Source organism: Hyla sarda, chromosome 8 (assembly GCF_029499605.1).
Source record: "Hyla sarda isolate aHylSar1 chromosome 8, aHylSar1.hap1, whole genome shotgun sequence".
NCBI classification, from domain to species: domain Eukaryota; kingdom Metazoa; phylum Chordata; class Amphibia; order Anura; family Hylidae; genus Hyla; species Hyla sarda.
Window position 1 is genome coordinate 91,063,637 of NC_079196.1, and position 144,179 is coordinate 91,207,815.

A 144,179-nucleotide genomic window follows, 5' to 3' on the forward strand; every position below is an offset into this window, starting at 1 on the left:
GTATTAGTGTAGCTTAGTGTTAGCGCAGTTTTAGCGTATTTAGTGTAGTGTACTGTTAGCACAGTTTTAGCGTATTTAGCATAGCGTAGTGTTAGCGCAGTTTTAGCGTATTTAGTGTAGAGTAGTGTTAGCGTAGTTTTAGCGTATTTAGTGTAGTGTAGTGTAAGCGCAGTTTTAGTGTATTTAGTGTAGCTTAGTTTTAGTGCAGTTTTAGCGCATTTAGCGTAGCTTACTGTTAGCGCAGTTTTAGCGTATTTAGTGTAGTGTAGTGATAGTGCAGTTTTAGCATATTTAGTGTAGTGTAGTGTTAGCGAAGTTTTATCGTATTTAGCGTAGTGTAGTGTTAGCGCAATTTTAGCGTATTTAGTGTAGCTTAGTGTTAGTACAGTTTTAGCGTATTTAGCGTAGCTTACTGTTTTAGCGTATTACAGTTTTAGCGTATTTCGTATAGTGTAGTGTTAGTGCAGTTTTATCGTATTTAGCGTAGTGTAGTGTTAGTGCAGTTTTATCGTATTTAGCGTAGTGTAGTGTTAGCGCAGTTTTAGCGTATTTAGCGTAGCGTAGTGTTAGCGCAGTTTTGGCGTACTTAGTGTAGTGTAGTTTTAGCGCAGTTTTAGCGTATTTAGCGTAGCGTAGTGTTAGCGCAGTTTTAGCGTAGCTTACTGTTAGTGCAGTTTTAGCGTGTGTAGTGTAGTGTTTGAGCAGTTTTAGCGTATTTGGCGTAGCGCAGTGTTAGCGCAGTTTTAGCGTATTAAGTGTAGCTTAGTTTTAGTGCAGTTTTAGCGTATTTAGCGTAGCTTACTGTTAGCGCAGTTTTAGCGTATTTAGTGTAGTGTAGTGTTAGTGCAGTTTTAGCGTATTTAGTGTAGTGTAGTGTTAGCGCAGTTTTAGTGTATTTAGTGTAGTGTAGTGTTAGCGCAGTTTTAGTGTATTTAGCATAGCGTAGTGTTAGCGCAGTTTTAGCGTATTTAGTGTAGTGTAGTGTTAGCGCAGTTTTAGCGTATTTAGCGTAGAGTAGTGTTAGCGCAGTTTTAGCGTATTTAGTGTAGTGTAGTGTTAGCGCAGTTTTAGCGTATTTAGTGTAGCTTAGTTTTAGTGCAGTTTTAGCTTATTTAGTGTAGTGTACTGTTAGCACAGTTTTAGCGTATTTAGCATAGCGTAGTGTTAGCGCAGTTTTAGCGTATTTAGTGTAGAGTAGTGTTAGCGCAGTTTTAGCGTATTTAGTGTAGTGTAAGCGCAGTTTTAGCGTATTTAGTGTAGCTTAGTTTTAGTGCAGTTTTAGCGCATTTAGCGTAGCTTACTGTTAGCGCAGTTTTAGCGTATTTAGTGTAGTGTAGTGTTAGTGCAGTTTTAGCGTATTTAGTGTAGTGTAGTGTTAGCGAAGTTTTATCGTATTTAGCGTAGTGTAGTGTTAGCGCAATTTTAGCGTATTTAGTGTAGCTTAGTGTTAGTACAGTTTTAGCGTATTTAGCGTAGCTTACTGTTTTAGCGTATTACAGTTTTAGCGTATTTCGGATAGTGTAGTGTTAGTGCAGTTTTAGCGTATTTAGCGTAGTGAAGTGTTAGCGCAGTTTTAGCGTATTTAGCGTAGCGTAGTGTTAGCGCAGTTTTGGCGTACTTAGTGTAGTGTAGTTTTAGCGCAGTTTTAGCGTATTTAGCGTAGCGTAGTGTTAGCGCAGTTTTAGCGTATTTAGCGTAGCTTACTGTTAGTGCAGTTTTAGCATGTGTAGTGTAGTGTTTGAGCGGTTTTAGCGTATTTGGCGTAGTGAAGTGTTAGCGCAGTTTTAGCGTATTTAGCGTAGCGTAGTGTTAGCGCAGTTTTGGCGTACTTAGTGTAGTGTAGTTTTAGCGCAGTTTTAGCGTATTTAGCGTAGCGTAGTGTTAGCGCAGTTTTAGCGTATTTAGCGTAGCTTACTGTTAGTGCAGTTTTAGCATGTGTAGTGTAGTGTTTGAGCGGTTTTAGCGTATTTGGCGTAGCGCAGTGTTAGCGCAGTTTTAGCGTATTAAGTGTAGCTTAGTTTTAGTGCAGTTTAACGTATTTAGCGTAGCTTACTGTTAGCGCAGTTTTATCGTATTTAGTGTAGTGTAGTGTTAGTGCAGTTTTAGCGTATTTAGTGTAGTGTAGTGTTAGCGCAGTTTTAGTGTATTTAGTGTAGTGTAGTGTTAGCGCAGTTTTAGTGTATTTAGCATAGCGTAGTGTTAGCGCAGTTTTAGCGTATTTAGTGTAGTGCAGTGTTAGCACAGTTTTTTAGCGTATTTAGCGTAGCGTACTGTTAGCGCAGTCTTAGAGTAGTAGGTGCAGCGTAGTATTAGCGTAGTGTTAGTGCAGTTTTAGCATAGTTAGCGTAGTTGTACGCAGGTGTAGTCAGCTAACTTAGTTTTACATGCAGATAAAGCGTAGTTTAGAGAGTGTAGCTTAGCTTAGTTCTAAAGTGAAGGGGCTACAACTCCCAGCATGCCTAGAGAGCCAAAGGCCGTCCGGGCAGGATGGAAGTTGTAGTTTTGCAAAAGTAGCAGAGGCGAGTACGTCCTTGTACGTTAACGTAGCAGAGGTGAGTACGTCCTTGTACGTTAAAGTAGCAGAGGCAGTTGCGCTCTGCTATGTTAATGCAGTATTCAGCCCTCTGTATAGATGGCTGGATACAGTGATCAGAAGGCCACTTACCCACCACCGTTCCTGCTCCGTCACTGGACATGTAGCATCGCAGGAAGATGACGGAGCTGGAACGGGGGTGGTAAGTTAGGCTCTCCAGGGGAAGATCCCCCAAAAATGTACTAACCCATTTTTTTGTGTTTTTCTTCTCGTTTCAGATACGTGAATGCGGAGGACTACGACCATGACCTGCATTTTTTCTTTTGTTTTAATAAAATGGTTAACGAGGGCTGTGGGGGAGTGTTTTTCTTAATAAAAATGTTTTAACTTGTGTGTGCTTTTTTATTATTATTACTTTACAGGCTTAGTAGTGAAAGCCGTCTTGTAGACGGAGTCCATTACTAAGTCTGGGCTTAGCGTTAGCCCCCAAAACAGCTAGCGATAACCCCCAATTATTACCCGGTACCCACCGCCACAGGGGTACCGGGAAGAGCCGATACCAACAGGCCCAGAGCGCCAAATATGGCGCTCTTGGGCCTAGGCGGTAACAGGCTGGCGTTATTTAGGCTGGGGAGGGCCAGTAGCGATGGTCCTCGCCCACCCTGGTAACGTCAGGCTGTTGCTGTTTGGTTGGTATTTGGCTGAAAATGTAAAGACGGGGAACCACACACTTTTTTTTTAATTTAATTTTAACAAAAAAGAAAAACGTGTGGTTCCTTGTCTTTTCATTTTCAGCCAAATACCAACCAAACAGCAACAGCCTGACGTTACCAGGGTGGGCGAGGACCATCGTTACGGGCCCTCCCCAGCCTAAATAATGCCAGCCTGTTACCGCCTAGGCCCAAGAGCGCCATATTTGGTTCTCTGGGCCTGTTGGTATCGGCTCTTCCCGGTACCCCTGTGGCGGAGGGTACCGGGGTAATAATTGGGGGTTAGCGCTAGCTGTTTTTGGGGCTAACGCTAAGCCCAGTCTTAGTAATGGACTCCGTCTACAAGACGGCTTTCACTACTAAGCCTGTAAAGTAATAATAAAAAAAAAAAGCACACACAAGTTAAAACATTTTTATTAGGAAAAACCCTCCCCCACAGCCCTCGTTAACCATTTTATTAAAACAAAACAAAAAATGCAGTTCATGGTCGTAGTCCACCGAATCCGATGTAGTCCTCTGCATTCACGTATCTGAAACGAGAAGAAAAACACAAAAAAATGGGTTAGTACATTTTTGGGGGAGCTTCCCCTGGAGAGCCTAACTTACCAACCCCGTTCCAGCTCCGTCATCTTCCTGCGATGCTACACGTCCAGTGACAGAGCAGGAACGGAGGTGGGTAAGTGGCCTTCTGATCACTGTATCCAGCCATCTATACAGAGGGCTGAATACTGCATTAACATAGCAGACCGCAACAGCCTCTGCTACTTTAACATACAAGGACGTACTCGCCTCTGCTACGTTAACGTAGCAGAGCCCAATGGCCTCTGTTACTTTAATGTAGCAGAGCGCAAGTGCCTCTGCTACTTTTGCAAAACTACAACTTCCATCCTGCCCGGACAGCCTTTGGCTCTCTAGGCATGCTGGGAGTTGTAGCCCCTTCACTTTAGAACTAAGCTAAGCTACACTCTCTAAACTACGCTTTATCTGCCTGTAAAACTAAGTTAGCTGACTACACCTGCATACAACTACGCTAACTATGCTAAAACTGCACTAACACTACACTAATACTACTCTGGACCTACTACTCTAAGACTGCGCTAACAGTACGCTACGCTAAATACACTAAAAAACTGTGCTAACACTAAGCTACACTAAATACGCTAAAACTGCGCTAACACTAAGCTACACTAAATACGCTAAAACTGTGCTAAAACACTAAGCTATGCTAAAACTGCACTAACACTACCCTACGCTAAATACGCTAAACCTGCGCTAACACTAAGCTACGCTAAATACGGTAAACCTGCGCTAACACTAAACTATGTTAAATACGCTAAACCTGCACTAACACTACACTACACTACACTAAATACGCTAAAACTGCACTAACATTAGGCTACGCTAAATACGCTAAACCTGCGCTAACACTAAGCTACGCTAAATACGCTAAAACTGCGCTAACACTAAGCTACGCTAAAACTGCGCTAACAGTAAGCTACACTAAATACGCTAAAACTGCGCTAACACTACACTAAATACGGTAAAACTGCGCTAACAGTAAGCTACGCTAAATACGCTAAAACTGCGCTAACACAACACTACACTAAATACGCTAAAACTGCGCTAACACTACGCTACACTAAATACGCTAAAATTGCGCTAACACTAAATACATTAAAATTGCGCTAATGCTACACTAACTACGCTAAAATTGCGGTAACACTACGCTAACTACTCTATACCTGTGTAAAACTACAACTCCCATCCTGCCTGGACAGCCTTTAGCTGGGCATGCTGGGAGTTGTGGTCCCTTCACTGTAAAACATGCAAAACTACAACTTTCAGCATGCCTGGGCATGCTGGGAGTTGTAGTCTCTTTACTTTAAAACCTATAACCTACCTCCTTTCACTATAAAACCTAAACTACGCTAACTACGTTACAATCTAAGCTAGCTATGCTACACTAACGTTACACTACCCTAACCCTACGCTTGTTTCCCTCTCCCCGTCTTCTACACTACGCTACCTACTCTAGCTAACTTACGCTAGCCTCGCTACGCTAACTACGTAGTAGAGGAAAGCTGCGCATGCGCTCTTAGTTTTCTGAGAATCATGCGCAGATATTTTCCAATCTGTGAAAAACACCATACGCATGCGCGAGTCTACCTTAGAACTACTGCACATGCGTGACATTACGCAGACATTACGCAATTAGCGTAGCGTACGATAATAGCGTGAACTCGCGCATGCGCATGGCGTTTTCCACAGATTGGACAAAACTTTACATCAGCGGAGGAAAGCTGCGCATGCGCTCTTAGTTTTCTACGAATCGTAGAAAACTGCTTGCGCAGTACGGACAACTGCGCATGAGCAGAGCTACGTTGGCGCTACGCTCCTATCGCTGCCTACGTTAGCCCTACGCTGTCAGCGTAGTGCTGCGCATGCGCTTTAAGTTTTCTACGGATCGAGGAACTCTTTACCTCAAGTGCGCAGTTGATGTTTTACATACAGCGCAGGCGCAAATAGAGTGATGTTTCTTTGACGTGTCCCGGAAGCGGATTTGGTGGATTTCCGTAAACAAACATCGGAGGCGACCTGGTTCCTGTCATGGCGGGGACGGCGCTGAAACGGCTGATGGCCGAATATAAACGTGAGTGGTGTAGAAAAACTGTGTGGAAGCCAGAGCTCTCCTTTATGTGCTCATTCACACACGTGGGAGTCACGGCCATACCTCTACATTACTGTGCAGTGTCAGCTGTTGTTCTCTATTATCAGTCATTTCAGGCAGGCTGACAGAAGTACTCTGTACTGGGAGTACCGCCAGCAGGTCCACAATAATGGCTGCCCCCGAGTGCTGTGTGAGTGTCAGCTTGTCTTACACAGTGCTGCACCGAGAAACATCACAAATCACCACAAAAGTCATGTAGAACAGTATCAGCCGCAGACTGCAGCCATCTCCGTTATACAGTGATCCCTCAACTTACAATGGCCTCAACATACAATAGTTTCAACATACAATGGTTTATTCTGGACCATTGTAACTTGAAACCAGACTCAACATACAATACTACAGACTGCCCAGATCTGTGAAACGTGTCAATGGAAGATCTGACCAATCAAAATGGGCATTTTACTGGTAAAACCCCTGTATTACTGAAGTGCATGCACTGACTAGCTGGTAGCGCCCCCTACAGTACAGGCGAGGTATTACATGTTCTGTACTCTTTACCTGTGCAGGGTTAGCTGCTTGTTTGGACACCAGGTGAAGGTGGCTCCATGTTACTTTTTTAGGACATTGTGTATTCTGTACAGAACCGTCTCTTGTCCTCTACATAGACCAGCATTTCCCAACTAGGGTGCCTCCAGCTGTTGCAAAACTACAACTCCCGGCATGTCCGGACAGCCGCAGGCTGTCCGGGCATGCTGGGAGTTGTAGTTTTGCAACAGCTGGAGGCCCACTGGTTGGGAAACACTGACATAGACTGATTTACAGCTCCCAGCAGATCTTTCTTACTTTTATATGTAAGGATTTGCTTTATCTATATTAGTTATCTACTTATTTTTCTTTAATCCTCACTTTTTCCTATTTTTGGATGACATTTTGGGGCTTCAGAACCAATTACCAGGTTTTCATAGAGTTCTGGTCTCAGCATACAATGGTTTCAAAATACAATGGTTATCCTGGAACCAATTAATATTGTAACTTGAGGGACCACTCAGGGGTGTGGAAATTTTATAAAAAACTTTTCCACGGGACTAAAATGGAGCAAAATCTACTTGTCCCTCCTGACGATCCGCTTGTCCGGCCAATGTTCGCTTTTACGCTCTAATTTTTTCCTCCTCGCCCTATAATAGCCATAACTACCTACTATAATGATACCTTTAAATTTTTCAATAACATTCTCTGAACCAAGGAAAAAAAAAATTAAAATATATATATATATATATCAATATATATTTTGCGCCATAATCTGTTTTTTGTATCGGTACCATTTTGGCATTGATCTGACTTTTTAATCGCTTTTTAACTTTTTTTTCTGGGATATTATAAAAATTGCAAATCTGTGATTTGGTATTTTTTTTTACATTTACCGTACGGGATACATAATGTTATATTCTAATAGGTTGTACAATTACGCCCAAAACGATACCAAATATGTTTATTTTTATTATGTTTGTATGTTTTTATATAGGAAAAGGGGGTGATTTGAACTTTTAACATGGAAGGGGTTAATGCAGCGGTCTTCAAACTGTGGCCCTCCAGATGTTGCAAAACTACAACTCCCAGCATGCCCGGACAGCCAACGGCTGTCCTGGCATGCTGGGAATTGTAGTTTTGTAACATCTGGAGTGGCACCGTTTGAAGACCACTGGTGTAATGTGTGTCTTTCAAACTTTTATTAAAACTTTTTTTTTCTTTTTTTACACTTTATTAGACTTATGAGGAATCATTAGACTCCTCAGACAGATGAATAGATTCTATTGAACTCTATTAATCTGTATGCTCTGTGATCCATTGATAGAGCCTAGTCCAGCCAGGATCTATCAATGACAGAGCCGGGACAGCAGGGAACAGAGGTAAGCCCTCCGGCTACCTCCATAGTGGATCGCCTCCCTGCGATCTCGCTGCGGGGGGGCGGGGGGTTCCGGGGGGGCGATCCACCCCACTAGCCAACCAGGGAGCATTCACATGTCCCTTTAGACGCCGCTGTCAGCTTTGACAGCGACAATCTAAAGGGTTAATAGTAGGGATCGAGCGATTATCGGTACGGCCGATAATCATGATTTTGGGCATTATCGGTATCGGCAATTATCTCGCCGATAAGCCGATAATGCCCCGCACCGCCCCCTCGATCCGCCGCACCCCGACCCAACGCACCGCGTCGCACCCCCCACCGTGATGCTAGGCAGTATAGCGGTATGGATTTTTGCCCATACCGCTATACCGGTCGGGCCCCTCCCCCACCCTCCGAGTCAATAAAAAAATTAAACTTAGCCATAATAGGGGTGGTCCGGGCCATCCATCCTTCCTTCCTGTAGTGTCCGGGGGCGTTCCGGGTGAAGAGTGAACCGGTCCGGGCTGTCCTTCTTCTCCCACGGTCTTCTTCTCCACTCCGGGCAGGCTCCGGCCTAGTACACTGCATAGACGCCGCTACGCTGTGACGTCTATGCAGCGTACTAGGCCGGAGCCTGCCCGGAGTGGAGAAGATGACCGCCGGAGAAGGACAGCCCGGACCGGACCACCCTCCACCCGGAACGCCCCCGGACACTACAGGAAGGAAGAATGGATGGCCCGGACCACCCTGACAGGTAGGGGAGAGAAGCGGGTGGTGGCAGGGGCGGCGGCCTATGGCCCCGCAAAAGCCACTGCAGATCATTGATTTAAAGCGCCCGCTTTAAATCAATGATCTGCAGCGGTGTCGCAGGGGGTTAAATAGCCGATAACTTATCCCGGAATATCTGTATAAGTTATCGGCTATCGGCCCTAACCTGCACCGATTATCGGTATCGGCCCTAAAAAACCGATATCGGTCGATCCCTAGTTAATAGTCAGCTGCGGCGATCGCCACATGCTGGCTATTAGCGGCGGCCCCCGGCTACTGAGAACAGCCGGGGGCTGCAGAGTATGGAGCGGGCAGGAATCCCGAGCCTGCTCCATACTCCCCTGTGAGCGCCGCAAGCATCTCCCCGTGCAGACGTGCGGGGAGCGAAGCGAGAGGATGCAGGTCTGCGCGGGGAGAAATAAGCCACGCCCCCCTCATCTCCCCCCGCACGTCTGCAGAGCAGGGGAGAGAAGACAAATACCGTACACAGCGTCGGGAGCCCGCTCCATACAGACTGCAGATCGCCGCCGCACTTGGTAATTGCCGATACCGATAATGCCCAAAATCGTGATTATTGGCCGATAATATCGGCCAAACCGATAATCGGTCGATCCCTAGGCTATACCATGCAATCTTTTGATTGCCATAGCATAGCATTGATCAGTGTTACCGGCGCTCTGCTGCTCTAGCCTGGCATGGAGCAGTAGATCGCTGATCGGACGATGAAGGGTGAGGACCCTCCTGGGTCATCCAGTAAGATGATAGGGACATTGCAACTCTGTCGCGATAGTCCCGATCAGCTCCGCTGAGCTGCCGGGATAGTTTTAGTTTCAGTTTAGATGCCACGATCAACTTTGATTGCGGCGTCTAAAGAGTTAATGCCAGGCATCGGCCCGATCGGCGGTGCCCGCATTAGCCGTGAGTCCTGGCTGCCCTTCGCAACCGGGACCCATGGGGTTTAACCTGTTCTCCGCTCGTGAGAACAATTTAAACCCCGTTAGCGGGATCATGTCGTACAGTTACTCCCTGAGTCCTCAAGGACTCGGGAACGGGGGTGTACCCATACGCCCTGCATCCTTAAAGGAGTACTCCGGGATAAGTTTCAGATCGCATGGGGTCCGACCGCGATCTCCCGTACGGGGCCCCGACAGTAAGCGGCCAGGGGCTGTGTCCGACCACCGCATGACGCGGCAGCCGACACGCCCCCTCAATACATCTCTATGGGAGAACCGGAGCGCTGCAATCAGCAGCCTCCGCCTCTGCCATAGAAATGTATTGAGGGGGCGTGTCGGACGCCGCATCATGCGGTGGTCGAAATGAGCTATTTCGGCAAAGAGCCGAGAGCCCCGTGCAGGAGATCACGGGGGCCCCCAGTGGTCGGACCCCCCGCGATCTGAAACTCATCCCCTATCCTTAGCATAGGGGATAAGTTTTCCTATCCTGGAGTACTCCTTTAAGGGGTTAATAGGTTATATGTTTAAGCACTCCTTAAAGGAATATTCTACTGAATATAGGGTGGAGAAAAAAAAACTGTCAAGCTGCATTTCCATTATTTCTGCTTCTTAGATGAGATGTGCAGGATCTTCTGGCTCAGCCAATCTCTGCTAGAGACAGGACACCATTGTCGCTAGTGATTGGCAGAGCCAGCAGGTCCTGCACTGAGCACTCATCTCCGGAGCTGAAAGAAGGGGTACTCCGGTGGAAAACATTTTTAGTTTTTTAATCAAATGGTGCCCGAAAGTTAAACAGATTTGTAAATTACTTTATCTTTACCCTTCTGTATGCTACAAAGGAAATTCTTTTCTTTTTGAATTTATTTTTTTCTCTGCTGACACCTGATGTGCCCGTATCAGGATCTGTCCAGAGCAGGAAAAATCCACATAGGGAAACCTATGCTCCTCTGGACAGTTCCTGATACGGGCATCAGGTGTCAGCAGAGGCCACTGTGGACAAAAAAATAAAATAAAAGAACTTCCTCTGTAGCATACAGCTGTTTAAAAGTACTGGAAGGGTAAAGATTTTGTAATAGAAGTAATTTACAAATCTGTTTAACTTTCTGGCACCAGTTGATTTAAAAAAAAATGTTTTCCACCGGAGTACCCCTTTAACTTGACTTCCACCATCCACACAGCAACGTCACTGTCCAGCAAGAGGGAATAGCTAAACTGGGCGGCTAGCTTGGCTGTCTCACTTGTCACATCACCTCATCCTGACAGCTATGTTTTGCTTCAGTTGTGTAGTCAGTAGGAGCCTGTGCTGCCAATGTCTCAGTATACTGTTCATGTACCAGTCTTTCGGTATGCTCAGGAGGTTTTCTTCTTGTGTTTGCTATTATAATGTGACTCAGACCATGCTCCTGTTAAAATAGTGCATACTAGGAAAGCTGCCTGAACAGAGTCGATAGGTGTCACAGTTCATGCCATTAAAATGAATAGTGCACCCTGCTGTCTGCCACAGTACAGGCCAGCTTCTGTTTCTTGGTAGAATACCAAAGGAAACCATGAACACAGTTACTGGGGTTCATCAATCTGTCTCAGACAAAATGTGCGTGATACAGATGACAACCAGTCACAGCTCATTTTGAGAAATAAAAGCTTAGCTGTGATTGGTTGCAATCTGTATGAAACAAAAAAATTGGACACATTTAAATCTTGGCCATGGCTTAAGTGGCTTTCCATTCTGGCTCATAGTGGTCCTATCCTCTTCTGTAATGTTCATATGCCTTAAAGGGGTACTCCGGGGGAAAACCTTTTTTTTTTTTTTTAATTGGCTGGTGGGTGACGTCACATGGGGGCGTAGTAGAGATGTCATGATACTCCGGCCCTATGGTCGCCACCCGGCTATTTGTGAGCTGGCACCGCGGCGTGCAGCTCAAACAGATGGGTGGCAAATACAAGATTGCGGGGGAACCCCGCGGTGACACATCTTATCCCCTATCCTTTGGATAGGGGTTAAGATGTCTCAGGGCCGGAGGACCCCTTTAAGGGGTTAAAGGGGTTCTCCATTGCTAGACATTTTATACCCTAGCCATAGGATAGGGGATAAGATGTCAGATCACAGGGGTCCCACCCTTTTAAATTCTTTTACTGAGTTAACCATGACAAAGTCTACAGTCTCACTGCTCTTACAGTAAAGAACCCCCGTCTGTGCTGGTGTAGAAACCTTCTTTCCTCTAAATGTAGAGGATGCCCCCTTGTTATAGATACAGTCCTGGGTATAAATAGATCATGGGAGAGATCTCTGTACTGCCTCCTGATATATTTATACATAGTTATTAGGTCTCCCCCTAAGCCTTCTTTTTTCTAAACTAAATAACCCTAATTCTGATAATCTTTCTGGGTACTGTAGTCCTCCCATTCCCTGTATTACTCTGGTTAACTTTCTTTGAACCCTCTCCAGCTCCCCTATATCTTTCTTGTACACTGGTGCCCAGTACTGTACACAGTATTCTATGTGTGGTCTGACTAGTGATTTGTACAGAGGTAGAATTATTTCCTTGTCATTGGCATCTATGCCCCTATTGATGGACCCCATGTTTTTTTGCCTTGGCAGCAGCTGCCCGACACTTGTCACTACAGCTACATTTACTGTTAACTAAGACTCCCAAATCCTTTTCCACGTCAGTCTTCCCAAGTGTTCTCCCATTTAATTCATAATCCCAGCCCGGATTTTTCCTCCCCATGTGCATAACCTTACATTTATCAGAGTTGAACCTCATCTGCCACTTCTCAGCCCAAGCCTCCAACCTATCCAGATCCATTTGTAACAGTGCACTGTCCTCTATTGTGTTTACCCCTTTATAGAGTTTAGTATCATCTGCAGAGATTGCTACTTTACTATTCAACCCCTCTACAAGGTCATTAATAAATATATTAAATAGAATAGGACCCAAGACTGACCCATGTGGTACCCCACTAGTAACAGTCACCCAATCAGAATAAGTACCATTAACCCCTTAAGGACCCAGGACGTACTAGAACGTCCTGGCACCCTGGGCTTTAAGGACCCAGGACGTACTAGTACGTCCTGGTGTTTCTCCGGTCTCTGCCGCGCCCCGGGCAGAGATCGGAAGCGGATGCCTGCTGAAATGCTTCAGCAGGCATCCAGGGCAAACGCCGAGGGGGGCCATGTAGGCCCCCCATGTCGGCGATCGCCGCAAATCGCAAGGGAAATCGCCCTTGCGATCTGCGGCGATACCGGGCTGATCGGGTCTCTGGGACCCGACCGCCCGGTAATTTCGCATGATCCCGGCTGTCACAGACAGCCAGGACCATGCTAATGTATAGGAGCGAGGTGGCAAGCCTGCCACCTCCTCCTATACCCTGCGATCTGTCGGTTAGTTAACCGACCAATCGCAGGAGGGGGGGCGGTTACTTCCTCCCGTCCTGCCCGGCCCCTTGAAGTCCGGAGAGGACGGGAGGAAGACCGCAGGACGCGGCGGGGGACGGGGGAGTGCTGGGGACCGGCCCCGGTACTTACCTCGTCCCTGAAGACCCGGATCCCGGCGAGGAAGAAGGCGGCGGCGGCGACAGGTGAGTAGATCTTCAGCCGCGGTCGGGCCCTTTACAGCAATGCACGTCGCCGTAAAGCGACGTGCATTGCTGTAATGGGACCCTGTAAACTACAACTCCCAGCATGCCCAGACAGCCCTTGGCGTCTGGGCATGCTGGGAGTTGCAGTTTTGCAACATCTGGAGGTCCACAGTTTGGAGACCACTGTGCCCTTCCAGATGTTGCAAAACTACACATCCTCAGCATGCCCTTACTGTCCAGGCATGCTGGGAGTTGTAGTGCTGTAACATCTGGCCCTTCAGATGTTGCAGAACTACAACTCCCAGCATGCCTGGACAGTTTTGGCATACTGGGAGTTGTAGTTTTGCAACATCTGGAGGGCTGCAGCTTGGACACCACTACACAGTGGTCCCCAAACTGTTATCCTCCAGCTGTTACGTAACCACTACTCCCAATATGCCCTTCGGCTGCCTGGGCATGCTGGGAGTTGTGGTTTTGCAACAACTGGAGGCACACTGGTTGGGAAACATTGTCTGTTTCCTAACTCAGTGTTTCCCAACCCTTGTGCCTCCAGCTGTTGCAAAACTATAACTGCCAGCATGCACTGATAGACTGTGCATGCTGGGAGTTGTAGTTTTGCAACAGCTGGAGGTCCCCCCCCTTGTGAATGTACAGGGTACATTCACATGGGCAGGGGCTTACAGTGAGTATCAGGCTGCAAGTTTGCGATGCAGCAAATTTTGCGCGGCAGCTCAAACTCGCAGCGGGAAACTCGCTGTAATCCCCCGCCCGCGTGACTGTCTCCTAAAAACACTACACTACACTAACACAAAATAAAATAAAAAGTAAAAAACGCTACATATACACATACCCCTACACAGCCCCCCTCCCCAATAAAAATGAAAAACATCTGGTACGCCACTGTTTCCAAAATGGAGCCTCCAGCTGTTGCAAAACAACAACTCCCAGTATTGCCGGACAGCCGTTGACTGTCCAAGCATGCTGGGAGTTTTGCAACAGCTGGAGGCACCCTGTTTGGGAATCACTGGCGTAGAATACCCCTATGTCCACCCCTATGCAAATCCCTAATTCAGGCCTCAAATGCGCATGGCGCTCTCACTTCGGAGCCCTGTCGTATTTCAAGGAAACAGTTTAGGGTCACATATGGGGTATCGCCGTACTCGGGAGAAATTGCCTAACAAATTTTGGGGGGCTTTTTCTCTTTTCACCCCTTATGAAAAGGGGAAGTTGGGGTCTACACCAGCATGTTGGTGTAAAAAAAAAATATTTTTTACACTAACATGCTGGTGTTGCCCTATACTTTTCATTTTGACAAGAGGTAAAGGGGAAAAAAGCCCCCCAAAATTTGTAATGCAATTTCTCCCGAGTACGGAGATACCCCATATGTGGGCGCAAAGTGCTCTGGGGGCGCACAACAAGGCTCAGAAGGGAGAGTGCGCCATGTACATTTGAGGTGATTTGCACAGGGGTGGCTGATTGTTACAGCGGTTTTGACAAACGCAAAAAAGAAAAAAAAAACACATGTGACCCCATTTCGGAAACTACACCCCTCACGGAATGTAATGAGGGGTGCAGTGAGAATTTACACCCCACTGGTGTCTGACAGATCTTTGGAACAATGGGCTGTGCAAATAAAAAATTTTGTACAGCCCACTGTTCCAAAGATCTGACAGACACCAGTGGGGGGTAAATGCTCACTGTACCCCTTGTTACATTCCTCAAGGGGTCTAGTTTCCAAAATGGTGTGCCATGTGGGGGTATTTTGCTGTCCTGGCACCATAGGGGCTTCCTAAATGCGACATGCCCCCGAGCAAAATTTGCTCTCAAAAAGCCAAATATGACTCCTTCTCTTCTGAGCATTGTAGTTCGCCCGTAATGCACTTCATGCCAACTTATGGGGTACCTCCATACTCAGAAGAGATGGGGTTACAAATTTTGGGGGGTATTTTCTGCTATTAACCCTTGCAAAAATGTGAAATTTGGGGGGAAACACACATTTTAGTGAAAATTTATTTTTATTTTTTTACATATGCAAAAGTCGTGAAACACCTGTGGGGTATTAAGGCTCACTTAATTCCTTGTTACGTTCCTCATGGGGTCTAGTTTCCAAAATGGTATGGCATGTGTTTTTTTTTGCTGTTCTGGCACCATAGGGGCTTCCTAAATGCAACATGCCCCCCAAAAACCATTTCTGAAAAACGTACTCTCCAAAATCCCCTTGTCGCTCCTTCCCTTCTGAGCCCTCTACTGCGCCCGCCGAACACTTTACATAGACATATGAGGTATGTGCTTACTCGAGAGAAATTGGGCTACAAATAAAAGTATACATTTTCTCCTTTTACCCCTTGTAAAAATTCAAAAATTGGGTCTACAAGAAAATGCAAGTGTAAAAAATGAAGATTGTGAATTTTCTCCTTCACTTTGCTGCTATTCCTGTGAAACACCTAAAGGGTTAAAACTCTGACTGAATGTCATTTTGAATACTTTGGGGGGTGCGGTTTTTATAATGGGGTCATTTGTGGGGTATTTCTAATATGAAGACCCTTCAAATCCACTTCAAACCTGAACTGGTCCCTGAAAAATAGTGAGTTTGAAAATTTTGTGAAAAATTGGAAAATTGCTGCTGAACTTTGAAGCCCTCTGATGTCTTCCAAAAGTAAAAACACGTCAATTTTATGATGCAAACATAAAGTAGACATATTGTATTTGTGAATAAAATAAAATAAATATTTGGAATATCCATTTTCCTTACAAGCAGAGAGCTTCAAAGTTAGAAAATTCTACATTTTCAAATTTTTCATCAAATTTTGGGATTTTTCACCAAGAAAGGATGCCAGTTACCACAAAATTTTACCACTATGTTAAAGTATAAAACTTTATTGAGAACATCATTTAGTAAAAGCAATTAAAAGGGACAGTATAGCCAGACAAAAAAGGAGTTGATAAGGCAGGTAATATATTATTGGTTAGTATGGCTCCCTGAGGAAGCCAAACGGCGAAACGACGTTGGGGTACTGGTGTTGTGTAGGTAGGTACACTGTCTATGTCTTCCAGCCTGTGCTCTGTGAGTGGGGAAGTTCTCTGGGAATGCTTATCCACTGTGCTTTAATTGCACATCTTTACTTTCCTTTCCCCTTTCTCCTGACCACTCGCTGGAGGCTATATATGCAGTGACCTTCTTTTCTAGGTTAGGTTTGCTTTGTGGTGCAATTCTTTATAGGACTGTGATGTATAACTTATAATTATTGTTATACTGGTGGCTCTACTGTATAGTTAAGAATAACTATGTCATATTTTGCACCTCTGTAGCCATACTAACCAATAATATATTACCTGCCTTATCAACTCCTTTTTTGTCTGGCTATACTGTCCCTTTTAATTGCTTTTACTAAATGATGTTCTCAATAAAGTTTTCTATTTGTGTATAAAATTGGTGTTCCAGTGTGTATATAGGATTTATTTTTAGTCATCAACACACTCGACTTTAAATATACTGGTATTATTTTGCCCTTTCTTTGGATTCACTATGTTAAAGTAGAATATGTCACGAAAAAACAATCTCGGAATCAGATTGATAAGTAAAAGCATTCCAGAGTTATTAATGTTTAAAGTGACAGTGGTCAGATGTTCAAAAAATGGCCGGGTCCTAAGGTGTAAAATGGCTGGGTCCTTAAGGGGTTAATAACCACCCTCTGTTACCTATCTCTGAGCCAGTTACACACATTCTCCCTCAGCCCAATCCTTCTCATTTTTTGCACCAACCTTTTATGTGGCACCGTATCAAATGCTTTGGAAAAATCCAGATATACAACATCCAGTGATTTCCCCTGGTCCAGTCTGGAGCTCACCTCCTCATAAAAGCTGATCAGGTTAGTTTGTCATACATTTATTTATCAAGATACTCCAAAATAATATATTTGCTTTTTCCTGATCTCCGTTTATAATTTCTTCCTCATCATTTTTTAAAGGCCTACACTTTCATTTTTAACCTTTTTGGTATATATATAGTAAAAAATTATTTTCTGGTTAGTTTTTCTCTCTTTTTTTTTTTTTTTTTTAACATATTTCTCTATAGCTTTTTAATGCTTCTTCACTGCCGTCCTGTTTCAGTAGTTTAAATGCTTTATTTTTGTCATTTATTGCCCCCTTTTTACGTTTTTATTCATCCATATTGGTTTTCTTTTATTTCTGACCCTTTTATTTCCATAAGGTATATACATCTTACAGTGAGAATATAAGATATTTTTAAAAGTCTCCCATTTAGTGTCAGTATTCTTGTTTTTGAGGACATTATCTCATTTTATATTGTTATGGCCTTCTCTGAGTTGATCCAACTTTGCCTTCCTAAAGCTCATTGTTTTTGTGGCCCCTCGAGAGATTCCCATATTTAAGAACAAGCTATATGTATTATATTGCTTGACAAAGGCTACACTATAGCCGAAACGTTGCATTGCTGATGACCTAAATAAAGACCACAGCCTTTTTGAAATTGGGAGTCTGCATACTTTTTGCTGTGACCTATACCAATTGGATATTATATTATGGTCACTATTTCCTAGGTGTCCTGCACATTAGTTACTCTGTCAGGTCTGTTAGTTAATATTAAGTCTAGTAGGGCGCCCCCCTCTGGTCAGGCCCTGCACCATTTTGGACAGATAATTGTCTTTAGCTATAGTCAGCTTCAGACTCGATTTCACATAAAGACAAACTCCTCCCCCTTTCCGTTTTGTCCCATCCTTCCTGAATAGACTATAACCCTGTATGGTGACCGCCCAGTCACAGCTATCGTCCAACCAAGTCTCTGTTATACCCACTATATCATAATTCCACTCAGACATCAACCACTCCAGTTCGTCAGTTTTATTGTTCAGATTTCTGGCATTAGTCAACATGCAATTCAATGGTGTATGTTTTTTCTTTCTATGAAGCCTATCCCTATTAACTATTCTAACCCCCACCCTCCGCTCCACCCCCAGGTACATTAATAAGTCCCCCCTCTGTTGTAGGTTCCCTCCCCCCCAGTCCCAAAGTTTAAACACTCCTCCATCCTTCTAGCCATCTTCTCCCCAAGCACAGCTGCACCCTCCCCATTGAGGTGCAGCCCATCCCTACGGTAGAGCCGGTATCATTTCCATGAACCCAAAACCCTACTTCTTACACCAGCTTCTGAGCCACTTGTTTACTTCCCTAATCTCCCGCTGCCTCTCTGTTGTGGCTCGTGGTACAGGTAATATTTCATAAAATATTACCTTTGAGGTCCTTGCCTTAAGCTTGCGGCCTAAGTCCCTGAAATCATTTTTAAGGACACTCCACCTACCTCTTTCTTTGTCATTGGTGCCGATATGTACACCCAGCAACCTGTCAACCGGATCCACCGAACTCGAGCGCCAGGAGGACAACACACTCTTTAGTGATCCCGGTCTTTGTGACAGATCAACCTGTCTGGCCTGCCCTGCACTCCTCCCTCCCTCTTTACTGGAGCAGACACCCCCCTGGCGGTCAGAGGCAGAGTCCTGCTCCAGTACTGCTAGCTCTGAAATGGCATCCCCCTCATCTGCAAACCGGGCAAACTTGTTGGAGTGTGCCAGTTCAGGACTAGCCTCCCTGACACTTTCCCCTCTACCCTGTTTTCTAACTGTAACCCAGCTAACTGCCTGACTGTCCTGCACCTCCGTCTCACTATCCTCCCCCTCCTCTACCCTAGAGAGTACTTGCTCAGAAGACAGGAGACTCCTCTCCAAGTTGTCAATGCATCTCAGTGTTGCCAGTTGCTCCTCTACATTCAGAATCTGGGCTTCCAAATGAGCAACTCGCACACATCTCACACAACAATATGCACCCTCAAACTGCTGTTCAAGGATTACATAGATTGTGCGAGATGTACACTGGACTGCCTTTTCCAACATGGAGGCCATACTAGATTTGGGGATTGCAAAAATTAACAGTAAAAAAAAAATCTTATATTTCAATTAAACTCAGTCCCTTAATTTTAAGTCCCTCTCACTTTTATACTTACACTCACTTGTATACTTCACACTCTTGTATATAGACACATAGGGGGAGATTTATCAAAGTTGTCTATGTCCCGCATCAATATAGACCAAACTACAGAGGGTTAGGCCGGTCTATTGTGCGCCTAATTTATCAAAAGGCACATGGCTCTTGATAAATTCTGCGCACAGACTTCGGGATCTATGCTTTAGACTGTATTTAAACCTGCTCCAGCATGGTCTGACATTTCAGCGTACTTTCAGCCGACAAGACTTGTTGCTGAAAAGCCACTATTGATAAATTCAGCACCAATGCATTTTTACGTCTATTATAGACCAGAATGCATCATGTTCAAAAAATCCTCTAAAGCAAAAGTTTCAGAAAAGTCGCACATATTTAGACTGCGACTTTCTGTGCGACAAATTTAGACAGGAAAAACCAGTCTAAATCCTTTGATAAATATCCCCCACAAACACTAGTTCAGACAATCGCTTAGTATACTTTCTTAACTTATAGTTACCAGACACCACCTCTCTTCCACTGCCTGGGACGTCATACCACGTCTCCTCCATTCATGTCTATGGGAGGTGTCATGACAGCATGTGGATAGATAAGATGTCTAGCAATGGAGTACCCCTTTAACCTGTTAAAGACCCAGGGCGTACCTGGACATCCTGAGTCCGCTCCTGTTCTATAACGCGGGGCCAAGCGTCATAGCGGGTTGGGCCCGGCCTTGAACAACGGCCGGGACCTGTGGCTAATAGCGCACGGCATTGATCGCGGTGCCGCGCGCTATTAACCCTTTAGACGCATCGTTCAAAGTTGAACGCCGCGTCTAAAGTGAAACGAAATCACTGCCGGCTAGCTCAGGGGGCTGTTCGGAATCGCCGCGGCGAAATCGAGGCGTCCCGAACAGCTGTAGGACACGAGGAGGGTCTCCTACCTTGCCTCCTGGTGTCCGATTGCCGAATGACTGCTCAGTGCCATAGATCCAGGCATGAGCAGTCAAGCGGCAGAATCATCGATCACTGGTTTCTTATGAGAAACCAGTGATCAATGTAAAAGATCAGTGTGTGCAGAGTTATAGGTCCCTATGGGAGCTATAACGTAGGGTCCCGGCGCCTATTCACAGCCGGGACCCGCGGCTAATAGCGTGCAGCGATTGTTCAGCCACGCGCTATTAACCCTTCCGATGAGGCGCTCAAAGCTGAGCTCCTAAGCGAAAGTGAAAGTAAATGCTTCCCGGCTGCTCAGTCAGGCTGATCGGGGTCATCGTGATAAAATCGCGATGCCCCAATCAGCTACCCGGAGAGAAGAGGGTCCCTACCTTCTTCCGTCGGCGTCCTGGCTCTGATTGATTGCTCCATGCCTGAGTTACAGGCTGGAGCAATCAACTGCCGATTACACAGCTTGTTGCCATGCAACGGCAAGGCAACAATCTGTGTATGCAATCAGCCATTGCAAGCTCATAGGTCCCTATAGGAGCTATGAGCTCGTAAAAAAAAAAAAAAAAGTTAACCCTTCTGAATTAAAAGTTTAAATCACCCGACATGTCCTAGTAACAAAATAAAACTGTGTAAATAGAAATAAACATATGTGGTATCACCGCGTGTGGAAATGTCCCAATTATAAAAATATACCGCTTTTAAAATCACACGTTCAATGGCGTACACGCAAAAAAATTCCAAAGTCCAAATTAGCGCATTTTTGATCACTTTTTATACCACAAAAAACCTCAGTCTGATGAGAACAAAAATGGTACCGCTAAAAACTTCAGATCACGGCGCAAAAAATGAGCCCTCATAGCGCCCTGAACACAGAAAAATAAAAAAGTTATAGGGGTCAGAAAATGACAATTTTAAACGTATAAATTTTCCTGCATGTATTTATGATTTTTTTCTGAAGTAATACAAAATCAAACCTATATAAGTAGGTTATCATTTTAACCGTATGGACCTACAGAATAAAGATAAGGTGTCATTTTTACCGAAATTTACAAAATGGCATTTTTTCTTCAATTTTGTCACACAATGAATTTTTTTTCCGTTTCGCCGTGGATTTTTAGGTAAAATGACTAATGTCACTGTAAAGTAGAATTGGTGGCGCAAAAAAAATAAGCCATAATACAGATTTTTAGGTGCAAAATTGAAAGGGTTATGATTTTTTAAAGGCAAGGAGGAAAAAACGAAAATGCAAAAACGTGAAATCGCTCAGTCCTTAAGGGGTTAAACGTATAAAGTTTCCTGCATGTAGTTATGATTTTTTCCAGAAGTACGACAAAATCAAACCTATATAAGTAAGGTATCATTTTAATCGTATGGACCTGCAGAATGAAGAGAAGGTAATTTTTTCCGAAAAATGTACTGTGTAGAAATGGAAGCCCACAAAATTAGCAAAATGGCGTTTTTTTTCAATTTTGTCTCACAATAATTTTTTTTTCCATTTCGCCGTAGATTTTTGGGTAAAATGACTGATGTCATTACACAGTAGAATTGTTGGCGCAAAAAATAATCCATCATATGGATTTTTAGGTGCAAAATTGAAAGAGTTAGGATTTTTTAAAGGTAAGGAGGAAAAAACTAAAGTGCAAAAATGGAAAAACCCTGTGTCCTTATAGTACACATGTACTAGATGTATAGACATCTAATTTATTTTATCTGCAAAATCCCAATACAATAATACATACACGGAGCACTCAAAATATTCTGAAGTCCCCCATCTCTGCAGACAGGACAGGACAGTTGCCCAGTGAGTATTATGCCCTTATCCAATTAATTAGACTAGGAGCCTGGCATGGTACTTACTGTACGTTGTATAGTCACCTCTGTGCTTGTTACCTGTCAGCCATGCCACTCCAGAGAGCACGTCTGCACAACTGCGTTTAATACTAATATACTTTGTCTACAGGAGGGATATGTTTTGCTTAAAGAATTTGCAAGTGCTTTATATGGACTGTGCAAATTTTCCCCACTAGATGGCATACCAAACCTCTGCGTGAGGCCCCCACAGCCTGTAGGTTCAGCAGAGTTGCAAGCTCTTTCCTGTAGTTGACAGCACAGTGATGTGACGTGTGCTTGAGTCTGGTACTGAAGCTCAGCCTGTTCACTGAAACAAACAATTGCTGATGTTTTCTTCATTTACATAGGCCTTTTATTTTATGGTAACTTGGAAATAAGTGAATTTATGCATGTCCTGACCCTGTAGATATTTTTCCTGATTCCTGGCCTGGGATCAGCTAAAGATGTGTGCCGTGTTAAGACCATTTGTTTAATGTTGAGTTATATCTTGTCTGTTTTTATTTCTTTTTTTTAAATCAACTTTATATTTGGCATCTGCAAATCTGTTTTTCACCATGTTTGAAATGGTAAGGGCTCATTCACACTACAGAATCTTCACCCTAAGATTCTGTCTTGAGCAGGCATCGGCAAAACAAGCTGGCACTAGAGCGCAGATCTAACTGATCAATGAGGATTGATCAGTATATGTAACCTAATGATTGCTTATAAAAATCCCCTAGAGGAACTTAACCTGTTGGGGACCATGGGCATATGGATACGCCCTTGTGTCCTGGTACTTAAGGACCAAGGACGTACCTGTACGCCCGTGTGAATTTCGATCCCCGCTGCTAGGCAGACGGGGATCATAACAGGATGCCTGCTGAAATCATTCAGCAGGCATCCCGTGCAAATGCCTGGGGGGGGGGTCCTGAGATCATTCAGTTCGGCGATTTGCAGCGATTCCGGGCTGATCGGGTCTCTGATGACCCGATAGCCTGGAAAATAGGGATGATTGGATCTGTCAGAGACAGCCCCGATCATCCTAAGCGATAGAAGCGAGGTGGCAGGGGTGCCACCTCCTCCTATCCCCTGCGATTGGCTGATCAGGCAAGAGATCGGCAAATCGCAGGGCAGGGGCGGGGATGAACGTTCATTTCCCACAATCTGCCCACCCCAGGATGTCGGGCAGAGCGGGGGAAGATGGCGGCGATGTGCGGGAGCCGTTGCGGGGACCGCTGGCGCCGGTTACCTGGGTTCCGGAGGACCAGGGACCGGATGCTGACAGGAGACGGCAGGCAAGTGGAGGCAGCGGTTTCCCAGATACTGCAGTGAAGATTGCCGTAAAGTGATCTTCACTGCTATATGTAGGAGTTTTGCAACATCTGGAGGGCTACAGTTTGGAAACCACTGTCCTTCCAGATGTTGCAAAACTACAACTCTCAGCATCCAGGCATGCTGGGAGTTGTAGTTCTGTAACATCTGGCCCTTCAGATGTTGCAGAACTACAACTCCCAGCATGCTTGGACAGTCTCAGCATGCTGGGAGTTGTAGTTTTGCAACATCTGGAAGGGCACTGTTTGGAGATCACTATACAGTGGTGTCTAAACTGTAGCGCTCCAGATTTCAATTCAAAGCATGCCGAGACTGTCCAGGCATGCTGAGAGTTGTAGTTTGGCAACATCTGGCCCTTCAGATGTTGCTGAACTACAGCAACTCCCAGCATGCCTGGGCAGTTTGGGCATGCTTGGAGTTGAAGTCTTGCAACATCTGGAGGGCTACAGTTTGGAAACCACTACATAGTGGTCTCCAAACTGTTCTCCTCCAGTTGTTGCATAACTACAACTCCCAACATGCTCTTTGGCTGTCTAGGCGTGCTGGGAGTTGTAGTATTGGAACAACTGGAGGCACACTGGTTGGGAAACATTGTCTGTTTCCTAACTCAGTGTTTCCCAACCTGTGTGCCTCCTCCTTTTGCAAAACTATAACTCCCAGCATGCACTGACAGACCATGCATGCTGGGAGTTTTAGTTTTGCAACAGCTGGAGACACATGGGTTGGGAAACACTGAGTTAACAAACAGACAGTGGTGCGGAAACACTGCGGTAGACAGTGTTTCCCAATCCCAACCAGTGTGCCTCCAGCTGTTGCATAACTGCAACTCCCAGCATGCATGGTCTGTCAGTGCATTCACATGGGCGGTGGTTTACAGCAAGTTTCCCGCTTCAAGTTTGAAACGCAGCAAATTTTCCGCTGCTGCAGGAAACTCACTGTAAACCTCCGCCTGTGTGAATGTACCCTAAAAACACTACACTACAGTAACCCTAAATAAAGAGTAAAACACTAAATATACACTACACCCTTACACTGTCGCCCCCCCCCCAATAAAAATTAAAAACATCTTGTACGTAAGGATTTCCAGGAGCCTCCAGCTGTTGCAAAATAACAACTCCCAGTATTGCCGGAAAGCCATTGACTGTCCAGGCATGTTGGGAGTTTTGCAACAGCTGAAGGCACCCTGTTTGGGGAAAAAAAGACGTACAGTATTTTTGGTGGAGGAGGCAAGTGAAACGCTTGCATCCGGGTACAACCCTATGAAAATCCCTAATATAGTCCTTACTTTTGGGGGGCTTTTTTGGGGGGCTTTTTTTTCCCTTTACTCCTTATGAAAAGGTAAAGTTGGGGGCTACACCAGCATGTTGGTGTAAAAAAAATATATATATATTTTTTACTCTAACATGCTGGTGTTGCCCCATTCTTTTCAAAGGAAATAAAGACCACAAAAATTTGTAACACAATTTCTCCCAAGTACGGGAATATCCCATATGTGGACGTAAAATGCTCTGCGGGCGCACGACAAGGTTCAGGAGTGAGAGCGCACCATGTACATTTTAGGCCTAAACTGGTGATTTGCACATGGGTGGCTGCTGGTTACAGCGGTTCCAACATAAACGCAAAATAAATAAATACCCACATGTGACCCCATTTTGGAAACTACACCCCTCACGGAACGTAACAAGGGGTATAGTGAGCCTTAACACCCCACAGGTGACTGACAGATTTTTGAAACCATGGTCCGTGAAAATGAAAAATGTAATTTTTCATTTGCTCAGCCCACTGTTACACAGATCTGTCAAACCCCGCCAGTGGGGTGTAAATGCTCACTGCACCCCTTGTTACATTCCTTGAGGGGTGTAGTTTCCCAAATAGTATACCATGTGGGGTGTTTTTCGCTGTTATGGCACCATGGGGGCTTCCTAAATGTGACACCCCCCCCCCAAAACGGTTTCAGCAAAATTCGCTATCCAAAAGCCCAATGTCGCTCCTTCCCTTTTGAGCCTTCTAGTGCACCCGCAGATCACTTTACATCTACATATGAGGTATTTCCTTAATCAAGAGTAATGGGGTTTCAAATTTTGGGGGACATTTTCACCTATTACTCCTTGTGAAAATGAAAAATTTGGGGTAACATCAGCATTTTAGTAAAAAAAATATTTTTTTTTTCATTTTCACGTCCAACTTCAACGCAAAGTCGGCAAACACTTGTGGGGTGTTAAGGCTCACTGTACTCCTTGTTACATTCCTTGAGGGGTATAGTTTCCCAAATAGTATACCATGTGGGGTGTTTTTCGCTGTTCTGGCACCATGGGGGCTTCCTAAATGAGACATGCCCCCAAAAACCATTTCCAAAAGCCCAATGTTGCTCCTTCCCTTTTGAGCCCTCTAGTGCACCCACGGAACACTTTACATCCACAAATGATATATTTCAAATTTTGGGGGACATTTTGACCTATTACCCCTTGTGAAAATGGAAAATATGGGGAAACATCTGCATTTTAGTGAAAAAAATAAAATATTTTCATTTTCACGTCCAACTTCATTGAAAATTCGTCAAACACCTGAGGGGTGTTAAGGCTCACTGTACCACTTGTTACATTCCTATATTTGCTGTTATGGCACCATGGGGGCTTCCTAAATGCGACATGCCCCCCAAAAACCTTTTCAGCAAAATTTGCTTTCCAAAATCCCATTGTCACTCCTTTCCTTCTGAGCCCTCTAGTGCACCCACAAAGCACTTTACTTACTCGAGAGAACTTAGGTTACATATTTTGCCGGGCTTTTTCTCCTTTTACCTCTTGTAAAAATTAAATATATGGGTCTACAAGAACATGTTAGTGTAAAAAATGAAGATTATGAATTTTCGCCTCCACTTTGCTGCTATTCCTAACACCTAAAGGGTTAAAAAAAACTTTCTGAATGTCATTTTGAATACATTGAGGGGTGCAGTTTTCATAATGGGGTCCATTATGGGGTATTTCTAACATAAAGACCCTCAAATTCTCTTCAAAACTGAACTGGTCCCTGAAAATTTCTGATTTTGAAATTTACTTGAAAAATTTGAAAATTGTTGCTGAACTTTAAAGCCCTCTGATGTCTTCAAAAAGTAAAAACATGTCAACTTTATGATGCCAACATAAAGTAGATATATTGTATATGTGAATCAATATATAATTTATTTGGTATGTCTATTTCTCTATCAGCTCCATTGAGGGACACAGATCATGGGTGTATGCTGCTGTCACTAGGAGGCTCGACACTATGGCAACAAGAGAGTTTGCTCCTCCCAGCAGGGTATACCCGCCCACAGGCACCTGAGGTAATCAGTTTTAGCTTAGTGTCTTAAGGAGGTGGACATGGTCTGGAGTTCTCTCCAGACCAGGTCTTATGTTTTATTATTTTCCTAGTTAGGGATGTGTTCGTTTTTTATTCATTTTTCTTTCATGTTTTCAGGTGGGGATCAGAAACTGCGGCTCACTGTCTCCCCATTGCGATTGAGGGGGCACAGACGTGCGTATATGCGCTGTTAACCCCCTCTCGCCAACGGTCAGCGCCTGGGGTTTTACCTCATGGGTCCGGGTCCCCCTATTTCCCTGCTCGCCTTGCTCGCACATGGTAGCTCGGCGTGATGCAGGTGACAGAAAGCTGACTGAAGACCTCATAGAAGACTTCATTAGGTAAGTTCTTCTGACTGAGGTGAGTATATTCCCTTTCTCCTAGGTACAGCCTTGCAACCTCTGGAGACCCTCACTTTTTGCCCACTTTTTCTCAGGGGCTGGCCTGGACAGGGTTTTTTCTATATTTATTGCAAAAACTGGGGTGAGCAGGAGCATTTTTGGACTGGGGCACAGCTTTATTCAGAGCGCACTATACTTTTCACTTTTCTGAACGATATGTGTGTGTGTGGTGTGTGTGTATTTCTTTAAGTGGCTGACAGCCGCAGCATTTTTACGCATGAAGCGCCGGCTTACTTTCGCTTTCGGCAGCAGCGTCTCGCTCGCTTTCCCGCAAGCGCATATGCGAATGACATGTGCGCTCGAGGAGAGGCGTGGGCGCCATTACTTACCTTCTTGTCAGAAGCTGAGGGCGCTATAGCTTCGCCCCCTCTGTTGTCGGGGCTTCTGAGAGGCGTGAATTAGCCTCCAATCAGCGCTGTGTGCGCTTTGTGAGAGGCAGGGGCCAATCATCTGTGCCCCTGCTCCTGGCCCGCCCCTCTTTTGCTATTGGCTGCCATTTCTCCCTTCTTTGTCTACACTAGAACGGAGTTCTCCTCACAGCAGCTGCCCTGGGGTCACAGACTTGGGCTGCACAGACAACTGGAGCGTTAGTTCATCATTTTGTCTGTAAAAGCTGTAATTCCAAAATGCCTAGTTCTGCTGAACCCATTTGCTCCCTCTAAACAGTTAACTGGAGTGTTAGCCACTCATTACATCTGTAAAAGCTGTATCTCAAAAATGTCTGGTTCTGCTGAACCACTTGTTCTGCCTGCTCCACTGCTCTCCCAGACCCCCCTGCTATTCTACCCCAGTTGTCTACCAGACCCGGTGGGTTCGGCCACCCCTCCAGCCTGGGTTCTCTCCCAGTCTATATCAGACTTGGCTCAGGTCTCCCGTTATGTGGTGACTGCATTGGAGAGGCCCTCCCGGCCCTCAGGAGGGTCCCACTCTCCTCCTATACTGATGCTCTCGCAGCGTCATGGGGATGTTTTTCATCTGACTCCTCCTCCGAGTCTTCTGGCAGGCACGGGCGCTCCCCTCACAGGCATCGCTCCATTACTCCGCCCTGTAGCAAGCGTCGCTCCCCTAGAGGACGCTCCCATGGTCGCCGCTCTGGCTCTCCAGACCTGCGTACCTGGTCAGTCTCCCCCTCTTCCAGGGCCACCTCACCTCGTTCCCATTCACCTGGAGAACTTGCAGATGAGGTTTCTGATTCGGCCTCCGACTTAAAGGAACGCACGGATGCCTGATGTGGTGTACTCATTGGTTTCGGGCATAAGATACACCTTCCATCTAAAGGACCCAGGAACTTCGGACGTGGCTCCAGAAGTCTCCTTTTCTTCGTGCCCGACCGGCACCCAAGACCTTCAATTCTCACGCTGAATTTTACGCCCTGCTGGTATCCGCCTGGAGGCACCCTGACAAGAAGTTTCAGGAAACTTAGAAGGTTCAAGCGCGGTATCCCTTTGCCAAGGAACTCTTTGCTCGGTGGACCTCCTCTCCAACTGTGGATCTGCCGGTCTCCCGCCTCTCTAAGGCACCTACCGGGCCTTTGGCTGATGCGGGTGCCTTCAAGATCCAGCCGACATGAAGGTGGAGACTTTGGCAAACTTTGCCTTGAGACAGCAGGATCTTTCTGCTTTTGCTTCGGCCTGGGGGTCAAGGGACTTTTCATTATGGTCTCCCAACTCCACCAGGGTAGTCTTCAAGATCCCTCTGGAGGATTTATTTAATCTAGCTCCCGATGTTCCGCAGCTGGAGATTTTCTGTTCCATGCGCAGCCACTGTGCTGCCTTTGCCACAAGCTACCTGGTAGCCACAGTCCCTCCATGTGGCTTAAAGTCTGGAATGTGGACGCCGCCTTCAGGAAGTGAGGTGTCGGGCGGAAAAGAGTTCTTTATTACCTCTGGATACGGCTCACAGAACCGCTTTCCGTCGTAAGTCCTCCTTCGGGTTCTGCAGACCTTTTGGTGCCACCACAGGTTACCAACAAATGGTCCAGCCGGGCGCCTTCACGGGAAGAGGGTTTCCTTCTTCCGGACCTGTCCCTCCCGGAGGTCGGCTATCCGTTCAGGCTGTTTTGCGGCCCCATCAGGCACCCGTAGGTCTTCCTCGATCTGATGGGTTGCCCCCACCCGCCGACTTTTCTCGGGTGGTTGGTCGCCTCTTACCTTTCCAGGATGCCTGGACTAAGTACATTCATTGTCCCGGTTCCTTCAGGGGAACGTTTTTGAGGTTTATTCCAACCTCTTTGTGGTCCCCAAGAAAGGCGTTTCTGTTCGCCCAATCTTGGTTCTCGAGTATCTCAGCCAGCATCTTCTGCTTCCCATCCCGAATGGAGTCTCTCCGTTCGGTGCTGGCGTCCCTGGTTCATGGGGAATTTTCGTTCCTCGGTGGACATCAAGGATGCCTGCCTCCACATCTCATTGTTCCGATCATCAGCGGTACCTCCGCTTTGCAGTTCCGGACGGTCATTTTCTATTGTGGCTCTCCATTTCGGTCTGGCCACTTCTGTGATACGCCTGTGATAGCCCCTTTTACGGACAACAGTTGTTTCCGTGATTCCTTACTTGGACGCCCTTCTGATCAGAGTCCTAACCAGGGCCCAGATCCTGGAGAGTCTTAGTCTCAACCTCCAGATCTTGTCTCTCTTCGGTTGGATGGTCATTCGGGGCAAGTCCAACCGCTTTCCTGGGGCTCCAGTTCGACGCGGCCTCTGCCCGCTTTCAACTCTGCCGACCAATCGGCTGACTCTCTTATCAAGAGTCCGCTGACTTCGGCACCCTCCTCCAGTTTCCATTCGCTTTTGCATTGATGTCCTGGGTCGATTAGCGGCAGCCGTGAAGGCCGTGCCATTTGCCCAGTTTCATCACCGACCTCTTCAATTGGTGTATCTCTTCCGGTGGGACAGGTCTCCATTGTCACTCGACAGTCATGTCGGTCCCTTCTATGGTGGCTTCGTTTCCTTCCTGCTTTTTCGGGGGCGCTCCTTCCTGCCGCCCTCTGCCAGTCTTTCGAGCTGGGGAGGTGTTTTCAAGGACCGGCCGTTCTGGGGCCTTGGTCCCTCGAGAAGCCCTTTTCCCCTTCAACATGTTGGGGCCTAGGGCAATCCTTTCTTTGCTTGCTTCTTGGGAAATTCCTTTCTGGGCGGAACTTAGGTTTCCGGCCATCTCAGCGCTTTTCATTCTGGGTGTTTCTGGGATGTGGTCTTTCTCAGCCGGTCCTCAGCCATCCAAGGTGAGTGGTCCCTACATCCGGAGGTGTTTGCAGTGATCTGCAACCTCTGGGGCGCTCCAGGCGTGGACCTCTGCACGTCCAGCCACAACCAAGCGTTCCTCTTTCTTGGGCGTGCTTTGCCCTACCTTATCTGTTTCCTCCCCTTCCTCTCTTTTCGGGGTCCTGAGGAAACTCACAGCAGAGGGCGTTCCCGCCATTCTCGTGGCCCAGGCTGGCCCCGGCGGGCGTGGTACGTCGTCGTGGTCAGGCTCCTGTACTACTTACCTCTGCACCTTCCCTATCGTCCAGACCTCCTATATCAGGTCTCCTGTGCCACCCCTATTTACCGTATCTGCTTTTGACGGCGTGGCGGTTGAGACAGCGGTTCTGAGGACCCGCGGTTTCTCTTCCCAAGTGGTTCACACCATGCTGAGTTCTCACGAGCCTTCCTCTGCAAAGATTTACCACCATACCTGGCGGTCTTATTTCTGTTGGTGTGAAACACAGCCTTTTTCTCCGGTCGTGGTTGGCTTTCGGCCGTTTCCATTATTTTTCAACGTTCTTTGGCGTTCAGTTATCATGTCCGAACCTAGTTCAGGGAGTGGCACAAGCTGCCCCTCCTTATCAGTCCCCTTTTTTCCCTTGGGACTTACACTTGGTCTTAGGTGCTCTGCAGGATGCTCCTTTTGACCCTCTCAGGGACATTTCTTTTCGCCTCCTTCCCCGGAAGGTGGCGTTCCTTATTGCTCTTACCTCTGTTTGGAGGGTGTCAGAGCTGGTAGCTCTCTCCTCTGCCGTTCTCCCTTCCTGGTGGTATACCAGGACAAGTTGCTTTCCGTCCAGGTCCGTCCTTACCTGAGATGGTTTTTGACTGTTTCATCTCAGTGAGAACATCGTCCTACCGTCCTCTTGTCCATCCCCTTCTCATCCCTGGAAGCGTTTGTTCCACAACCTGGTTGTGGTGAGGGCTGTTCGGACTTCTCTCAGTCACTCTTTCCTTTCGGCAGTGTGACCCCCTTTTTTGTTTTTCCGGAAGGTCATTGTATAGGACAACCTGCTTCTACGACCACCATTTTTCGGTGGATCTGGTCTGCTCTTTTTGGGAGCTTACCGCTGCAAGGGGAAGATCCCACCCTTCAGGGGTTTGGCTCATTCCACCCATTTTTCGGGGCATCCTGGGCCCTCCGCTACGTGGCTTCGGCCTTGCAGTTCTGTAAGGCGTCCGCGTGGTCGTCTTTGTACATTTTCTCAAGGTGCTACCAGATTTATGCATTCGCATCGATTGATGCTACTTTGGGCTGTAAGATGTTGCAGACAGCGGTGGTCCAACCGTCCACCTGTCTTATTCCTTACCCACCCAAGGGACGGCTTTGGTACGTCCCATGGTCTGTGTCCCCCAAAGGAGCTGATACAGAAAAGGAGATTCTTTATGCTTACCGTAAAATCTCTTTCTCGAAGGATCCATTGGGGGACACAGCTCCTCCCCCCCCTTTTTTTTCTGGTGTTCCTATTTCAGTTATCTGTCCGAAGGTGTGTTCAGTTGCCTTTTCTTCTGATTGCTCGGACAGTTTGTGGTTTTCTCTTGACCTGTCGGTCTTCTCCTATTGCTCTGGGACTAAAACTGATTACATTAGGTGCCTGTGGGCGGGTATACCCTGCTGGGAGGAGCCGACTTTTCTTGTTGCCATAGTGTCGAGCCTCCTAGTGATAGCAGCATACACCCATGGTCTGTGTCCCCCAATGGATCCTTCGAGAAAGAGATTTTATGGTAAGCATAAAAAAATCTCCTTTTTCCTTACAAGCAGAGAGCTTTAAAGTCATAAAAATGCAACATTTTCTAATTTTACATGAAATTTTGGAATTTTTCTCCAAGAAATGATGCAAGTATCGATGAAAATTTTGAATATGTCACGAAAAAACAATCTCTAAATCAAATTCATAAGTAAAAGCATCCCAGAGTTATTAATGCTTAAAGTGACAGTGGTCAGAATTGCAAAAAATGCTCTGGTCCTTAGGGTCAAAATGGGCTCGGTCCCCAAGGGGTTAAAGGGGTACTCCGGTGGAAAACATTTTTATTATTATTATTATTTTATTTATTTTTTTTAAATCAACCGGTGCCACAAAGTTAAACAGATTTGTAAATGACTTCTATTAAAAAATCTTTACCGTTCCAGTACTTTTTAGCAGCTGTATGTTACAGAAATTATTTTCTTTTTGAATTTCTTTGTCTTGTCCACAGTGCTCTCTTCTGACACCTGATGCCCATATCAGGAACTGTCCAGAGCCGGAGAAAATCCCCATTGCAAACCTATGCTGCTCTGGACAGTTCCTTACACGGATAGAGGTGTCAGCAGAGAGAAATTCAAAAAGAAAAGAATTTCTTCTGTAGCAGACAGCTGCTAAAAGGTGCTGGAAGGGTAAAGATTTTTTAATAGAAGTCATTTACAAATATGTTTAACTTTCTGGCACCAGTTGATGTAAAAAAAAAAATGTTTTCCACCGGAGTACCCCTTTTAAAAAATTTAAATTATCCCACTTTTCCCAATGGTCAATTAAAATAAAAATTAAACATGTTTGGTATTTCAGAGCTACATGTGAGTAGCCCTGAACTATTAGAAAACTTGCAATAATCTTTATAATAAAAATAATAGGACCCCTTTAACCTGCTTCACTGCCCTGTAAAGGGGTACTCCCGTGGAAAACTTTTTTTTTTTTCTTTTCTTTTTTTTTTTAAATCAACTGGTACTAGAAAGTTAAACACATTTGTAAATTACTTCTACTAAAAAATCTTAATCCTTCCAATACATTTTATGGGCTGTATACTACAGAGGAAATGTTTTTCTTTTTGGATTTCTCTGATGTCACGACCACAGTGCTCTCTCCTGTCCTCTGCTGTCCATTTTAGGAACTGTCCAGAGCAGCATATGTTTGCTATGGGGATTTTCTCCTGCTCTGGACAGTTCCAAAAATGGACAGCAGAGGTCAGCAGAGAGCACTGTGGTCGTGACACAGAGAAATCCAAAAAGAAAAGCATTTCCTCTGTAGTATATAGCCCCTAAAAAGTACTGGAAGGATTAAGATTTTTAATGGAAGTAATTTACAAATCTGTTTAACTTTTTGGCACCAGTTGATCTATAAAAAAAAAAAAAAAAAAAAAAAAAGTTTTCCACAGGAGTACCCCTTTAACCCCTTAATCCTTTAAAGACGCCGGCTCCCGCATCACATCGCGTCGGTCCCCGCGCTCATCAACGGCCGGGACCCGCGGCTAATACCACACATCGCAGATCGCGGCGATGTGCGGTATTAACCCTTTAGAAGCGGCTTAGACCGCCGCTTCTAAAGTGAAAGTGAAAGTATCCTAGCTAGTCAGTCGGCCTGTTCGGGACCGCCGCGGTGAAATCGCGGCGTCCCGAACAGCTTGCAGGACACCGGGAGGGCCCTTACCTGCCTCCTCGGTGTCCGATCGACGAATGACTGCTCTGTGCCTGAGATCCAGGTAGGAGCAGTCAAGCGCCGATAACACTGATCACAGGTGTGTTAATACACGCCAGTGATCAGCATAGGAGATCAGTGTGTACAGTGTTATAGGTCCCTATGGGACCTATAACACTGCAAAAAAAAAAGTAAAAAAAAGGGTTAATAAAGGTCATTTAACCCCTTCCCTAATAAAAGTTTGAATCACCCCCCCTTTTCCCACAAAAAAAATAAAACAGTGTAAATAAAAATAAACATATGTGGTATTGCCGCGTGCCTAAATGTCCGAACTATAAAAATATATAGTTAATTAAACCGCACGGTCAATGGCGTACGCGCAAAAAAATTCCAAAGTCCAAAAAAACGTATTTTGGTCACTTTTTATACCATTAAAAAATAAATAAAAAGTGATCAAAAAGTCCGATCAAAACAAAAATTCTACCGGTAAAAACTTCAGATCACGGCGCCAAAAATGAGCCCTCACACCACCCTGTACATGGAAAAATAAAAAAAGTTATAGGGGTCAGAAGAGGACATTTTTAAACATGTAAATTTTCCTGCATGTAGTTATGATTTTTTCCGGAAGTACAACAAAATCAAACCTATATAAGTAGGGTATCATTTTAACCGTATGGACGTACAGAATAATGATAAGGTGTTGTTTTTACCGAAATATGCACTGCGTAGAAACGGATGATTTTTTTTCCGTTTCGCTGTAGATTTTTGGGTAAAATGACTGATGTCATTGCAAAGTAGAATTGGTGACGCAAAAAATAAGCCATTATATGGATTTTTAGGTGGAAAATTGAAAGGGTTATGATTTTTAAAAGGTAAGGAGGAAAAAACGAAAGTGCAAAAATGGAAAAACCCTGAGTCCTTAAGGGGTTAAAGACAATGGATGTACTCCTACGCCCCCGTTTCCGAGTCCTTAACCCCTTAAGGACACATGACGTACTGGAACGTCATGTGTCCACTCCCGATCTATAACGCGGGGCCACGGCGTGGCCCCGCATCATAGCGTGTCGGGCCCGGCCTCTAACAGTGGCTAATAGCGTGCGGCATTGATCGCTGTGCCGCTCGCTATTAACCCTTTAGACGCGGCATTCAAAGTTGAACGCCGCGTCTAAAGTGAAACTGAAACCATGCCGGTTAGCTCAGTGGGCTGTTCAGGATAGCCGCGGCGAAATCGCGGCATCCCGAACAGCTTACATGCCTCCTCGCTGTCCGATCGCCGAATGACTGCTCAGTGCCTGAGATCCAGGCCTGAGCAGTCAAGCGGCAGAATCATCGATCACTGGTTTCTTATGAGAAACCAGTGATCAATGATAAAGATCAGTGTGTGCAGTGTTATAGGTCCCTATGGGACCTATAACACTGCAAAAGTGAAAAAAAAAGTGAATAAATATCATTTAACCCCTTCCCTATTAAAAGTTTGAATCACCCTCCTTTTCCCTTAAAAAAAAAAGTGTAAATAAAAATAAACATATATGGTATCGCCGCGTGCGGAAAGGTCCGAATTATAAAAATATATCGTTAATTAAACCGCACGGTCAATGGCGTACACGCAAAAAAATGCCAAAGTCCAAAAGAGTGCATTGTTGGTCACTTTTTATATCATTTAAAAATGAATAAAAAGTGATCAATAAGTCCTATCAATGCAAAAATGGTACCGTTAAAAACTTCAGATCACGGTGCAAAAAATGAGCCCTCATACCGCCCCATACACGGAAAAATAAAAAAGTTATAGGGGTCAGAAGATGACTATTTTAAACGTATTAATTTTCCTGCATGAAGTTATGATTTTTTTCCAGAAGTGCGACAAAATCAAACCTATATAAGTAGGGTATCATTTTAACCGTATGGACCTACAGAATAAAGATAAGGTGTCATTTTTACCGAAAAATGTACTACGTAGAAACGGAAGCCCCCAAAAGTTACAAAACAGCGTTTTTTTTTTTCAATTTTAGCTCACAATGATTTTTTTTTTCCGTTTCACCGTAAATTTTTGGGCACAATGACTGACGTCATTACAAAGTAGAATTGGTGGTGCAAAAAATAAGCCATAATATGGATTTTTAGGTGCAAAATTGAAAGAGTTATGATTTTTTAAAGGCAAGGAGCAAAAAAACGAAAATGCAAAAACGGAAAAAACCCCGGTCCTTAAGGGGTTAACCCCTTAACGACGCAGGACGTATATTTACGTCCTGCGCCGGCTCCCGCGATATGAAGCGGGATCGCACCGCGATCCCGCATCATATCGCGTCGGTCCCGCGGCTAATGCCACACATCGCCGATCGCGCCGATGTGCGGTATTAACCCTTTAGAAGCAGCGGTCAAAGCTGACCGCCGCTTCGAAAGTGAAAGTGACCCGGCTGCTCAGTCGGGCTGTTCGGGACCGCCGCGGTGAAATCGCGGCGTCCCGAACAGCTGATCGGACACCGGGAGGGCTCTTACCTGCCTCCCCGGTGTCCGATCGACGAATGACTGCTCCGTGCCTGAGATCCAGGCAGGAGCAGTCAAGCGCCGATAATGCTGATCACAGGCGTGTTAATGCATGACAGTGATCAGCATAGGAGATCAGTGTGTGCAGTGTTATAGGTCCCTATGGGTTATAGGTCCCTATGCTAATAAAGGTCATTTATAATAAAAGTTTGAATCACCATAGGGACCTATAACACTGCACACACTGATCTCTCATCCTGATCACAGGCGTGTATTAACACGCCTGTGATCAGCATTATCGGCGCTTGACTGCTCCTGCCTGGATCTCAGGCACGGAGCAGTCATTCGTCGATCGGACACCGAGGAGGCAGGTAAGAGCCCTCCCGGTGTCCGATCAGCTGTTCGGGACGCCGCGATTTCACCGCGGCGGTCCCGAACAGCCCGACTGAGCAGCCGGGATACTTTCAGTTTCACTTTAGAAGCGGCGGTCAGCTTTGACCGCCGCTTCTAAAGGGTTAATACCGCACATCGCCGCGATCGGCGATGTGTGGTATTAGCCGCGGGTCCCGGCCGTTGATTAGCGCCGGGACCCACGCGATATGATGCGGGATCGCGGCGCGATCCCGCTTCATATCGCGGGAGCCGGCGCAGGACGTAAATATACGTCCTGCGTCGTTAAGGGGTTAAAGGGGTATTCCAGGCAAAAACTTTTTTTTTATATATCAACTGGCTCCGGAAAGTTAAACAGATTTGTAAATTACTTCTATTAAAAAATCTTAATCCTTCCAATAGTTATTAGCTTCTGAAGTTGAGTTGCTGTTTTCTGTCTAACTGCTTTCTGATGACTCACGTCCCGGGAGCTGTCCAGCTCCTATGGGGATATTCTCCCATCATGCAAGGGATATTCTCCCATCATGCACAGCTCCTGTGACGTGACATCATCATTGAGCAGTTAGACAGAAAACTTCAGAAGCTAATAACTATTGGAAGGATTAAGATTTTTTAATAGAAGTGATTTACAAATCTGTTTAACTTTCCGGAGCCAGTTGATATATATATATATATATAAAGTTTTTGCCTGGTATACCCCTTTTAAGGACCGAGGACGTAGGAGTACGTCCTGTCCATTCCCGGCCCCCCGCAGCCAGCTGGAGCGCAGCCGGTGCCTGATACCTGCTGATATCGATCAGCAGGCATCGCGGCATATCGCCCAGGAGGGTCATGATGACCCCCCCCCCATGGCGGCGATGGCCACAGATCGCTGAACAATTCAGCCCAGCGATCTGCGGCGGATTCCGGGTCAATCGGCTCTCCAGTGACCTGATGACCCGGAATTACTGGCTGATCTTGGCCGTCTCTGAAAACCCCGAACAGCCATAGCCAGCAGGCACCTGCTGCAGGTGTCACTCCTGCAACCCGCTCCACCCCTCTTCCGGAGGACGTGATCAGGTGCGGGAAGAGGACCCCGGCAGCTGGGGACCCCGATCCCCGGCATCCCTGTTGGGATCGGGGCCCCAGGAGCAGCGGCGGCGGCGAGGGACTGACCTGCAGCGTGGATCAGCAGTTGGACATGAGTGACAGCCTCCTGCTGTTGCTTAGCAGCAGCTCCCAGCATGCAAAAAGGGCATGCTGGGAGCTGTAGTTATGCAACAGCAGGAGGCAGACCACCAAAACTCCCAGCATTCCCTTATGGGCATGCTGGGACTTATAGTTTTGCAACAGCTGGAAGCACATTTTTTCTATGGAAAAGTGTACCTTCAGCTGTTGTATAACTACAGCTCCCAGCTTGCACAAACAGCTAAAGTGCATGCTGGGAGTTGTAGTGGTGCATCTGCTGGTTTCATAACTACAACTCCCAGCATGCCTGTTGGCTGTCGGTAACTGCTGAGAGTTGTAGTTTTGCAACAGCTGAAGGCACACTGGTTGTGAAACACTGAGTTAAGTAGCAAACCAGTGTGTCTCCAGCTGTTGCATAACTACAATCCCCAGCCAAAGTAGTATGCCTACAGCTGTTGCATAACTAGAAGTCCCAGCATGCCCTTCCACTGTCTGTACATGCTGGGGGTTGTAGCTTTTGCAACAGCTGAAGGCACACTGGTTGCAAAACACTGAGTTTGTTACCAAACTCTGTGTTTCACAACCAGTGTGCCTCCAGCTGTTGCAAAACTACAACTCCCAGCATGCACTGATAGACCGTACATGCTGGGAGTTGCAGTTTTGCAACAGCTGGATGTTTCTCCCCCCCCCCCCCCTCCCCAATGTGAATGTACAGGGTACACTCACATGGGCGAGGTTTACAGTAAGTATCCGGCTGCAAGTTTGAGCTGCGGCAAATTTTCTGCCGCAGCTCAAACTGCCAGCGAGAAACTACTGTGAACTCCCGCCCGTGCGACTGTACCCTGAAAACACTACATTACACTACACTAACACAAAATAAAATAAAAAGTAAAAAACACTACATATACACATACCCCTACACAGCCCCCCTCCCCGATAAAAATGAAAAACGTCTGGTACGCCACTGTTTCCAAAACTGAGCCTCCAGCTGTTGCAAAACAACTACTCCCAGTATTGCCAGACAGCCACTGACTGTCCAGGCATGCTGGGAGTTTACAACAGCTGGAGGCACCCTGTTTGGGAATCACTGGCTTAGAATTCCGCTATGTCCACCCCTATGCAAGTCCCTAATTTAGGCCTCAAATGCGCAAGGCGCTCTCACTTTGGAGCCCTGTCGTATTTCAAGGCAACAGTTTAGGGCCACATATGGGGTATCGCCGTACTCGGGAGAAATTGTGTTACAAATTATTATTTTTTTTTTTACTTCTGCAAAAGTCGTGAAACACCTGTGGGGTATTAAGGTTCACATTACCCCTTGTTATGTTCCCCGAGGGGTCTAGTTTCCAAAATGGTATGCCACGTGTTTTTTTTTTGTTGCTGTTCTGGCACCATAGGGGCTTCCTAAATGCGGCATGCCCCCAGAGCAAAATTTGCTTTCAAAAAGCCAAATGTGACTTCTTCTCTTCTGAGACTTGTAGTGCGCCAGCAGAGCACTTTTCACCCCCATATGGGGTGTTTTCTGAATCGGGAGAAATTGGGCTTCAAATTTTGGGGGGTATTTTCTGCTACTACCCTTTTTAAAAATTTAAAATTTTGGGGAAACCAAGCATTTTAGGTAAAAAAAAATATATATTTTTTTTTAACATATGCAAAAGTCGTGAATCACTTGTGGGGTATAAAGGTTCACATTACCCCTTGTTACGTTCCCCGAGGGGTCTAGTTTCCAAAATGGTATGCCATGTGGGGTTTTTTTTTTTTTGCTGTTCTGGCACCCTAGGGGCTTCCTAAAGGTGACATGCCCCCCAAAAACCATTTGTCGCTCCTTCCCTTCTGAGCCCTCTACTGCGCCCACCGAACAATTAACATAGACATATGAGGTATGTGCTTACTCGAGAGAAATTGGGTTTCAAATACAAGTAAAAATTTTCTCCTTTTTACCCCTTGTAAAAATTCAAAAACTGGGTCTACAAGAACATGCGAGTGTAAAAAATGAAGATTGTGAATTTTCTCCTTTACTTTGCTGCTATTCCTGTGAAACACCTAAAGGGTTAATACACTTATTGAATGTCATTTTGAAAACTTTGGGGGGTGTAGTTTTTATAATGGGGTAATTTATGGGGTATTTCTGATATGAAGACCCTTCTAATCCACTTCAAAACTGAACTGGTCCATGAAAAATAGCGAGTTGGAAAATTTTGTGAAAAATTTCAAAATTGCTGCTGAACTTTGAAGCCCTCTGGTGTCTTCCAAAAGTAAAAACTCATAAATTTTATGATGCAAACATAAAGTAGATATATTGTATATGTGAACCAAAAAGAAATGTATTTTGAATATCCATTTTCCTTACAAGCAGAGAGCTTCAAAGTTAGAAAAATGCATTTTCACATTTTTCATCAAATTTGGGGATTTTTCACCAAGAAAGGATGCAAGTTACCATAAAATTTTACCACTAAGTTAAAGAAGAATATGTCACGAAAAAACAATCTCGGAATCAGAATGATAAGTAAAAGCATTCCAGAGTTATTAATGTTTAAAGTGACAGTGGTCAGATGTGCAAAAAACGCTCTGGTCCTTAAGGTGTAAAATGGCCTGGTCCTTAAGGGGTTAATCAAGTCAAGCAAGGCCCACCTTATTCAGATAGGTCTCTACATAAACATACTGTACGGCAGAAGGCTTCATTCTCTTAAAGGCATGACAACAATAAATCATGTTAGAATAATTGTAAAGCTGAAGAAGGAAGGCGGTGAGAAGGTCCAATGTTGTGCTACTTCCCTGCAGTCATCCACCAGCCGCAGACAGACTGCTGATTCCATTGTAAAGTAATCTTTCACTTGTGTAAATGTATTTGTATGGCGGTGCACAATGTAGGTCCATATGTACAACTGATCCTTAAATATTTCAGCTGTATAGAGTCAGCAGAGTATGAAATACAATAACTTCACTTGAGCTGCCTCCTCTTTTACACTAGATGGCGACATCACCCAAGTAAGAATGGATTTCTACTGTCAGATACATTCGTATGCACTGATCAAACCATGAACTGCCTACAGGGGCAATCTTAAAAGGACCATCTTGTGTTAAAAGGAAGACTTCAAATATATTTCAGTGTTCAAATAGAATTTGATGGGTACATGAGTTATTTAGTAGCACAAGCACTCATGCTGTTCAGAGATATGTAGACAGAAGGGGACCGGACAAGTTACTGATAACCACTTCTGAGCATTGTTTGCAAGACATAGAGATTCCAGGGTCTATAGAGTGATGCACATTTGCAACAGATATTTCCATAATTGTCTAGCCAATGTTTATCTTGGGAAGTAAAACTTAATTTATATGTATAAGATTAAAAAAATAAAAGGATCCTTGTTATACATTTAGTGATGAGGACTATCTGTTGGTCTGGTAGTGAAATTCTGGGTGTTTAGAGATTTGTTGTTGAACCAGAGCATTGTCAGAAATAAGGCACCTTCCTTCGGAAGACATGGTGTAGCACCAATCATTCACGATCCAGTGATTTGAGAGTACCTACAATAGGCCAATGTTACAGTATAAACTAATTTGGGTGAGAAAGAGGAGGCTTAAAATAGCCAAACTCTCTGCTTCAGTGTTTCCCAACCAGGGTGCCTCCAGCTTTTGCAAAACTACAGCTCCTAGCATGCCCAGACAGCCTTTGGCTGTCTGGGCATGCTGGGAGTTTTAGTTTTGCAACAGCTGGAGGCACCCTGGTTGGGAAACACTACTCTACTTAATGCCTGGAACATCGCCTGCGCCCTGGTACACCGCAAGCTGGTATAGGTAGCTCACACAGTAGTGTTTATTGCAGCACATTGTACAGCAGAGGTTAAAAGGAACACTTCTTTGCTGAACCAGCTTGAAAGAGGGTAAAAGGCAGATATTGGTTGCCATAACTGTGGTGTTCTTTGAGAATGAGTTGAGAATATTTTGAAAAAAACAAAAAACAGCAAACCGGGGAATGAAAATGGCACATATAATGTCCTAACCATGTTCTGGTGTATCATTTTATGTCTATACCATTACAAATGTTCTTATAGTTTTCATGAAAGGAATCCCAATGGTAGTCATGTAGCAGAGATGTGGATTCGGTGAGCTGTAATTTAGTATTGGCTAAACTGAGGGGATCCCCTGGTCTTGATCCTTAACCTCTGCAAAGAGATAATGACTTAAAGGGGTACTCCAGTGGAAAAAATATATATTTTTTAAGATCAACTGGTGCCAGAAAGTTATACAGATTTGTAAATTACTTCTATTTAAAAATCTTAATCCTTCCAGTACTTATCAGATGCTGTATACTACAGAGGAAGTTGTATTTCTTTCTGGAATTCTTTTCTGTCTGACCACAGTGCTCTCTGCCGACACCTCTGTCCATGTCAGGAACTGTCCAGAGTACAAGCAAATCCCAATAGCAAACATATATCCTGCTCTTAACAGTTCCTGATATGGACAGAGGTGTCAGCAGAGAGCACTGTGGTCAGACTGAAAAGAACTCCAGAAAGAAATACAACTTCCTGTGGAGCATACAGCAGCTGATAAATGTTGGAAGGATTAAAGGACATCTGCAGCATTATAACACTTATAATTGTTTGATCGCGGGGGTCCCAGCGGTTGGACCCCCGCGATCTCCTGAACTTGGGCCCCCACATTAGCGGTCAGTGAGAGCGCTCATGCCCCGTCCCCAGAGGTTGTTAGTTACGCCCACTCCTGCCCCGTCCCCGTACAGTTTTATGGTAGAGGCGGGGAGGCATGAAAGCTGCCTCCCCACCGCTCCCATAGAACTACATAGAGAAGGTGTGTCGACTACGGCGTCATGCTGCGACCGGCACGCCTCCTGCGCGAGAGCCGTGGCCCCATGCAGGAGATCGCGGGGGGGTCTGATTAAAGGGTGACTCTCATTAAAATAAATTTTTGCTATTGCACTCCTTATCGTAAATAAATATTTCTCATATACTTAGTTTAAAAAAAATTAAGTTTTCTATGTGTTATTTGTGCTTAAAAAAGCTCAAGAGCACATTTTCCCCCCAACTCATACACAGACTTAGGACTGAGGTCCAAACACAGAAAGTGCAGCCTGGAGTGCTGAGGGTGTGTGTCCAGCCTCATCCAATCATAGCTCCTCTCACACTAAAAGCGCAACTGTCATGACATTTTGGTGCAATAACCTGCACACAGCCTTTGTACTGTGTGCAGGTGGTGGGTATAACAATGTTTTTACCTGAAATTTGGCGGCCTTCATTACTGCAAAAAAGGCTTTTATTCCAAGCCACTGACGGTCGGATAGGCGTGGCACGAGGTATGCCACGCCCACCCCCACGCCTACCCCGTATGTCCACGCTGGGACCTCTGTGTGATTGACACACAGGTCCCAGCGCATGCGCCCTTCAGCTAATCTGACCTGCGTGCTGCTGTGTGTCATCCAGCAAGCGCTCGCTCCCGCCGCTGTCTTCCTCCTCAGTGCGCCTGCACAGTGCTAGGTGCAGAGAGCGCGCTTCCTCTCTGCACCTAGTATCGAGAACTAACCTGATTGCGCTCTGCGCTGGCGCACTGAGGAGGAAGACGGCGGCGGGAGCGAGCGCTTGCTGGATGACACACAGCAGCGCGCAGGTTAGATTAGCTGAAGGGCGCATGCGCTGGGACCTGCGTGTCAATCACACAGAGGTCCCAGCGCGGACATACAGGGTAGGCGTGGCATCACGTACCTCGCGCCACGCCTATCCGACTGTCAGTGGCTTGGAATAAAAGCCTTTTTTGCAGTCATGAAAGCTGCCAAATTTCAGGTAAAAACATTATTATACCCACCACCTGCACACAGTACAAAGGCTGTGTGCAGGTTATTGCACCAATATGTCATGACAGTTGCGCTTTAACTGCCATATGCTGTTGGTTGGCAGCACTCCAGGCTGCACTCCCTCAGCACTCCAGGCTGCAATTCCTATGTTTGGGCTTCGGTCTTAAGTCTGTGTATAAGATGGGGGAAAATGTGCTCTTGAGCTTTTAACCAAAGCTAAACAGGGAAATCATCGGAAAAGGCACAAAATGTTGGCCAAAAAACAGCATTGTGAAAAACTATGTGCCTAATATATTCAACAAAACTGCTCTACCACTATTGATAATTTCCCCCTATGTGTCTTGAAGAGAAACTGACAGCTAGTTGACCCACACTAAATCCAGTACACCAGGTACAGTGAAGATGAAGGGGTGGTGGAATAAGAGCGCTCATCCCCCCCCCAAAAAAAAAATAAAAGTTGAGTCTATACACAGACATATGCATTTTTTTTTTATCTAACCTGAAATGCTACACTTTAGTATTGTTTACTATGTTCTTGTATCCTAGATGAAATGATTCCTATTTATAAGTAATGTGATATAAGGCACCGTCTCGCCAAGCATTTTCTGGGTCACAAGTTTAATGCAGACATCAAAACAAAAACAAGCACTAAGTGGGCCGCATTGTATTGATTATTACTAAATGATGTATGGCGTGAGTCATCACCCTCCACAACAGGTTCTACACAACCGAGAACAAGCAGCTGTTCACATCTACGAGTAAACGGGCTTTTCTTCAGAGAACAAGAGCTGGAGTTTTACCAAAGAACATATATATCCTATAAATCTATATATGCATAAATCTTTATCCTAGACTTTAATAAATGTCACCATCTTATAGTAGGGACTGCACTGTATGCACAGATGTGCAGTCAGATGTATTCCATTAAATGTCACCCTTTTGACATTCAGGGCCACATTTATTTTGACATATATGAATATATATAGTTTTCTCTTTTTCTGTAAGTGTTTGGAATGAAATAACTTGGTATTAATACGTTTAGGTAAGGTTTATTGATAATCCTTTCTGACAACATGGAAGACAACAAACTAATTTATTGGAGGCTCTAATATGTCACCTCTATTCACTTATTGAATTTTTGGTATCTTGATATCAGGCCTTAAAGGAGATCTCTGGCATAATTGAACCTATCCCCTATCCACAGGATAGGGGATAAGCAGAATGATCACGGGGGGTCCGACCTCTGTGACCTCCAGCGATCTCCGGGACGGGACGCGTCGATCATTTTTATTGGTAACATCTTTTGACGTGCCTTAATGACCTATTAGATTTTTTTTTTAACATGCCATTTTTTGTTGTTGTCTGTTTCTAGAGTAGCTGGGTAACCATATGGCAACAATTAAAATCCCAACAGGGATTGGGCCCCAGCTCTTTAAAGCTGGTAATTTACGTAGGACTCTGCTTGCCCAAAATTTGCCATCTCTGGGATTTTCATATGAACAATCCTGCTAGCAAAACCCCAAAGTAAATTTGGCTGGTTAGCCTACGACACACAATAAAAATCCACCCTTAACTGGTCTTCGGCCATTCCAAACAATAGTTCTCTATTATTTTTAAACGGTGGTTGGCCTTGATGGTCATAGACTCCATTTTGGATTACCTTTTGGTTATGTTTGTTGTCGCGAAGTTTACCCCAAAGCAGATATTAGTTAACAAAATCCTGAATATATCTCTCTTACTTATGCCTATGGTAAAAGTTTGACTGCAGGAAGGTGGGTGTGGAAAGAGGAGCGGGATTGGGGGGCTTAAGATCACAAAGAATCTTCCTGTCGATGGATTAGCAGACTTTAAACAGACATTTGAATCCTTGGAGCTTAGGACGTGTCAGCTTTAGAGAATAACCTCAGTAATGCTTTTTTATCAAAACTGTCCGGCCTTACAATTATTACTTTGTTTTACTGTGATTGGGTGCTGGAAGATAAAAGTAAAACTACCTTTATAGACTGCGTGGTGGTGCAATATATATATAGTGACTCATTCATAGCTATTTATCAACTGATTATCAAATATCTGAATGGTTAAAATGCCTAAAAATGTCATAAAATTAAATACTCTGCAGTGCTGTACATTACTCTAGCTTAAACGTAGCGGACTCTTGTCTGTCTTCAACTCTATGAACTATATATGTAACTCATATTAGTCCCTGTTCTCATTGGGGCTACAATCTAAATTGTTTTATGGAAAGAACCAGAGTACCTGGAAAAAATGCACAAACACGGACAACATCCAAACAATGCTGACCACTGAGGCACCATGCTGCCTGTATATTCCTTGTATGATCATTGACTGGACCCTTTCAGATTGACTGACTGATAAGTTTTATAAAAAGCCACTATGACTTTGGTATTCACATTATTTTGTTTTTGACTTTGTTCCTATTGTGTTGGAGGGTGCAATATAGGACAGAATCCTATTGTAAACCCTTATAATTAAGAAGCTGACTCAGACGAGCGTTAATTTCATGCCGGCCGTCTGTTACGGACTATTGCTCCATATCTGAAGAGCTCCCATCTGGATTGAGCACATTTGTAAGTGTCCAGCCTTGTTATCCTGTACCCTCTGAGTCACAGGTCTGACACTCATGTCCTGCAGCTGAGTGACAAACAGCTGACTGTACGGCTTACCCTGCCTGCTTATCCGTTCTTGGCTGATCTCCTGGCCATTAAGTCACGAAAGCTGAACATCAAAGATGCTGGGTAAAGTATTGAAGGTTAGAAACCACGCAAACACAATAGCCCTCCCCCCGCCCCCTTCTTCTAATGGATGTAAACAAGGCATTTCAATGTTGTAATTATAAATAGGATGTGGTTAGGAGAGTAGACGCAAGGCTTTGAAATATGTCTGTTATCCCATGATCTATAGACGTTTATGACTGCACAGGTACAGGACTGCTGTCATACAACTGGAACATTTAGGTCCAAAAATGGAATTCTTTTTTTCCAAATGCTCCCGATTGCCCTGCCCTCCTCCTTTTCCCCATCCTTTTAAAACAGCTTTTTACAATTTTTTTGTGGAAAAGTTAGACTCCTAGACTGGCACATCATCTCTTTGTCTATTAGAAGGTTTATGGTGGCATCGGGCTCCAGATATTTATAGGTATTATTAAAGCGTACCCGTCAGATCACTCAAAAAAACAAAACTGTTATATGTTGCTCAGTATCTCATCCTGATCATGTACATGTACTTTGTATGTGTCTATGACCTACATTTCTCTCAGAATTAGCTTTATTTCTGAAATACCTTAATTTTATCCCCCAGAAGCAGGGGGGCGGGTACCCACTGTGATAGCCACTCCCTCTCCTCAGTCCAGTGCTTCCCAATCAGGGTGCCTCCAGCTGTTGCAAAACTAAAACTCCCAGCATGCCTGCACAGCCAAATGATGTGTGGGCATGCTGGGAGCTGTAGTTTTCCAACAGCTGGAGGTAGTCCCCCTTTAGCACACACACACACTTCATATATTCTTACACATACACATTAGAGAGACACACTGATATACACACATACACATATATCCACACACATACATACATACTTGGACACTTACTTTTTCATCTGTAATGCATGTTTCTGCCTCTCTCATTGATGTCTGCTGTGTGAGAGCCGGCAGCAGTCTTCCTGCCCCTCCCCCTCCCCTTCTCTTCACATGAGTCTCTGCAGTGTGTACAGCCCCTCCAAAACGTCCTGGAGTCCAGGACGAAGCAGTGTTCACAGAAGCACTGAATGCATTCCAGGGGGCAGTTCTTTGACTGGCTTTTTCACTATGAAATACTGAAAATTTTCTAATGAAAGCAATTGCAAAACCTATTGTTTTTGCATGCTTTACAACATATCAAAAGTTTTTATCTGACAGTGCCTATTTAAGCCATCCAATAGATGGCATAAGTATGTAAAACCTATCCGTACCCCCTTTATTGCATCCATGACCAGACAGCTCCATGGTGCACTGTATTTAAACTATCTTTGGCTGCATCATCTTAAACCCTGGTCTCTCCCGATACTGTCACTAATATTGAGGCGGGTACTGAAAGTAGGAAAAATGTTGGCAACATTACTAGCCCCCCTTCCCGGGGACTTATGCCCTCATCTGGTTCCACTAGAAACAGATTCCTCTTGCAGTTTTGCTGAAGGATGAAGTGGCCCTGTCTTAGTCTACTATGTGACTTATGCCTGCCTCTTGCACTTTACTTTCTCTATATTGTACATTTCGGTGTAGGGTTCCAAGACCCTACAATTGAGAGACCTTTCTAATTTTGAGCATTTACTTACCTCTGAAAAATTTTTTAGAAAATTGCATCAATATATATACTCTCACAACCACTCCTCTCCCCATAAAACCAACGTGTCTATTACCGTGGGGAAGAGACAAGTACCAAATTGAAGTCCTCCCATGGCTTCTCCCATTGTATTAGGGTACAAAAGAACCATCATAAACTGCACATGAGGTGGTACAAAACACCTGAGTGGCTTTTTGCATACAACCTGTCTTTCTCTAATCTGTGCTGTAATAGAGAAATTGGCTCCTTAAAGGGGTACTCCACCCCTAGACATCTTATCCCCTATCCAAAGGATATGGGATAAGATGTCTGATCGCTGGGGTCCAGACACTGGAGACCCCCACGATCTCCCTGCTGCACCTGGCGTTCGTTTAGAGCGTCGGAGGATGTCACACCCCCTCCTATAGACTTTTGTTGAGTGGGCGTGGCCGTGACATCACGAGCCTCCGCCTCGCCAGTCATTCGGCACGGATCGAAGTTCACTCCGTGCACCGAATGTGTGGGGTGCCTCAGCCAAGATCGTGGGGGTGCCCAGCGGTGGGACCCCCGCGATCATACATCTTATCCCCTATTTTTCGTATAGGGGTTAAGATGTCTAGGGGCAGAGTACCCTTTTAAGTCATATCTGGTGGTCTTGCCCCCTGATGACTTAATTTTTGATGCAGATCACAGAGGGGAACTGATATCCATTGGTTTTATCTTAACAGTGGATATGATTGCTCTGGGTAGACCCTCACAGGATTTTTGTCCTTCTAAATCTAATCTTGTGGTGCATCTCCTGGCATCTGACCCCCTATAGTTGGAAGCTAACAACACCTCCGACATTACCTGAATGGATCAAAGAGATAAAACCAGATTTGCAGATTTGAGGACTTGGTTAGTCAGGCCCACAGAAAATATGATGCATATTTGCAGGTGTAGACTCCCCGGCGAACCTCTAAATATTTTTTTTGTTTCTAATTCGCCTTTTATCTTGTTTCGGTTGTCCTAGAAATTAGTGGGAGGTTGATGGGAGGAAAAAAATTGCCTCATCAGAAATCTGTTTCTCTTCTCCATTTCCCCCTGCTCCCCCATCCCTAATCTTTCTCCTCAATTATTTCTTTGTTTACTTTAGATGGATATTGACTCCTTATTTTTTGTTTGTTTTTATATATTATATAAGCATTATGTTTATTCTGTATCATAGTTTTATTATACTTTAGTGTTGTTTACATTTTAGAATTAATAATATGTATTTATTTCCTCTAGCAATCTATTGGAAGTACTATAGATGATTAGTGGGAGTATAATTCTACTTGTTGGTTTTTTTTTTTTTTTTTTTTTTTCTGTCCCTTTCCCTTTCGCTGATTTTGTTATTTCTGTAATATGTTGACATACTAGGAAAAAAATAAAAAGATAAAATAAAATAAACTAGTGATAAACTATAAAGTGATAGGAAATATGAATAGACAGTGAAGATGCTTTATGTATATTCACATGGACAAAGAATTTTAGGTTCTGGAATGACTAAAGAAATCTGGTGATAACCATTACAAGGGTTGGACATAAAGTCTCCCTTTTAGTTGCATTTAAAAGATTTACTTTATCTTTCTCTATACTTTCCTGTTTAGAAAACGTGGCTTTTTAATACACGTGCATTCATTTTGGACAGTTTCGTCATATTTTCCAGATGAGGTAAAGTACATTTCATCCCCAAGCACTTACACTGAGGAGCACATTGACCTTTATGGAGTGCTGAGGTCTTACTTGGACATCTTTTGGTCTAATTTTTCTCTGTAGGGGGATAAAGCATCTTAAGAGACTAAATAGTGAGCATCTAGTTAATTGGGGTTGTTGTATTCAGTGACCTGCTCCTTATAGTCATGAATAACTTCCTTGATGGACTTTAACTGGACAGTAGTTGTCTATTCCTTCCAAGAACATCAGAAGCAGAAGCAATAAGGCTGGGTTCACATAAAAAGGGATGCTGACTTAAAGTGGTACACTTTAGAAGGCCTATTCACTTTAATATTAGAAGTAGAGCAGGAAAAAACCCTCAGGTATGGCGCTGCAGACTCTTGTAGACAGATTAGGCGGATGCCAAAGGTAATAGGAAAGTCCTCAGCAGGACATTTTATTAAAAAAACAATAAAATGGACAAGATTACGCATTTCGGGAGGATCCCTCCCTTCCTCAGATCAGGATAAGGACAGTACAACAATAGCAGGTTTATATAGCCCAATAATGGGCGCCAAAAACACATGGGAGGAGTAACAATCCAAACTTGAAAATCCAAAATGATCTGAACGTAGTCAGCAAATATGTTCAGGCCACTTCCTGCATGTATACATTTACAGTGCATTTGCAAAGTTTTCAAACCCTTTCACTTTTTTCACATTTTGTATAGTGATGAAATAACTAATCGATTATGAAAATAATTGTCAACTATTTTCATAATCGATTAATCGGTTGGTCAGCAACTGTGGTCCTCAGCAGCCTGTTTAGTGAGTAGGGGGCCCAGCACATGATCTTGTGCTTCCTGCAGCTCCTTTCTGCAGCTATTGTGAGTCCCCAATTGTCAGGCTCTCTCCGCTAAAGGTCAGATTTGCAATAGTTGCAGAGAGAAGATGCAGGAAGGTGAAGATTGTGTGAGCTGGCCCCCTCTTCACTAAATGGGCTGCTGGGGACATGTAGGATGGACAACCAGGGAATGTGCTGCCTCTCCTATCTGACCACAGGTAAAAACAGGGAGGGGTATAGCCTTTTGAAGGGCAAATAAAGAAAATTATATTCAAAAATGATTATACCTATTTAACCTCTTAAGGACCCATGACGTATGCATACGTCATGAGTCCCGGTCCTGCGATATAACGCAGGGTCACACGGTGACCCCGCATCATATCGCGGCGGGCCCGGCGTCATAGTGAAGCCGGGACCCGCCTCTAATAGCGCGCGGCACTGCCCGGCTAGCTCAGGGAGCTATTCGGGATCGCCGCGGTATAATCGCGGCATCCCGAACAGCTGTAGCACAGGAGGAGGTCTTCTTACCTTCTCCTGTGCTGTCCGATCGCCGAATGAATGCTTCAAGCCTGAGATCCAGGCTTGAGCATTCAATCGCCGAAAACACTGATTGATCCATTCCTATGGAGATGGATCAATCAGTGTAAAAGATCAGTAAATGCAATGTTATAGCCCCTTATGGGAGCTATAATGTTGCATAAGAAAAGTGTAAAAAAAATCATTAACCCTTTCAATTATCCCTTCCCCTAATAAAAGTTTGAATCACCCGGCATTTCCCCCAAAAAAAAAAACATTATGTAAATAATAATAAAAATAAACATATGTGGTATCGCCGCGTGCGGAAATGTCCGATTTATAAAAATATACCGCTTTTTAAACCGCTCGTTCAATGGCGTACGCGCAAAAAAATTCCAAAGTCCAAAATAGCGCATTTTTGATCACTTTTTATACCACAAAAAAGTGAATAAAAAGTGATCAAAAAGTCTGATCAGAACAAAAATGGTACCGCTAAAAACTTCAGATGATGGCGCAAAAAATGAGTCCTCAAACCGCCCTGAACACAGAAAAATAAAAAAGTTATAGGGGTCAAAAGATGACCATTTTAAACGTATAAATTTTCCTGCATGTATTCATGATTTTTTTCGGAAGTGATACAAATTCAAACCGATACAAGTAGGGTATCATTTTAACCGTATGGACCTACAGAATAAAGATAAGGTATCATTTTTGATAAAAAATGTACTGCATAAAAATAGAAGCCCCCAAAACTTACAAAATAGTGTTTTTTCATCAATTTTGTCGCACATTGATTTTTTTCCCCGTTTCACCGTAGATTTTTGGGTAAAATGACTAATGTCATTACAAAGTAGAATTAGTGACGCAAAAATTAAGCCATTATATATAATTTTAGGTGAAAATTTTTAAGAGTTATGATTTTTTAAAGTTAAGGAGGAAAAATTGAAAATGAAAAAACGGAAAAAGCCCGGGTCCTTAAGGGGTTAAATATAATAAAAATCTCCTCTCAGCCTTCGCAAAGCTCCGCATCTAGCCAACCCCACAATCTCTCTTAGCACACAATTCATCCCTCATCTTTTTTTTTTTTTTTTTTTTTTGTTACACTGTGTTTTATGGTGAAATGGCAATACAAAGTCCAATTGGTCCGGTAAAAAACAAGCCTTCATATGGGTCTGTAGGGAAGATAATAAAAAAGTTATGGTTCTTAGAACGTGAGGAGGAAAAAGCGAAAATTCAAAAATGGAAATCTCCTCAAGGCCAAAATGGTCTGAGTCCTTAAAGGGGTACTCCGGTGAAAACCTTTTTTCTTTTAAAACAACTGGTGGCAGAAAGTTAAACATATTTGTAAATTACTTCTATTAAAAAATCTTAATCCTTCCAGTACTTATTAGCTGCTGAATGCTACAGAGGAAATTCCTTTCTTTTTGGAACACTGATGACCTCACGAGGACAGTGCTCTCTGCTGACATCTCTGTCCATTTTAGCAACCATGCCTTGCAGTGCTGGGGACTTGGGTTCAAATCCCACTAAGGACAACAAAAAATAAAGCATTATTATTATTATAATAACGTCAGCAGAGAGAACTGTGCTCGTGATGTCATTGGAGAGCATTCCAAAAAGAAAAGAATTTCCTCTGTAGAGTATTCAGCAGCTAATAAGTACAGGAAGGATTAAGATTTTTTTATGTGCATGTTAAGCTTACCGGTCTATAATTACCTGGGGAAGACCTAGAGCCCTTTTTTGAAGATTGGTACCCCATTCACCTTGCGTCAGTCCCTCGGCACAATGCCAGACACCAGAGAATCTCTACAGAAATTACTGAACTTAGTTCTCTAAGAACTCTTGGGTGTAATCTTTCCGGTCCTGGAGGTTTTCTTACATTTACTTTACTTAATTTACCTTGTATCATCTCTGCATTAAGCCAGTTCAGTACATTACATGATGTGTTACCAGCACTGGCCCGGCCTGCATCAGCCCCTCCCTCTTTTTTCGTATATATAGAACTAAAGAACCTATTCAGTAGCTCCGCCTGCTTTTGATCGCCAGTGACCACCTCCCCATTATCATTATTAAGGGGTCCCACATGCTCAGTCATTGTTTTTTTTATTTGTTTTTTTTGCATTTATTTATCAAAAAAAATATTTGGGATTTGTTTTGCTTTCTTTGGCCACCTGTCTCTCATTTTGAATCTTTGGTGTTTTTTATTACATTTTTATTAAGTTCTTTGTAATGTTTAAATGCTATAGCTGACCCCTCAGATTTGTATTTTTTGAAAGCAATTTTTTTGTTGTTTATTGCTGTTTTAACATCATTTGTCAGTCATGTAGGTTTAGTTTTAATCGTTTATACTTGTTCCCTGTAGGAATACATTTAGCTCAATAGTTATTCAGTGTTGTTTTGAAAATTTCCCATTTATCGTCTGTATCAGTATTTAAGAACACCTCCTCCCAGTCAATGTCCTGTAGTGTAGCTCTCAGCCCAGAGAAATTTGCCTTTTTAAAATATGTTTTTCCCCTCCCAACCGGTCTATGTTTTCTACACTTTAAGTCACTATATTGGTCACTAACATGGTCACTATTACCAAGGTTTTCAAGCACAGGTGTTATTATTTTCTTGTTTGTATTATTATTTTTTTCCAGCATGATTTCATTTTTTTTTTCTCCTATTTTTATTTCAGAGTTGACACTGAATCCACCGGAAGGGATTGTGGCAGGTACGTCTGGATATAACCTCACAACAGTAATTCCTGTACTCCAGTCTGCTCATAGCAGCCCTGTTAACGTGATTCTAGTGCTTCAAATATGGACACTCCTCTTCTGGTATTCACCAAGATATAGGCTTGCCGTAGTAGAGCAAATATGTTCTCACTTCTCTATAAGCAGTATTCTGGCCGTAGTTCGTTGTTCAGGAGATAAAAAGCAGCGGTCGGTGAAATAACATGGCCCTGTATCTCTGCTGACAGGTTGTACTCGTGTTGTATTATTCTAGAATACAGCTTGTATTATAGCCCAGAGTAAACAAGATCGGGTTTGACCAAGTGAAATGGGTACTCCGGTTGAATTTTTTTTTTTTTATCAACTGGTGCCAGAAAGTTAAACAGATTTGTATATTACTTCTATTAAAAAATCTTAATCCTTCCAGTACTTTTTAGCTGCTGAATGCTACAGAGGAAATTCTTTTATTTTTGGAACACAGAGCTCTCTGCTGACATCATGACCACAATGCTCTCTCTTGACATCTCTGTCCATTTTAAGAACTGTCCAGAGTAGGAGAAAATCCCCATAGAAAACATATGCTGCTCTGGACAGTTCTTAAAATGGACAGAGATGTCAGCAGAGAGCATTGTGGTCACGATGTCAGCAGAGAGCTCTGTGTTCCAAAAATAAAAGAATTTCCTTTGTAGTTTTCAGCAGCTAATACGTACTGGAAGGATTAAGATTTTTTTAATAGAAATAAGTTACAAATCTGTTTAACTTTCTGGCACCAGTTGATTAAAATAAAAAGTTTTCCACCGGAGTACCCCTTTAACCTGCTCATATACCATCAATAGGTGTCCACTGCAACACTATTTTTCCTATCTTCCCTATAAAGATAAGGAGAGGGGACACAAAACTCTTCTGGCAGCACTTCATCCCAAGTTGGGACAAAAGAACGGCATGTTAAAGTGCAACTGCAGACAACGATAAATAGGGTATAATAAAATGTAACAGAGCACATTTGCACTTACTTTGCAGTTTATATATTTATATCCTGGCTGTTTGGTAATTCCACCAAAATGTCTGAGAGGCAGACTTATAGTAGCACGCTGCCTCCTCCCCGCCCTGACCCACTCCTAGTCTGAAGCCCTGCTGCTGTGACTCTGCCTGCCTCTCTGACTGTTTGGCGAAATGACCAAACATTCAGGAAATATGTTTACAAACAGCGGGCAAAGTAAACATATGCTCTTTTACATCTCATTGGTATCTGCACCACCTACAGAGGTAACAGTTGCACTTTAAAATGCAACAACACGTTTATGTATTGTAATGTCTATGATTGTTATTTCTTCTGCTTGGAAACATAAAAATGATTTGAAAAAAAAATTGTAACATGCCCCTAATCTCTCTCTTTTTCTGGACAATTTCCATTGCTGGTGATTCTGGGGACCCCCCACACACCTTAAATGGTTGACTGATCCTTCCAAAGTTAGCAGGTTTTACCGCAATTTACCTAATGTGTATGAGCATCTTAGGAATATGTTGTGTGAATTCAGGTTATAATAGACAATAACAATTTACTGTGGCTGAATTCTAGGTTTGTAAGAAAACCAAAGAAGATGCTGTATAGACAAAAAGGTTTTGAGATCAAAATGTTTTTTACAATTTTTTTTTTTCTCCTTAGTGCGCTTACCTATTTATTACGTGATAATGTTATTCCTTGTATGCCTTTGTTTTATGATTCCAAGGCAAATTTATTTCTCTTTTATCTTACAGGACCCATAAACGAAGAAAATTTCTTTGAATGGGAAGCTTTGATCATGTGAGTTAAACACAGCTGCAGTAAAATTTGGGGCTGAAACAACTAATCGATAAAGGAAATTGTTGTCACTGATTTTCATTATTAATTAGTTGTCATGGCACTGCTAAGGAAGTATGAGGAGGGCTTAGGACTCAGCTTTCAGCTTCTGGGGGGGCTGCTGGTGATAGCCGTTGTTGAACTCCGCTGTCAGCTATTTACCATTGAAATGCTGCTGTCAAAGTTGACAGCTGCATCTAAATGGGTGTTGCAAGTGTCATTGGTGGTGCAGTGTCCAAATCGACTTCCTGCGACATGCAGAATTGGCATTTTTTTATGCATCCCAGAGAAAATGAAACAAAGTTAAAAGTCTGATCTATGCCAAATTATTACTAATATAAACCACAGATCACACCACAATTTTTATAGTTTCAGAATCGAATTAATTAAAAAAAGAATTGGCCAATAATCAGTTATGGAAATAATTTTTAGTTGCAGGCTTAGTAAAATTCTCCTGCAACAAGGCCGAACAGGTGTTGGGTTTTCAAAAATTTTAGATTATTCAACACTCTTCTGTTTATGGTTTTGTCCGATTACAGACTCCCTCTACTTTCACACTAGATATTTTAAGTATTTGAAATCCAAAACCAGAAGGGTAATATAAACAGAGAAAGGTATACTAGAAAGACTGGCACCTCTCTCTATTTTAGTCCTACTCTGCATTTTTCTTTAAAAACTTAATGCAATCTATGTCCTTGTGAAAGTGTCTTATCCATCAGTTCTGTGTTGGGGGCAAGTGCTGGATCTTCCAGACAGGCTTGAGATGCCAGACTAACACCCATTGACAAATGACAGATATATTGTAGAACATAACTGTAAAGATGCTTCTTTGACATCTTATTTGATGTCCAATGAGTGGTAATACAGCTGCGCAGTAACACATTTCTGGCCATTCCAAAGACAGAATTTGTCAGTGATTACCTCCAGGAATAAAATGGCTTGCAACTTTTGAAGTTGTTATGAAACTTGCTGGCACTCTTCTTATGTGATCAATCAGTTTTGGCTATTACGAGTAGCACTTGGATTAGCTATAGCTAAAGGAGTAGTTTAGTGAAAGGTAACTTAATCCCTATCCAAAAAATAGTTACAGATTGCGGGTGGTCCGACTGCTGGGACCCCCAGGATCTCCTGAACCTGGGCCCCGACACTCTGGTGGAAGGGGAATGCCGACCCCCGCATGGAGCGGCGGCCGACACACCCCCTCCATATATCCCATAGAGATACATGAAGGAGCGTGTCGGGCGTGGCTTCCTGCGAGGGTCGGACCAGCCGCTTCCGGCAGACTGCCCCAGGGCCCTGTTCAGGAGATCGCAGGGGTCTTAGCGGTCGGACCCCTGCCATCTATAAATTATCCCCTATACTTTGGATAGGGGATGAGTTATTTTTCACTGCACTACTCCTTTTAAGAGCTTAAATAAGTTATGTAAAAAAAACACCACCTGGTCCTTCTAGTGTGTACCTTATTTACTCTTTAATTTTAGGATATTCTGTGGGGTTGATTTATAAAAATCTGTTCGAGGAAAAGTTGCTGAGTTGCCCATAGCAACCAATCAGATTGCTTTTTTCATTTTTGAAAAGGCCTCTGAAAAATAAAATAAGCAATCTGGTTGCTTTGGGCAACTCAGCAACTTTTACCCTGGGCAGGGTTTGATAAATCTCCCCTTATGTTTATCTGAGCATGCTTAAATTCACTTACTGTTGTTGTCCACCAGAGGTGGGTGCTAGTCCTCAAATCGTGACAGAAATATCCTTTTTGGTGATTTTGTGGGTATGGCCCAATGTATTCATAGGTTTGTGAGGGGAGCTCAGCTGTAATACAAGGCTTTGCTCCTGCCAATACTGACAGAATTAGAGAGAACCCCAATCCTGGCCATCAATAGTGACCACTGCATCAAAAGTGTTTGTCAGAGGGAAGGAGCTCTCTTTGTCTGTCTATTGGCACCCTGTGACATGATTGTAGGGTGTGAATAATTTGCCATGGCAGTCTGGGGCCTAGCACTCACAAGTCTGCCCTTGGTATCTGGTTTTTAGACCATGAGCGATCCCTGATTTTTTAAATTTTTTTTATTTTTATAAAAGTCCTTCTAAAATAATGCCACTGGAAACATAACATGGTTCTCTGAATGCAGTGAAATAAAAATGTTTATTTTTACAGGAGCTGCGCTCGCTTCATCTACTGTGAGTGAGAGCTGCTATCAGCAACATAAATGACGGACATCTGCAATCTTGTTTATGTCCTCCATTAACCCCTTAAGAGTCATTATCAGTTGCTATCACGCGACTTAAGAGCAGTGGGATATGTTCACACAGCAAAATTTTACACCGAATTCTGCATGAAAATTCTTCAGGCATTTATAGCCAATTTACTTCATTAGAATTCCTCCAGCAGAAATTCTGCTTTGTGAATGGGACGGCGGTGTCCCATTTGAAGTGTATTGGCTATAAATCCATGCAGAATCTTCATGTGGAATTCCATGCAGACAATCTGGTGTGTGAACATAGCCCAAATGACACCTCTTCTAACCAATCAGCACCCTCACATATATGCAGGGGATCCAATCTGTTTTAATACCAGCTGGAGTTCCCCAGAGTTACCTCTCTGCTGGCTCTGGCATGATCTGCTAATAGTCTGCTTAGGCAGACTCTAATACCAGAGTGCATTGTAGCATTGAACAGCATTAGCATTCTAATGATTGCTTAAAATAGTCCCTTATGGGGACTTAAGAAGTGTAAAATAACAAATATATAAAAGCTTCCACCCCAATAAAATGTAAAAAAATTAAATTTTTCCCATTTTACAAATAAAAAATATGTAAAAAAATAAAAAATAAATTTGGCATCTCCTCTTGCAGAAATGTCTAAACTATGTCCAAATGGTTCTGTAGATGGAAAGATATGAGTTATGGCTCTTAAAAGGCGAGAGAGAAAAAAAACTGAAATGCAAAAATGAAAAGGCCTCAAGGCCAAAACGATGTGTACCTATCGTAAGCAAAAACGTATTATATAATGTAGATAATACCATTATATGTATGTATGTTTGTTTAAATAAATGTGTATATTTTTGGGTGAAAAAATGCTGTCTCTGTGAGGAGACCAAATGCAGGAAGTGAGGGCTCCTCAGTGCGCAGAGCCCCGCTTGTCCTCAGTGCGCAGAGCCCCGCTTGTCCTCAGTGCGCAGAGCCCCGCTTGTCCTCAGTGCGCAGAGCCCCGCTTGTCCTCAGTGCGCAGAGCCCCGCTTGTCCTCAGTGCGCAGAGCCCCGCTTGTCCTCAGTGCGCAGAGCCCCGCTTGTCCTCAGTGCTCAGAGCCCCGCTTGTCCTCAGTGCGCAGAGCCCCGCTTGTCCTCAGTGCGCAGAGCCCCGCTTGTTTACCCCCACTTCCTGTATTTGGTCTCCACACAAAGACTCACAGGCAATAGCTGCAGGGACATAAATATACACATTTATTAGCCAATGTATATTATAAATAAACATATTATTTTCTACATTATATAAAAAGTTTTTCCTAATAACAAGTACACTTTAACCCCTTAAGGACCATTTGGGCCTTAAGAACGCAGAAAATTTTATTTTTACGCTTTCATTATTTCCTCCTCGCCTTCAAAAAATCATAACTCTTTTATATTTTCATCCACAGACTAGTATGAGGGCTTGTTTTTTGCGCGACCAGTTGTCCGTTGTAATTTCATCACTCACTTTATCATAAAATGTATGGCGCAACCAAAAAAATACTATTTGTATGGGGAAATAAAATGTAGCTAATTTTGGAAGGTTTCGTTTTCACGCCGTACAATTTACGGTAAAAGTGACATGTTCTTTATTCTTTGAGTCAATACGATTAAAATGATACCCATGATAACATACTTTTCTATTACTGTTGCGCTTAAAAAAAAATCACAAACTTTTTAACCATATTAGTACATTTAAGATCCCCCTATTTTGAAGACCTATAACTTTTTCATTTTTCTGTATAAGCGGCGGTATGAGGCCTCATTTTTTGCGCCTTGATCTGTACTTTTTATTGATACCATATTTGCTTATGTAAAACTTTTAATACATTTTTTATTAATTTTTTTGGAATAAAATGTTATAAAAAAGCAGCTATTTTTTATTTTTTTAACGTTCACGCCGTTCACCGTATGGTATCATTAACATTTTAATAGTTCAGATATTTACGCACGCGACGATACCAAATATGTATATAAAATAATTTTTTAACACTTTTTGGGGGTGAAATAGGGAAAATGGGACAATTTACATTTTTATTGGGGGATGGGGTTTTTAAAATTTTTTTTACTTTTATTTTTACACTTAAATAGTCCCCATAGGGGACTATTTAAAGCAATCACTCGATTGTTAATCCTGTTCAGTGCTATGTATAGGACATAGCACTGATCAGGGTTATCGGTCATCTTTTGCTCTGGTCTGCGGGAAGGAAGATCAGAACAGAAGACTCCCTGAAGACAGCGGAGGCAGGTGAGGGGACCTCCGGCTGCCGTGCTGGATGATCGGATCGCCGCGGCAGCGCTTCGCGCGATCCAATCATCCAATTAAGTGACTGCGATGCTGCAGATGCCGTGATCTGTATTGATCACGGCATCTGAGGGGTTAATGGCGGACATCCGCGGGATCGCGGATGTCCGCCATTACCGGCGGGTCCCTGGCTGCATTCAACAGCCGGGACCTGCCGCGCATGATCCGGGCATCGCTCCGATGCCCGCGGTTATGCTTAGGACGTACATGTACGTCCTGGTGCGTTAAGTACCGCATCACCAGGACGTACATTTACGTCCTTCGTCGTTAAGGGGTTAAAGGTGTACTCCGGTGGAAATTATTTTTAAGTTAACTGGTGCCAGAAAGTTAAATAGATTTGTAAATAACTTCTATTTAAAAATATCTGAATCCTTCCAGTACTTATCAGCTGCTGTATGCCCCAAAGAAAGTTATTTTCTTGTTTAATTTCTTTTCTGTCTGACCACAGTGCTCTCTGCTGACACCTCTGTCCAAGTCAGGAACTGTCCAGAGCAGGAGAAAACCCCATTGAAAACCTCTCCTGCTCTGGACAGTTACTGACATGTACAGAGGAGTCAGCAGGGAGCACTGTGGTCAGACAGAAAAAAAAAAAACTTCCTCTGTAGTATACAGCAGCTGATAGTTACTGAAAGGAATAAGATTTTTAAATAGACATAATTTACAAATCTTTTTAAGGAAAATAAGTGCAGCTCACAATTAATACACTAATCCGAGGTTAAATTGGGTAGGCACCTATACCCTAGGTGCAAAAAAGAGGATTCTATAGCAAAATATTTACCCAAAACCTCAAGGAAAGTGTATATTGAATAATAAATGAAATAGACCGTGCTTCAATTAACTGTAATATTTAATATAATATCATATCAATTATAAAAAGAGATTATGATCCCCTCACAGGGCCCTATTGGGGGATCGAACACATACAATAAAATACACTAAAATAATTCCTGATGCTTCTAGTGTGCGTTCATATAACAAATAAAATATATCTTAACAATAGATGATACCTTGTGAAAAAATAAGTATGGTAAATCACAAAATAGAATAAATAGTAATGAATACTAATGGCAGTTATAATGGAACGATATTGCAGTGTTATCCTTTTGGTATAAATATATCAGAATTGCGGTAATTCCGCCAAAGGCAGAGATGTTTAAAAGTTCAGATGTTAAAAGTTCCAGCAGTATTGGGTATAGTAAAAAGTCTGTGGACTATAATGCCGGTGTTGGTCTGCGCTGGCAGGCGCTGACTAGCGATATTGCCGGTGGTAGTGGCAGCTGGTCCGGACAGCACCGGACCCGATGTATTAAGCTGCCCGTCTGTATGCACAGGATTGTAAAAGCGCTTTAAAGGTGGAAATAATGCGCTCACCGGTATCTGATGTTTAGGCAGTCCACGTTGAGATCCGATCAGGGGCAAGGCTGTTTGCCGGTTCTCTGATGTACTCCAGTGGTCAGCCTCGTGGAGTTGGCGTGTGACGTCACTGGGAGCTCTGCTGGAACAACGGCCTCACCGGAGTAGAGATGAAGGTGGAACACGAGCTGCAGATGTTCAACCGCAAATATACTCTGCAAGGTGTATTAGGTAAAACTGCAACTACCAGATATAAAATCGCACACAAGGATGGCATCTACTTCCTAGACGCGTTTCAGGGTACTGAGATATCGACCCTTTCTTCAGTAGGAGTGTGACACTGCGTAGAAACGGAAGCCCCCAAAAGTTACAAAATGGCGTTTTTTTTTCCGATTTTGTCGCACAATGATTTTTTTTTCCATTTCGCCGTGCATTTTTGGGTAAAATGACTAATGTCACTGCAAAGTAGAATTGGTGGCGCAAAAAATAAGCCATAATATGGATTTTTAGGGGGAAAATTGAAAGGGTTATGATTTTTAAAAGGTAAGGAGGAAAAAACGAAAGTGCAAAAACGGAAAAACCCTGAGTCCTTAAGGGGTTAAAGGTTAAGCTAGTCAATAAATGTATGTACCCCAGTACTAAACAAGGTTTCACACAGTTACATTCATGGAATTATAAAAATGTTATGGCTTTTTGCATGCGTGGGTGAAAAAAACCCTGACTTGGTGAGCCCTTATTGTATTATTTCTTTGTGCACATAATACCAGTGTACATAAAGACTGTGCTAAAGCAGATCTATTATTCTATGTTTGAATAAGAATTATTTTCTCCTATTGAAAGTCCCTGTTTCTGAACCCAATAGGGACCAGTTGACGGCAGTGTGGGGTTGGCGTTTATGTGCCCTTCTCACCTTGTTGTCTGGAGGTTGTAATAATTACCTTTACTTAGGAATTCCCCACTGCTGGAATAATATATTACAATTGTTACTGGTAATTTTCCAAAGTCTTTACAAAACACTTGGGAGGGGAAATAAAAACATCTTTAGTATCTTTAAAACAATTATTATGCTAAATGCATCATGTATAATTTTTCACACAATGTATTTGTTTTTACAATTAAACTACACAATGTTACTGTAGAAGTTAGCTCTAACACATACTCAAAGAAAAATAATTTTTCAGGATGTAAAGATGAATCAACATGTTTTAGGCTTCTTTTTATTGTAGTTATTTGAAAACCACACTTTCACATTAAAGGGGTACTCGTTTCCCCCAGCGTTCGGAACATTTTGTTCCAAACACTGGGTGGGGGCTGCGGAGGTGGTGATATCATGGCACGCCCCTCAATGCAAGTCTATGGGAGGGGGCGTGGCAGCAGCCACGCCCCCTCCCATAGACTGCATTGAGGGGGGCGTGTGTGACGTCACGATGGGCGTGGCCATGACTTCACAGCCCACACACAGCGTTTGGAACAAAATTGTCAGAACGCTGGGGCAGTGGAGTATCCCTTTAAGGAATTTTTAGTTTTAGATTTGAATGGTCTTAGGGAGTTTTATAGTATGCAGCTTTTTTTTATGTGATCATTCTGTGAATAGCATCTGTTTACCTGTAAAACTGAGCTCCCACCTGTTCTTTAAATGGAACGTGGAGAGATTTAGACCCGTTTTTACAGGGTGATATCAGCAAGTTAGGCCAATAATCATGGAGTGATTTGCCAAGATGCCGATGCTTGTTCAATGACTATTCATCAACTTCTTATTAACAGGTTGAAAATTCATTGTCTGTCTGCTGTATATCTTCCATTGTAATAGGAAATGTGCAGTCGAGAAATGATGGAAGTATAAGGCCCCACAATCCAGCGATCATTCATGCAGCACTGCCTGCACTATTGTTGAGCCTTGTAAGTGGCTCCGTAAACAAGCTACAATCTATGTACTGCTCACATCGCCCATCTAATAGGGCCTTTGGGTCCATGGTGGGCAGTCGGCTTGCCGAGGTAACTGTTAGTTTCCCCTTACGTTCCCTGCACACATCTTAATAATTAGAGATGGATTTGTGCACCAAACTTACTAGTCATATATTTGCTTCGTCAATCCAGCTGACCATCATGACCTTTTGTCTCTCTACGCCCAATCTGAATGATGGGTGGGAGATCACCTCTCGAGTTCACTTTAAAGTGGTTGTACAGCTTTGAGTGTAATAGCTATTATGGAGAGCTGCTGAAAATAAAGGCTTTTCTCCTGGATGTCCCTCTTATTCTATTCATTACACATATGGGCACAATGTAGACATAATAATGGATACCTTTGTAGTGCAGAGATGTTGGCTACAATGGACAACCTATGAAACGGTGCATTCAGCATTGGTTATGGCCTGAATTGTGAACTCCATTATGTTAACATCAGGCCTCGTGTATACAAAGGCAAGGCTTCCTGTTAGGGCGTAGTTTAACAAGACAAATGAAGTAGTGTGAAAGTAACATATGTATTAGGAAATTACATAAACAGTAATTCTGGAATATGCACTTATCAAGAGAATCTCTCCATTTACAAGTCAAAGCAGCCTAGATCACAGAGCTACAGGTTATTCACATTCCCCTCTGTCGCCATACAGTTTCATTAGAAAAGGGGAGAAAAACAACTAGTGTCTGCTGACAGAAAAGCCATGAGGAATTTGTAGCTGCTGCTTTATTACTCTGTAATCAGCTTGTGAAGGGAGGGATTCTGATTATAGGTATACAATTAATGGCTAGTCAGGAATCTGGACATTTTCACTATAAAAGCAATATAGTCTGACCTTGGCATGACATTGGGTGGAGAGTGACTGATGGTGGGCAAAGGTAGAATTCAGACTGTAAGTTTCCTCAAAGAGTTTGAGACAACCCCTGTAAGCATCTAAAGTTGCTCCCTGATATTTATTTTTACTTTTTCGTAGTTCATCTGTTGTATACCCTAAATTAAAGGGATAATCTGGCCTTTATAATGAATCACCTGTCCTCTGGATAATCCATCAATATTAGATCAGTATGTGTCCGACCACCAGCACCCTCACAGATCAACTGTATAAAGAGCCTGCGGCACTTATGCGAATGCCTCAGTCTCTGCAGTGTTTACAATCCACAGTGAGTACAGATCAGTGGGGAAAATCTGCACTGCAGGTCAATCTATGCACCAAATTTGTTCGAATTTTGCAGCTACTGTAACATGCTGCAGAGTTTCCACACAGAAATCTGAAGCAGAAAATCTGTAGTGTATGATTAATCCCTTAAGGACCAAGCCCAGTTTGACCATAAGGACCAGGCCAATTTTATTTTTGCATTTTACTTTTTTCCTCCTCATCTTCTAAAAATTGTAACTTTTATATTTTCATCCACAAACCAGTATGAGGACTTGTTTTTTGCGCGACCAGTTTTCCTGTATAATGACATCACTAATTTTACCATAAAATGTATGGCGCAACCAAAATAATACGATTTTTGTGAGAAAATTAAAAAGAAAACCGCAATTTTGCAAATTTTGGAAGGTTTTGTTTTCACGCCTTACAATTTACAGTTAAAATTACATGTGTTCTTTATTTTATGGGTCAATACGATTGAAATGATACCCATGATTACATACGGTACTTTTCTATTGTTGTGCTTAAAAAAAATTGCAAACTTTTTAACCAAATTAGTATGTTTAAAATCCTTCTATTTTGACGACCTATAACTTTTACATTTTTCTGTATAAGTGGCGGTATGAGGGCTAATTTTTTGCGCCATGATCTGTACTTTTTATTGATACCACATTTCTGTATATAAAACTTTTATAAAAATTTTTTTTTAATAAAATGTGACAAAAAAGCAACAATTTTGCGCTTTTTTTTACATTCACGCCATTCACCGTACAGGATCAGTAACATTATATTTTAATAGTTCGGAGACTTACACACGCGGCAATAACAAATGTGTGTATTCATTTTTTATTTATTTTTATATATTTTTTTTTTTACACTTTATGGGGGTAAGATGGGAAAAAAGGACATTTTACATTTTTATTGGGGGGAGGGGATTTTTGGGAGGACAAGCAGGGCTCTGTACACTGAGGACAAGCAGGGCTCTGTGCACTGAGAACAAGCAGGGCTCTGTGCACTGAGGACAAGCAGGGCTCTGTGCACTGAGGACAAGCAGGGCTCTGTGCACTGAGGACAAGCAGGGCTCTGTGCAGTAAGGACAAGTGGGGCTCTGTGCAGTGAGGACAAGCAATACTCTGTGCACTGAGGACAAGCAGGGCTCTGTGCAGTGAGAACAAGCAGGGCTCTGTGCAGTGAGGACAAGCGGGGCTCTGTGCAGTGAGGACAAGCGGGGCTCTGTACACTGAGAACAAGCAGGGCTCTGTGCACTGAGAACAAGCAGGGCTCTGTGCAGTGAGGACAAGCGGGGCTCTGTTCAGTGAGGACAAGCAATACTCTGTGCACTGAGGACAAGCAGGGCTCTGTGCAGTGAGAACAAGCAGGGCTCTGTGCAGTGAGGACAAGCGGGGCTCTGTGCAGTGAGGACAAGCGGGGCTCTGTACACTGAGAACAAGCAGGGCTCTGTGCACTGAGAACAAGCAGGGCTCTGTGCAGTGAGGACAAGCGGGGCTCTGTTCAGTGAGGACAAGTGGGGCTCTGTGCACTGAGGACAAGCGGGGCTCTGTGCACTGAGGACAAGCGGGGCTCTGTGCACTGAGGACAAGCGGGGCTCTGTGCACTGAGGACAAGCGGGGCTCTGTGCACTGAGGACAAGCGGGGCTCTGTGCACTGAGGACAAGCGGGGCTCTGTGCACTGAGGACAAGCGGGGCTCTGTGCACTGAGGACAAGCGGGGCTCTGTGCACTGAGGACAAGCGGGGCTCTGTGCACTGAGGACAAACGGGGCTCTGTGCACTGAGGACAAGCGGGGCTCTGTGCACTGAGGACAAGCGGGGCTCTGTGCACTGAGGACAAGCGGGGCTCTGTGCACTGAGGACAAGCGGGGCTCTGTGCACTGAGGACAAGCGGGGCTCTGTGCAGTGAGGAAAAGCGGGGCTCTGTGCAGTGAGGAAAAGCGGGGCTCTGTGCAGTGAGGAAAAGCGGGGCTCTGTGCAGTGAGGAAAAGCGGGGCTCTGTGCAGTGAGGAAAAGCGGGGCTCTGTGCAGTGAGGAAAAGCGGGGCTCTGTGCAGTGAGGAAAAGCGGGGCTCTGTGCAGTGAGGACAAGCGGGGCTCTGTGCAGTGAGGACAAGCGGGGCTCTGTGCAGTGAGGACAAGCGGGGCTCTGTGCAGTGAGGACAAGCGGGGCTCTGTGCAGTGAGGACAAGCGGGGCTCTGTGCAGTGAGGACAAGCGGGGCTCTGTGCAGTGAGGACAAGCAATGCTCTGTGCACTGAGGACAAGCAGGGCTCTGTGCACTGAGGACAAGCGGGGCTCTGTGCACTGAGGACAAGCGGGGCTCTGTGCACTGAGGACAAGCGGGGCTCTGTGCTCTGAGGACAAGCGGGGCTCTGTGCACTGAGGACAAGCGGGGCTCTGTGCACTGAGGACAGGCGGGGCTCTGCGCACTGAGGACAGGCGGGGCTCTGCGCACTGAGGACAGGCGGGGCTCTGCGCACTGAGGACAGGCGGGGCTCTGCGCAGTGAGGACAGGCGGGGCTCTGCGCAGTGAGGACAGGCGGGGCTCTGCGCAGTGAGGACAGGCGGGGCTCTGCGCAGTGAGGACAGGCGGGGCTCTGCGCAGTGAGGACAGGCGGGGCTCTGCGCAGGGAGGACAGGCGGGGCTCTGCGCAGGGAGGACAGGCGGGGCTCTGCGCAGGGAGGACAGGCGGGGCTCTGCGCAGGGAGGACAGGCGGGGCTCTGCGCAGGGAGGACAGGTGGGGCTCTGCGCAGTGAGGACAGGCGGGGCTCTGTGCAGTGAGGACAGGCGGCGCTCTGTGCAGTGAGGAGCGACCACAGACGTCACCTCCCTCCATTCATGTCTTTGGGAAGAGGGGTGAAGGCTATGTACTAGCCGTCACATTCCCTCCCATAGACTTGAATCCTCCATGGTGTGACATCAAGAACATGGAAGCGCCAAGCTTCTGTGTTCATAATGTCATGGGGCCGGCCCGGAGATCATTGGGGTCCCAGCAGCCAGACCCCTTATGATCAGGCATCTTACCCCCTATCCTTTTGGATAGGGTATAAGATGTCTAGGGTCGGAGTACCCCTTTAACTTGTAACTTTTCTTTCCTTCGAGGCTGTGCCACTTTTGTCTAGAGTGGGCTGTGTCTAGTATTGCAGTGTAGCCCCATTACATCTCATAGGATATTGAAGCGTTGTGCATTTATTCTCACCCTTCTTCTATGTCCTGTGTCCTCTAACTGCCCTTTGTCCCTGTGTTTTATATATTGTTGCTATTTTAATAATTACATTTATTGGCCCTCTAAAGACCCATGTATTATACCAAAGTGTTAATGTTTCTTGGTGATTTATGAAGTGGAATCTCTGTCCACTTGAAACAATTGTGCCAGCTTTCCCAAACAGCTGCCTCTCTTACATGACGTGTATCCTTTAAGACATGCCTTGCAGGCAGATAGTTCAATTATAGCCTCACACACCCTGCCTATTAAGAGGAGCGCCGTGACCTTGCCATTAGAGCATGCTTTGATTTCCTACGATGCCTTGTTTTGTGTGGATGTGTATTTTTTTTTCTCTTCGTTAAATCCGCCTTAGAAAAAAAGGCACATACAAGGACTTTGATGTGTATGTGTTATAACTGAAACTGCTTTATTTTTCTCCCTTTCATTTATAATGGGTGAAACTGGCCCATATCAATGAGTTTATGACATGAAATGTGTAATATGTACAGTGGATCCACACCTGGAGGTTTAGAACGCTTTGACAATCAAACTATAGGAGGATTTATGTATCATGTACTAGTTATATCTTTATTAGTATATCTGTTTCCGGGGAATCTAGGTATTAACTGGTTTAGTGGCAACCAAAGTGTTACCATGTTGGATTACCCAGCTTTGCTTGGTTTGTGAATCTAAATCTGTCATTTAGGCAATTTTACTAATGTTTTTCATCTATGATAGACATATTTATCATGAGAAAACTACTCGACAACCCTTGTGGGGGTCTGGGGATAATAGCCATTTTTTGTGACAACTATTTCAAACTGATTCTACATAACATAGGCAGGTATAAACAAGAATACACATTTTAACCCCTCTTGTAAATACATCAGTAACGTTGTTACTATAATATCAACTCTTTGGCTGAATTTTCATGAATAGAAAACAAGTTGTGATAATGTTTCTTGAAATTAGAGGCTCAGACTGTAAATTGAACATAATTTACTTGTCTAACAAGCTCTATACACAATAAGACCTATATATAAAAGGCTAGAGGTCAAGCAACATTTGTCCCCTGCAGCTTTTTTTCTGACATGACTGATAACTTGAAATTCTTTCTTGGTGACATTTCCACTTGTTGCTTTGTGGATGTTGCCTTGATTGTTCATGGGAGTATCAGGTTATGCAATGACCTGGTGTGCAAGCCCTATCCCAAATGGCGAGCATGCTAGAGATGATGAGTACTCCGGGATGTTAAAATTTTGTCCCATACTGCCGGCAGTAAAAAAAATAAAGGGATGCTTACCTTCCACTGCTACCCCGGTGCCTACAGTAACCTGTTTCTGCCTCCAACGAGATCCTCTTCTTGGTTGCCGGTGGTCGGTGAGTCATACTGCACTCAGCCAATCACCAGCCGCAGCAAAGTCCCCCCTCAGCTGGTGATAGGCTGAGTGGCACTGTGATGTTTTTGGCCCCGGCACCAGTTTTTGCGACCGTAAATGTCACACTGCCGCTCAGCCTATCGCCGGCCGAGGCGGGGATTCGCTGTGGCCGGTGATTGGCTGAGTGCATTATGACTTACCAACCACCGGCAATGAGGAAGAGGATCACAGCGGATGCCGAAACGGGTTACTGGAGGCACCGGGTGAGCGGTGGCAGGTATGTTTCTCTTAATTTTTTTTACTTCCAGGAGTATGGGGCACAATTTTAACATCCCATAGTACTCCTTTAAGGAAGTTTGTCCACAAGAATGGCTCCCCGGCCATATCCATTCCGTCTGTGGACGACAGAAATGGCAAATAAGCCTAAAACAACCAAGTTGACTGTCTTATGCAATTTGCTTACTCCCGTTAACAAATGAGCTGCAGATATGGCTTAACCCCTTAAGGACTCAGGACGTAAATGTACGTCCTGGTGAGGTGGTACTTAACGCACCAGGACGTACATTTGCGTCCTGTGCATCTCGCGGGCGTCCGCCATTAACCCCTCAGGTGCCGGGATCAATACAGATCCCAGCATCTTCGGCAGTGCGCGATTTGAATGAATGATTGGATCGCCCGCAGCGCTGCTGCGGGGATCCGATCATTCATAACGCCGCACGGAGGTCCCCTCTCCTTCGTCCGTCCGGCTCCCGGCGTCTCCTGCTCTGGTCTGTGATTGAGCAGACCAGAGCAGAAGATCACCGAAAACACTGATCTGTTCTATGTCCTATACATAGAACAGATCAGTATTATCAATCATGGTATTGCTATGAATAGTCCCCTATGGGGACTATTCAAGTGTAAAAAAAAAATGTTAAAGTAAAAAAAAAGTGAAAAATCCCCTCCCCTAATAAAAAAGTAAAACGTCCGTTTTTTCCTATTTTACCCCCAAAAAGCGTAAAAAAATTTTTTTTAGACATATTTGGTATCGCCGCGTGCGTAAATGTCCGAACTATTAAAATAAAATGTTAATGATCCCGTACGGTGAACGGCATGAACGAAAAAAAAAAAAAGTCCAAAATTCCTACTTTTTTAATACATTTTATTAAAAAAAAATTTAAAAAAATGTATTAAAAGTTTTTTATATGCAAATGTAGTATCAAAAAAAAAGTACAGATTATGGCGCAAAAAATGAGCCCCCATACCGCCGCTTATACGGAAAAATAAAAAAGTTAGAGGTCATCAAAATAAAGGGATTATAAACGTACTAATTTGGTTAAAAAGTTTGTGATTTTTTTTTAAGCGCAACAATAATATAAAAGTATGTAATAATGGGTATCATTTTAATCGTATTGACCCTCAGAATAAAGAACACATGTCATTTTTACCATAAATTGTACGGCGTGAAAACGAAACCTTCCAAAATTTGCAAAATTGCGTTTTTCGTTTTAATTTCCCCACAAAAATTGTGTTTTTTGGTTGCGCCATACATTTTATGATCTTATGAGTGATGTCATTACAAAAGACAACTGGTCGCGCAAAAAACAAGCCCTCATACTAGTCTGTGGATGAAAATATAAAAGAGTTATGATTTTTAGAAGGCGAGGAGGAAAAAATGAAAACGTAAAAATTTAATTGTCTGAGTCCTTAAGGCCAAAATGGGCTGAGTCCTTAAGGGGTTAAAGACCAAGCCAATTTTATTTTTGGTTTTTTCCTCCTCGCCTTCTAAAAATCATAACCCTTTTATATTTTCATCCACAGACTAGTATGAGGACTTGTTTTTTGCATGACCAGTTGTCGTAATGACGTCACTCATAAAATGTATGGCGCAACCAAAAAATACTATTTGTGTGGGGAAATTTAAAAAAAAAACAGCAATTTTGCAAATTTTGGAAGGTTTTGTTTTCACGCCGTACAATTTACGGTAAAAATGTGTTCTTTATTCTGTGGGTCAATACAATTAAAATGATACCCAACTTCTCTATTCTTGTTGTGCTTAAAAAAAATCGCAAACTTTTTAACCAAATTAGTACATTCAAAAATCCCTCTATTTTGTCTACCTGTAACTTTTTCATTTTTCCGTATAAGCGGCGGAATGAGGGCTCATGTTTTGTGCCGTGATCTGTCCTTTTTATTGATACATTTGTGTGTATAAAACTTTTATAATTTTTTTAAATAAATTTTTTTAATAAAATGTGACAAAAAGCAGCAATTTTGGACTTTTTATTTATTTATTTACATTCACGCCGTTCACCATACGGGATCATTGACATTATATTTTAATAGTTCGGACATTTACGCATGCGGCGATACCAAATATGTTTATAATTTATTTATTTACTTTTACAGTTTTTGGGGGTAAAATGGGAAAAAGGGCCATTTTACATTTTTATTGGGGAGGGGATTTTTCTAATATTTTTTTTTACTTTTTTAAAACTTTTTTTTTTACTTCTAAGGGGACTATTTATAGCAATCAGTTGATTGCTAATACTGTACAGTGCTATGCATAGGGCATAGCACTGATCAGTGTTATCGGCTAACTTCTGCTTTGGTCTGCTCAATCTCAGACCAGAGCAGAAGAAGGCGGGAAGGCAGCGGAGGCAGGTGAGGGGACCTCCGTCCGCCATGTCAGCTGATCTAATCCCCGCCTCCGATCAGATCAACATAAAATGTAGCCGTGCTGCCGCAGATGCCATGTTCTGTATTGATCATTGCATCTGAGGGGTAAATTGCAGACATCCGCGTGGTTGCGGATGTTGGCCATTTACCGGCGGGTCCCTGGCTGCAGTCAGTAGCCCGGACCTGCTGCACATGACCCCATCATCGCTCCAATGCTCGCGGTCATGTACAGGACATAAATGTACGTCCTGGTGCGCTAAGTACCGCCGCACCAGGACATACATTTACATCCGTGGTCGTTACAGGGTTAAAGGGGTACTCCACTGGCCAGAATTAAGAAGTAAATGTTCCGAATGCTGTTTTTGCACTGTGGGGGTTGGCCACACCCCATGTGATGTCATAGCCACGCCCCTCAATGCAAGTCAATGGGAGGGGGCTTGGCGGCCGTGACTTTCAATGAGGGAGCGTGGCCGTGATGTCAAGAGGGGCGTGTCCGACCCCCGCAGCGCAAAAACAGCTTTTGGAACATCTACTTCCGAATGCTGGCCAGTGGAGTACCCCTATAACACTGACCGCTACGCTGTTTATAACTTGAACCAACAAATCCCGTTCCCGGGATCAAAAATACCTTTTATTAATGTGTTTATTAAAAGGTATAACCAAAAAAAATGTTTAAAAACACCGGTGTAACCAGTCCAACTGTAATGGGTATACATCACTGTAACATGAGGGCATGTGCCCACAATTGTATAATTGTGGGAGTATCACATTATATATACTGTTGATGGCTGCATAATAATAATAATATGACTGGTGACACAGGCTTATTAAAAACTCAGACATATAGCCCCCTGACATGTTTCGCTCCTCAGAGCTTTATCAGAGGTCTAAGAAAATGACATTGTATATCAGGAATAAAAAGTGATCACAAAGTCCCATCAAAATAAAAATGGTACCAATAAAAACTACAGATTAAGGCGCAAAAAATTAGCCTGGATCTACCCCCGTAAACAAAAATAGAAAATTTATATAACTTGGTTATCATTTTAGTCTACAGATTAAAGAAATCATGTCCTCTTTCCATAAAGTGCACTATGTAAAAAATATGAGCAAAATTGCAGTTTTCATATTTTTAGTTTTTGCTGTAAATTTTGTGGTAAAATGAAAGGTGGGATTATAAGGTACAATTAGTTGTGGACAAAATAAGCCCTCATATGGGTCTATAGAAAAAAAGAGTTTTGCCTCTTCAAAGGGGAGGGGGAAAAATGAAGAAAATGCAAAAATCGGAAATTGTCTCTGTCCTCAAGGCCTAAATGGGCCATGTCCTTGAGGGGTTAATAGTCTTAATTCAAAATATTGTATTTTGTGTATACTGCTGGTTTGCCAAACTGTGTGTCCATGATTACAGCCTATATACACACCGAGGGATATTTTTCAAAACCTGTGCAGAGGAAAAGTTGACCAGTTGCCCATAGCAACCAATCAGATTGCTTCTTTCATTTCTCTGAGGCCTTTTGAAAAATAAGAAGCAATCTGATTGGTTGCTATGAGCAAATGGTCAACTTTTTCCTCTGCACAGGTTTTGAAAAATATCCCCCACTATGTGTAGTGTTAGGGTGCATTCACATCTCGTTTTGTACATACGGGCGCCGGATCCGTCGGGGGGGGGGGGGGGGGGGGGGGCAAACCAGGCGCTCCCGTACCCCAGCTGGATCAGCCCGTGACTCCATTTACTTTAATGAGCCGCCCGTAGCCGACCGGAGTCAAACGGTGACTCCGGTCAGCTCAGTTTTGACCCGTATGCGGTTTTGGACCGGACCTAAAACCTTAGTATACTACGGTTTGAGGTCTGGTCAGGAAACCGCATACGGGTCAAAACTGAGCTGACCGGAGTCCCTGTTTGACTCCGGTTGGCTACGGGCGGCTCATTAAAGTAAATGGACTTACGGGCTGATCCGGCTGGGGTATGGGAGCGCCCAGTTTTCCCCTCCCCCAGCCGGATCCGGCACCCGTATGTACAAAAAGAAATGTGAATGCAGCCTTATCCTGCCTTCCAACAGTGTCCTGCTTCTTGCTTTTCTAATTTAGCAGGATGAGTCCTTTAAGAGTGAAGACTTATCTGTTAGTCACGTGACCCTGCTGCTTAATGGATTTAGTGTTCTACATATTCTAATATTAGTTCTGAAGCATACAATATTGTGGTATTGTCCTGGTATTGGCATATATCCATTTGAAATATGTATCCACTAAGTGCACTCAAGGTACTTGCAGAAGAATTTGTAGAACCTGAATGTCTAAAAAAGTAATGCAGTAATAAAGAAATTGGATGTTTTTTACTTTTAACATTGCATTTTAGCTATTTTAACTTTGGAATGCTTTTAGTACTTTCCTTTTTCTGTAACTATTAAACTGTGATATTTTTAATGTCTGTGCAGGGGCCCAGAAGACACATGTTTTGAGTGTGGAGTATTCCCAGCAATTCTCAGCTTCCCTCTAGATTATCCTCTGAGTCCTCCTAAAATGAGATTTACCTGTGAGATGTTTCACCCAAACAGTAAGTACATTATACAAGTGTATATTTTATGCTTCTGCTGACATACAGTGATCCGCCATAACATTAACACCACTGGCAGATGAAGTGAATAACATTATGTCACTATATTGGCAGCTGTAAAGAGGGAGGGGTATATTAGACAGCAAGTAAATCATCAGTTCATGAGATTGATGCATCGCAAGGTACCGTATTTTTCGCCCTATAGGACGCTCCGGCATATAAGACGCACCCATTTTTAAAGGTGCAAAATCTAGAAAAAAAAAGATTCTGAACCCAACAGTGATCTTCAACCTGCGGACCTCCAGATGTTGCAAAACTACAACTCCCAGCATGCCCGGACAGCCGTTGGCTGTCCGGGCATGCTGGGAGTTGTAGTTTTGCAACATCTGGAGGTCCGCAGGTTGAAGACCACTGGTATAGGCGGTAGTACTCACGTGTCCCTGTCACTCCGTGGATGTCTCTCCATCGCTGTCGCCGCATCCCCGTGGTGTCCCCGATGCTCCGGATGTCTTCTTCCCCGTCATAACGTCGCTACGCACGCCGCTCCTATTGGATGACGGGACGGCGTTTGCGCCGACATGATGACGACAAAGGAGAGCGCCGGCCATGCAGGGGATCCCGGCACGGAGCAGACACAGAGGAGGCAGGTAAGGTCCCTCCCGATGTCCTGTAAGCTGTTCGGAGCGCCACGATTTCACCGCGGCTGTCCCGAACAGCCCGATTGAGCAGCCGGGTTAATGTCACTTTCCCTTCAAACGCGGCGGTCAGCTTTGAACGCTGCGTCTGAAGGGTTAATACAGGGCATCAGCGCGATCGGTGATGTCCAATATTAGCCACAGGTCCCAGCCGTTGATGGCCGCAGGGACCGCCGCGATAGGTGTGTATATTCGCCGTATAAGACGCATCAACTTTTTCCCCCCCAGTTTTGGGGAAGAAAAAGTGCGTCTTATACGGCGAAAAATACGGTACATTCACATGGACTGTGCTTACTGCATCTTAGATAGTCTGTTCAATTTTTTAGTTACATTGTTTTACACAACATCAAATCTGTAGCAAAAAATAGTACATGTGAAAAAGGAAAAATGGGCACATAGAAAAGCCATGAGTGACTAGAATGCAGGGTTATAGCATCTCCAAAATGGCAGATCTTGTGTGCTGTTATTTCCTCCCAAAATTGGAAAGACTACCAGTGAACCAGCAAAAGGGTCATTGATGCAGAGAAGAGAAGACTTGCCTGTCTTGTATGATCCCACTGGAAAACTACTATAAGGCATGTTGCAAAAAAAAATGTTAATGGGTTATATAAATTAAATTTTTTTCTAAAATGTCTGGGCTACCAAAATAAAAAAGCGAAACTAAAAGTTGTCGGTAGCTCAGTGGAGCTCACCCAACCCGTGGATTGCATTCCACCACTGCCATCCTCTGGCCTCGGTCTTCTTCTGGCTTTTGGGACTCAACACATCCCATTGGGCTCAGCTAACCTCTGGCTACAGCGATATCCCGCCTTGGCCAGTAATAGGCTGAACATCAATGTGATGTAAGGGGCCTGTGCCAAGTGCTGTGTATAAGTGTAGAGAGGGAAAACAACTTGAGCAGACTGCTGGGGACAGGTGTGGGAAATCCATCCATGTCAGCACGAGGGAGAAGAGATCTCTCATGAGCTTCAGAAGAGAAGATCAATTCACAAACAAAGCTGTGCTGAAAAATAAGAGCTAGTATATAGTTCACATCCATATGAGGAGAGTCTGAAGCAGGCTGCCAACTGCACATCAGGGAGGAGGTGAGTAAAGGAATGAAGATTGCAGATGAAGAAACTAGGTAACTGCTAACATATAAAAAAAAAAAAAAATGTTTCCATGTCAAAGTGTGTCAATTATACCTGATCCACTGTTTTGACTTCACAATAAAAAAAAATTACAATAACAAGGCACTTTCTTCTTATTAGCCTGTATGATTCATCCTGCATGCTGTTCATTCAGTATTCTGCCTTCTTCTTGCAGTATACCCAGATGGTCGGGTGTGCATCTCAATCCTACATGCTCCAGGAGATGACCCCATGGGCTATGAGAGCAGCGCTGAGAGGTGGAGTCCTGTACAAAGTGTTGAGAAAATTCTGCTCTCAGTTGTAAGCATGTTGGCAGGTATGGTGTTTTTAATGTATCCTATACTTTTGCTTCCCAAACAATGCAGATATGGATAGAATCTTATACACTTAAAGAGAATCTGTCATCCTATTTTCTGTTCAAAGCTGGAAACTTTGTTGGACAACTGTAGGCATATGAAAGTAAACTGTACCTTTTACTGGAGCTGATGGTGATTGTCCACCTCCCAGCCTCATACAGGGCTCTTCACTTCAATCAAGTAGAGGCTTTGAGGACGAGCAAGGAGTTGTACCAGGCTGTGACACTTGAGCAGCTTGACCCCTTCTCCTTAACACTTGGTTGAGATATAAAAAGACAATTTTATAAGTTTGGCATCCATCATCAGGTATCAAACAGTGTCTGCAGCACATAAAGCTGGCAGATTGAGAGCCAGTTGAACAACTACATTCTAATAAAAGATCAGTAAGATTAGGCATCATTAGGCACTTTTGTATCCTTTGGCATTTTGGCAATGAACAGTGTATGGTTGGTAACTCATTCATGTGAAATCCTTCCTTTTTATTGAAGCAGCCCCCAAAACTACCATTGAGCAAGTGGGAGTTTTCCCATAAACTTTAATAGGATTGTCATGAGTGCAAAACAGCAGCATGTATTTGTTTTTATTCACTTATGTCTTGACATGGGAATATTGTTAGACTTTGATTACAATGTCCCTAGTTTCAGAGTAGCTGAATGGTTTGGTCTGCTCATTGGCTAGTTTGACCATATACAGATCAAAAGTTTGGGCACCCCAGGTAAAAATTGTATTAATGTGCATAAAGAAGCCAAGGAAAGATGGAAAAATCTCCAAAAGGCATCAAATTACAGATTAGACATTCTTATAATATGTCAATAAAAGTTATATTTTATTTCCATCATTTACACTTTCAAAATAACAGAAAACAAAAAAATATATTTTACTGCCCCCTTTGGCAAGTATCCCAGCTTGTAAACGCTTTTTTTTAGCCAACCAAGAGTCTTTCAATTCTTGTTTGAGGTATCTTTGCCCATTCTTCCTTGCAAAAGTCTTCCAGTTCTTTGAGATTTCTGGGCTGTCTGTCACACACTGCTCTTTTAAGGTCTATCCATAGATTTTCAATTATGTTGAGGTCAGGAGATTGTGATGACCATGGCAAAACCTTCAGTTTACGCCTCTTGATGTAATGCCCGTGGATTTCGAGGTGTGTTTAGGATCATTATCCATTTGTAGAAGCCATCCTCTTTAACTTCAGCTTTTTCACAGATGGCATCAAGTTAGCATCCAAAATTTGCTGAAATTTTATTTTTTTTCTTCTACCCGTGAGATGTTCCCTGTGCCACTGGCAGCAATACAACCCCAAAGCATGATTTGATCCACCCCCATGCTTAACAGTTGGACAGAGGTTCTTTTCATTAAATTCTGTTCCCCTTCTTCTCCAAACGTACCTTTGCTCATTCCGGCCAAAAAGTTCAATTTTAACTTCATCGGTCCACAGAACTTGTTTCCAAAATGCATCAGGCTTGTCTATATGTACAAGTCCATATTTGTACAAGTATCTCTTTATAGTGGAATAGTGTACCACAACTCCAGTGTCTGCCAGATCTTTCTGGAGGGATTGTACAGTCAAACGTGGCTTTAGAATTGTTTTTCTCACAATCCTGCAAGCTGTTCTGTCTGATACTTTTCTTGGTCTTCCAGATCTTGCTTTAATTTCCACTGTTCCTGATGACTGCCATTTCTTAATTACCTTCCGAACAGAGGATATTGACATCTGAAAACGTTTTGCTATCTTCTTATAGCCTTCTCCAGCTTTATGTGCGTCAACTATTTTCAGTTTCAGATTTCTAGACAACTGCTTAGAAGAACCCATGGTGCTGATTGTTGGGGCAAGGTCAGATGAGTCTGGGCATTTAAAACATTTGAGATTGACATCACCTGGTCTTCCCAGATGATGATTGAGAACAATCCATGACACTGGCAGGTCTCAGCTTTGCAAAGGGGGCAGTGCATGCTATAAATTCTGCAGGGTGCCCAAACTTTTGCAGATGCCATTTTTTTGTTTTCTGTTATTTTGAAAGTGTAAATGATGGAAATAAAATCTAACTTTTGTTTACATATTATAAGAATGTCTAATCTGTAATTTGATGCCTTTTGGAGATTTTTCCTTGGCTTCTTTATGCACATTAATACAACTTTTTACCTGGGGTGCCCAAAATTTTGATCCCCACTGTAGATGTTATAAATGCTATAAGAAAACATTATTTTAATTGACATTTTTAAAAAAATTATTTTATTACTTTGTAGAACCCAATGACGAAAGTGGTGCAAATGTGGATGCCTCGAAGATGTGGCGAGAGGACAGGGAGCAGTTTAACAAGATAGCCAGACAGACTGTGCAGAAATCACTGGGATTGTGATAAGATGCTTCAGTATTGCGCACCAAGAACAAGGATTCCTTTTGTATTTGTTTTACTGCCTAAGAGATACTGTTGAATAGTCCATGCAATTCTGGGATCTCAAAATCTTTTGGAAAATTGCTGGTTTGGAGATTTCTATTTGACTTTGTTTCCAAATGATATGCTCAATTTCTGCACATCACTAGTTGTTGTTTAATGGAGAATTGGTTATTCAGCAATCCTGGTATGTATCAGAATCAATAGAAAATGCTGAATACTCAAGTTCTTAAATTCCTACATGGACTTTGGACCCTTAAAGCTATCAAGTACAATTCATAACAGTATTCTCATACAGCTCACCAGCATCTAAATGTATTGGAAATAGTTTTTTTCTTCTATGTATTGGGTTTTGCAGGTGATTTTCTATAGAACACCCTTTGAAGAACTTTGTCATTGATGAAAAATAATGACCAGCGGTTGGGTATAGCTAGAATTGGTAACCGTTCCTATGAGCTTTCACTTTTCTTTTCATTCTGTATTCAGCAAATCCTACAAAACCCTTTATCAGGCTTTCAGTTACATATATAGGGTCCACAGCCTTCCATATAGTGTTAGTGGCAGTTTATGCTGTTTGTGTACAAATCCTTTATAAGCCAGCATTGCTAATATGGGGAAGGTCCGAACAGCTGTATTATGTTCTGACTCTTCTTCCTATAATAAAGAAGTGATATGAAATGTGTGATTGCATATGTGACGGCAAAAACTTCAGAGCAAACCTACAAAACATCCCAACATTTACACTGACTGTAAGTGTGCTTTTTAACTTACTTACCCTGTAGAGCAGGGGTTTCAAACTGGTGGCCCTCCAAATGTTGCAAAACTTCAACTCCCATCATACCTTGTTATGTCCAGACAGCCATCTGCTGTTGCTATCGGCTGTTGGGAATGCTGGGAGTTGAAGTTTTGCAACATCTGGAGGACCACCATTTTGAGACCCCTGCTGTAGAGGAACTGGAAATCCAAAGAGGGAAATTTTGAAGAGATAAAGTGCAAGAAATCCTTCACGTGGAAGTTCTAGTGATATGTTCTCCCTCACTACTCAAAGAGGTGGAAATGGATCGAATATCAGACAAAATGCAAAGCAATTTTATTGGAAGGTTCCTTAGACCATCTTTATGCAATGTGTTTTGCATCTATATTATGACTTTTTATTATGTGGACCGTAATACCGGGCTAATGTTAGGCTAGGTTCACCTCTGCAGGATGTTCCACTTTTATCCATGTTGCAGATTGAAAACATCCCATTGAGAGAAGAAAAATATGCATGTGTCTGTATGTGATATTTGATCCATTTTGTCATTAGTATTTCATCTGTATACCATCTAAGTGCAGTTCAATTTCCTTCTAAGAATGCAGACCATTATTGTTTACTGTAAAGTAATACCGATGACCTACTGATGCAATTTTAGCCATGATGGAGGAGATTTATCAAAACTTGTGTAAAGTTAAGGTGGAGCAGTTGCTAAAAAAAAAAAAAAAGTGATCTGATTGATTGCAATAGGCAGCTGCTCAACTTTTCCTCTGCATAGGTTTTGCAAAGTCTCCCTCGATATGTAAATATTTTGGACGTATACCAATATGCTCATGTGAAATAGGCCATAACTCGACTTATAAGGACCGGTCCTCTCTCCTATTAGCCAAGATGTCACAAAAATAAATTGTGCCTTTTGGCTAATAAGGATGGTCCGTGTTAATACTGGACTCCTAGTTTGAATCTCACAGCAGATGCACAAAGCAGCCAGGAGTCATTTAGCACTTAGGTCTTGTTGACATGGCAGAAAATTTCAGTTAGGAAATTCTGTTGCAGCAGAGTCCTATTGTTTTTAAATAGTGTTTTGCTGCACCATTCATTTCAATAGGTAAACTTCTTCCATGGTAATTCCGATTCCTACCTACTCAGTTCTTTCTGCGGACTCCTCTCTGAAATGCATTGCTGTCTACGGAGATGGCACATTTCCGAGCAGTCCAAGTGCTGGCATGTTCTGTTGGCTCCCACTGTCTGCAGTTTGTCTGCTAGAAATTTTCTGGCCATTCTGCTGTGTGAACATAGTCTAAGAGGACAGGGTTGCATGGCTTCATAAACTATAAGGGGAGTTATTAAACCCTGATCAGATTCCAGTGTTACTACTCCACTGATCCTCTGCACAAGGATTGATAAATTCACTGTTCCACTGTATTCTCTGATCATCTCCATTAGCCAAATATCTTTGGTGTAGTTTTGGATTTTATATATATAATATATATATACATACACACACACACACATACATACACAGTACAGACCAAAAGTTTGGACACACCTTCTCATTCAAAGAGTTTTCTTTATTTTCATGACTATGAAAATTGTAGATTCATACTGAAGGCATCAAAACTATGAATTAACACATGTGGAATTATAGACATAACAAAAAAGTTTGAAACAACTGAAAATATGTCATATTCTAGGTGGAAAGTGTCCCCAAGTGCAGTCACAAAAACCATCAAGAGCTACAAAGAAACTGGCTCACATGCGGACCACCCCAGGAAAGGAAGACCAAGAGTCACCTCTGCTGCGGAGGATAAGTTCATCCGAGTCACCAGCCTCAGAAATCGCAGGTTAACAGCAGCTCAGATTAGAGACCAGGTCAATGCCACACAGAGTTCTAGCAGCAGACACATCTCTAGAATAACTGTCAAGAGGAAACTGTGTGAATCAAGCCTTCATGGTAGAATGCTAGGAAACCACTGCTAAGGACAGGCAACAAGTAGAAGAGACTTGTTTGGGCTAAAGAACACAAGGAATGGACATAAGACCAGTGAAAATCTGTGCTTTGGTCTGATGAGTCCAAATTTGAGATCTTTGGTTCCAACCACCGTGTCTTTGTGCGACGCAGAAAAGGTGAACGGATGGACTCTACATGCCTGGTTCCCACCGTGAAGCATGGAGGAGGAGGTGTGATGGTGTGGAGGAGGAGGTGTGATGGTGCTTTGCTGGTGACACTGTTGGGGATTTATTCAAAATTGAAGGCATACTGAACCAGCATGGTTACCACAGCATCTTGCAGCGGCATGCTATTCCATCCGGTTTGCGTTTAGTTGGACCATCATTTATTTTTCAACTGGACAATGACCCCAAACACACCTCCAGGCTGTGTAAGGGCTATTTGACCAAGAAGGAGAGTGATGGGGTGCTGCGCCAGATGACCTGGCCTCCACAGTCACCAGACCTGAACCCAATGAAGGCAAAAGGGCCAACAAGTGCTAAGCATCTCTGGGAACTCCTTCAAGACTGTTGGAAGATCTTTTCAGGTGACTACCTCTTGGAGCTCATCAAGAGAATGCCAAGAGTGTGCAAAGCAGGAATCAAAGCAAAAGGTGGCTACTTTGAAGAACCTAGAATATTATATATTTTCAGTTGTTTCACACTTTTTTGTTATGTCTATAATTCCACATGTGTTAATTCATAGTTTTGATGCCTTCAGTGTGAATCTACAATTTTCATAGTCATGAAAAGTAAAGAAAGCTCTTTGAATGAGAAGGTGTGTCCAAACTTTTGGTCTGTACTGTATACATATATATATATATATATATATATATATATATATATATATATATATATATATATATATATATATCTCAATAGGGAAGACTTATCAGATTGCTTCTTTTATTTTTCAGAGGCCTTGATAAGTGAAATAAGCAATCTTATTGGTTGCAACTGGTCAACTTTTCCTCACCACAGGTTTTGATACATTTCCCCAATGCATGTATGTATGTTTTTTTTTTTTTTTTTTTTTTTTTTTTTTTTTTTTTTAAATCAAAGCAATGCTTTATTAAGAAAAACATAGATAGACAAGCCACGGTAATTAAGGCAATAATAGCAGTATAAAAGCGTGGAGCTCAAGTCATCACCTTCGCTCCTACAACAATTTGTCATCGGAATAGGGATGCCGCGGCTAGTTAGATGAATCTGAACAGTACGACACAACATTGCATCAATAATAAGGAAACCAGGTAATAACTGGAGGAAGAACACGTAAGTATAAAAGTAGGGGGAGGGGGAGAAAAAAGTGGAGAATGCTAAGAATAGGAATAAAAGAGAAAAGAAAAAAGAAAAGAAAAGGGTCAGGATCAGCATAGCTGTGGTCGGTGTGAGGAGGATACCTCAAGACTGCAGTAGGAGCACTTACTTGAGGTTGGAGTCGCGGTCGCCGCCAGGGTCCCCAATCTCGGAATATCCTCACAGTCCTGCGACACGACAGTCAACTCCAGGGGAGAGGCCTCTCTAAGTAAGAGGGGGGGGGGTAGGGGGAGGGGTGTAGTCTGGTTCTCTAGGCCTCTCTATAGAGCCGGGAATTAAGGAAGTGCAACCATGGGCCCCATATCGATGTGTATCTAGCGGAGCGGTCACTCGAGTCGGCCAAGAGTTCCTCCATGCGGCTCACAAATAGAATCTCTGTGTACCAGTCAGTTATCGTTGGGGGAGCACAGTTCTTCCATTTCTTGGGTATCACTGACCTGGCAGCCATGAGCATCATGTTGGCTAAGAGTCTAGCAGGCGATTTCCTAGAGGTGGGTATGATAGACAGGAGGAGTCCCTTCGGGTCGTTGGGGTATGTCACCCCTGTCACTAGGGCGATTCGGTCGATTACCGTAGACCAAAAGGTCGTGAGGGAGGGGCAGGACCACCAGATATGGGACATGGTCCCCGTCTCTGTGCCACAGCGCCAACAAAGGTCAGACACTGTAGGGTAGAATTTGTGTAACAAGGCCGGAACCCTATACCACCTAGCTAAGATCTTGTAGTTAGTTTCTTGCGCCCTACATGATATAGACATCTTGTGGCACATTACATAGGCTGTCATCCAGTCAGAGCGAGCGATGGTGGTGTGTAGTTCCTCCTCCCAGGCCGTTTCGAATTTGGGGGGTTCACGAGCCGCTTCTTCCATGAGAAGGCTGTACATTTGAGAAACTGCTTTATAAACTGGGGAGGAAGAAACACACAGCTCTTCAAAGGGTAGGAGGGGTCGGGCAAGACTTAAGGAACGTCCTGTAGTGTTAATGAAGTGTCTCAGCTGAAGGTACTGCATCTGACTTAGAGGTGTCCTGAGGTGTGACGGTACCAGTTCCGTGTATGGTTTCAGTTGAGTACCGCTGAGGAAACATCTGATGGGCAGAGGCGAGTGACGACCTAGGAAGGATTCAGTCATCATGCCCGGTGGGAAACTAGGGTTACCTAGGATCGGGGTCAGAGGGCCATCGGCCGCCATGATCCGGGACCTCTTCGAGTATCTGTCCAGGGAAACGATCAGCTCCCTGGACACCCAGGGGAGAGACTCCAGCACCCGAGGAGAGTATGTGTTCGGTGGTAGCCAAGGGTACAGGGCTATATCTGTAGCAGTCCCATACTCTTCCAGCGCCACCCATTGTTTAGAACCCCGACCGTGTATGAAATCTAGGAGTCGGGTCAAGGTAGCTGCTACATAATAAGCCTGACAGTCCGGTACCGCCAGACCACCTGCCCGCTTCCTCCTGACCAGAACCCTGCCAGATATCCTAGACGGTCGTCCCGCCCATATGAAGGAGCGTATCATTCTGTCCAGTTTTTGGAAGTAAGAGCGCGGGAGCGCCAGTGGGATCGCCTGGAATAGGTATAGCAGTCGGGGTAGGAAGTTCATTTTAATTATATTAGCTCGCCCCAGCCAAGAGAAGGTACCAGTTGTCCATTTACGCAGGTCCCCGTCTAGTGTCGTCGACAGAGTCTGGAAGTTAAGGGCAAAGGTAGCTCCCGGGTTTAAGGGAATGTGTACGCCCAAGTATTTAAAGGACTCAGTAGTCCAATGAAAAGGGTGTTCCCTCTTGAGACCCTCTACGGTGTCTATCGGGAGGGCTATTGGTAAGGCCACACTTTTGGACATGTTGATCCTATGGTTGCTATAGTGGGAGTACTGCCGTATGACCGACAATGCTGCCGGTAGGGAGGTGCATGGAGAGGCTAAGTAGAGTAGGAGGTCATCCGCGAAAGCAGAGCAGAGGTGCCCGCTCCCCCCCAGGGTAAATCCCTGAACGTCCGGATCAGATCTCAGGGCAGTCAATAAATGCTCCATGCATAAGATGTAGAGGAGGGGGGAAAGCGGGCACCCCTGGCGCGTTTCGGATGGGAAATGGGGAAGACAGGGACCCGTTGACTCTCACCCGTGCCTGGGGGTCTCGATACAGGGCCATCACGCGTCCCATCATGGCAGGACCCAGGCCTATCTGCTCCAGCGTTGCTCTAAGGAATCCCCAGTCCACCCTGTCGAACGCCTTCTCGGCGTCAAGAGAGAGGAGCAGTAATGGCTTTTTGAGTGAAGCAGCTCTATTAATTACCGAGAAGGCTCGAACAGTGTTATCTCTCGCCTCTCGGGAGCGCATGAACCCGGACTGGTCAGGGTGGACTAGGGGGCCGAGGACCAACGCTAGACGGTCTGCCAGCAATTTGGCGAACAGTTTAAGGTCTACATTCAGAAGAGATATGGGTCGGTAGCTGGAGCAAAGACCCGGGTCACGTCCCTCTTTGGGAATTACTGTAATATAGGCACTGAGCGATGCAGTGGGAAAACCCAGGTTCGGGGCGATGCTATTAAACGTCTTGCAAGGAATGGGGAGCAGGTTATCTTTTAGGGTTTTGAAAAACCTGGCCGTGTACCCGTCTGGTCCCGGGCTTTTGCCAGTAGGAAGATGTGATATTGCCTGGGCGATCTCCTCTTCCGAAAACGGGGACTCAAGGGCCTCTATGTCCTCCTCAGATAGACGAGGGAGGGACGTACTCTGAATGTAGTCATGCAGGGAGAATGGGGGAAGCGGAGAAGGAGGGGGTGTTGACGGGGTGGGTATATTGTAAAGGTCATGGTAGTATTTCTCAAAAGCCTTAAGTATGTCGGCCGTGATGAACGATTTGCTACCTGACGATGTGTTTATGGATGGGATGAATAGCGCTGACCTCTTTTCACGGAGAGCTCTTGCCAACTGTCTGCCTGGCTTATTACCCCATTCATAAAATGTCGAGGCGCATTTCTGACTATACTGTCTCAGGGAGGCGTCTAGGAGGGAGCGGATCTCATGGCGAGTTTTGGTGAGTTCCCTCAGCGTGGACTCAAGTAGGGTCTGTTTGTGCAAGGCTTCCAAACTATGGAGCGTCTCAAGGAGGTGCTTCAGCTTGGCCGCCTTCTCCCTCTTAAGCCGGGAGCCGTGGCTGATCAGGATTCCTCTCAGTACACTCTTGAGAGCCTCCCATTGGATCGGCTGAGATGTCTGATCGTTTGCATGATCAGACTGAAAGTGTGCGATTGCAGTCCTCAAGTCTGACAGGCAAAGGGTGTCCAGTAGGAGGGACTCATTAAGCCGCCACGAAAACCGCGGGGTGGTCAAGGAAGGAATCGTCACAGTGCAGTACACCGGTGCGTGGTCAGATAAGTACATGTGGCCAATTTGTGAGGAGGATAATCTAGGGAGGTGGAAGTGTGAAAGAAAGACGTAATCTAGCCTGCTATATGAGCTATGAGGGGAAGAGAAGTGCGTATAGTCCCGGTCACTCGGATGCTGGAGGCGCCACACGTCACACAGCTGAAGAGAGTGCAATTGCCTCTTAAGTCTACTCAGTTGGCGGTAGGAGATAGCCGATCGACGTGTGGACGCATCGAGCAGTGGGTGTAGCGGGATATTAAAGTCTCCCCCTAGCAGTATCATACCCTGGGCAAAGTGGGAGAGTTCTTCCAGAGTCGCAATTAAAAAGGGCACTTGTCCACTATTAGGGGCATAGACCGTCGCTACCGTCACCACCTGGTCCAGCAAGGCTCCACGGACAAAAAAATAGCGAGCGTTCGGATCTACCCGGACAGCCTGTACACTGAATGGAAGTGAACGGTGTATACCAATGGACACTCCCTTCGAGCGGGAGTCCGGGTTGGAGCTATGGAACCAGGTGGTGAAGTATCTGCCCAACCTATCCGGGATATGGCCTGATTTAAAGTGGGTCTCCTGCAAGCATAAAAGTCTGACCTTATTTTTGTGCATATGGTAGAGAATTTGTGACCTCTTCTCCGGAATGTTGAATCCCTGAACGTTCAGGGTGGCCATCTTCACCTCCGCCATGGAGCGTTATGACTGTCTGCCGCAGAACGTAGAATAATAGGACACCGTGGAGGGACCCCGATGGGAGGCGAGTCACACCAGACAATCTGAAAATAAGAAGGGGAAAAAGAAGGGGACAAGGAGTAGGATCAGTAGAACAGAACACTCAAAAATAAGATAAAGAGAGAACAACCAACCAAAAAAGCAAGCCCAAGCGCCTGCAATGTAAAACTAGTGGCAGAAAAAATCGTCTGCCAAACGGGTGTAGAGTACCTACACCGACCCTATGTGGGGTATCGCTAAGCTAGCAGTGGGAGGGCTCTCAGCTCAGCTACTCTGAGGTGTGTCAAAATTAAAGTATATGGAAAGCGTCCGTCCACGGCCATGGTGGGACGATGAAAGCGACCCTCAGGAGGGCCACGGTAGGCATTAGATAGGGGGAAGTGTGTAAGTAAGGTCACCAAAGGTCTGGGTATAGAGCAAAGAAGGAGGAGTAAGCGTAGATGGTCTCATGACGGGAATGCACAGGAGGGTCGGAGGACGGGGGGAGGGGGGGGGGAGAGGGGCGAGCATGTAAAGGGGAGGGAGAGGAAGGGGGAATTTGATCAAGGTGGGCAGGGAAAGAGAGGGAAGTGGAAGGAGAGGGGGGGGGGTATGAGATCAGGACCTGGAGAGGAGGATTGGGTGGGGGGGGGGGGACTCTGTAAGATCTTCAATGGGGAGGGCGATTAGTATCCCGGTGGACGAGGGGGGGGGAGTGGGAGGGAGCACGGGCAGGGTAGTTGGGGCAAAGGTACAGAGGAGGGAGTCGGTAGGCAGTAGGGGTGGTGGGACGGTGTAGGTGGGGTATAGGGGGGGAGGGAAGAGGGCGAGGAGAAAAAGGGAGGGATATGTGGTAGGGGGGGGTATACAAGGGCGGGGAGGGGGACAGCCAGGTATTTCACATTACTCCACTTGCTAATCCAGATGAGCAGGTCAGAGACCAGCAACAAACAGGTAAGCTAGTCAATCAGTCCTCAGGGGCGGGTCCCAAGGAGGAACGTCTGGATCTCCTCTGTCGCTGTGGCTGCGGCCAGCCTGGGTTGGGACGTCTCGCTGGGGGTCTCTGGGAGGGTCTGGAAACCGGAGGCACAGCATACGGATCCCTCAGGAAATTGTCCCAATCCGGCAGGGTCAAGGGCGGTAAGCCCAACGAGGAAAGGAAGAGCGGTAAGTCCCCCGGTTCCCGCAGGGAGGCCGATACCTCCCGCAAGGGGAGTCTCGTGGTGTCTTCTTCAAGTCCGGCGCAGGCCGCAGGCTGCGGCCTACCGCGTCCGGTCGGAGCGCCTGTGCAATGGCGTGCGACCGCAGGAACCTTGTCTTGCACAGTCGGGGTCCTCGCCGGTAAGTCGAGTAACGCCTTCAGTTGTCCGCTCCGTGCAGCGGCTCCGGTCGCGCTTCTGCGAGTGACGGGTGGGGAATGCAGCAGCGTGGTCTTAGGAGAAGGGGTCGGCGCCATCTTGGAAAGCACCGTCATCTGGTTCCCGGGCTCTCGAAGACTCCGGAGTGGGCCGAAGAAGTTAGAAATCGGGATCGGTGGTTGCAGGGTAGGTCCCCCTGACCTCTGGTTCTGTCCAGACCTCTTTTGGCGCATGTGGAGCGATTATTACCCACGTTGTTCGGGCCGTGGAGACGGAGCTCAGCGAGCTAGTGACCTTCTCCGTGCATGGCTAGCCACGCCCCCCTCGTATGTATGTTTTTTTTAGCTTCACTTCCAAACAGCTAAAAATATTTCCATGAAACTTGGTACACATGTTACTAATATGTCAACTAAAAAGTATATGATAGGCTAATTAATCCTTACCCACCCCCATTTTGCAAGGGTCTGGGATTTTGTTTAAAGTCCCATACAAGTCTATAGAAAATATGTTACTGCATAAATTCCAAACGCCTGGAGATATTTCGATAATACTTGGTCACATGTTACTGATATGTCTCCTTTAGATATGGGATAGTTAATTTAACCCTAACCTACCCCAATTTGCGAGGGTCAGAGTTTTTGTTTAAAGTCCCATGCAAGTCTATGGGAAATGTATGTTCTACAGAGAAGCAGAAGACAGCACCAGACTAGTCCACTATGCTTGTGGTCATCAGGAGGGCCACTCCAGTATCCAAACACAAAGAAATCCAAGGCCACAGCACCAGTAATGGAAGACTCTGTATCATGTAAAATGAGCTGTAGTTTATAGATTCCCCATAGGCATTGTTTCGGCTAGATGTTTAGCCTTTATCAGGCATCTGACCCCTGTTCTCATGGAGATCTCAATGGTTGGACTGCCACATGATTAGATACTTATCTGCTATCCAATGGATAGCTCATAAGTTCTCATCTAGGAATAACAGCTTTAAATTGGTTAAGAATAATGTTGTGTATTCTTTCTTATACATTTAGGATTAATCCTAAATACCTACCCCCGGTCCTGACAGGTGGTCACTCTGCAGTTTCGGGATGTTTGCTTCTATTCCTCCACTGCTCCTGTCTTCTACCTGTTTTCTAGATGAGAGCTTGGAGCAGGACATATCTTGGAGCAGGACATCATTGGCTAGTAGAGGACATTGCTGCGGCCAGTGATTTTCTGAACAGGTACAGTCATGTCCATAGAAATGTGTCAGTGTCCCAATATTTAACATTTTTGGCTCTATACACCACCACAATGGATTTGAAATGAAACGAACAAGATTTTTTAACTCCCAGACTGTCAGCTTTAAATGGGCACTGTCATGAAATCAAAAAATTGATATGTTGAGGTACTTAAGTTGCGGGCTATACAGTATGCCTCCAGTTGTTTTCCGACTACAACTCCCAGCATGCCCTGACAGCCAATAGATGTCAGGGGAAGCTGGGAGTTGTAGTGGGGAAACAGCTGGAGGGACACTGAATAGGTGAACTAAGGGGGGAAGTGTCGGCCCCAGCAGGCATCAGTGATGTGGTGCCTGCTGGGGGAGTCTGCCTGGTAGTGAGCACACTACCAGGCAGACAAAAAGACATTTTTAATATGTAAAAGAAAAAAATTAAAGGCAGGGAGGGGGTTAGGGATAGATGGGTAATGGGCAGGGACAGAAAAAAGAAAAAAAGTGATGGTGGGAGCTACCCTTTAATTTGAGGGTATTTACATCCAAATCAGGTGAACGGTGTAGGAATTACAACAGTTTGCATATTTGCCTCCCACTTGTTAAGGGACCAAATGTAATGGGACAATTGGCTTCTCAGCTGTTCCATGGCCAGGTGTGTGTTATTCCCTCATTATCCCAATTACAATGAGAAGATAAAAGGTCCAGAGTTCATTTCAAGTGTGCTATTTGCATTTGGAATCTATTGCTGTCAAGATGAGATCCAAAATACTGTCACTATCAGTGAAGCAAGCCATCATTAGGCTGACTAAACCAAACAAACTCATCAGAGAGAGCCAAAAGAACAGTTTGGAACATTCTTAAAAAGAAGGAACGCACCGGTGAGCTCAGCAACACCAAAAGACCCGGAAGACCAAGGAAAACAACTGTGGAGGATGACTGAAGGATTATTTCCCTGGTGAAGAAAAACCCCTTCACAACCGTTGGCCAGATGAAGAACACTCTCCAGGAGGTAGGTGTATGTGTGTCAAAGTCAACAATCAAGAGAAGACTTCACCAGAATGAATACAGAGGGTTCACCACAAGATGTAAGCCATTGGTGAGCCTCAATAACCGAAAGTTTGCCAAGCGACATCTAAAAAAGTGTTTCAGGCAATATTATCTGCTCATATTCAGCAAAATGCTTCATAACTCATTGGACGGCGCTTCACAGTGCAGATGGACAATGACCCAAAGCATTCTGCAAAAGCAACCAAAGAGTTTTTTTTAAAGGGGTACTCCGGTGGTCCATGTGTTTTTCCGTTTGTGACTTACCCTATTTGTTTTGTTTCATTTCTATTCTTGTGGTTTAGCCTACTCTATTTCCGTTCTTTGTTGTCTTTTTATCCCCCACTTTGTTTTCCCATCTTTGCTTCTATTTCCTGTTCCTTGCTGTGCTGAAAACTACAAATCCCAGCATCACACATGCCTTGCTGGTTTGGGGCGGTTCCTTTTTTTTTTTGTTTGTTTGTTCCGCCCTTTACCCATCCTACTATTTTCCCGGGTCAGCCCCCTTATACACAGAACACTAATATAATCAGCCTTGGTTGGGATACACTGGCATACACACACACACACACAAAAGGGACTACAACTACCAGCATGTGTCATTCAGGAGTCTTCAGTCTGTGGTATAACACCAGCATGCTGCCTCTGTAGTCTCCTGGGGGTTGTAGTTCACCACACCTCTATAGGGCATACACCAGTGTTTCCCAATCAGTGTGCCTCCAGGTGTTGCAAAACTACAACTCCCAGCATACCCTGACAGCCTTTAGGCATGCTAGGAGTTGCAGTTTTGCAACAGCTGGAGGCACACTGGTTGGGAAACACTGGTGTAACATGATGTGTATGCTGAATAGGCTAGAACAGTGTTTCCCAACCAGTGTACCTCCAGCTGTTGCAAATCTACAACTCCCAGCATGCCCAAAGTCTGTCAGGGCATGCTGGGAGTTGTAGTTTTGCAAAAGCTGGAGGCACACTGGTTTGTAAACACTAGCATACACACACACACACAACAGGGACGACAAGTCCCATCATTTGTCATTCAGGAGTCCCCCCTCCCGCTTCACATATAGGGGGAGATTTATCAAAACCTGTGCAGAGGAAAACTTGCTGCTTTCATTTTTATGAAGGCCTGTGAAAAATTAAAGAAGCGATCTGATTGGTTGCTATGGGCAACTGGGCAAGTTTTCCTCTGCACAGGTTTTGATAAATCTCCCCCACAGAGATCATTCCCAGTATGAGTTTTATTCCCCTGCAGTCCATACATCCCCAGCCCGTGCACCTTCTCATCCTCTCCTTCAGATAACACTTATCTTCTCTGTGAGGTCCTTCTCCTGTGCAGACCTGCGTCCTTAGAATACAGAGCAGGGGGAGGGGGAGGTGAGGAGCTGTGTACTCAGCTGGATGAGATGAGGGGGCGTGGCTTATTCCTCTCATGCAGACAGAGAAAACAAGCTGTGACATCTTGTCCACAACAGACTCAGAACTGTGGACAACAGTAAAACAAAACCCTCTGAACTACAGAACTTCCTGCCCAACAAACAGGTAAGAAAAACACATACATGCTGCCAAAACATATAACACATGTATATTGCAAAAAAACTAAACTTACAAAGAAGATGGCATATAGTCAAAAAAATTTACCACCAGAGTACCCCTTTAAGGGAAAGAAGTGGAATGTTTTGCAATGGCCAAGTCAATCTCCTAACCTAAATCCGATTGAGCATACGTTTCACTTGCTGAAGATAAAACTGAAGGGAAAATGCCCCAAGAACAAGAAGAAACTGAAGACAGTTGCAGTAGAGGCCTGGCAGAGCATCACCAGGGATGAAACCCAGCACTGTCTACTGATGTCTATGCGTTCCAGACTTCAAGCTGTAATTGACTGCAAAAAGTAAAAGTTTGATTTATGATTATTATTCTGTCCCATTAATTTTGGTCCCTTAACAAGTGGGAGGCACATATGCAAACTGTTGTAATTCCTACACGGTTCACCTGTTTTGGATGTAAATACTCTTAAATTAAAGCTGATAATCTGCATTTAAAGCATATATGTTCCAATATTTATGGACCTGACTGTAGGTCCTGCTATGAACTCTGAACCAGAGATTGGTTAGTATAGCTTTTTTGTTTTTTTAATGGCCTCAGCAATCTATTAATTTATTTTATTTTTAACGCCGGAATACTCCTTTTAAGTGGCTTGTCTTTTGTTAGAGATTTTTGTTTTTCCTACCTCTTGAATTAGGGTATTCTGAAGGCTAAACATTTATTTTACATAAATGTATAAAAAAAAAAAAAATCATCAAATGTTTTTTTTTCTCTATGCACAAAATAATGTTACATAGTCTGATGTACAGTTATTGCAATAGTAAATGTGCCAGTCCTGAACTGGTACACATCTATAACTATTAAATTATCTGTTAAACTTCTGTTCTTTAAAACTCTGAAAAACTTGTGTACTTGCCATGGGCCAAATTTATTAGGTGTTTTATACAATATTTATGCATCACTAGAGAGTTTTAAATAGTGTCTATAAGGGTAGTGTGGCTACATAAAGTTGTAAAATATTGAAAGAAACTATTGGTGTAAAATAACCCTCTAGTTTATTTATTTTCCTTTGGTTCCTTTTGGTATACTTATGGAGAAGAGTTTTCTTACAGAACAGTTATTGATTATGTTCTGGACAGTGTAGCCTGTATTCAGCACTCTTATTCTGTATGGTACCAGGGATTTACTCTGTAAATCCCAGGGACACCTTCAGCTCCTGATTTACATCTATAATCTTATTATGTCTACTCAATATAACAACCACTGTAGGTGTGTTTTTTATATTGTACCCTGACTGCTCATGTTAACACTATTACTGTATAAGGCAGAGCTAGCCATTCCCAATGAAAAAGGTGGCATAAGGAAGAGAAATGTGTCTACATACAGAGCTTGTTTAGAGTGTAGAGTGTTTATTAAAATGCAGCATCTAGATATCACATTTTATTCCATAGGCTACTTTTTAGGACTTAAAACATGTTAGTACAAAATATCCCAATATGAAACAATTCCACCAAAAATGCATGTAAAAAAACGCCATGACAAATTAAGCAAACACATTTCAAAAAAATGTTTAATGTGTGTACATGAGCCCTCCTGAGTACATTGTACAGTGGAATACAGTGCCTATGGGTCTGTATTCCTTTGTGTGGACTCTGATAGGTCCTGTATACCTGGTTTTGCAGTGTGCATGAGCCTCAGGTCTATTTTTGCATTCCCAGATTTCTGCACATGAAGCAATGATTTTCCCTTCTGTCCCCTCCTGATTATCCAGTATTGTTTCCATAAACACAATTGGAAGGGATTAGACTTGCATCATGAGGAATCTCTTAATTAGTTTTTTTCTTTTATCTGCTATACTATGTGAATAATCATTTGGAGTGACCCCTTTTAGCCTCTCTGTAGTTCACAGCGCCTTCATTAAAAGAGATGGGGACTGGTTTGTTTCTCATCAGCTTCTGATTAATACATTCATAAACCCAAGCAACTTAGCTTCCAAAGGTCTGGTCTAATTTTGATCACCCACAGATCCATTAATATGCAAGCAGCCATTGTACAACTATTATGCAAAACATCCAAATTTTTATAAATGTTAATATGAAAGTTCCCCGTGTCTCCTATGTCCATTTTTAAAAGCAATGTGTTTCTAAACCAGAATCAAATTAAAATGATTATCCATTCTCTTCATGGTTAACTACTATCAAAACCGGGAATGCTTACCTCTTTCTTTGTGTTAATGCTCTCTTCCAGTGAAGAGAAAATTAAGAAGCTGACACCTCAAGGTCCATATTGATCAGGACTAGAGATGAGGGAATCGAAGCTGACAAACCCGAATTCCTTACGAATTTCATGAAATATTCGATTCGCAACAAATGTGAATATCGCCGCGATTCTATAGCGCAAATTGCTTCATTAAACTCCATTTAAAGGGCGGATCCACATGTCAGCACATTGGGCAAGGAACGCTGGGAAGGCATGGCGGGAAGGGAAGTAGGCGGGATGACCCTGAATCACATAAAGGATGCAGCCTATCAACAGCCAGTCATCCCTGTGATGTCACAGCCCTATATATTCGGCAGCCATTTTGCGGCTCATCATATCATTCATTACACTGCATAGAGATAGGACGGACATTAACCTCCTAGTCACTTTCTTCAGCATTGTATTACAGAGAGGGGTAGATGGCTGTGTGTTGCCTCATACATTTCAACAAGCTGCCTTAACTTCATAAACCTTAGCAGAGGAGGCAGGAATAATTTTTCAGAGCAATTCTGTGTCTTTGTTCCACAACAAATCATCTGCTGGTTATACTAGTCTGTAGACTGTATCATACCCAGCAGTCCATTCCTAATAGTCTTTGACAGAGTGCAATTTTGTGTTTGGTACACAGCTTTTTTTATGCTGCAGCACTGTTGTGTACTGCTGGTGTCTTACTAAAATAGTTTTTTTTAAGCCTACTGTAACGCATTTTTCTGCCCTCATAAGTGCATACCACTTACCTACATCTAAGTAGTGTACTATTTTGTACCTGTTAATCTGTCAAGGGCCTACATACGGTGAAAGGACAGCCAAAAGTATTCACCGGCTGGTGTTTTACTCCAATACGTTTTTTAAGCGTACTGTAGTGCATTTTTTTGCCCCCTTTGTATCATAACAAATGGTCTGCTGGTTATACTAGTCTGTAGACGGTACAATACACACCCAGCAGTCCATTCCTAATAGTCTGTGAGAGAGTGCAATTTTGAGTTTATTAAACAGCGACTGTGTGCTTCAGCACTGTTGTGTACTGCTGGTGTTGTGCAAAAATAATTTTTCCCCCTTTGTTGGGGAACACCACACCCCCAAACTTTTTCAAAGGGCATATTTTTTTAAACTATTTCACTTTTTAATCGCTGCTCAACAGATAAGGGTGCTGACTTCATTTTTCACTTAAATGTGTACTGTCAGATATAAAAACTTTTGATATGTTGTAAAGCATGCAAAACCAATATGTTTTGTAATTGCTTTCATTAGAAAATTTTCAGTATTTCATACTGAAAAAGCCAGTCAAACAACTGCCCCCCCTGCCTGCTTGGACACATACTAGTTCTGCTGTGTCCATGCGTCATGGACAAACTTCCTTGATTGACAGCTGTGAGCTCAGGGCTCATAGCTGGAGGAAAAATCCTCCCACTGGTCAGCTTGTGTCCTACTACTGTCAGTGAGGACAAGCTGGGAGTTGTAGTTTTGCTAATGCTAGGGGAGATGTGAGCAGACAGCGCACTGAGGGAGGGGGCCAGAGGCCAGCACAGTGAGGCCATGCTCCCTCCCTTTGAGAGGAATTCAGACTAGTGAGCTAATTAATAAAATATGCTAGGCACATACAAATTATATGCACATGGTCAGGATTAGGTACTGAGTGATATATTAAAAAAAACATTTTAGTTGGATCTGACGGGTACGATTTAAGAACTGAAAAGTGTCACTTAATTTCTCTAATACAAGACAGCAAACTAATACAAGACAATTATTTAAATCACAAAATCTTTCAAATATTAATAGCAAATACAAAACAACACAATCATATATTGTGACTCCTAACAAACAAATATATGAAATAGTTATAGACACTTTAAGCACGTGCCCTGAGGAAAACTCTTGTATAAAAATGGAAAAATATATAAAAATAAGTATTTTGCTTATAAAAATGAAATACTAGCGAGACATGTTAACTTTAGATAATATAATTCAAAAACATACAAAAAAGTTAGCACAGTTAAGAAATGTGGCAAAAACTACAAATGTCATAAATAGTTCTGCAAGTAGTCAACTGCATAATTTTTAATATAAAATTCAGATATTGAATCCAGAGATCATTGTCTTGTTTCATCTTTTCATCTTGTTTCATCTTTCATCGTGCTTTCTTCATTATTGCCAAGAACTCCATGGCCAGCCTGTATTTCCTGTAGAACTATAAGACTGGATTTGGCACTGTATTCTGATTTGAAGAGGAGGATGGATCTGCATAATTGTATGGCAAATTGGCACCAAAGGGGCCAGAAACTGAATACATCTGTGCTTGAATCTGTCCATTGAAATCAGAGTAAGGCTGGTTTGTATTATAGGAATTTGACACTGCAAATGCAGATGACTGATTATTAGGATTGGTTGACTGTGTATTGTAGGAAATGTGGGTATCCTTGAGTTACTCTCCCAGCATTATTGCCATGTTGATACCAGTATTAAAAGGAATATTGCCAAGGACTAGCAGAAACAGGGAACTGTGGATACTGACCACCGGCTGTTGAAATTGACTGACTATCCCAGGTGGTAGATTTACCATTTTGAAGTTCCTCAGTTCCAGTAGGCTTTAAGTCGTTCATTCTTTGTTGTGATTCTTCAGTTGCAGAAATAAGTTGTCTCATGTTTTCCTGTTCCTCCAATGAGCTAATGTCACTGGAACACACAATACTCATATTGTAATCTAATGAAGGATCCTTTTCTTCAGAGAACGTATGTATAATTTTCTTATTTTGAATGTCAGGTAGTATTCTGACATTTTCTGATTATAAAGGAATTTTGGAATCTGGGACACAGGTAAAAATAAGTATTTTTAAGCGTACTGTAGCACATTTTTCTGTCCTCATAAGTGCATACCACATACCTACATCTAATTACTGTGTTATATTTTGTACCTGTTAATCTGTCAAGGGTCTATATACTGTGAAAGGACAGCCAATAGTACACACCTGCTGATGTTCTAGACAAATACTGTTTTAAGCATAATGAAGCGTATTGTATTCCCCTCATATACGCAATAAGTATGTCAGGCAGAGTGGTGCCAGGACATGCACAGTGGAGTGGCAGAGGCCTAAATTCATCTGGCGCAGGCAGAGGTCGCAGCAGAGTAGGGGCGTGTGGCAGCTGGAGTCGCAGCGAGAGGTCTGAGCTCCCGGTGTCAGCTAGCAGTCGTGTCTCGACCAGCAACCCAGCAGCGGTGATTGATCGGTTCACTCGGTCATCCACTTAATCCCAAGTGACATCCGACACCCACAGTCAACAGTCGGTGGGTTCCTCAGACTCAACCCTCAGTTGGCATGGCCCTCATGCTGCTGCGGCCACCTCAAGGCTATCTCATTGTGCTGCCATGTGACTCCTTGTTTAATTTGGTCCTTTATACCCACACGCCGGGGCCCAGGACACTAAAACTTGGGAGTTAAAATTTCAATTTCAAAATCCTCCAATTTCAATTTCAAAACCTTAAGTAAAAAAATATTACGTTTCAATGGTCTCCTCATGCTTTAGCCACCTCCAGGCTGTACAATTCAGCCACTATAGGGTCTCCTCATGCTGCCACAAATTCCAGGCAGTCATTCAGCCACAAAATGGTCTCCTCATACTAATGCCATCTCCAGGCTCTGTCATTGTGCTGCCATGTGACTCCTTTTTAGATATGGTCCCTTGTACCCACACGTCAGGGCACGGGACACTAAAACTTGGGAGTTAAAATTTCAACTTCTAAATCTTACATTTCTATTTAACCCCTTAAAGACTCAGCATTTTTCCGTTTTTGCATTTTCATTTTTTCCTCATCACATTCTAAAAATCATAACGCTTTCAATTTTGCATATAAAATTCCACATGATGGCTTATTTTTTGCGCCACCAATTTTACTTTTTAGTGACATTAGTCATTTTACCAAAAAATCCACGGTAAAGCGGGAAAAAAATTCATTGTGCGACAAAATTGAAGAAAATAATGTCATTTTGTAACTTTTGGGGGCTTCCATTTCTATGTAGTGCATTTTTTTTCCCGTAAAAATGACACCTTATCTTTATTCTGTAGGTCCATATGGTTAAAATGATACCATACTTATATAGGTTTGATTTTGTCGTACTTCTGAAAAAAATCATAACTACATGCAGGAAAATGTATACGTTTAAAATTGTCATCTTCTGACCCCTATAACTTTATTTTTCTGCGTACAGGCCAGTATGAGGGCTCATTTTTTGAGCGGTGTCCTGAAGTTTTTAGCTGTACCATTTTTGCATTGATCGGACCTTTTTGATCGCTTTTTATTAATTTTTTTATGATGGAATTTTTTTGCGCGTACGCCATTGACCGTGCAGTTTAATTAATGATATATTTTTATAGGTCGGACATTTTTTCACGCGGCAATACCACATATGTTTATTTTTATTTACACAGTTTTTTTTATGGGAAAAGGGGGGTGATTCAAACTTTTATTAGGGAAGGGGTTAAATGACCTTTGTTAACTTTTTGTTTAACTTTTTTTTTGCAGTGTTATAGCTCCCATAGGGGGCTATAACATTGCACACACAGATCTTTTACCCTGATCCCTGCAAAGCCATAGCTTTGCATGGATCAGCGAGATAGGGGCTCGATTGCTCAAGCTTGTAGCTCAGGCTTGGAGCAATCAAACGCCGATCGGATGTGACGGAGCAAGGTAAGGGGACCTCTGCTTGCATCCTAGCTGATCGGGACATCGCAATTTTATCGCGATGGTCCCGATCAGCCCGACTGAGCTGCCGGGAAGCGTTTACTTTCATTTTAAGTGCGGCGATCAACTTTGATCGCCGTGTCTGAAGGGTTAATAGTGCGTGGCACAACGATCTGTGCCGCGCGCTGTTAGCCCAGGCTCCTGGCTATGAATAGCAGCCGGGACCGACCTGGTGTGATGCGGGGTCACGGCGTGTAAAATCTTAAATTTCAATGGTCTCCTCATGCTCCTGCCAACTCCAGGCTGTGCCATTCAGACACTATATGGTGTCCTCATGCTTCAGCCAATTCAAGGCTGTCATTCAGCCACTATATTGTCTCCTCATGTTTCGGCCAACTCTAGGTTGTGTCATTTAGCCACTATATGGTCTCCTCATGCTTCAGCCACCTCCAGGCTGTGTCATTCAGCCAATATATAGTTTACTGATGCTCCTGGGCCTAAAAAATCTTTTAATCTTAGGGATTGTGAAGCCCTAGTGTCTACTCATGCTGCTGCCAGCTCCAGGCTTTGCCATTCAGACACTATATGGTCTCCTCATCCTTCAGCCAACTCCCAGCTGTGCAATTCAGACACTATATATGGTCTCCCCATGCTGCCACAAACTTCAGGCAGTCATTCAGCCACTATATGGTCTCCTCATACTGATACCACCTCAAGGCTCTGTCATTATGCTTCCATGTGACATGTGACTTCTTGTTAGATTTGGTGCTTTGTACCCACATGATGGGGCCCGTGACACTAAAGCTTGGGAGTTAAAATTTCAATTTCAAAATCTTAAATTTCAAAATCTTAAATTTCTATTAAAAAATCTTAAATTTCAATGGTCTCCTTAAGCTTCTGCCAACTCCAGGCTGTGCCGTTCAGACACTGTATGGTCTCCTCATGCTTCAGCCAACTCCAGGCTGTGTCATTCAGCCAATATATGGTTTACTGATGCTCCTGGGCCTAAAATGTTTTATTCAAATAGAGAAAACAGACATGGTCGCACATCCACAACATGCACAATGATCTAATACTTCTCAGCAACATTTATTAACCGAACAGGTCATTAGTGTACTTTATGATCATGAAGTGCAAGCCCACCAGCCACGTCACGGCCACCTGTAAGGGGTGGGTCCCTAACATCCCTAGCATAAAATGGCGTAGCACTGGGTGGCGACCCCCACTTCTGCAACACCAGTGCCCACGGGTGGAACGACCCACTAGCAGAGCAGCCCCAATGCCACTCAAACCAGTTCTAGGGCCGCGCCTCCCTATAGACACGGTGCCGCGGCAGCAATGCCGTACAGCACCACACCAGTGTGAACAAGGTGTAAAAGTTCACTTACCATGTGCTCCCAGTCAGACTGGGAGGCTGCCAGAAAGGAAAGGGCCCTGTGCAGCTTCCTGCTAATTTAAATAAGCTTTTACACCTTGTTCACACTGGTGTGGTGCTGTGCAGCGTCCATTACTGCCGCAGCACAGTGTCCTTTAACCCTTTAAGGACCCTTGACGTACGCGTACGTCATGACACCCTGGTACTTAAGGACCCATGACATACGCGTACGTCATGGAGAATTCCGGTCCCCTCTGGGCGTGGATCGGACCGGGATGCCTGCTGAAATCATTCAGCAGGCATCCCTTGCAAACGCCCAGGGGGGTCATTAGACACCCCCATGTCGGCGATCGCGGCAAATCGCAAGTGAATTCACACTTGCGATTTGCGCGATTACGGGTCTATGGTGATCCAGAATATAAGGGGGATCGCGGTTGTCAAAGACACCCATGATCCCCCTGAAGGGATAGGAGTGAGGTGGCAGGGGTGCCACCCCTCCTATCCCGGCTATTGGTGGTCTAGACGCGATCACCAATAGCAGATCGGGGGCGGGGGGGTTAACTTTCGTTTTCCCCGTCCTGCCCACCCACAATAGGCGGGGCGGAACGGGGAAACGACTGGGACCGGCGCCGAAGATCCACTTACCGATCCGGGCGGGCGTCGGAGGCAGCGGGCGACTGAGATCGACGGGCGGCGATGACGTGCGGCTGGATCCAACGGAAGCCGGTGAGTTGCCTAGCAACATCTAGAAGGTACAGTTTGAGACCATTATACAGTGTTCTCTAAAATTGTAGCCCTCGAGATGTTGCAAAACTGCAAATCCCAGCATGCCCAAACAGCTGTCTCGGCATGCTGGGAGTTGTAGTTGTTTACCTCCAGCTATTGCATAACTACATCTCCCAGCATGCCCTTCGGCGATCAGTACATGCTGGAAGTTATAGTTTTGCAACAGCTGGAGGCACACTGTTTGGAAAATACTGAGTTAGGTAACAGAACCTAACTGAAGGTTTTCCAAACAGTGCGCCTCCAGCTGTTGCAAAAGTACAACTCCCAGCATGCACGGTCTGTCAGTACATGCTGGGAGTTGTAGTTTTGAAACAGCTGGAGGTATCCCCCCCCCCCAGGTGAACGTACAGGGTACATTCACACGGACAGGTTTACAGTAAGTTTCCTGCTTCAAGTTTGGGCTGAGGCAAATTATTCGCCGCAGCGCAAACTCCTAGCGGGAAACTCACCGTAACACTCCAGTGCAAATGTACCCTAAAAACATTACACTACACTAACACATAATAAAGGGTAAAACACAACATATACACCCTCTTACACTGTCCCCCCCCAATAAAAATTAAAAACGTATTGTATGGCAGTGTTTCCAAAATGGAGCCTCCAGCTGTTGCAAAACAACTCCCAGCATTTCCGGACAGCCACTGAGCGTCCAGGCATGCTGGGAATTTAGCAACAGCTGGAGGCACTCTGTTTGGGAATCACTGGCGTAGAATACCCCTATGCAATCCCTAATTTAGTCCTCAAATGCGCATGGCGCTCTCTTACTTCGGAGCCCTGTCGTATTTTAAGGAAACAGTTTAGGGCCACATATGGGGTATTTCGGTACTCGGGAGAAATTGCACTACAAATTTTGGGGGTCTTTTTCTCCTTTTACCCCTTATGAAAAGGAAAATTTGGGGGCTACACCAGCTTGTTAGTGTAAAAAATTTTACACTAACATGCTGGTTTTGCCCCATACTTTTTATTTTCACAAACGGTAAAAGGAAAAAAAGACCCCCAAAATTTGTAACACAATTTCTCCTGAATACGGAAATACCCCATATGTGGGCGTAAAATGCTCTGCGGGCACACAACAAGGCTCAGGAGTGAGAGAGCACCATGTACATTTGAGGCCTAAATTGGTGATTTGCACAGGGGTGGCTGATTTTACAGCGGTTCTGACATAAACGCAAAAAAAGAAATACCCACATGTGACCCCATTTTGGAAACTACACCCCTCATGTAATGTAATAAGGGGTACAGTGAGCATTTACATCCCACAGGTGTCTGACAGATTTTTGGAACAATGGTCCGTGAAAATTAAAAATGTAATTTTTTATTTGCACAGCCCACTGTTCCAAAGATCTGTAAAACGCCAGTGGGGTGTAAATACTCACTGCACCCCTTATTCAAATCTGTGAGGGGTTTAGTTTCCAAAATGGGGTCACATGTGGGGGGGTCCACTGTTCTGGTACCACGGGGGGCTTTGTAAACGCACATGGCCCCTAACTTCCATTCCAAACAATTTTTTTTTTCCAAAAGCTCAATGGCACTCCTTCTCTTCTGAGCATTGTAGTGCGCCAGCAGAGTACTTGACGTCCACGCATGGGGTATTTCCATACTCAGAAGAGATGGGGTTACAAATTTTGGGGGGCATTTTGTTCTATTACCCCTTGTAAACATTTTAAATTTGAGGGAAAACTAGCATTTTAGTGAAAAAAAAAAAATCATTTACACATCCAATTTTAATGAAAAGTCGTCAAACACCTGTGGGGTGTTAAGGCTCACTGGACCCCTTGTTACGTGCCTTGAGGGGTGTAGTTTCCCAAATAGTATGCCATGTGTTTTTTTTTTTTTGCTGTCTTGGCACCATAGTGGCTTCCTAAATGTGACATGCCCCAAAAAACCATTTCAGCAAAATTTGCTTTTCAAAAGCCAAATGTGACTCCTTCTCTTCTGAGCATTGTAGTTCACCTGCAAAGCATTTTACATCCTAACATGGGGCATTTTGGCCTATTTTCCCTTGCAAAAATTTTTTATTTGAAAACTAGCATTTTGGTGAAAAAATTTATAAAATCATTTACACATCCAACTTTAATGAAAAGTCGTCAAACACCTGTGGGGTGTTAAGGCTCACTGGACCCCTTGTTACGTGCCTTGAGGGGTGTAGTTTCCAAAATGGTATGCCATGTGGGTTTTTTTCTGCTGTTCTGGCACCATAGGGGCTTCCTAAATGTGACATGCCCCCCAAAAACCATTTCAGAAAAACTCACTCTCCAAAATCCCAATGTCGCTCCTTCCCTTCTGAGCCCTCTACTGCGCCCGCCGAACCCTTGACATACACATATGAGGTATTTTCTTACTCGAGAGAAATTGGGTTACACATTTTAGGAAGATTTCTCTCCTTTTACCCTTTAAAAAATTCAATAACTGGGTCTACAAGAACATGCGAGTGTAAAAAATTAAGATTTTGAATTTTCTCCTTCAAGTTGCTGCTATTCCTGGGAAACACCTAAAGGGTTAACAAACCTTTTGAATGTCATTTTGAATACTTTGGCGGGTGCAGTTTTTATAATGGGGTCATTTGTGGGGTATTTCTAATATGAAGGCCCTTCAAATCCACTTCAAAACAGAACTGGTCCCTGAAAAATTTTGATTTTGAAAATTTTGTGAAAAATTTGAAAATTGCTGCCATACTTTGAAGCCCTCTGATGTCTTCCAAAAGTAAAAACATGTCAACTGTATGATGCAAACATAAAGTAGACATATTGTATATTTGAATCAATATATAATTTATTTGGAATATTAATTTTCCTTATAAGCAGAGAGCTTCAAACATTAAAAACAATGCAAAGTGTTCAATTTTTTCATAACATTTTGGAATTTTTCACCAAGAAATGATGCAAGTATCGACAAATTTTTACCACTAACATAAAGTAGAATATGTCACAAAAAAACAATCTCTGAATCAGAATGAAAGGTAAAAGCATCTCAGAGTTATTAATGTTTAAAGTGACAGATGTCAGATGTGCAAAAAATGGCCGGGTCCTACAGTGAAAATTGTCTGGGTTCTTAAGGGGTTAAAGGAGTACTCCCGTGGAAGACTTTTTTTTTTTTTTTTTTAATCAACTGGTACCAGAAAGTTGTAAATTAGAGAATTATGTGTGCAGCTAACAACCCAAAAAATCCAAGATATTAGTGATTAAAAGGGTAGATCCCCACCGACCGAATATGGGAAAAATCTAATAAATTGTAGTAACCACACCTTAAGGTCTTTACCATTCCAGATGGTACACAATGATGATAATTGTAGACAGTTTGTATGAGACAAATGTATAAAATTTACATGCATGGAAAAAAAAGCAGGTAAAAGCACCTTAGTAGTAGAACAGATAACACCATCACTACTAAAGTGTTTTAACCATTATTGGCAGTGTTTCATTTTTACCATTAGGGCCCAATGGTAAATATATAGTCGAGCAGTGCAAAATTCTAATTTATTTTATTTTATATTTTACCTGCTTTTTTTCCCATGCTTGTTTTATTTATGATTAATTGTTCTAAAATTGTGTAATAAATGTTATACATTTGTCTCATACAAACTGTCTACAATTGTGTACCATCTGGGATGGTAAAGTCCTTGAGGTGTGGTTAATACAATTTATTAGATTTGTGAATTATTTGTATAAAAAAAATATTAATCCTTCCAGTACTTTTTAGGAACTGTCCAGAGCAGCATATGTTTGTTATGGGATTTTCTCCTGCTCTGGACAGTTCCTAAAATGGACAGCAGAGGTCAGCAGAGAGTGTTTTATATAAGAAAAACTGGCAAACAACTACAACCTTTAGTGACTGCGTTGCGTTCTGATATCACTAGTCATCCTAATATTGTGTCAATAATGTTTACACAAATTGTACAAACAACTAAAAACGTGGTCTCAAATGGCTGGAGGTGCTCAACCCCAAATGCGGTTGTGCATTTATACTGGGGGAGCAGATCCTGCCCTTGTAGTCCGTTGCTAGGGGCGATCCCCAGCATAAAAATGCATACAATGGAGGATGCCTGCAGCAGACTACAATTGCCACAATAGAATCCTACACCAGATAAACGGTGTAGATGTGTAACAATTAGAATAATACAATACAGGAATATGGGTGCACTACTGTGGTAGATGTATACAATGACATTGGCTATCCCTCAACACTGATGGTAAAATTGAGACATTCGCCAGTGTATCCTTATATGAAGGACACACCAGAGCCCGCACACCAACACCAAGGTTTCTCAAAATGGCGCGGGACCTACGCTAATCCTACCTGTGCTTGATAAGCAAAACAGGGGCCAGTGGGCAATTACGCCATTTTGAGAAACCTTGGCGTTGGTGTGCGGGCTCTGGTGTGTCCTTCATATAAGGATACACTGGCGAATGTCTCAATTTTAACATCAGTGTTGAGGGATAGCCAATGTCATTGTATACATCTACCACAGTAGTGCACCCATATTCCTGTATTGTATTATTCTAATTGTTACACATCCACACCGTTTATCTGGTGTAGGATTCTATTGTGGCACTTGTAGTCTGCTGCAGGCATCCTTGATTGTATGCATTTTTATGCTGGGGATCGCCCTTAGCAACGGACTACAAGGGCAGGATCTGCTCCCCCAGTATATATGCACAACCGCATTTGGGGTTGAGCACCTCCAGCCATTTGAGACCACGTTTTTTGTTGTTTGTTTAAATTTTATACTTGGAGGTGTGTAAACTCCAAAATTAATGCGCCTTGAATATCTTCAAGTCAGCATTAAGGTAGCACCTGATAGGCCAGGCACCCATATTAGCCAACTCAGGTGGGGCTTGCAGCTTGCCTCCCTCCTCCCATTGCATGTGTGCTCAGTCATCCTGGAGGGTATCTGGGAGGAAGTTGTGAGTCGACCGAATGCTGCCGTAATTGCCCACTGGCCCCTGTTTTGCTTATCAAGCACAGGTAGGATTAGCGTAGGTCCCGCACCATTTTGAGAAACCTTGGCGTTGGTGTGCGGGCTCTGGTGTGTCCTTCATATAAGGATACACTGGCGAATGTCTCAATTTTAACATCAGTGTTGAGGGATAGCCAATGTCATTGTATACAAATTGTACAAGTCTATGTAGAAATTACCATTGCACCTGCTCAGCGTTCTTCTATCATTATTATTCCTATCCAAACTGATCCTTTTCAGTGGCTTTTATATCTTGACTACTCACGCTTATATTGGTAGTGGGTAGTTCTTGTCCTGCGTTAATGTATCCTTATTTGCCTCAGTCATTCAAGCATTTTTAAAAGTTGCAGTAAGCTGTCAAACAACTATCTGTATATGTGTAATTTATTATTTTATGTCAGTATTTTGACGTATTAAACTGTGCTCCCTAGTTTCCTTCCACACCCATAATATAAAAGATTAGTAAATCTGACAGAAGTCTATTTTGACATACAGTAACATACATCATGTTATTTTGTGTGTGCAGATTACCATTGTGGATATGTTTATGCACTTTAATCATAGGTTCAGTGGCATACGTAGAATAAAGGAGGTCCCATAGCAAATATTGAAATGGGCCTCCTATTATGACATCTAATTATGGGCCCCAGGACAGAAGGGTCTGGTGTTTATTTTCCCCCTTTTTCCATGATCTATTGGTCAATATCCCCCTACAATTTAGCTCCCTGGAGAGAGGAGTTCTGCACAGATTTGTATGTGATCTGTGAAGATTAAAGGTTCAAAAAAATTTAGTAAAATCTTTAAACATTTATTGCACTTTCACTATAAATAACTGATTGTTACACTGTTCATTAGCAGTCTGAATTAGAGTGCATACATGTCACCTTTATATAGTATGGCATTGTAAACAATATTTCGGATGGTGTATACTGGACTTTAGAGAATGCACAACACGCTCTCCTGCCAACACTTGCTTCTTAAAGGGGTATTCCAGGATTTTTTTTATTTGACTAAGCCACAGGGGCTGTAAAGTTAGTGTAGTTCATAATATAGTGTCTGTACCTGTGTGTGATGGTTTTCTAACAATTCTTCTGTGATTTTCATCCCCAAACTTTTTTTTAACAGCATACAAAATGACTGTTGTCTCAGAATTTTCCCAGGTTGCAATGCGGCCGAGACCTGATTCACTATTCAGCTGATGACAGGGAGCCTGTCTGCTTCAATGGGTGGAGTGATTGCTTTTTGGGAGAGAGATCTGCAATCTGCAACTAATGCAACAGCTGTAGGCACCCTGATTGAAAACTACAGGTATTTTGAATGGATGCAGCTCATTTATGTTTCAATGGGTGGGGTGACGTGTGGGAGGGAGGAAAATGTAATTATGGGATTTGTAGGCAAAAGATGAAAACTCAAATAGGAAATACCAGTTCACAAAAAACTAGCCACAGTATTATGGTAATCTCACAACATAGCCATTTATCCCCAAGACAAGCGCAGATCCTTCATAATCATGTCCATTACTGCCTGCCAGGTACGTACTAAAATCACCTTATGGTGGATAACCCCTTTAAGAACTATCCGCAGACTTGACCACTATCATCCCAGGAAGCTGCAGGGTTGATTTTGTAATGGTTTTTAATTACTTTTAAAGGAGTACTCCCCCCTTAGACATGTTATCCCCTATCCAAAGAGTATACAATGCCTGATCACGGGGGGTCCGGACGCTGGGACCTCCGGCGATCTCCGAAGCGGCACTGCGGCGCCCCCTCCATTCATATTTATGGGAGGGGCATGACGGCTAGTTCACAGCCATCACGCCCCCTCCCATAGACATGAATGGAGGTGGCATGAAGTGATGCCATGAACATGGAAGCCCCAGGCTTCTGTGTTCGGAATACCGCAGTGCTAGGCCGGAGGTTGCTGAGGAGTCCCATCAGCCAGACCCCCCCCCCCCCCACAATCAGAAATGTTATTAGGGGGATAACATGTCTAGGGGCGGAGTACCCCCTTAACTCTATATTGCACAACAGATAAAACTTGAATAGTTTTTCAAAATTGTATCTTCCTTTATGTTTTTGCACCTCCTTATTTTATTTAATGCCCCCAAGATGCACCTGAGGCTACTACTGTCCCCTGGATAGTTCCAGTGCAACTGTATGCAAGGAATGCCCAAAGTTTGCAATACTATTTATTTATGTATTGTTTATCTTTTTCTTTTTTTTTTTTAGGTTGTGTTGACAACTGATTCTGAGGCTTTGTCCAGACCCTGTATTGCATATTCTGATATGTTTGATGTGAAAAATTATGCCGTACGCAACTTTGTCAGAACAACAGACAGTTCATTGGAATGCGTTGGATGGTATTTTTTATTAAGTTTTACACTATCCTTGTTAACTTCAATACCAGAACCCCCGGTGAAAAGGTAAAAGCGCCAATATGAATATAGTCATTAATTAAAGCCCTCAGCTTGGATACTTTACTGAGCCTAAGGGTTGGCATAGACATTACATACCTGTCAGTCAAATGCTTGTTGGGCTGACAGCTATGTCTCCTGATCTTTCCATACACAACATGCTCACTCTGCTCACCCAAGGAAGCATGTGTTTTTAACATGACAGCTCTGTTGGTGGCTTATCTCCCCGAAGATCAAATACAACATGCTCAACTCTTTTCCAATAACATGTACCATCGAAGAAGAGTTGGAAGAACTCTAAACACATGAGATTGTTCTGCCGAAATTGGTGAGATTGACCGACGTGTTTGGCCAGCTAAACATTTTTTTTCAACATGTCACAGAAACCTCTGCCGATCAGGAAAACGAGTGGGAAGAAGTGCATGGCAGCACGCTTTGCTCCTCAGCTCGCAGCCAAGGGCGTAACTATAGAGGGGCAGAGGTAGGAGTCGCACCTGAGCCATGGTGCCTAAGAGGCCCCAAGGCACATATGCACCATAAGAGACCAATATCATAAATGGCACATAGGGCCCTGTTGCATTATTTGCATCAGGGCCCAGAGCTACACGTTACGCCCCTACACGCAACAATCTTCATCTTGCTGCCCTATTATAAGTCTATGGGAATACAGGACAGAAATCAAACTCTCATTACTGAGAACAGGACCGATCAAAACTTTGGACATGTGTCCATGACATGAACAAAAAAGAAAAGTCCAACAGCACAAAATATGGGTACCCATCCTCTAAATAAGGACAATCAAATGCACTCTGCAACATGTCATTTTTATTTTTTTTTAAATAACAGGGACACTTTAAGACAGATTTTGTTGACTATAAGGTTTTTGCTTATCATGGAAGTATCTGATCTACATGCTGGCTGTTGTATCCACCATAATATCTACCATTACTTTTGCAAGTGGGGTAAAGAAAGAGTAGAGAAGTGCAGAAGTAAATACATTAATTCAATAACTAATGGAATAATTTGGTAAATGAAGCATTGTTTGCAGTCAGCTGGATGTACTATTGCCTTTAATGTACAGTATTATCTTTGTAAAGATTCCGCCATGCAGTGAAAGGTTTTCTACTTTCCCTGTGCTATGCTCATCTTAAGTCTTGTATAACCTCTCCATGTCTGCAGGTGTGGTGGATGGCAGGAATAATGTTTAGAGGGCTGAAGGATGGAATTATAGGGCGTGTAGGGTTTTGATTAGTAAGCCTAAGAGCTTAAGCAATAACCTAATAAACTAATAAAGCAGGGAGCCAGGCCAAGCCATAAAGCATGAACATTTATATCCCCAGAGATTCCCATCTTTTATTAGTACAGAAACAAGTATCAGGGGAACACCCAGTCTTGGCAAAAAGGGGCCTCCAGAAACATGATGTGAAATGGAGCATAATTACGTTGCCACAGGGCGAAATACAGTAACATTACAAGAGATGCTGTTCCAACATGTACACAAAGTATCGTTGGGCCATTACATGTAACTATTGTTTGTATTGATGATAAAGTGTAGACAGGAGAACTTGCAGTAAGTATGATAAGTCTACACATGTGGCAAAGATTTGGGACCTGTTGCTTGTGTAAATGCAATTCCACTGTTTTGATTCTGTGTACATTGTGCAGCTACAAGATAAAAAAGCAACACATGATGAAAAACATAATGAACAGAGAAAGTCTCTTACATGTAGTAAGTAAAAAGTTATGTGATAGTTATATAACCGTGTGGCTAACATTGTATGGAGTACCTAGTGGTCTGGAAATGCTTGGCCTAACATAAAGGTAAAAAAAAAGAATAACTACATCCAAACATCCAGTAGAATTACTCTAAAGGTGTTCACACATGGCAGATTTGACCCCATTCAGTTAAATACAACTAATTTTCTCTCAATTGCAATTCTACCATGTGTGAATATATCCAGAGCTGGCCCAGGCATTCTGCTGCCTGCATCCAAGAATGAAATGCTAACCACCCTCCCCAGCAATAAAATGACACCGACCAAATCACCCTCCTATCCATTATTTTATACCTCTAAGTAGACTGACAACACTTGGGCCAAATAAAACAAGGGCCCCCTGCTAGACTCCACCCCTGGCCACACCTCTGTCCTGCCCCTATTCCACCCAAACCCCTCCTTATATAAATATATATGACGCTAACATAGGTTAGATATTTCCATGTAACATTTATTTTCAAAGGTCATTTTCCATGACCAATATTACCAGTACACAAGGAAAAATATTATCACCATGAAACTGTTACTGACCAAATCCTGTATACTAAGACCAATAATACCAGCATACATGGAACAAAGTATAACACCACACAAAGACTGGATAATACCACCATACTATACACAATCTAATAATACCAGTAATGCCAGTATACAAATAATACCAAGGCCAAATAATAATACCTGCACACCAGGACCACACTATTTATCACACAGTGACGGACTAATGCACCATACTGTTAGTGAATAAAACCACTATACATGGACCAGCATTCCCCCATACAGTGACCATGAAGAGGTAGATGCCAGCTGTACACAGAATCTATTTACCAGATTAGTGATTACAGTTCCATCCAGCAACAAGTGACATCTTCTCTATACTTTGTTGTCCTTTTATTCTCCATCCGGCTCAGACTGCCATCATGACTTCTATCCAAAAGTCATCTTTTCAACATCTGCAGGACAAACGTCTTAGGCTATGTTCACATCAGTGTTGTTCAAATGCATTATTGACACATAACGTAAGTCGTTTATAATGGATATTAAACTGATGTTAATAAAACTAAAATGGTAAAAGATTTTGTACAACTTGCAAATAAAATAATGGACCATTTTCTAAGGTTATCAGTTCCTGGTTTGGTATAATGTTAATGAGTTGTTTATGACATTTCAATACTAAAGGCACCATGCACACTAAAAGGCCATGTGCACAAAACCTGTGAAGCAGTGTTCCTACAATTTTTATATTAAGGGGCAGTAGTAGGTACCCAATATGCTGTAATATGCCTTGCCATTAAGATTGCCATTATTTTATTTCTAGCTCGTTCTGTGGTGGTGGATTGTGTGGCAAGCCTTGTGGGGTGTAGGGTAGTTAGGGTGTTGCTATTCGGGATAATAAAGGGCGCTGTTAACCCTTGTCACTCGTGACGCCAGGGTGAGGGTTAAATACCATAATCTTGATAGACCTATTGCCACCCTTCCCAAGAGCAATAGGTGATGCAGAAATAAAGGATTGTCCACAACCACTCTTAACTAAAAACTTGCAGGAACTTTTACTGAAGAATTTCTGTACATACAGCAATAGTAACAGGCCAGATAACAGAGTCTCTATAGATATAGCTGAGCAGCGATTGACAGTTGGTTGGGATCAGATAAGCTCAATTTAGCTTCTTAGGGATTTTGTAGCATAGATCCGCTGGATTTAAGGGTGCGTTTATATTTAGGTCCAGTGATCTTGCGGTGAATAGCGGGGAATTGCTTAGTCTATCCGCTATGTTGGAGGCCGAGGCCGCAAGGCTTTGGCCTAGTAAATCGTCTTTTAAGCTGCGGAGGTCCTACCTCTTCCAGAATCAGCAACCCAAGAGAGCGATCAAGATGGCGCAGGTCCCTTATATGGGCTGGGGCTGGCCGTTTTGGACTGGTCCATAACAACTGTCACTCACCGTTACATTGCACCGTGGGTGAACACGTCGTGGGAACCTCCAAAGGTCCTGTAGCAAAACCATAGAGTTCTAACCTAATCACGTGACCTGCAGGTCCTGCTACGCTGAATAGGTAGGCAACTAAATATATACATATATCTATACTTATATTTATAAGAACTTCTATACAGTCATAGACTAACTGAGGGGTGACAAGGGGATAACTATAGAAGAGGGACTCCGACGTTCCTAGGGACTCTGACTATGGGGACCTCTACAAAGGTAACGTATAAAATACGGTCCAGGGACACCACAGTTCCATATATCAAAACTACAGATCACGGCAGAAATTTTTTTCTCCCAAACAGTCCCACAGGCACACAATTTTAAGCATACTTATTTTGTTAAAAAAAAGGTTGATTTAGTTAAATGATTATGGCATTGTTGTAATCGTATTTAATTGTATTGACCCCAAAAATATAGAGAACCTGTAAGTTCTACCTTAAAGTGCACTAAGCAGTTGTTTTCAATGAAGCTTCATCAAAGGTAAAACTAGTTCTGTGTAATAAGGACTTCCATGACAAATTCTAGTTTCTGTCAAACAGGTATCTATGGCTATGATCTCCCATTGTAGACCCTTTAATCACCTAATACTCTCCATATTTGTTAATTATAGGGAATGGTAAAAACCTGTAAGTGAAACTCAATGGTATACATTTTACGTAACTGAGCAATCACACAATGGCCTGAGTTCCAAATCTAATTCTAAACCTTGGGAAAGAAAAACAAATTACAAAAAAGAACTTTACGGGAGAAAAGGTTGCAGGAACCAAATGTTCTTGGTTGGAAAAGACTCACCAGATTAAATTGTTTAAACAACTTCATATACCAAGTAATTTAATGGAAGTGATGTCAACTTCTGTACAGTGCTGTAGAATATGTTGAAAGCTTACAACATTTATCTGATTATGGGTTACACCATTCTAATCCACAGCTACATGCTGACTTCAGAGCTCATAACATTCCCCAATGGTTCAGATTCATTCCCCTGAAATTCTTTATATTCCAGAAAAACCCAAAACAAAACCTTCCGGGTAATAATGGCAAAGTTAGCTTCAAATGAAATAATATCTCAGAATGTGTTTATGCCCCCCTATCTATACTGTAACTATAGGTCAATTGAACAGTGAGAACATTTACTGTGACACTTGGGAATCATTTATGACAGCTTTCTCACTATGATTTAGATGTTAAAGGGGTATTTCTGTGTTTAAAAAAAATAATATATTGTTGGGACAGTATATATTTTGAAAAAAAAAAAAAAAAAAGCTGTACTTACCTACACCCAATTCCCCCACAGGTCACATTACAACTCCCTTTTAGTTCCTTCTGATTCCCTGCCACTCGTCTCTTCTGCTTGAAAGTTTGGAGTGGAGCAGAACCTGGCCAAGATGGGACAATGCTATGCCCAGTGATTGTTTAAACAGAAAGGTCCTGCTCTGTACTCTTGCCTTGGAAACAGGCAGAAGAGACAAGCTGGGAAAACTGGAAAGAGCCAAACAAGAGCTGCAACGGGTACAGCAGGGGACAAGGGTAGGTAAGAATACCTTTTTTGTTCTACTTTTCTATGGCATCAGCAATATATATATATATATATATATATATATATATATATATATATATATATATATAAATACTTCCTCCACCAGGAAACAGCACCCAACACGAGGTCCAGTTTAAAGTGCAAGCTGCAGGGTCTTTATTGCATCAAGATATACAATGCGACGTTTCGGTTGACAAGTCTTTTTCAAGCTTGTCAGCCGAAACGTCGCATCGTATATCTTGATGCAATAAAGACCCTGCAGCTTGCACTTTAAACTGGACCTCGTGTTGGGTGCTGTATCCTGGTGGAGGAAGTATTTATGTGGATCCAGTGTGGCACACTGGGGGTTACGCCGCACCACACCTGAGCCATCCTGTGCTGAAGTTCCAACTGACATATATACACATACATATACAGCCATGGCCATGAATGTTGGCCCCACTGAAATTTTTCTAGAAAATTGAGTATTTCTCACAGAAAAGGATTGCATTAACACATGTTTTGCTATACACATGTTTATTCCCTTTGTGTGTATTGGAACTAAACCAAAAAAACAGAGGGAAAAAAAGCAAATTGGACAAAATGTCACACCAAACTCCAAAAATGGTCTGGACAAAATTATTGGCACCCTTAACTTAATATTTGGTTGCACACCTTTTAGAAAAAAATAACTGAAATCAGTTGCTTCCTATAACCATCAAGAAGCTTCTTACGCCTCTCAGCCGGAATGTTGGACCACTCTTCCTTTGCAAGCTGCTCCAGGTCCAGGTATTGGATGGGTGCCTGTTAAGATCTCTCCACAGGTGTTCAATGGGATTTAGATCTGGACTCATTGCTGGCCACTTCAGAACTCTCCAGCGCTTTGTTGCCATCCATTTCTGGGTGCTTCTTGATGTATGTTTGGAGTCATTGTCCTGCTGGAAGACCCAAGATCTCGGACGCAAACCCAGCTTTCTGACACTGGGCTGTACAGTGCAACCCAAAATCTGTACACCCAGTGCCAGAGGCAGCAAAACAACCCCAAAACTTCATTGAACCTCCACCATATTTCACGGTAGGTACTGTGTTCTTTTCTTTGTAGTCCTCATTCCGTTTTCGGTAAACAGTAGAATGATGCACTTTACCAAAAAAGCTCTATCTTGGTCTCATCTGTCCACAAGACGTTTTCGCAGAAGGATTTTGGCTTACTCAAGTTCATTTTGGCAAAATGTAGTCTTGCTTTTTCATGTCTCTGTGTCAGCAGTGGGGTCCTCCTGGGTCTCCTGCCATAGCGTTTCATTTCATTTAAATGTTTACAGATAGTTTGTGCTGACACTGATGCTCCCTGAGCCTGCAGGACAGCTTGAATATCTTTGGAACTTGTTTGGGGCTGCTTATCCACCATCCAGACTATCCTGCAACAATTGACACCGTTCATCAATTTTTCTCTTCCGTCCACGCCCAGGGAGATTAGCTAGAGTCAAGGACAAATAGATATAGTAAGATTCAGATCACTGTTCGTAGCATGCAGACCCAGAACATAGTTGAATTCAGCACACCCTCCAGCGGAAGTTTCAGAGTGAAAACAAGGGCCGTGTTCCCAGGTGCAACAGGTAAGCAAAATGGAGAGAGAAATCCGGCTCCCAGGACTGGATAAAAAATAGTAGCTTTATTGAATCATATTAAAATAAAAAATAGAAAAAATGAGTGGATGGCTAAAAGCACAAAAGAAACGCACCAACTCGTTTCGACTTGTTGGATTTTAATATGATTCAATAAAGCTACTATTTTGTATCCAGTCCTGGGAGCCGGATTTCTCGCTCCATTTTTAGATTAGCTAGAATGCCATGGGTTGCAAACTTCTTGGTAATGTTGCGCACTGTGGACAAAGGCAAATCTAGATCTCTGGAGAATGACTTGTAACCTTGATATTTTTCAACAATTTTGGTTCTCAAGTCCTCAGACAATTCTCTTCTCCTCTTTCTGTTGTCCATGCTTAATGTGTGTCATGGCAAGCGCTCCGTTCCGGCACCCCGACTGCGAGCGCTCGCCGTCTCCCGCTCCCGCTGGGACCACAATTCGCATCGTGCACACGGCCGCATGCGATTCGTGGCCCATTCCTTACCTCCTGCTGCCCGGCTCTCTGCTTCCCCCGTGCGCAAACCCCTGCCTCCTAGGGCACGCACGCGGCACCTTCTCTAGATTTAAAGGGCCAGCACACCACTAATTGGGTCCATGTTATTTATGCCAGCTCCTCCCCCACTTCCCTGCCGGATCTTCAGTGCCCCTAGCCTGAGATTAAGCGTTTCTTTTGCCTGTTTGCCTCTTCCTGTGTATCCAGACCTTCCTGCTACCTTATTTGACTATGCACCTTTGCCGCCTGCCCTGCCCTCCTGCTAAGTTTGACTATGCTTCTGCCTCAGCCTCTGGTACCTTATCTTGCCAAGCTACCTGTGTGATCGAGCCGTGTCTAGGGTAGCGACCTGGGTGTCACCTGCCGCAGCAAGCCCATCCTGCCTTGCGGCGACCTCTGGTGAAGACCAATGGCACCTTAGACTCCGCTCCCCGATATGGCCCGAGTCATCGCCACACAGGTTAGTAGGATCCAGCATCATAACAGTGTGGCACTCACAAACACACAATGCAAAGACTAAGGGAACTTCTCTTTTTTTTTATCTGCTTTCGGGTGTGATTTTTATATTGCCCACACGTATTATTTGCCCCAGTTTAGTTTAAAGAAGCATCACATGCTTGAAACAATCTTATTTATCCACAATTTTGAAAGTGTGCCAATAATTTTGTCCAGCCCATTTTGGGAGTTTGGTATGACATTATGTCCAATTTGCTTTTTTTCCTTCCGTTTTTTAATTTAGTTCCAATACACAAAGGGAATAAACATGTGTATAGCAAAACATGTGTTACTGCAATCCTTTTCTGTGATAAATACTTCATTTTCCTGAAAAGCTTCAGGGGTGCCAACATTTACGGCCATGACTATATATATATATATATATATATATATATATATATATAGTTTTTTTTTTTTTTCTTTCTCAAATGACAGGAGAGAGCACTGGGGAGTACAATCAAACAGGAAAGAGCACAGAGGAGTACTATCAGACAGGAGAGAGCACAGAGGAGTCCTATCAGACAGGAGAGAGCACAGAGGAGTACTATCATACAGGAGAGAGCACAGGAGAGTACAGTGGTCCCTCAACATACGATGGTAATCCGTTCCAAATGAACCATCGTTTATTAAAACCATCGTATGTTGAGGGATCCGTGCAATGTTAAATAGAAGACGTTGTACTCACCTGTCCCCGCCGTCACTGCTGCCCTGGATGTCGCCGTCCATCGCTGCCACCCCATCCCGAGGGTGTCCCCGCCGCTCAGGAATGTCTCTGTTGCCTGGGACGACAGAGACGATGGAGAGCGCCGGCGATGCAGGGGATCCTGAAGATGACTTCCTGGAGCGCCACGGACAGGTGAGTGACCATCACCAGAGCTTACGGGGCAGTCTGCGCTACCGGATAGCCGTTTATGCGATGGCCCGACATACAAAAGCATCGTATGTTGATGCTGCCTTCAACATGCGATGGCCTCTGAGCGGCCATTGCATGTTGAAATTATCGTATGTCGGGGCCATTGTAGGTCGGGGGGTCACTGTACTTTCAAACAGGAGAGAGCACAGAGGAGTCCTATCAGACAGAAGAGAACACAGGAGTGCTAGCCTACCCTCACTTACTGGACTTTTTAAATGCCTGTGCTCCAGCTTGGACACATCCATGATTTTGTAAGCCATAATTTCTATAAAAAGGAAATAACATTTTCTTATGAAGTATATTTGAAAGGTTAATGTTTTGCCAAGATGTACAACATATGCAAAGTTTTTGAATCTGACAGTGCCCATGTAAGGGTTTATTATGAATTGGTCTGGATACAGTTCATAAATTTTAATCGAACCTACTTTAGTTTTTGTAAGTTTAGGAGTTATGTAAATCATTCGTCTTATGGATTTCTATGAATATGATTTTATGTGTTCCAGATTTAAAATCTTATGTGGGGCTACATGGAGTGCAGGGCTATGCTGTACACTGCGTTTATAGTTACATATTGCGGTTAAAAAAGACACATGTTCATCAAGTTCAATCAAGTTCTCTCACCTAAAGGGAATATAACACTAAATATCCTATATTGCATTTTGAACCGTTTCAAATTCTGTTTTTCAAATATGAAAGTCAAAGGGAGAATAGCTCTATTAAATCTACTAGCACAGAGTGCAATGGCATCTAAAACAAAAATGCCCTAAAAAAATTAGGTTCTCTACCAAAGAGTATGATGGGAATCACTTAAAGGCGTACTCCGCCCCTAGACATCTTATCCCCTTTCCAAATGATAGGGGATAAGATATCTGGGAACCCCCGAAATCTCTCCGAAGCACCCTGTATCATCTGCTGCATGGAGCGAACTTCGCTCCGTACCTGATGACGGGCAATACAGGGGCCGAAGTATCGTGATTTCACGGCCCCGCCCCCTCATGCCTTCCCGTCCCCTCAATACAAGTCTATGAGAGAGGAGCGTGGGCTGGACCATCGTGATCAATACAAGTCTATGGGAGGGGGCATGTCTAGGGGTGGAGTACCCCTTTAAAATTCGTCCATTATCTATATATGCAAAACTCAATGGCCCTCATTTACTAACAGGATTCGACTCTTTTTGTCGGGTTTTGCGCCCAAAAACAGAATGTGCGACAGAAAAAATCCGACAGAATCTAAATCACTCTGAGTGAAAAAAACAACCCTACAAAATGGCCATTGTTTTCGGGAAAAGCGGCATGTTCCCTACATTTCATCCGAAAGCACTCGTCTTTACTGAAAACCACTCTGAAAATCATGGGAATTTTCTGGGAAGAAAACCCTACAATATAAAGCATGTTTAAAGTTTCAGAAAGTGGATTCAATTCTCTGGCTGTTTGCTCCATTGCCTGCTTTTTCTTTTTCAAGCGATTCTTACTTTGTAATTTTTTTTTTTTTTGCACAATTACATTTTTAAACACTATTTTTGCTTTATTTTCACATTTTGAGTCTTTTCAACACTTTTCCCCCTTATTGTTTCAGTAATAATGATGAATCAAAAAAAAATAATATATACTCATTTTAATACATCTATCAATATGTGAGTATATACATATATGTATAAATATATATAGATAGAACGACTATTTTATTAAATATATTAATATCTAGAGATCTCTCTCTCCTCTCCCTCCTCTCCATACATATTTTCAAAAATTATTATTTTTTTTATTTTCCTGGTTTTTAATTTAAAAATCTGTCACACTGCGACAGAATTTTCATTGCGACAGATTTATGCATGCGCCTGACAACAAAATCACACAAAAATTATCAATGGAAATCAAATTTATCAACCCATGGAGGTCTGGATATGGAGTCACTGTCACGATCCCGGCTAGTAGGAGGTGGATTCTCTGTGCCAGAGAGGGATTGGCGAGGACCGTGCTAGTGGACCGGTTCTAAGTCACTACTGGTTTTCACCAGAGCCCGCCGCAAAGCGGGATGGTCTTGCTGCGGCGGTAGTGACCAGGTCGTATCCACTAGCAACGGCTCAACCTCTCTGACTGCTGAAGATAAGCGCGGTACAAGGGAGTAGACAAAGGCAAGGTCGGACGTAGCAGAAGGTCGGGGCAGGCAGCAAGGATCGTAGTCAGGGGCAACGGCAGGAGGTCTGGAACACGGGCTAGGAACAAACAAGGGAACGCTTTCACTAGGCACAAGGGCAACAAGATCCGGCAAGGGAGTGCAGGGGAAGTGAGGTATAAGTAGGGAGTGCACAGGTGGAAACTAATCAAGGTAATTAGGAAGATTGGACCAGGCACCATCATTGGAGCACTGGCCCTTTAAATCGCAGAGACCCGGCGCGCGCGCGCCCTAGGGAGCGGGGCCGCGCGCGCCGGGACAGGACCGACGGAGAGCGAGTCAGGTACGGGAGCCGGGGTGCGCATCGCGAGCGGGCGCCACCCGCATCGCGAATCGCATCCCGGCTGGAGGCGGTACCGCAGCGCACCCGGTCAGTGGATCTGACCGGGGCGCTGCAGCAACGAGGATGAGGCGAGCGCTCCGGGGAGGAACGGGGACCCGGAGCGCTCGGCGTAACAGTCACACTCAAAATCAAAGTGGAGAACCACACTGCAGGCTGATACAACGTTGATGTAATGTCCTTAAAAGTCAAAATGAGGCTCAGTAGTGTGCGTGGCCTCCACGTGCCCGAATGACCTCCCTACAACGCCTGGGCATGCTCCTGATGAGGTGGCGGATGGTCTCCTGATACCTGGACTAAAGCATCCACCAACTCCTGGAGAGTCTGTGGTGGATGGAGCGAGAAATGTTGTCCCAGGATTCAGGTCTGGGGAAAGGGCAGGCCAGTCCATAGCATCAATGCCTTCCTCTTGCAGGAACCGCTGACACACTCCAGCCACATGAGGTCTAGCATCGGCTTGCATTAGGAGAAACCCAGGGCAAACCGCACCAGCATATGGTCTCTGAGGATCTCATCTCAGTACCTAATGGCAGTCAGGCTACCTCTGGCAAGCACATGGAGGGCTGTGCGACCCCCCAAAGAAATGCCACCCCACACCATTACTGACCCACCGCCAAACCGGTCATGCTGGAGGATGTTGCAGGCAGCAGAAAATTCTCAACAGCGTCTCCAGACTCTGTCACGTCTGTCACATGTGCTCAGTGTGAACCTGTTTTCATCTGTGAAGAGCACATGGTGCCAGTTACGAATTTGCCAATCTTTGTGTTCTCCGGCAAATGCCAAATGTCCTGCACAGTGTTGGGCTGTAAGCACAACCCCCTCATGGAGTCTGTTTCTGACCGTTTGAGTGGACACATGAACATTTGTGGGCTGCTGGAGGTCATTTTGCAGGGTTCTTGCAGTGCTCCTCCTGCTCCTCCTTGCACAAAGGGGGAGGTATCGGTCCTGCTGCTGGGTTGTTGCCCCCCTACGGCCTTCTCCATGTCTCCTGATGTTCTGGCCTGTCTCCTGGTAGCTGACAGACACAGCAAACCTTCTTGCCACAGCTGACATTGATGTGCCATCCTGGATGAGCTGCACTACCTGAGCCACTTGTGTGGGTTGTAGACTCTGTCTCATGCTACCACTAGAGTTAACCCCTTAAGGACCAGGCCATTTTACACCTTAGGACCAGAGCGTTTTTTGTACATCTGACCACTGTCACTTTAAACATTAATAACTCTGGAATGCTTTTAGTTATCAATCTGATTCTGAGATTGTTTTTTCGTGACATATTCTACTTTAACATAGTGGTAAAATTTTGTGGTAACTTGCATCCTTTCTTGGTGAAAAATCCCAAAATTTTATGAAAAATTTGAAAATTTAGCATTTTTCTAACTTTGAAGCTTTCTGCTTGTAAGGAAAATGGATATCCAAAATATTTTTTTTATTCACATTTCCAATATGTCTACTTTATGTTTGCATCATAAAACCGACGTGTTTTTACTTTTGGAAGACATCAGAGGGCTTCAAAGTTCAGCAGCACTTTTCCAATTTTTCACAAAATTTTGAACCTTGCTTTTTTTCAGAGACCAGTTCAGGTTTGAAGTGGATTTGAAGGGTCTTCCCATTAGAAATACCCCACAAATGACCCCATTATAAAAACTACACCCCCCAAAGTATTCAAAATGACAATCAGTAAGTGTTTTAACCCTTTAGGTGTTTCACAGGAATAGCAGCAAAGTGAAGGAGAAAATTCACAATCTTTATTTTTTACACTCGCATGTTCTTGTAAACCCAATTTTTGAATTTTTACAAGGGGTAAAAGGAGAAAATGTATACTTATATTTGTAGCCCAATTTCTCTCGAGTAAGCACATACCTCATATGTCTATGTAAAGTGTTCGGCGGGCGCAGTAGAGGGCTCAGAAGCGAAGGAGCGACAAGGGGATTTTGGAGAGTACGTTTTTCAGAAATGGTTTTTGAGGGGCATGTTGCATTTAGGAAGCCCCTATGGTGCCAGAACAGCAAAAATAACCCACATGGCATACCATTTTGGAAACTAGACCCCTTGGGGAACGTAGCAAGGAATAAAGTGAGCCTTTATACCCCACAGGTGTTTCCCGACTTTTGCATATGTAAAAAAAATTTCACTAAAATGTGTGTTTCCTCCCAAATTTCACATTTTTGCAAGGGTTAATAGCAGAAAATACCCCACAAAATTTGTAACCCCATCTCTTCTGAGTATGGAGGCACCCCATAAGTTGGCATGAAGTGCATTACGGGCGAACTACAATGCTCCGAAGAGAAGGAGTGATATTTGACTTTTTGAGAGCAAATTTTGCTCGGGGGGCATGTCGCATTTAGGAAGCCCCTATGGTGCCAGAACAGCAAAAAAAAAAAAAAAAACACATGGCATACCATTTTAGAAACTAGACCCATTGAGGAACATAACAAGGAATAAAGTGAGCCTTAATACCCCACACGGGTTTCACGACTTTTGCATATGTAAAAAAAACATTTTTTTTTTCACTAAAATGTGTGTTTCCCCCCAAATTTCACATTTTTGCAAGGGTTATTAGCAGAAAATACCCCCCAAAATTTGTAACCCCATCTCTTCTGAGTATGGAGGTACCCCATAAGTGGACCTGAAGTGCACTACGGGTGAACTACAATGCTCAGAAGAGGAGGAGCACCATTGAGCTTTTGGAAAGAGAATTCGTTTGGAATGGTAGTCAGGGGCCATGTGCATTTACAAAGCCCCCCGTCTTGCCAGAACAGTGGACCCCCCCACATGTGACCCCATTTTGGAAACTACACCCCTCACAGAATTTAATAAGTGGTGCAGTGAGCATTTACACCCCACTGGCGTTTGCCAGATCTTTGGAACAGTGGGCTGTGCAAATGGAAAATTAAATTTTTCATTTTCACGGATCACTGTTCCAAAAATCTGTCAGACACCGGTGGGGCGTAAATGCTCACTGCGCCCCTTATTACATTACATGAGGGGTGTAGTTTCCAAAATGGGGTCACATATGGGGGGGTCCATTGTTCTGGTACCATGGGGGCTTTGTAAACACAAGTGGCCTTCAATTCCGGACAAATTTTCTCTTCAAAATCCCAATGGCGCTCCTTCTCTTCTGAGCATTGTAGTGTACCCATAGAGCACTTTACATCCACATATGGGGTATGCTCTTACTCAGAAGAAATTGGGTTACAAATTTTGGGGGGCTTTTTTTTATTTTCCCTTTTAGGGTGACACCAGCATTTTAGTGAAAAAATTTTTTTTTTTTTTCATTTTCCCATCCAACTTTAATGAAAATTTGTCAAACACCTGTGGGGTGTTCAGGCTCACTATACCCCTTGTTACGTTCCGTGAGGGGTGTCGTTTCCAAAATGGGGTCACATGTGGGTATTTATTGTTTTGTGTTTATGTCAGAACCACTGTAAAATCAGCCATCCCTGTGCAAATCACCAATTTAGGCCTCAAATGTACATGGTGCGCTCTCACTCCTGAGCCTTGTTGTGCGTCCGCAGAACATTTTACGTCCACATCTGGGGTATCTCCGTACTCAGGAGAAATTGCGTTACAAATTTTGGGGGTCTTTTTTTCCTTTTACCTCCCGTGAAAATAAAAAGTAAAGGACAACACCAGCATGTTAGTGTAAAAAAATATTTTTTTTTACACTAACAGGCTGGTGTAGACCCCAACTTTTCTTTTTCATAAGGGGTAAAAAAAAAAGCCCCCCAAAATTAGTAGTGCAATTTCTCCTGAGTACGGAGATACCCCATATGTGGCACTGAACTGCTTCCTTGAAATACGACTGGGCTCTGAAGTGAGAGAGCGCCATGCGCATTTGAGGACTAAATTAGGGATTGCACAGGGGTGGACATAGGGGTATTCTACGCCAGTGATTCCCAAACAGGGTGCCTCCAGCTGTTGCTAAACTCCCAGCATGCCTGGACAGTCAGTGGCTGTCCGGAAATGCTGGGAGTTGTTGTTTTGCAACAGCTGGAGGCTCTGTTTTGGAAACACTGCCGTACAATACGTTTTTTATTTTTTATTAGGGGGACAGTGTAAGGGGGTGTATATGTAGTGTTTTACTCTTTATTATGTGTAAGTGTAGTGTTTTTAGGGTACATTCACACTGGCGGGTTTACAGTGAATTTACCGCTAGGAGTTTGCGCTGCGGTGAAAAATTTGCCACAGCCCAAACTTGAAGCAGAAAACTTACTGTAAACCCGCCAGTGTGAATGTACCCTGTACGTTCACATGGGGGGGGGCAAACCTCCAGCTGTTTCAAAACTACAACTCCCAGCATGTACTGACAGACTGTGCATGCTGGGAGTTGTACTTTTGCAACAGCTGGAGGCACACTGGTTGGAAAACCTTCAGTTATGTTCTGTTACCTAACTCAGTATTTTCCAACCAGTGTGCCTCCAGCTGTTGCAAAACTTCAACTCCCAGCATGTACTAATCGCCGAAAGGCATGCTGGGAGATGTAGTTATGCAACAGCTGGAGGGATCGCAACTACAACTCCCAGCATGCAGAGACAGCTGTTTGCTGTTTAGGCTTGCTGGGAGTTGCAGTTTTGCAACATCTGGAGAGCTATAGTTTAGAGACCACTGCACAGTGGTCTCCAAACTGTGGGCCTCCAGATGTTGTAAAACTACAACTCCCAGCATGCCCAGACAGCAAACTGCTGTCTGGGCATGCTGGGAGTTGTAGTTTTGCAAGATCTGGAGGTGCACAGTATAGAGATCACTTTGCAGTGGTCTCAAACTGTAGACCTCCAGCTGTTGCAAAACTGCAACTCCCAGCAAGCCTAAACAGCTCTCTGGGCATGCTGGGAGTTGTAGTGTTGCAACATCTGGAGGGTTACAGTTTAGAGACCACTATAGTGGTCTCAGACTGTAGCTCTCCAGATGTTGCTAAGTAACTCACCGGCTTCCGTTGGATCCAGGGAGCTGCATCGCGGTCCTCTTCTTCCGCCGATCGTCGCCCGCTGCCGCCGCTGATCGTAGCTCCGCTGCCATCGCCGATGGGTAAGTGGATCTTCGGCACCGGTCCCTGTCGGTTTCCCCGTTCTGCCCCGCCTATTGTGGGTGGGCAGGACGGGGAAACCAAAAGTAAACCCCTCCACCCCCGATCTGCTATTGGTGGTCGCGTCTAGACCACCAATAGCAGAGATAGGAGGGGTGGCAACCCTGCCACCTCACTCCTATCACTACAGGGGGATCGTGGGTGTCTAGGACACCCGCGATCCCCCTTCTATTCCGGGTCACCGGGTCACCATAGACCCGTATGACCCGGAATCGGCGCAAATCGCAAGTGTGAATTCACTTGCGATTTGCGGCGATCGCCAACATGGGGGGGGTCTAATGACCCCCCTGGGCATTTGCGCGGGGTGCCTGCTGATAGATATCAGCAGTCACCCCGGTGTGATCCCCGCACGGCGCGCGGCGGGGACCGAAATTCCCACGGGCGTACAGGTACGCCCTTGATCCTTAAGTGCCAGGGAGCACAGGCGTACCTGTATGCCCTTGGTCCTTAAGGGGTTAAAGCACTGTCAACATTCAAAAGTGACCAAAACATCAGCCAGGAAGCATAGGAACTGAGAAGTGGTCTGTGGTCACCACCTGCAGAACCACTCCTTTATTGGGGTGTCTTGCTAATTGCCTATAATTTCCACCTGTTGTCTGTTCCATTTACACAACAGCATGTGAAATTCAATGTCAATCAGTGTTGCTTCCTGAGTGGACAGTGTGATTTCACAGAAGTATGATTGACTTGGAGTTACATTGTGTTGTTTTTTTGAGCAGTGTATGTTCCAGCATAACTTCCGTACAGCTGGAGTTATTTTGATAATACTTCACGTTACTTATATGTCAAATAAAATAGGACTTACTCCACAAGCTCGGCTCTGCATCTCCTGGTGAATTTGTCAGTCTGACTGGCAAGCCACACCCTCCAACCATTCCATGCCCCATCTTGTAAAGACATGCCCACCATTTAAGCCACATCCCTTTTATTTTCAGTTTACAATATCTTTACCACAACTCAGTCCACCTAAGGACTGTATATGAGGATTAGAAATGAGGATTAGATATGGGGACGGGATATAAGGACAGGATATTGGGATGGGATATGGGGATGGGATATGGGGACGGGATATGGGAACGGGATATGAGGTGGGGATAGGAGGAATGGGATATGAGGACGGGATACGAGGTTGAGATATGAGGTCGGAATATGAGGAGGAGATTTGGGGTCGGGATATGAGGAGGGGATATGGGATCTGGATTTAACCCCTTAAGGACCAGAGAAGCATATGTCCAGAGAAGCATATGTTTGCTATAGGGATTTTCTTCTACTCTGGACAGTTCTTAAAATGGACAGAGATGTCAGCAGAGAGCACTGTGGTCATGATGTCAGCAGTGAGCTCTGTGTTCCAAAAATAAAATAATTGCCTCTGTAGTATTCAGCAGCTAATAAGTACTGGAAGGATTAAGATTTTTTAATAGAAGTAATTTACAAGTCTGTTTAACTTTCTGGCACCAGTTGATTTAAAAACAAAAAAAAGTTTTCCACCGGAGTACCCCTTTATAGTCTCATGCAAGTGAATGGGAAATATATGTTCCAGCATAACCTCTAAATGGCTGGAGATATTTTGATGAAAATTAGTAGACATGTTGGTTTTATGTCAAATAAAAACAAAATTAACCCTAACCTACCCCCTTACTTGAAGGATGGGTTTTTTGTCTTAAGTCCCATGCAAGTATATAGGACTTCCAGTACCTTACTCCAGGCTCTGCATCTCCTGGTGAGTGCGTCAGCCCTGCCACAACCCATCTCACAAAGCCACACCCACCATTTAAGCCACAGCCCTTTTATTTTCTACCCTTTTTGTGTATTGGTCCAGCTTGCAAGTCATGGCCACCTCCACAAAACCATGCCTTCTTCTATTTTTGAGGATGAGATATGAGGTCGTGAGATGAGTACAGGATGTGAGGATGGGATATGAGGACGGGATATGAGGTTGTGATATAAGGTCCGCATATGAGGACGAGATATGAGGTCGGGATATGAGTACGGGATATAAGGATGGGATATGAGGTCGGGGTATAAGGATGGGATATGAGGACGAAATATGTGGTTGTGATATGAGAATGTGATATGAGGTTGGAAATGAGTTCAGGATATGAGGTCGGGATATAAGGACAGGATATGAGGTCGGGATATGAAGTTGGGATATGAGGACAGGATATGAGGTTGGGTTTATATATGAGGTCAGGATATGAGTTCGGGATATGAGGTCGGGATATAAGGACAGGATATGAGGTCGGGATATGAAGTTGGGATATGAGGACAGGATATGAGGTTGGGTTTATATATGAGGTCAGGATATGAGAATGTGATATGAGGTGGGATATGAGTTCAGGATATGAGGTCGGGATATAAGGACGGGATATGAGGTCGGGATATGAAGTTGGGATATGAGGACGGGATATGAGGACGGGATATGAGGTTGGATTTATATATGAGGTCAGGATATGAGAATGTGATATGAGGTGGGATATGAGGTCGGGATATGAGGACGGGATATGAGGACGGGATATGAGGTTGGGTTTATATATGAGGTCAAGATATGAGAATGTGATATGAGGTGGGATATGAGTTCGGGATATGAGGTCGGGATATAAGGACGGGATATGAGGTCGGAATAGGAAGTTGGGATATGAGGACGGGATATGAGGATGGGATATGAGGTTGGGTTTATATATGAGGTCAGGATATGAGGACAAATACTTCCTCCTAAGTTGCTTCTCCTCCCCCACAAGGATTAGGTAGGAAAAAGCGGGCAACGCTGGGTACTCATCTAGTAGTAAAATAAAATGCAGTGGCCACCCACCACCCCAACTTCAGGGTGTGAATGGGCTATTGGAGATCATCTGAAAATTACCATTAGCACTGTTTTATTAATATAACTTCTTCTCATGAGCTGACAAATATTTTTTTTTTTATATGCTACTCCTGGGAATTTACTCCAGACTACAGGGTGTAATCTAGAGGTACAGTATATGAAGACCCACCAGAGGGAAGGTTTATATTAACCTGACAGATCTGTTCAAATCTCAAGGGTTTCTTCCTGTAAATAAGTATCCCTTTAGGTTATACTGTTAAGACAGATGATGGAAAGAATAGCTATATTTTACATCAAGGTATTACATAGAAAGGTAATTAGGATAAGAAAATTCTGACAAAGGGTTAAACTGCTGGGGTAGGGGGTTATAATAGTTAAAACAAAGAATCTGCAATTCCTGTTTGAATGCTATTGGAATTTTACTACCATTACCAGTCATATAATGATGATATAAGAATAATAGCATTTTCTCATAGCCGTGGCCCTTAAAAGTGTGTGTTCAGTAGGGTTTGGCCAATCCCTGGGAATCCCTATTTGTTCAGCTTCTCACTTAAAAGGGTACTCCGGTGGAAAACTTTTGGCAGGCATGTTTCTCTTAATTTTTTTACTTCCAGCAGTATGGGGCACAATTTTAAAGGGGTTATCCAAGAAAAACTTTTTTTATATATCAACTGGCTCCAGAAAGTTAAACAGATTTGTAAATTACTTCTTTTAAAAAAAAAATCTTAATCCTTCCAGTACTTATTAGCTGCTGAATACTACAGAGGAAATTATTTTCTTTTTGGAACATAGAGCTCTCTGCTGACATCATGTCCACAGTGCTCTCTGCTGACATCTTTGTCCATTTTAAGGACTGTCCAGAGTTTGAGAAAATCCCCATAACAAACATATGCTGCTTTGGTCAGTTCCAAAAATGGACAGAGATGTCAGCAGAGAGCACTGTGTTCCAAAAAGATTGAGCTGGATGTCCAGGCAGTATATCTGCACTCATTCACTTATTTCTTTCTTTTTGTAGTCACTGTGTCACTTTTGCGTGTTTTTTCTGTACACAGGATTAGCAGGATGCAGTAGCCCTTCTGGGTGTCCCTTCTGGCAGTCTAGGGAAGGTGTGTATGGGCATCAGGTTCCACACCTCCCTGCAAAAACCCCGGGTACTCCTGCATGGGCAGGGTACTGACCGTTTAACCACTCTGTGGACAGATACCCTGGTTTACACCTAGGTTGATGCCGGGAGCATTTGTGGTCTCGTAGTAGCTTCGGCCAAAAGAGACATTAAACCTGGAACCTCACAGATGCCTTTTGGCCCGGAGGGGAAGGGTAAGGTCTGATGAGGGGCCTCTCTCCTTTTGGAGAAGAGCTTGCGATAGACCGCATCCTTTGTGCACATTTTTTTAGTGTAACATGTTTGCACTTTTTCTTGCACTTAGGGTGATTGAGCCTCGGCTTGCTGAAAGCCTCATATACATTAATGGAAATAAAGTCTACAGTGTAAAATGGTGGTCACCAGCTCCGGAGGAATAAAAATTTGAACTTTATTAGTTAAAAAGCCTGTACTTTTAAGTTTGAAATGTGTTGGTGTTTCATTTGCTTTTATAGTTCTCACTAATAGCAAAGAAAAAAACCTGTATTGGTTAAATAGTTGCACATTCAAGAAGTTAAACGCGCTGGTCCAATCCCCTAATTTGGAGTAAGGGTATCTTTTGTTACCCTGCCACCTAGCTGTCTAATTCTGGTTTGCCTGAAATCTTTAATGCTCGTTTCACATCTACATTAAGGCTTTCTGTCGAGCTTTCTAGTATCTTTGACAACAACAATACCGTTGTCATGTCAGGTTGTGCACAGTGCAGTCCTAAATTTACCCCATCACTGTCCCAAAAAGGTCCAAATCAGCAGACAGACGGCACAGTCAGGGAACTAGCAAAAGGTCAGGTCTCGGCAATAGTAATATATCAGGGACTGAACACAGAAACCACAATCACAGGCGCCTGTCGCCAGCAGATGCCTGTTCAAAAAGAGCGCCGGGATGTTTGCGCCAAGCATGATTGGCCTCCCTGCTCTCTGGTTTGGCCGTTTGCCTTTGCCCGACCTACTGTTCTGATGAGCAGCCCTGCACTCAACCGGACTGGTCACCAGGATAACACAGGAAAGCTCCTGATGGCACTGCACACGTCCAGTTGGATCAAGAAAAGATAAAGGTGTTCCTGACAAGCATAGTCTAAGGAACTGTTCTTGCCATTTATTCAAATTTATTGGGAATTCATGGAGCACCATAGCAAAAATCTGAATTGACCTTCACGTTTCTTGAGAAAAGCTCACATCAGAGCTGAAGCCAGAATTAATGGCATATATGGTGTGTGTCTTGACCTTGTTTGACACTTGCAGTGTTTGGTTCTTACTATGACTGACGCTACGGGTAAGGGTCATAAGTGGTGGGTTTGTTCTGCAAAGTCACAGCTTGAATCTGTTACATGATAATATGAATTTCCACAGTATATGTAAAATCTCATCCACATACCTGATACTATAATCTGCTGTTCATTTTACATATGAATTAGAATTTGCCCTTACAGTGTTTGGACTGTAATTTCTTTTACATTAATAATATTGGTGCACATAGTCTCTGCTAGCCTGTAAGGATCAAACCTGACCAGAGTGAAACCCCCAGATCCAGTGACACATCTATTAGAATTGTGCTTAAAGCTAACATCTCACAATCCTTAAAAACAAGCGTGACAGAAGAGAACAACTTATGGTTTTTAAGGGAGGGGGAAGTACTGCAAACTAGCATGCATGACATACACGTAAGAAAGATTGTGTGAAAGTAACCTTACGACTGATGAAGCTATTAACTTCATGCCTTTAAAATATAACTTCTAAGGAGTTATGATGTCATTTGTGTGTAACATGACTCATTCCTAAAGAATTGTGCAATGGAATCCAAAACTGTCAGTAGGACAGGCACACCTGGTTTGGAGAATCACATCATACTGTACTATATTTGGTGTTTTAAGAAACATTTTAGCATGGGAAAAAAAAACTTGCTTCCCAGTTCTCTACCTGGGCCCCCTACACATACCCAAACAAAAGGGTTAATAGAACTACTGTTCTATTAACCCTTTTATCGTTTTTCCATTGTCGCCTTCCAAGTATCTGTCACGCCGAGCACTCCGGGTCCCTGCTCCCTCCCGGAGCGCTCGCGGCGCTTGTTTGCTCGCAGCGCCCCCGGTCAGACCCACTGACCGGGAGCGCTGCTCTATTATCACCGATGGGGATGCGATCTGCGTGGCGGGATGCGCCCGCCCGCGGGTCGCATCCCAGTCCTCTCACCTGCCCCGTTCCCCTGCTGTCATTTCCCGGCGCACGCCGGCTCTCTGAAGTTTAAAGGGCCAGTGCACCACTAATTGGTGCCTGGCCCAATCAGTGCTAATCACTCCCAAACATATAAAAACCCACTTCCCCTTCCTGTCCTTGCCGGATCTTGTTGCCTAGTGCCAGTGAAAGCGTTCCCGTGTGTCCATTGCCATTGTATCCAGACCCTTGCCGTTGCCCTTGACTACGAACCATTGCCGCCTGCCCTGACCTTCTGCTACGTCTGACCTTGCCTTTTGCCTAGTCCTTGTGTACCGCGCCTGACTCAGCAGTCAGTGAGGTTGAGTCGCTATTGGGTAGAATGACCTGGGGGTTACCTGGTGAAAACCAGTAACCCCTTAGATTCCGTTCCCCTGGTACGGCCCACGCCATCACCTCACTGACATAGAGGATCCACTACCTGTGTCATCCCTGCATACCACTCCGGATCCTGACAGTAGATCCGGCCATGGATCCCGCTGAGGTCCCGCTGCCCAGTGTCGCTGACCTAACCTCCGTGGTCACCCAGCAATCTCAGCATATTTTGCTGCAAAGACAACAGCTGACTCAGTTGACTGCTATGCTACAACAGCTTCTGCCTCAACAACAGCAACCATCTCCTCCGCCAGCTCCTGCATCACCTCTGCAGCGAGTGGCCGCTCCCAGACTCCGCCTGTCCCTACTTGACAAGTTTGATGGGGACTCTAAACTGTGCCGTGGTTTCCTGTCCCAGTGTTCCCTACACCTGGAGATGATGTCAGACCAATTTCCTACAGAACGGTCTAAGGTGGCATTCGTGGTCAGCCTGCTGTCTGGAAAGCCTTTGTCCTGGGCCACACCGCTTTGGGACCGCAACGATCCTGCCACTGCTACTATCCAGTCCTTCTTCTCAGAAGTACGTAGTGTCTTTGAGGAGCCAGCCCGGGCTTCCTCAGCCGAGACTGCCCTATTGAATCTTGTCCAAGGGAGTTCTTCAGTGGGCGAATACGCCATACAGTTCCACACCCTCGCCTCTGAGCTATCCTGGAATAATGAGGCCCTCTGCGCAACCTTCAAGAAAGGCTTATCCAGTGACATCAAAGATGTTCTGGCCGCACGAGAAATTCCTGCTACCCTGTCTGAACTCATCCATTTGGCCACCCGCATCGACATGCGTTTCACTGAAAGACGCCAGGAGCTTCGTCAGGAAAATGATCTTGTTCGCACCAGGCGATTTCCTCCCCTGGCACCTCTCTTCCAGCGTCCTTTGCAATCTGTTCCTGTGCCTTCCGCCGAGGAGGCTATGCAAGTGGATCGGTCTCGCCGAAGGAACGAAAACCTGTGCCTGTACTGTGCTAGTACCGAACATTTCCTAAAGGACTGTCCTATTCGTCCTCTGTGTCAGGGAAACGCTCGCACCTAGTTAACGTAGGAGAGGCGTTGTTAGGTGTGAATTCTTCCTCTCCACGACTGACAATACCTGTGCGGATTGCTATACCCGCTAATACTAATACTTCCTTCTCCGCTGTGGCCTTCTTGGACTCTGGTTCAGCAGGAAGTTTCATTGAAGCCTCCCTAATCAACAGATTCAATATTCCTGTTACCCGTCTTGTCAAACCTCTCTTCATTTCATCCGTCAATGGAGAGAGACTGGTCTGCACCGTGCGTTACCGCACTCAACCGCTGCTTATGAGTGTTGGAGTTCACCATCATGAACATATTGAATTTTTTGTGCTGCCCAACTGTGCTTCTGAAATTCTTCTGGGCTTGCCCTGTCTCCAACGTCACTCGCCTAGCCTCGACTAGGCCACCGGGGACATTAAGAGTTGGGGATCTTCTTGCCACAAGCGATGTCTCCACCCAGTTCCTTCCTGCCAAGTCTCCATTGCTACTCCATTGCCAGGTCTTCCTAAGGCCTATCAGGAATTATTATCGTGAATTCATTCCCCATTTCTCCACCATTGTTGCACCTATTGTTGCCTTGACCAAGAAAAATGCTAATCCAAAATCCTGGCCACCGCAGGCAGAGGAGGCCTTTAAACACCTCAAAGCCGCCTTCACTTCTGCTCCAGTCCTGTCCAGGTCAGATCCTCTGAAGCCCTTCTTCCTTGAGGTTGACGCCTCCTCAGTTGGTGCCGGAGCTGTCCTTCAAAAAAACGCTAAAGGAAAAAATATCACTTGCGGATTTTTCTCCAAGACTTTCTCTCCTCCTGAAAAGAACTATTCCATTGGAGACCGGGAACTATTGGCCATTAAGTTGGCACTTGAGGAGTGCAGACATCTTCTTGAAGGATCCATGCATCCCATCACCATCTACACTGACCACAAAAATTTGTCCTACCTTCAATCCGCCCAGCGGTTAAATCCTCGCCAGGCTAGATGGTCATTGTTCTTTGCCCGTTTCAATTTTCAAATAAATTTTCGTCCTGCAGGCAAGAATGTCAGGGCTGATGCTCTATCACATACCACCGATGCCTCGGAATCAGAAGTTCTTCCTCAACACATCATACCTCCTGAGTGTCTGGTCGTCTCCGCCCCAGCTTCTTTGGTGCCAATTCCTCCCGGAAAAACTTATGTTTCTCCACGTCTTCGCCTCCAGACTCTCAAATAGGGTCATTCATCCCACCTGGCGGGTCATGCTGGAATCAAAAAGTCCATACAGCTAATTGCCAGTCACTATTGGTGGTCTTCCTTGGAGAAAGATGTGACTGATTTCGTACGGGCCTGTACAGTGTGTGCACGTGACAAGACTCCACGCCAGAAGCCGGCTGGTCTTCTCCTTCCTCTGCCTGTTCCTGAACAGTCATGGTCTCATATAGCGATGGACTTTATAACTGACCTACCTTCATCTCATGGCAACACTGTCGTTTGGGTGGTCGTTGATCGCTTTTCCAAAATGGCTCATTTTGTCCCGCTTCCGGGTCTACCTTCTGCGCCACAAACCTCTCGTACTTAACCGCTTTTCTCCCAAGGTCACTGCTCCTGCTCCTGTCTCTGGCTCCTCTGATGTCTTCTCCATCAAGGAAATCCTCACCTCCAAGGTCGTCCGAGGTAAAAAATATTTTGGGGTGGAATGGGAGAATTTTGGCCCTGAAGAAAGATCATGGAACTCATCTACAGATTCCTCGGTTCCAAAAAGAGGGGGAGACCCAAGGGGGGGGGGGGGGGGGTACTGTCACGCCGAGCGCTCCGGGTCCCTGCTCCCTCCCGGAGCGCTCGCGGCGCTTGTCTGCTCGCAGCGCCCCGTTCAGACCCGCTGACCGGGAGCGCTGCGCTACTATCACCGGTGGGGATGCAATCCGCATGGCGGGACGCGCCCGCCCGCGGGTCGCATCCCAGTCCTCTCACCTGCCCCGTTCCCCAGCTGTCATTTCCCGGCGCGTGCGGCCCCGCTCTCTGAAATTTAAAGGGCCAGTGCACCACTAAATGGTGCCTGGCCCAATCAGTGCTAATCACTCCCAAACATATAAAAACCCACTTCCCCTTCCTGTCCTTGCCGGATCTTGTTGCCTAGTGCCAGTGAAAGCGTTCCCGTGTGTCCATTGTGTGTGAATCCAGACCCTTGCCATTGCCCTTGACTACGAACCGTTGCCGCCTGCCCTGACCTTCTGCTATGTCTGACCTTGCCTTTTGCCTAATCCTTGTGTACCGCGCCTGACTCAGCAGTCAGTGGGGTTGAGTCGCTATTGGGTGGAACGACCTGGGGGTTACCTGCTGCAGCAAGTCCATCCCGCCTTGCGGCGGGCTCTGCTGAAAACCAGTAACCCCTTAGATTTCGTTCCCCTGGTATGGCCCACGCCATCACCTCACTGACATAGAGGATCCACTACCTGTGTCATCCCTGCATACCACTCCGGATCCTGACAGTATCTTTTTTTAACTTATTTTTCTGACAACAAAGCCATACGATGGATTGTTTTTTGCAGGACAAATTGTCCTTTTAAATTTTGCCATTTTGGGGTTCTTATATTTTGTTTGTCAATGTTTATTAACTAATTTACTAATAGAAAATAATGGGATTCTGTCCAGAAAAAATTTCATCACAAATTTTATTTTGTGGATCAGTAGGATTACTAGGAATAGGAAAATTCAAAAAATAATAATGATTAGTTTTGCAACATTACAAGATCTATAACTTTTTCTGCCTGTCGCTGCTATGTTAGGGCTCATTTTTATAGGAAAACTTGTAGTTTTTATTGGTACCGTTATGGAATGCGTATGACTTTATCATAGTTTTCTTATTTTTTTGGGGAGGTAGATTAACAAAATACTGCAATCATAGCATTTTTGTAGTGTTCAACTTGTGGGATAAGTAATAAAATAATTTTATTGCTCGAGTCATTACAGACGTGGCGATACTACGTCCTAATGCTTCTGCTATCAGCAGCCAGGGACCCCCTGGTAATGGAGGACACCAGTGATTGATGCTTGCCATTAACACCTCAGATGGCGTGATCAATACTGATCACGACATCTGCGGCAATACCGCACCTCTAATGGCTGATCGTATTGTCCATGGCTTGACTGCAGGGATCAGATCAGCCAAGATGGCGGACAGAGGTCCCCTCACCTGCCTCCACCACTCTCCCAGGGTCTTCTTCTCTGGTCTGCCTTCTAGCAGACTTGAGTACTTATACAGGGGCAGGACTCTTACTCCTAGTTGGGGTTCATTGCTGAGTCCACCTTTCCAACTCCCATTTTTAATTTTATCACTTTTAATTTCCCTTTATTGATATAACCTCCTTCAAGCATACCTTACAGCAATACCAGGGCACAACTGAGGTCAAAAATGTTAGGTACAGATACTTTTGCATGTATTTCACGACCATAAATTAATCATAAATAGAATATTCACCGTTTATCGTAATTGTCGCAATTTATCATTATTGTGGTTAGTTGTCAGTTGATCTAGTAAGCAGTTCAAATGTCTAATATTAATATGTAAAAGAAATGAGGGGTACTGTGATTGTTTATTTGCCATTGTAAGGTTATCGCCACATTATCTCCACATGCACACCAGCACTACATTAGTGGTATACATCGACAAACCAGCAGAACAGTATGATGATGTATACTGTGGTGTACAGATCCACTCAGTCAATGGATCAAACGTAGTCAAAGCAGTGCATATTTTTTGTCCATTTCTAAGTGAGTCCCACAAGCTGTATATATTTATAAATGGACTGAATGTATTTATTATTAGAATACGATCAGTCAGGTGAACTTAATGGATCCAGCCTGAGTTCTCCCCTGTATACATCAGCGCACCATTGTGTATACCACTATCTCAGTGCTGGTTTAGATGTGAACATAGCCTGAGTCTATTTATTCTACCGCTAAACAGTCTGTTTTACAATAGTCTTATCTAAAAATCGCTCTGTCCTCCTGTTTTTTGAATATGTGATTATGGATCTTCCTAGTTCCGTCTGCAGTAATTGTGTAATATACAGTAAGACATTATTTCCATGGATTACCACAGAATGAGATGTGATCCTAATGTCTATTGTAGTTAATGGTCACAGGGGATGTAAAACATATACGCTACTATAACAAAATTTAGCTAATCTGTTTGCTGAAATCTTTTAGTAATAGAATTACGTCTACAATGGTTTTGTCTCTAGAGCCCCGGCAAGCAGCAGTCAATTCTACTTCAGCCTCTAATAAAGGGGCAGACGCAGGTGCCTTGTCAAGTGATGTTATTCTCAATAAGAATAAGAATTATACCAATTAACTAACAAGTCTCCAGCTCGGCCTCATCCTGTCTCTGCCCGATAATTATTTCTTCGTCACAGGCTATAAAACAAACATACTTGTATTTTAGGCTAATAATTTACAGAGAAACTGGTTTATTACTAGGGGAGGAACACTACACATTAATAATCACTGGGGGGGATGAAGGATATGAAAATGTTCATTAACCTCTTCCTCACCAATAGAATATACAAGAACTTACAGTGTGAATATCAACTCGAGATAAGGCCATTTAATGGAACTATATGGGAAGAATACAGTGATCCCTCAACTTACAATGGCCTCAACATACAATAGTTTCAATATACAATGGTCTTTTCTGGACCATTGTAACTTGAAACCAGACTCAACATACAATGTACAGACAGTCCAGATCTGTGAAACCCGTCAATGGCTGGAAGATCTGACCAACCAGAATGGGCAATTTACCGGTAAAACACCTGTATTACTGAAGTGTATGCACTGACTGGTGTCTGGTAGAGCCCCCTACAGTACAGGGAGGTATTACATGTCCTGTACTCTTTACCTGTACCAGGGTTACCTGCTCCTTTGGACACCAGGTGAGTGAGACCCCATGTTAATTTTTTAGGACTGTGTGTACTGTACAGGACACTGAAGAAGCTCCTGTCCTCTACATAGACCAGTGTTTCCCAAGCAGGGTGGCCCCAGCTGATGCAAAACTACAACTCCCAGCATGCCCGGACAGCCTTTGGCTGTCCGGGCATGCTGGGAGTTGTAGTTTTGCAACAGCTGGAGGCTCCCTGCTTGGGAAACATTGACATAGACAGTGATTACAGCTCCCAGCAGATCTTTCTTACTTTTATATGTAAGGATTTGCTTTATCTATATTAGTTATCTACTTATTTTTCTTTAATCCTCACTTTTTCCTATTTTTGGATGACATTTTGGTGCCTTTAGAACCAATTACCAGTTTTCCATAGAGTTCTGGTCTCAACATACAATGGTTTCAACATACAATGGTCGTCCCAGAACCAATTAATATTGTAACTTGAGGGACACTGTATAATGTTCTCATAAAAGTTCATATTATGAGTATTTCCTTTACAATAACAAGTGAGAGTCATAATATTCATGTCAATTCTGTCCTAATTTTTACTTTGAAATGGACATTTCCATGTAAAATATAACCAGACATGGAGCCTGTCTCATGGAGAATACAGTTAAACAGTCTTAACCCCTTAAGGACGCAGCTTTTCACCTTAAGGACGCAGCCCTTTTCCGCAATTCTGACCACTGTCATTTTATGCATTAATAACTCTGGGACGCTTTTACCGATTATACTGATTCTGAGATTGTTTTTCGTGACATATTCTACTTTATTTTAGTGGTAAATTTTTGTCGTTACTTACATCCTTTCTTGGTGAAAAATTTTGAACATTTTGCATTTTTTTAAGCTCTCTGCTTGTAAGGAAAATTGATATGTCAAATAAATTTTAGATTGATTCACAAATACAAAATGTCCACTTTATGTTGGCATCATAAAATGGACATATTTGTACTTTTTGAAAAAATTTGAGGGCTTCAAAATATAGCAGCAATTTTCAAAATGTTCATGAAAATTGCAAAATCTGAAGAGACAGATGTTACAGAACTACAACTCCCAGCATGCCTGTGCAGTTTAGGCATGCTGAGAGTTGTAGTTTGGCAACATCTGGAGGGCTACCGTTTGGGCACCACTGTAATAGTGGTCTCCAAACTGTGACCCTCCAGATGTTGCAAAACTACAACTCCCAGCATGCCCAGACAGCCAAAGGCCAATTGTCAAGAGTAAAAGGAAATCCCCATAGCACACATATGCTGTTCTGGACAGTTCCTAAAATGGACAGAGATGTCAGCAGAGAGCACTGTGCTCATGATGTCAGCAGACAGCTCTGTGTTTCAAACGGAAAAGAATTTCCACTGTAGTATTCAGCAGCTAATAAGTACAGGAAGAATTAAGATTTTTTAATAGAAGTAATTTACGAATCTGTTTAACTTTCTGGCACCAGTTGATTTAAAAAATAAAATTTTCACCGGAGTACCCCTTTAACCCCTTAAGGACCAGGCCATTTTACACCTTAGGACCGGAGCGTTTTTTGAACATCTGACCACTGTCACTTTAAACATTAATAACTCTGGAATGCTTTTACCTATCATTCTGATTCTGAGATTGTTTTTTCGTGACATATTCTACTTTATGTTATTGGTAAAATTTTGTCGATACTTGCATAGTTTCTTAGTGAAAAATTCCCAAATTTGATGAAAAAATTGAAAATTTAGCATTTTTCTAACTTTGAAGCTCTCTGCTTGTAAGGAAAATGGATATTCCAAATAAAAAAAATTTTTATTCACAAATACAATATGTCTAATTTATGTTTGCATCATAAAATTGACATGATTTTATTTTTGGAAGACATCAGAGGGCTTCAAAGTTCAGCAGCAATTTTCCAATTTTTCACAAAATTTTCAAACTCACTATTTTTCAGGGACCAGTTCAGGTTTGAAGTGGATTTGAAGGGTCTTCATATTAGAAATACCCCACAAATGACCCCATTATAAAAACTGCACCCCCCAAAGTATTCAAAATGACATTCAGTCAGCGTTTTAACCCTTTAGGTGTTTCACAGGAATAGCAGCAAAGTGAAGGAGAAAATTCACCATCTCCATTTTTTACACTCGCATGTTCTTGTAGACCCATTTTTTTTTTTAATTTTTACAAGAGGTAGAAGGAGAAAATGTATACTTATATTTGTAGCCCAATTTCTCTCGAGTAAGCACATACCTCATATGTCCATGAAAAGTGTTCGGCGGGCGCAGTAGAGGGCTCAGAAGCGAAGGAGCGACAAGGGGATTTTGGAGAGTACGTTTTTCTGAAATGGTTTTTGGGGGGCATGTTGCATTTAGGAAGCCCCTATGGTACCAGAACAGTAAAAAATCCCCACATGGCATACCATTTTGGAAACTAGACCCCTTGTGGAACGTTACAAGGGGTAAAGTGAATCTTAATACCCCACAGGTGTTTCACGACTTTTGCATATGTAAAAAAAAATATTTTTTTTTCACTAAAATGTGTGTTTCCCCTTAAATTTCACATTTTTGCAAGGGTTCATAGCAGAAAATACCCCCCAAAATTTGTAACCCCATCTCTTCTGAGTATGAAGGTACCCCATAAGTGGACCTGAAGTGCACTACGGGCGAACTACAATGCTCAGAAGAGAAAGAGTCATATTTGGCTTTTGGAGAGCAAATTTTGGTCGGGGGGCATGTCACCTTTAGGAAGCCCCTATGGTACCAGAACAGCAAAAAATCCCCACATGGCATACCATTTTGGAAACTAGACCCCTTGGGGAACGTAACAAGGGGTAAAGTGAACCTTAATACCCCACAGGTGTTTCACGACTTTTGCATATGTAAAAAAATATATATTTTTTTCACTAAAATGTGTGTTTCCACCCAAATTTCACATTTTTGCAAGGGTTAATAGCAGAAAATACACCCCAAAATTTGTAACCCCATCTCTTCTGAGTATGAAGGTACCCCATAAGTGGACCTGAAGTGCACTACGGGCGAATTACAATGCTCAGAAGAGAAAGAGTCATATTTGGCTTTTGGAGAGCAAATTTTGGTCGGGGGGCATGTCGCATTTAGGAAGCCCCTATGGTAACAGAACAGCAAAAAATCCCCACATGGCATACCATTTTGGAAACTAGACCCCTTGGGGAACGTAAAAAGGGGTAAAGTGAACCTTAATACCCCACAGGTGTTTCACGACTTTTGCATATGTAAAAAAATATATATTTTTTTCACTAAAATGTGTGTTTCCCCCCAAATGTCACATTTTTGCAAGGGTTAATAGCAGAAAATACACCCCAAAATTTGTAACCCCATCTCTTCTGAGTATGAAGGTACACCATAAGTGGACCTGAAGTGCACTTCAGGCGAACTACAATGCTCAGAAGAGAAGGAGTCATATTTGGCTTTTGGAGAGCAAATTTTGGTCGGGGGGCATGTCGCATTTAGGAAGCCCCTATGGTGCCACAACAGCAAAAAACCCTCACATGGCATACCATTTTGGAAACTAGACCCCTTGAGGAACGTAACAAGGAATAAAGTGAGCCCACTGTTGTAAAGATCTGTCAGACACCAGTGGGGTGTAAATTCTCACTGCACCCCTCATTACATTCCGAGGGGTGCAGTTTCCAAAATGGGGTCACATGTGGTTTTTTTTTTTTTGCGTTTGTCAAAACCGCTGTAACAATCAGCCACCCCTGTGCAAATCACCTCAAATGTACATGGTGCACTCTCCCTTCTGGGCCTTGTTTTGCGCCCCCAGAGCACTTTGCGCCCACTTATGGGGTATCTCCGTAAACGGGAGAAGTTGCGTTACAAATTTTGGGGGGCTTTTTTCCCTTTTACCTCTTGTCAAAATGAACAGTATAGGGCAACACCAGCGTGTTAGTGTAAAAAATTTATTTTTTTACACTAACATGCTGTTGTAGACCCCAACTTCACCTTTTCATAAGCGGTTAAAGGAGAAAAAGCCCCCCAAAATTTGTAACACAATTTCTCCCGAGTACGGCGATACCCCATATGTGACCCTAAACTGTTGCCTTGAAATACGACAGGGCTCCAAAGTGAGAGCGCCATGCGCATTTGAGGCCTGAATTAGGGATTTGCATAGGGGTGGACATAGGGGTATTCTACGCCAGTGATTCCCAAACAGGGTGCCTCCAGCTGTTGCAAAACTCCCAGCATGCTTGGACAGTCAACGGCTGTCTGGCAATACTGGGAGTTGTTGTTTTGCATGCTGGGAGTTGTAGTTTTGTAACAGCTGGAGGTCCCCCCCCCCTGTGAATGTACAGGGTACATTCACATGGGCAGGGGGGGGACCTCCAGCTGTTACAAAACTACAACTCCCAGCATGCACAGTTTATCAGTGCATGCTGGTAGTTATAGTTTTGCAACAGCTGGAGGCACATGGGTTGTGTTTCCCAACCAGTGTGCCTCCAGTTGTTGCAAAACCACAACTCCCAGCATTCTCAGGCATGCTGGGAGTAGTAGTTCGGCAACATCTTTAGAGCCAGATGTTGCCGAACTACAACTCCCAGCATGCTGGGAGTTGTAGTTTTGCAACATCTGGAGGACTACAGTTAGCAGACCACTAATACAGTGGTTCCCAATCTGTGCCCTTCCAGATGTTGCTAAACTACAACTCCCAGTATGCCAAAACTGTCCAGGCATGCTGGGAGTTGTAGTTCTGCAACATCTGAAGGGCCAGATGTTACAGAACTACAACTCCCAGCATGCCTGGACAGTAAGGGCATGCTGAGGATGTGTAGTTTTGCAACATCTGGAAGGGCACAGTGGTCTCCAAACTGTGGACCTCCAGATGTTGCAAAACTGCAACTCCCAGCATGCCCAGACGCCAAGGGCTGTCTGGGCATGCTGGGAGTTGTAGTTTACAGGGTCCCATTACAGCAATGCATGTCGCTTTACGGCGACGTGCATTGCTGTAAAGGGCCCGACCGCGGCTGAAGATCTACTCACCTGTCGCCGCCGCCGTCTTCATCGCCGGGATCCGGGTCTTCAGGGACGAGGTAAGTACCGGGGCCGGTCCCCAGCACTCCCCCGTCCCCCGCCGCGTCCTCCTGTCCTCTCCGGACTTCAAGGGGCCGGGCAGGACGGGAGGAAGTAACCGCCCCCCCTGCGATTGATCGGTTAACTAACCGACGGATCGCAGGGAATAGGAGGAGGTTGCAGGCTTGCCACCTCGCTCCTAGTCTTCAGCATGGTCCTGGCTGTCTGTGACAGCCGGGATCATGCGAAATTACCGGTTGGGTCCCAGAGACCCGATCAGCCCAGTATCGCCGCAAATCGCAAGGGCGATTTCCCTTGCGATTTGCGGCGATCGCCGACATGGGGGGCCTACATGGCCCCCCTCGGCGTTTGCCCTGGATGCCTGCTGAAGGATTTCAGCAGGCATCCAGTTCCGATCACTGCCCGGCGCGCGGCAGAGATCGGAAATACAACAGGACGTTCTCTAACGTCCTTGGGCATTAAAGCCCAGGTAGTGGGGACGTTAGAGAACGTCCTATGTCCTTAAGAGGTTAAGGTCTCGGGATGCAAGGCGTATGCATACGCCCTACGTCCTGAACAGGTTAAATGAAGGCAAATCTCTGTTTCCTTAAGAATATATGAGGCAATAACATCAATTCTACAAATAGCACCCAGTTAAATTATCACAGAAACAGGTGATCTTTGTTATATACCTATGTTTGATCCTATGACTGTGTAGCTGAACCTTATACTGGATTCACATGTAGTGTTTTGGTCAGTTTTATGAACAGTATTTTTTTAGCCAAAACCAGAAATGAAGCTGGCACTGAAACAAACGCTAATGGGAAGATTTACAGCTTTGTTGACAAAAAATAATGACCAAAATGAGCACCAATTATTATCATTGGCACTCTTGGAGCTCCTGCTCCAGGAAAGAAAGGGGCCCCGCTTCCTGAGTGGGGCCCCGCACCTGAAATCTTTTTTAACCCTAAATCTCCCCCTGGATCATGCAGGTCCTGGTCATACATTCTTGTTGCATCTAAAGTGTTAATGTTGGACATCAGCCTGATTGGTGATGTCTGGCATTAGCTGAGGGTTCTAGCTAATGATTTATACAACACAGTGGGAGCAGGCACTGTGCATACACATACGCCTTGCGTTCTTAGGTCTTATTTACATGGATGGATCCCCAGCATATTTTACGCTGCGGATCCCCCTACAATGGACCCTACAGTGCTGCCTCCATCTGTGCCTGCTCAAAACAGCAATCCTCCGCTATGAGCAGACACGCTTTAATGTGTATACTCGCACACATCGCGGCTGCTCTCGGCCTAGCTCAGAGAGCAGGAGGAGCGGCCATGATGTGTGCGAGTATACACATGAAAGCGTGTCTGCTCGTAGCGGAGGATTGCCGTTATGAGCAGGCACAGATGGAGGCGGCACTGTAGGGTCCATTGTCGGGGGATCCGCAGCTTAAAATATGCCGGGGATCCACCCCTGTATGAGCCCTTAGGGTACGTTCACACGTACAGGATCTGCTGTATATTTTCTTCAGCTGATTTTGCTACCTATTGAAGCTAATGGGTTGCAAAATCAGCTGCATAGAATATGCAGCAAAAATATGCAGCTGATCCTGTACATGCGATTTAATGGGGTTTAATGATAAACTAGCAGTGTGTTCACATGTTCTCCTTCCAGAGGGGTCACTTTCCCTCCTCCAGTGTCAACAGGTCACATTACCAGAAAAATTTATGGAAAAATCGTGGCAAAAATTGCGCGGCTTTACCGCGATTTACGAAAACTTGCATTAAAAATTAGCAATTTTGCGGCGATTTTTCCCAAAAATTGTTCTGAT

At 43.8% G+C, this 144,179-nt stretch overlaps 1 protein-coding gene across 1 annotated transcript; it reads left to right on the forward strand.

Annotated features, from left to right (window-relative positions):
• Nucleotides 1-5,688: 5,688 nt before the first annotated feature.
• On the forward strand, nt 5,689-79,374 carry UBE2G2 (ubiquitin conjugating enzyme E2 G2). The gene is made up of 6 exons (XM_056534836.1): nt 5,689-5,893; nt 53,437-53,472; nt 55,232-55,277; nt 74,000-74,118; nt 76,119-76,259; nt 78,544-79,374. The coding sequence occupies exons 1-6, from the start codon at nt 5,851-5,853 to the stop codon at nt 78,654-78,656; spliced, it is 498 nt and encodes a 165-aa protein (XP_056390811.1). The 5' UTR covers nt 5,689-5,850; the 3' UTR covers nt 78,657-79,374.
• The last annotated feature ends 64,805 nt before the right edge of the window (nt 79,375-144,179 follow it).

Excerpts from the sequence above, each read along its gene's own strand:
- UBE2G2 (XM_056534836.1), top strand. The coding sequence starts at position 5,851 with ATGGCGGGGACGGCGCTGAAACGGCTGATGGCCGAATATAAAC. Across the intron at positions 53,473-55,231 it reads ACCGGAAGGGATTGTGGCAG|GACCCATAAACGAAGAAAAT; the intron begins GTACGTCTGGAT and ends TTTATCTTACAG. Across the intron at positions 76,260-78,543 it reads AGTTGTAAGCATGTTGGCAG|AACCCAATGACGAAAGTGGT; the intron begins GTATGGTGTTTT and ends ATTACTTTGTAG.